The sequence below is a fragment of the Oryx dammah genome, unplaced genomic scaffold (assembly GCF_014754425.2).
Source record: "Oryx dammah isolate SB20612 unplaced genomic scaffold, SCBI_Odam_1.1 HiC_scaffold_27, whole genome shotgun sequence".
Taxonomy (NCBI): Eukaryota; Metazoa; Chordata; class Mammalia; order Artiodactyla; family Bovidae; genus Oryx; species Oryx dammah.
Window position 1 is genome coordinate 96942442 of NW_024070211.1, and position 141011 is coordinate 97083452.

A 141011-nucleotide genomic window follows, 5' to 3' on the forward strand; every position below is an offset into this window, starting at 1 on the left:
GTGTTATTCATAATGTCAACCTTAAGAGTGTTTTACAATATTTAAAGAAGTATTTCAATTGACTTGTATCAAATATTAGCTTATCACCTCCCTTAAGAAGCAACTATTTTTCCTCATCTATTCAATAAGAAAATTCAGTCTCAACAGATATTTCATATTCTCTCTGTCAAACTTGTGATAGTAAAACAGCTCTTCTGTTCAATTGTTATTACAGTTATTTCATGTACATGTGATCATAGTCAAAGATGTCTGCTATGCTCTGTCCTTTCTGCAGGAAATACATAAAATAAGTCAACTTTCACATCTTGCTAATGCTGATAATTTAGTCCATTCCTCAGACTCCTAAGCTTCTGTTTAAATTCTGTTTTTCTATTTACATTATTGATTTTTTTCTTTACCACTAATAATTTTTGCTGTTGCTGTTTTATCATATTCAAGAAAATCTTCCTTCTGAACCTCATTAACAGTATTTCCTACAGACCAGCAGCGCTTGGAAATGTAATAAGCTTGAGTAATCTGAAAATAATACTTCTCTGCACTCTTAATTTTTTAATATTTTTTTCTTTCTTTCTTTAAAAAAAATTTTTTGGCCATACCTCGCAGCATGGGGTAGTCCCCAACCAGGAATTGAAACTGTTCCCCCTGCTGTGGAAGAGCAGAGTTTTAAACACTGGACCATCAGGGGATTCCCACTCCTCCCATGTATATATAAACAAACCTTGGGGAAATAGTCTATGACCCTTTCCACTTTCTCAAAAAAGACATGCTTTCATCTAGAGAAAAACCAAGCTTGGAACAGTTGGCTGCCTACTGAACACTTCCATATGGAAGCCTGTGATTCCCAAATTTTCTGACTAGTAATGTATGTTGGCATCTGTTTATTGCATCTGGAGGCTGCTGGTATTATACAAATTATATATGTATATTCATTTTCCTAAATAGTGTTTCCTTCCTTCACCATAACTTTAGGTCAAAACTCTTTCTGTTTATTATTTCCAAAATATGCCCTCCTTCTACAATTCTACCACCCTTCCCTGAATTATTCGAATAAACCAATTGTTAAAAGAGACCCCAACAGGATTTCTACACCAAGAGTGCTTCTATGAAGTTTTAGAAGCCCTTGGACCAGAGTTTTCTGAAATACAAACAAAATCAGAAGGAGAAGCCCACTACTATTATCATTTAATGGAACTGCTTATCGCCACCACTCTTTAGTTCCACAGAGAGCAGATGCACGTGTCTCTTTGAAGAGTAAGCAGTGAGTTCATAGGCAGTCCATTATGTCCTCACAGTGGTTTCTCTTTTCCCAATTAAACTCTGATTGATATAATGACATAATTTAATAAAAAGTGAGATTAAGAACCTAGGCTATCTGACCATGAGCCCCGTGCTCTTTCTACAAAGAAATAAATGGCACACTTATGACGGTAAGGAAATTTTCACCATCTTGGATATATATATATTACCCATGGCTAACTAAAGTTTCACTTAGTACTAAGGGGCAGCTTAGATGTCATTCTAGTTCAGTGTCTCATTGTACAGATGAGAAAACAGGTCCAGAATTACTGAGACTCACCAGAATCACCCAGAGAGAATGTGCCATTGCTATAACATGGATACAAACCTTCTGAGCTACATACAGAAATTATTTTACTTGATTAACACATTAACTTTCACATTACTACAGAGAAAGAAAGAATCTGGGGGCTGGATACAAGAGAGGAATAGGTTTGGGTCTTGCTAAGAAAGGGAGGACAAATCCTGAAGACGCTGCCCTTTTTGAAGGAAATTAAGAGTAGAAGGAGGTGTTAAGATTAACGCTGTCCTTTGAAATTGTGCCAGCATAATTCACACACACATCAGTTATTTATCAAAGCCAAGTCTGTTTGTGGGAATAAAATTATGGGCCTAACATGGCTTCCTTCTTTAGGATTGAGGAAACAAGTCTGTTTTGAATAGTAAAAGGAACTGTGAGGAATAAAATAGTGGAGATGCTGATTTCCCTTCTGTGCCTGAGTAGGACATTGATCATCTGCATCCACTGTCTGGCAGGTGAAGAGCTGGTGGGTGACTTGCTCGTGTAAATTCTCCAGAGCACTGCCATTCAGGGTGGGAACTACAGATTCCCAAAGGAGAAGAAAAGATAAACTCAGAGTAATTTCAATACGCATAAGTTCCTAACAGAGAATTTTCTGTGGACTAATTATTAATATTATCAGGAGAGGCACTGAGAAGGTAAAATGGAATCTAAAATTCCCAAATGGAGTTATTTTAAAAGCAAATGTGCTCGCTCTTTTCTTCACACTGGCTCCTTTCTCTTCACTAGCTTGCCCCTTTTTGGGTCACTGCATATCACAGCTGAAAGAGGCATCTGGGGCCTTCTCTAGGGCAGCCTCAGACATCTGGGTGGGGAGACAGAGGAGTTGCTGCCATTTCTGCATGGAGAGAAGAGTCACCAAAACAGAGAAATTGCAAGTATGGTTTTAAGCCTTGTCTTATTTTCGGGTGTTTCTTTAATTCTTCTTTCAATTTATTCCACAGAAAAAAATTTAAAAGACGAAAAAACTTGAAAAAGTTTTGCAAATATCAGCCAAGAACACTTAAAGATTGAGCTCTCAAAATACCTTATTGTAAACAAATGTTCATCTCAGTAGGCAAGAGCTGAATGTCTGATTTAGAGTTTATCCTGAGACAGTCAAAAGAGTCGGAAAAAACCTTAAATTCAATGTGATTGCACCCTAAAAAGTGGGAAAGGGCAATTTTTTTAGCCACGACATTTAGCTTGCAAGATCTTAGTTCCCTGACCGAGGATTGAACCTTGGGCCCTCGGCCGTGAAAGCAAGAATTCCTAACCACTGGATTGCCAGGGTATTCCCAGGAGAGGGGAATGGAGAGGAGGAATGAGGAGTCATGATGCATGGCTAAGAAGGCCGAGGTCAACATTTGCTTCAACAAGCTTGATGAGAAAGCTCAAGAAACAGCTTGAATTGAACTTAATCAAAACTAGCTAATAAAGTAGAATACTAATGTGATATTTGATAGAAGGCTGAAATAATTCTAGAATAGAAGAACAGAGAGCGAATAATATAAGAGTCTGATAATTTCATTGAAAAATTAAAGACAAACATAAACATTTTGCTAGACTTAGAAAACTAAATATAATCATATGTCAATAAAAGTCATAAACTGAACTAACAATCTTAACAAAAGAGAATAAAAAAGAGAAAACATTGAACTCTTTCTTGAGGTCAAATATATCCCTTCCTTTAATATTTGTGATAACTTTATAAGACAAATATTATTATTTTTACTTTTTAGATTAGGAGGCCATGATTCTAGAAGATTCATAATGTGCTTGAGGTCACACAGATATTTTTCTTTCTGCAACTATTGGTAGGTATTTTACAAAAAAGGATTTCATGGTAAATAATTTTTGAAAAATAGCTTATCATATTGCTCTCTCTAAACTCTGAGAGTTTGTGCAGAGATAAACGTTTTCAGCCTCCCTTTAACCCCAAATTTCTCAAACTTATAACATGATGGGAAATGTGTGTGTGCTTGGGTGTGTGCATGTTTGTGTGTTCTTGCTACATTTGTGAGCACACGAATGTTCTATGGGAAGCATTTTGGAAAAGTTATCAAAAGCTATAATGGAGCTAAGCCAATAAAATGGAATTTAATAGAGGGCAATTTAAATCTGGCATTGGATAGTCTCAGAATCTCCATGCTGCTGCTGCTAAGTTGCTTCAGTCGACTCTGTGCGACCCCATAGATGGCAGCCCACCAGGCTCCCCTATCCCTGGGATTCTCCAGGCAAGAACACTGGAGTGGGTTGCCATTGCCTTCTCCAATGCATGAAAGTGAAAAGTGAAAGTGAAGTTGCTTAGTCGTGTCCGACTCTTAGCGACCCTATGGACTGCAGCCCACCAGGCTCCTCTGTCCATGGGATTTTCCAGGCAAGAGTATTGGAGTGGGGTGCCACTGCCTTCTCCACAGAATATCCATAGCTCTATTTAAAGAAGAAATTGAATATTTTTAAAGTCTGATTATGCAGGAACAAAATTCAGGGCAACAATGTCATTTAAAATGCTCAGGAGCCGGGCTATCATGAGTCAAAAGATTATAACAAAGCTGAAAGTCAATGAAATCTCAGGCTATATTAATAAGAGTATAATGTCAATATCAAGTGAGACATGTCTGACCCTGGATAAAACCATGAAATAGAATGTTTACAAATTAAAGAAGAATCAGACATTGACAGTGTCTAAAGTTCTGGGAACAATGTCACATGGCATTGCTAGGGACTCTGAGAATATTTTAAAGGATATTTAGTTAAAGGCTGGGGGCTGCTGAGGGAAGGTAGTTATCTTTCATAGTTAAAAGATTGTCATAAGGATAACGGTGTAGATTTAGTCGGTGTTTTTCTAGAGTGATGAAGAAGGACTAACAAACTATAGTGACAAGGGATTAAGGTTATTATTATACATGATAAAATGATTCACTAAGATATCTGAGAAAAATATGGGTTGATGAATGATTAGACTTCTTATATAGTGTCTTAGAAGTTACCAAAGACTAGACGCATTTTCCAGTTACTTCATTTAATAGAGGTTCACTCTGGAAATTCATTAATGAAAAAGGAAGTCTCCAGTTATCAAAGTATGTTCCCAGACAAGAATACTGGAATGGGTTATCATTTCCTACTCCAGGGGATCTTCCTGACGTAGGAGTCGAACACACATCTCTTGCAGTAGCAGGCAGATTCTTTACCACTGATCCACTAGGGAAATCCCAGAAATCCCATAGCTGTGTTTAAAGAAGAAATAGAACGTTATATACTGATGTCCAGACTTCAAACATCTTTAGCTATCAAAGAACTGTTCTGTTGTCCCAACACAGCAATTCCAGTGATTGGTTTTGCTTTTGACTGGGCTTCTCCTCTTTGCTTCTCCAACGACTTTGATCTGCCCCACAGTTAAGTTCCTTCCAATTATCAAAGTACATTCTTTCAAGCAACTGTAGAGTACTTGTTTGGTGCTTAGAAGAAAATTGGGCATTTGAATTTTAGGCACTTTTCTAGATTACAAACTCACCACTAGCCAGTTGTTCAGCCTTGATTTTCACCATTCCCTGCTCCATACATTTCCCATTTGATTGCCCTTCACAACTCATATGTATACAACAACTAATTCTATATTTCTCATTAGTTTTTGCAAATCACATTGATTTACTACTCAGATAATAAATCCTAGGGGAAACATCCAAGAGATTGAGCCTCTACAATGTACCAGGTTCCCAAGCCTAAGGATACCACAGTCAATAAGACAGATGAGGATCCTGTTTTCACAATTCTAATTTAGGAAGGCAGACACTGAACAATGAAGTAAATGAATAGATAATTCCAAAGATAAGTGTTATAAAGAAAAGAAGCTGGGTAACAGAATAAGGAAAAATGACAGAGATCGGGACACAGAAGAGCTTATTTCTACTCTCACAGCAGACTGTGAGAAGTGAAGAACTGAGTGATGAGACGCCTCCCACTTGAACACTGGGAGGAAAAATGGTTAAAGTAGAAGAAACCATGATGGTAAGCATGACAAGTTTAGGGAAGAGAGGCCACTATGGCAAAAGCACAAAAATCAGAATGTGGTTGAAGATGTGGTCAGTGTGGTGAACAAGAGCCAGATTCTGCAGGGATGTGGAAATCTTGAGAATGAGTTTATATTTAACCGAAGGGGCTTCCTTGGTAGTTCAGATGGTAAAAGCATCTGCCTACATTGCGGGAGACCCAGGTTCAATCCCTGGGTCGGGAAGATCCCCTGGAGAAAGAAATGGCAACCCACTCTAGTACTCTTGCCCAGAAAATCACATGGACTGAGGAGCCTGGTAGGCTACAGTCCATGGGGTCGCAAAGAGTCAGACATGACTGAGCAACTTCACTTCACTTCACTTCAATGGGAACAAGCAACTGGAGAGTTTCTAGCAATGGACCAGGAGGATCTAATTTACATTGTTAAGAGCTTACTCTGGTTATTTAGCACATAGGACTGGAAGTAGGGAAGTTATTTAGTCTTTTGAAACATTCAGTAATACAGACAAAACATAGCGGATGGCTTGGACTATCATTGAAAGTGGGTTCAGAGGAGAAATGGTGGCTGTAAGAGGTGGTCAGATTCAGGATATATTTTGGAAGTAAAGTCAATGGGTTTTTTGATTGATGTGATGTGTGAAATCAAAATGAGGAGTTGAGGCAACAATTTTTGTACTTTATTCTTCAGCCTATTTCATACCAGTCTCTGCACTGCATGGTAGGAGTTCAAAATTGATAACAAAAATAAAGTATCTAAGTAAGAGAAGGTTTGAAAATGAGGAAGGGTCTACTTGATATTAGAGAATTATAGAAGAATGCATTGTGAGACCGGTATAGAAATAAAAGTAAAAGCTGTCTCTAATTCTGTGATCACTGTAGAAAGACCAAGGCTTCTGCATTTGTGGGATTTTCCATGTCTTTCCTCTATTTATTCTACCTCAGTTTCTATATTTTAAACAGGACAATACATTTTTCACAATGTTTCATTAAGTGCTACTGACATTATATAATTTTGATAAAATTTGGTCAGCATAGATATGGACAAAGAAAAGGTAAAACAAAATGAAAATAAAAAAATATGTAAAGGCAAAGGGGATGAAAGAAATAGAGGGGGAAAGCCTGAAACATGCCTGGAAAATACAAAGCAAATGCATTTCTAATCATCAGCTCTTGTGTACTTTTGAACCGAGGAAGTTTTGAGCTGAGTGAGCTAAAAAGGTGGCCAAGACTGATAACATGTCTTTGTTAATAGAAAAATTTTAAATGAATCAACTTGAGGGAGGCAAATTTAGAAGTCCTCTAATGAGCTTCTCAGCAAAAAAAAAAAAAAAAAATCAGAACCTTACATTTGGCTCATAAGTTAGTTTTCTTATTGAAAGAAGAGTCTAGTGAAACAAATTTTACAAAATGCTGAAAGAAATCGTCTACAGAGAGTTGAGACTCCAAACCACTGCACTTCAGGCTTTTCTATTTTTTTTTTCCCCATCCTCTTTGTTGGTTAATCTAGAAACTATGCAGCAGGCTTCTAGGCAATACAAAGGTCTGAACGCTTTGTGATAGACATTTGCAAAAAATCACATTATGTCTGTCAAATCTCATATTTGTGGAGGTGAACAGTAAAAACCAGGAGAATGAGTCTGCAATCTGTATCTGTTCTACAAGGATAATGCCCAGAACCCTTTGTGCTAGAGGAAGAATAGCAGGATCTCAGGCCATGTCCTTGAAGTATTAGTACAAATATGATTGCACAAGACTTCCCATGGAAGATCTGCTTAGACCTTGGTATTTTGGTAAACCAAGTTTCGCAGCTTTATAAATGCTGCAGGGAAATTTTAGTAAGAATCTCATGAATGTAGATGGATTGTAGAAAACATTACAAAGCTTTACTTCTTTAAGTCTCAAGGCAATTGTAAGCATCTGATTTTACCACCTCATTAATCTGGGTAACAGTCAGCTCCTTTTAACCATGGATAAAGAGTAAGAGAAATTTAAAGTTTCAAAGCTCTAAACTCTTCTAACCCAGTTTTTCAAACAGTTACAGAAAATATTTTGTCAACATAAGTAAATAAAATAAAGTGGTACTTGAGTTAAAAATGGAATATTTATATAGAACTTTTCATAGTGAAATGGCCAAGGTAAATGGGATAGTGGGGTCAGTTGGAGATATACACATTATTTTTATATAAAATATAATAAAAGTAGTGACATTAAAATAGAGAACAACTTCTCCTTTTTATTGGTCATCGGCAAATACCAGTGTGCCCCTCTGGAAAAAAATATTTTCCATCAATGGGGGAAAAATAACTAGTATATCTGGATGGTTAAAGTAACCCTGGGGAAAAAAATGTCAAAATCTAAAGCTTAATTCACATGTTTAAGCTGCTTTAAATATCTTGGGGCTTCCCAGGTGATGCTAGTGGTAAATAACCTCTCTACAAATGCAGGAGACATAAGGGACGTGGGCTCGATCCCTGGGAAGATCTCCTGGAGGAGGAAATGGCAACCCACTCCAGTATTCTTGCCTGGAGATCCACATGGACAGAGGAGCCTGGCAGGCTACAGTCCATAGGGTTGCAAAGCGTCAGACACGACTGAAGTGACTTAGCACACTCGCACAAGCTACTTTATTGGGAAGCATGCCCTACTGCAAAAAGAACACAGAGTATATAGTAAGAAAGACATGTTTGCCTCCATATTCCATCACTAACCAGCCAGGGCATCTCAGGCCAGTTGCTTTACTTTTCTGAGCCCCAATGTCCTTAACTGTAAAATTAAGACTCAGAAATTAACCTCATTGAAGTTGCTCAAAATGTAAATGAGATATCACCTTGAAAGCATTTGACTCATGATATGTAATGCTTCGGGGCTTCCCTGGTGGCTCAGGTGGTAAAAAACCTGCCTGCAATGCAGTAGACCTGGGTTTGATCCCTGGGTTGGGAGGATCTCCTGGAGAAGGGAATGGCTACTGGCTACTCCAGTATTCTTGCCTGGAGAATCCCCTGGACAGAGGAGCCCCTGGACAGAGGAGCCTGGTGGGCTACTCTGTAGCCCATGGGGTCGCAAAAAATTGGACACAACTGAGCAACTAATACACACACACACACACACATGATACCTAGGATACCTTCACATTTAATTCTTTACATCATCACTTAATAGTTGGCAAAACTATATCAATTTGTACATACAGGAGAATAGCACCTATTCGAGAAATAAGAAAATTAAATGAGTCCTATAATTTTATTTTCCCTTAAAGTACTGAATGCTACTCTGTAATTATACTGAGGCACTTTATTATTAGCAATGAGTTGTGTGTGCTCAGTCCTTAGCTATGAATTAGCCATCTCTTTACACAAATACACATCTTTTTAGCTTAGAAGCTCAGGACAAAGGATAGTGAGAAACTTGCCTTTTTTTATAGACTTAGGGATAAATGGAATAGTGAAAGTAAAAGGCTACAAAAATAGATGATTTCTTGTCTCAAAGACATTTTAAAAGAGAATATCTAAAGAAGAGCACAAAGTGTGGGCTTATTTAAGGTGAATATATTTGGAAAGTAATGGTCTAAGTTATAAATACTCAAGTAGGGTTATTTATAAATAAAGAGAAGTTCTAGAATCAATAAAGAATTTTCCAACTTTCACACTTTTAAAAGAGTTGGGGAGATAAAAGCCAAAGTGTGGCAGTTTTTAAACATAATTAACATTTAGTGACTCTTCCTTATAGACCAGGCACTAAACTGAGAGCTTACATTAACAATCTCATTTCATCACCCAGTAGCTTTGTGATCTGTGTAATAAATTTTGACCTCAATTTTAAGCATAAAGAATAGGCCAAGATCATACAATTATGAGACACAAACATTAGCATCTGATTCCAAAGTCCAAGCATTCAACCCTTTCACTATGCTCTTTAACAACACCAGTAGATCTCATGAGCTTCTGCTCAAACATTTCAACTTACCGATAAAAGCCTCCTGATGTTTAACCATAACTTACAGGGTCAAAGTCTTCAAAACGAGCAGCATAATATTGGACACAGTCTGACAATTTGTGTTCATTGTCTTCAAGAGCCTGTGAAAGTCTCCAGATTGAGCTTATGTTTTTTTTCAAGTGAATTCATTTTTTAAAATTCCATTTTCTTTTCCTCTTGCAAGTATCAGTAAGTGTGAATTTCAGTAAACTCTGATTTATTAGATTGATTTGCAGGAATCCCCTCTTCTTATGTAATCTCTTGCTTTTGGTGAAGATATAAATTATTTCTTTTTATATGTAGCATTTATTGAGTGTAAGTATGTATCAGGCACAGTGCTAAGCTCTATGCATAAGTTACTCAATTCGATTCTCACCAACCTCTATATGTTGCTATTATCTCTGTGTTATGTCTGAAGAAACTGAGACTCAGAAAAGGTAAGTGTCTTGTCCAACATTATTAAGCTTTCAGAAAGAGATAGGGTTTGATTCCAGAGCTATGGGACTACAAGTTCAAACTTTTAGTCATTATAAAGTTGGGTTAATGTCACTCTTCATTAGCTGAGTGTACCCTGGGTAAGACAGAAAACCTTAATGACCCACAATCTCCTCATATGAAAAATGGAAATGATGATATATTGGGTTGGCCAAAAAGTTTGCTCAGGCTTTCTATAATATCTTATGAAAAACCCAAATGAACTTTTTGACCAACCTAATAAATAGCTCTTAGATTATGACAAGTAAATATGAGATAATGTATGTGTGATAGCTTAAAGAGTACTAGAACATATGTAGTAAGTATTAAATAAATACAAACTAAAATTTTAATTTTACCCAGCAGTGTTTTTTAATAGAAATGATAAGTACTATACAAATATGTTTGGGTGTATCTCAGATTTTATGAACACCAAGTTTCAATAATGGCAGGACAGAGAAGCTTCCTGGAAAGACTTCTATCTAATTATCTACTGTTAAAATGCTACTGTTGGTGTTGGTTAATCTTGCTTGGACTTGTCTTTTGGCTCAAACCTCACTCTCCCTGTGAGCTACTGTCCAAGTCCTAAGGAGAAGTGAGGCTATAAGTAAAAGGTCCCACAGTATTTTTGTGACCCAAAATATCTGTAAGACCCTGATGGGAAAAAAATGGAAATGCAAGGTGTCACTCTCTATAATCAAAGTAACATGGAGGAAAGACAGTCCCCTAAAAATGTTTTTCTGGGAAGAAGTTCATAGTGTTTAAACCCTTCCTCTTTCTTTGTTGTTTGGGCTTGCCTCCTTAGATGGCGTCTCATATCAAACCACAGCAAAGGACCATCCTGCAGGCTTACACTGAAAAAGAAGCAGGCCTTGAATTTAACCCCATCTTTCTAAAATCATTTGGTTTGGAATTTCAGGAAAATATGTCAAAGTTACATTTATTCTTTAGTTTTCCTTGAAATCTACCAAAAGTGCCCAAAAAATTTTAATGGGGAGGAACATTACACTCACAAGTTCAGAAAAGAGCTAGTAAACAAACACTTTAAAAAAAAAAATCAAGGGGAACAATCACACAAAATCTACTGAGTTCGGTTCAGTAAAATGTAGCCAAAAATGAGGGAGGAAGATATAAACTTAAGCATCTTGAAGTAAGCCAACGGATCACTCAAAGACTCTTCCAATGGCATTTTATATAACATAAGGAGGATTAAGGGCATGGCTTCTGAAGAAGACTCATGGTACAGTCCTAAGAAAGTCAAAGCCAACACCATACAAATAGAACAGGAGAAACTGCCACCAAGGCTGGGATATCTGACCTCTAACTACCATCTGGAGGTAACATGAGGAAGAGGATAAAAGAGGAACAAAAACCAGATTTGCAGTTAAGGATGAATGCAACTGAGCAGAAATAAATCTGGAATGATCACTTTCAAGACCATGGTAAGCCAATATGCTCCACTGAAACCCAATATGGTCTCTGCCTAGTTCACCTGCTCACTTTGAAAGGAAACATGCTATCAGGTCAGAAAACTATGTTGAATTGCTGAGGACTTGTGAGGCATCATTCTTGATCTGAAGCTGTCCATGACTCCAGCTCAGACCTGGGGTGCATGGTCCACACTACTCTAAGGCACAGGTGAACATTAACTTCCTCATGCAGGAAGAGGAATAAGAAATGTAAGATTGCAACATGAACCTCAACCAAAATCCACGATTAAAAAAAAAATGAATAAAAAGATAAGAACAGCAAAAAATCTAAGAGTACCCTATGAAATGGAAAAAACTTAAGCTCTTATAAAATTAAAAGGATTATGAACTCTGAAAAGGGATTCAGTGAAGAGCTACAGTGATCAAGAACACACCAAAGAAATACATCACCCTGGTTAAGAGTAACCAGAAACAATAGATTGTGTCATCAAAATCTTCAGTTGAAACTATTAGGTACAGAATAAAAAATAGCTATGTACTATATATTTTTAAAAATAAAAATATTGCTTTTTTCAAATGAGCAAGAGTGATGATGAGAATTTTAAAAAGAACCAAGTAGAACATTTAGAGAACATAACCAATGAAATTAAACATTCAGTGGATGGATTAAATAGGAGTTTAGATCCAGATGAAAGAATAATCTGAAGAAATTATCCAGAATTAGTTAACTGTGAAAAAATCAAGATGGAAACATAGTGAAACTAGGAAATGGAAAATGCAAAATAGAGGTAAAAACACAGAAGCATAGAATGGCATTATCTAACACACATCTAATTAAATATGCAGAAGGAGAAAAATAAAATGGAGGTAAGGTGATATTTAAGAGATATAGCTGAAAATTTTCCAGAACTGATAAAAAATAAGAAGTCCTAGATATAGAAAGCAAAATATATACCAGTCAAGATAAATAAAAGAAATCAACACCTAGACATATAGCAGTAAAAAGGGTAGATGATAATAGACAAGAAGAAGATACTAAAATTATTCACTTAGAAAAAAAAACTAGAAAGGAAAATAAACTGATAGATTTTTGAATGGCAAAAACTTAATAAGGCCATGAAATAAAATCTTCAATGTGTTGAGAGAATATGCTACATGCCTAAAATTATGAATCTATAAAAAATCTTTATTTTGAAAAATGTGAAATGAAGATTGCTTTTATATTAAAAAAAAGAGGATTCACCACTAGATTTTTACTAAAAGATCTTTTTCTGGATCAATATTTGGAAAACAGAAAATGATCTCAGGACTGCCTGAGATTCAAGAAATAGTAAAACTTAATCAAGATAACAGTAATAAAAATTGTCTTTACAAAATAAGAGTTATTATATTTAATTTGTATAATTAGAATTGAAATACTGGAAAATAATAGAATGCAAGTCAAGAGGAGGATGATCAGAGTTAATGGATAATATTTTGTATAATATTCTTTCTTTCATCAAAAGAGGAGGTTAACTGTTTTTATAAACTTCAGACTTTGCTAGGTTATTAAGTGCACAAGGTACAAGTTTAACGGTGCCCATTAAAAGATTTAAAATAGAAGGTATAATCTTAAATTCAACCCAATAGATGGAAAAGCAAAAACAAAATCCATTCACGTAAAAAAGGAGCATTTTCAGAAGCATAGAAAAAACAAATCAATAGCTCCAGCACCATATAAAATACTAAGACAAAAAATTCACTTATCAAAATAAATAAAATGAAACTAAATATTACAGCAAAAAAGTAGACTTTTTAGGGATAAGCTTCTTTTAAAATTGAGCTATATTCTGTTTATAAGAGACATCTAAAAGTTAAAGATCCAAAAACATTTAAAGCATGGAAAATGATACACCAGGCAAATAACAAAAATCCTGAAGTTCCTATATTAATATCAGAAATATGGACTTTAATACAAAAATTACTCTGGGGACAAAGACATCTCTACAAAGTGATGAATGTTGCCAGTCATCAGAAAGATGTATTAATTCTAAACTTTTATACATCTAATAAGATAACTTCAGAATACATAAAGCAAAGTGGAAGATTTTCAAATATATGTCTCATTGACCAAGCACAGAAAGGTGAACTATATATAATTTTGTAGCCAGAAATTAGAGAATATACATCTGCTCCAGTACATGAGGAACAAGAAAATCTTGATCTGTAACAAGATAAAAAAAAATCTCAGTTAATATTAAACAAAATACATGATGCAAATCATTTTATTTGCAGTGTAGTTAATTAAGAAATGGGCTTTGCTTCTGGCTCAGCTGGTAAAGAATCTGCTTGCAATGTGGGAGACCTGAGTTTGATCCCTGGGTTGGGAAGATCCCTTGGAGAATGGTAAGACTACCCACTCCATTATTCTGGCCTGGAGATTTCCATGGCCTGTATAGTCCATGGGGTCACAAAGAGCTCGACACAACTGAGCGACTTTCACTTTAATTAAGAAATAAATAACAAAAAGTTAAATAAGGCATCCTATACATTTGGAGATATAAAACACAATTCTATAATTATAAAATAAGTAATAATGCAAAGTTAAAATATTTAGTACTAAACAATAAAAAATACAAAGATCAAATATGGGACAAAACCTATGGGATGCATCCAAACTAATCATTAGAAAGAAATCTATGATCTTAAATTATTACTTTAGAAAATACAAATCCATTGTAAGAAATTAGAAACATAACAGTAGGCTACGTTTGAAGAAAGTAGTAGGAAGAAGAAAATTTTAGAAGAGCTAAAATTAATGTGCTGTATGCTCAGTCATGTCACCTCTTTGCAGCCCCAGCCTCCATTGCTGATGGAATTTTCCAGGCAAGAATACTGGAGTGGGTTGCTGTTTTCTACTCCAGGGAATCTTCCCAACCCAGGGATCAAACCTGAATCTCCTGCATTGGCAGATGGATTCTTTATCACCAGCATCACCTGGTAAGCCCCCAAATCAATCAAACAAAAATACAATAAATTCAACAAAGATAAAAGTTTATTCTTAAAGACTAATAAAATAGACAAGCTCCTACCAAGATGGAAGGAGGAAAATGAAAAGAGACAAAGAAACAATATGAAGATTTTTTTTTAAAGGTAATATAACCAATAAAAAAGGTGGGCTTCCCAGGTGGCGCCAGTGGTAAAGAATCTGCCTGCCAATGCAGGAGAAATAAGCGATCTGGGTTCAATCCCTGGACCAGGAAGATTCCCTGGAGAAGGGCATGGCAACCCACTCTAGTATTCTTGCCTGGAGAATCCCATCAACAGAAGAGCCTGGCAGGCTACAGTCCATGGCGTCACAAAGGGTCAAATGACTGAAGTGACTTAGCACACACATATGCACAACCAAAAAGGTAGAAAGAAAATAAAATGATCCTGTGAAAAATATCGTGTTAAAGAATTTGAAAAGTGATACAAAATGAAGGGTTTTAGAAATAAATTATTTAAAAGTTCTCAAGAAGAAACAATTATTGAAAATCCTAAAAATAGTAGAGAAAAATCAAAACGAAATTTTAAAGATTTTCTGCAAAGCAAATAGTAGATGTAGGTGATTTTAAAGTTGAGTTCTACCAATCCTTTGAACACCAGACTATGCCAGACTTTCAGAAACTCTCCGGGAGAACAGAAAAAGACAGACATTGCTCAGTTCTTGCTAACTCTAGAATTACCTTGATAGTCCACAGGGCCACAGTGAGGAAAATGATTCAGTACAGAGGCAGTACTAGAAAGTTTTGTATATGCTTAAACCTCAAATATTCATTGGATCATAGACAAAGCATATCAACAGCCTCAGATATGCAGATGACACCACTCTAAAGGCAGAAAGTGAAGAAGAACTAAATAGCCTCTTGATGAGATTGAAGAGGCAGAGTGAAAAAGCTGGCTTAAAATTCAACATTCTCAAAACTAAAATCATGGCATCTGGTCCCATCATTTCATGGCAAATAAAAGGGGAAAAAGTGGAAGCAGTGACAGATTTTCTTTCCTGGGCTCCAAAAATCAGTGTGGAAGATGACTACAGCCATAAAATTAAAAGATGTTTGCTCCTTGAAAGGAAAGCTATGACAAACCTAGACAGTGTATTAAAAAGCAAAGACATAACATTGTCAACAAAGATCCCTATAGTCAAAGCTATGGCTTTTCCAGTAGTCATGTAGGGATGTGACAATGTGTGTGGGCATTCCCTCAGTTGTGTCCAACTTTTTGTGGCCCCATGGACTCTAGCCCACCAGGCTCCTCTATCCATAGAATTTTCCAGGTAAGAATACTGGAGTGGTTTGCCATTTCCTACTCCAAAGCATCTCCCTGACCCAGGAATTGAACCCGTATCTCTTTGCACTTCCTGTGATGGCAGGCAGATTTGTTACCACTGTGCTACTTGGGAAGATGCTACTGATGTTGACAGTTGGAACATAAAGAGCACCATAGAACTGATGCTTTCAAATTGTGGTGCTGGAGAAGACTCTTGAGAGTCCCTTAAAAAGCAAGGAAATCAAACCAGTCAATTCTCAAGGAAATCAATCCTGAATATTCATTGGAAGCACTTATGCTGAAGGTGGAGCTCCAGTACTTTGTCCACCTGATGTGAAGAGCCAGCTCATCGGAAAAGACCCTGATGCTGGGTAAGACTGAAGGCAAAAGAAGGGGGCGGCAGAAAATAAAATGGTTAGATAGCATCACCAACTCAATGGACGTGAATTTGAGCAAACTCTGGGAGATAGTGAAGGACAGGGGAGACTGGCATGCAACATCCTACAGTCCATGGGATTGCAAAGAGTCAGGACACCACTCAGGGACTGAACAATATAAGCAAACTTCAAATAGTATAAGGAGGATGGGGTGGGAGTGGGCTGATTGGATATCTGTAACCAACACACACATGAAAGAAGAAAATCAAGAAACCATTAGCTTAAGAAAGGGATTCATTAAAATAGCTAAAATGCTAATGAGAAGGAAAAATTTTTTTTAACTTAATAAAAAATTTCAAGGTGAAATAAATTTTAAAAAGCTTAGATATTAAAAACGATTTTAAATTTTACAAAAATAAGTAGACTGATGAAATTTAAAACATCAAGTTATTGAGTATCATATATGGTATAACTCATTTATATAAATATATTAAATGTTTTTGGTTTGGGGATATTAAAAACTACTATATATATACACACACACACACACACACACACACACATATATATATTTTTTAAGCCACAATTTAATATATCAATGCCCAGACAAAGGCCTGTAAGAAAGCTCACTAAAGTGTTGACAAAAACTCCTCTGAGCAAGTGAGTAGGAGTTAACTGTGAATATTTTTAATATGATTTAATAAAAATACAAAATTTTTTCTCATGGCCAGGCAACTATGCTCATGAACACTCTCATTTTGTTGCAGGAGGCGGGGCCCCCTTCCAGGGCCTGAAACTGGGCTCTTGTCTAACACTCAGAAATGAATCATCCGAGGAGACACATGTGTTGACAAAGCCAGAGATTTTACTGGGAAGGGCTGCCTGGGCAGAGAGCAATAGAATAGGGTAAGGGAACCCAGGAGAACTGCTTGGCCACATGGCTTGCAGTCTCAGGTTTTATGGTGATAGGATTAGTTTCCAGGTTGTCTTCAGCCAGTCATTCTTTTGTGTGTGTGTGTGTGTGTGTGTGTGTGTGTGTGTGTGTGTGTGTGTGTGTGTGTGTGTGTGTGTGTGTGTGTGTGTGTGTGTGTGTGTGTGTGTGTGTGTGTGTGTGTGTGTGTGTGTCTTTCTTTCTTTATTTATTTATTTATTTTTAATTTTTACTTTACAATTCTGTATTGGTTTTGGCATAGATTGACATGAATCCACCACAGGTGTACATGCATTCCCAAACATGGACCCCCCTCCCACCCCCCTCCCCACATTCCAAGCATCTTTTCTGACCATAATGCACTAAGATTAGATCTCAATTACAGGAGGAAACCTATTAAAAATTCCAACATATGGAGGCTGAACAACACGCTTCTGAATAACCAACAAATCACAGAAGAAATCAAAAAAGAAATCAAAATATGCATAGAAACTAATGAAAATGAAAATTCAGCCAGTCATTCTAACTCAGAGTCCTTCCTGGTGGTTCACACCTTGTTCAGCCAAGATGGATGCCAGTGAGAAGGATTCTGGGAGGTGGTTGGACACGTGGTGTCATATTTTGACCTTTCCTGAACTCTCCCGGGTGGTGGTGGCTTATTAGTTCTATATTGCACCTTTTCAGCTGTTTTATCTCCTGTCGTAAAACAGCTCATGCAAATAGTTACTTTGGTGCCTGGCCAGGGTGGGCGGTTTCAATCAGTATGCTTCCCCTAACAATTTGAGGAATGTCAATAATCCATGCTTGATTCTTGTTAAGCATGTTCCATGTTCTGGCACCTTACAAAGGGATTCTGCTCTTGTAAACTTGACATTTTCAAATTCTTTTTTGTCTCCAAAATAAGCCCAGTGGGCACACATATTTCTATTGCCTTTCTAAAATGATTGTCATCACTTCTCGGCCTTTTGGCTAAGATAAAGTATAGTATCTGTTGTTATCAGTTTAAAATGACTGCCAAGTTTTTAATCTGTTCCATGGCTAGTGATACATACACAATATTTTGTTGTTGTTGTTTGTTTTTAAGGCAAAAACATCAATAAATATCTTTTGGACCACTTTGAATGTGAAATTCTTCCCCTTAAAACAGCGACAATCAAAAACTTCCAATTGCACAGAAGTAAAGCATGTGGATTTATATACAATCTCAAATTATAAAATCAACATACATACTGCAAACATGAACATGCATTAAATCCAAAGATTTTGCTAAAAGCAGTGAATATCAACTCAGTATTGGCCTGGCAATATACCACTTCTAAACTCAGTGTATCTTTTTCCCCGGGTTTGTCAACTCTGACGACAGAGAAAGGGAAGAAATTCATTATTACTGTCCTGACAATTCTGTGACAGATTTTAGTCTCTTGGGTATTTAAATACAATCGTTCAACAGATTTGAGCACCCATTAGAGGTCCAGATAAAGCTGACAGCCAACATCGTTTGATCTTAAATAAAAGGAGTGAGAGGAGTTTGGGGGTATAAGAAACCAAACCAGTCTAGATACTTTCCATGTGTATATACAATGGTTGGTACAGTGGAAAACAGAAATGAATACATAAATAAATCTGCCTTCAAATAATAAGGCATGAGATAAAAATACAAGTCACTATTCAGTATAACAAAGAAGAGAATCAGTACTATTAATATCAGGAAAGAGAAGCAAAAAGACCAAAGATAGGTAAAGGATAGAGAGTTCATATCAAGAAGAAAATTCAAATGGAAAATTGTGGGTGTGGTATGGGTGTGCATGCACATGTATATTTGCACACATGTAGAGTGATGAGTGTGACATTTGAGCCAATTTATAAATAATGAATTTCAGAAAATCAGACATGAAGAGGCAGACCTATAGGCTGAGGTGAAGGTGAAGGTGAAGTCGCTCAGTCTTGTCCGACTCTTTGCGACCCCATGGACTGTAACCTACTAGGCTTCTCCATCCGTGGGATTCTCCAGGCAAGAATACTGGAGTGGATTGCCATTTCCTTCTCCAGGGGATCTTCCCAACCCAGGGATCGAACCCAGGTCTCCCGCATTGGAGGCAGACGCTTTAACCTCTGAGCCACCAGGGAGTAAATAAGACAATAATGTCAAGGAAATTTGGGTGAAGGGAGGTTCAATTCAGTTCAGTTCAGTCACTCAGTTATGTCCGACTCTTTGGGACCACATGGACTGCAGCACATCAGCCTTCCCTGTCCATCACCATCTCCTGGAGCTTGCTCAGACTCATGTCCATCGAGTCAGTGATGCCTCCAACCTTCTCATCCTCTGTCATCCCGTTCCCCTCCTGCCTTCAATCTTTCCCAGCATTCTGGTCTTTTCCAATGAGTTAGTACTTTGCATCAGGTTGCCAAAGTATTTGAGCTTCAGCTTCAGCATCGGTCCTTCCGATGAATACTCAGGACTATTTTCCTTCAGAATGGACTGGTTGGATCTCCTTGCAGTCCAAGGGACTCTCAAGAGTCTTCTCTAACACCACAGTTCAAAAGCATCAATTCTTTGGCACTCAGCTTCCTTTATGGTCCAGCTCTCACATCCATACATGACTACTGAAAAAACCATAGCTTAGACTAGAAGGACCTTTGTCAGCAAAGTAATGTCTCTCCTTTTTAATATGCTGTGTAGCTTGGTCATAGTTTTTCTTCCCAGCAGCAAGCATCTTTTAATTTCATAACTACAGTCACAATCTGCAGTGATCTTGGAGCTCAAGAAAATAAATTCTGTCACTGTTTCCATTGTGTCCCTATCTGTTTGCCATGAAGTGATGGGACCAGATGCCACAATTTTTGTTTTTTGAATGTTGAGTTTTAAACCAGCTTTTTAACTCTCATTTCAGAGGGAGGGAGGGAGGTTGCAGACTACCAAATACAATCTGACGTACTTTTGACATGTAGTTGATCAATCTAAAAAGTCTATTAAAGCAGATAATCATGAAATGACATACATTTGTTTTAACCTAAAGTATACATGTACAAGGGCTTCCCAGAATGCACTAGTGGTAAAGAACCCATCTGCCAATGCAGAAGAAACAAGATATCCAGTTTCAATCCCAAGGTATAAAAGATCTCCTGGAGAAAGGAATGGCTACCCACTAGTATTTTTGCCTGGAGAATCCCATGGACAGAGGAACCGGGTGGGTTACAGCCCCTAGGGTAACAAAGAGTCAAACATGACTGAAGTGACTTTGCATGCATGCATACAGGTATAGATTCACGCATCGCCATTTTGACCTAAGGCCATGTACTCTTCTTTCAGTATAGACCCACTAACTGGCACTCCAACGTTATCCCTCTTGTAAAAGCATTATCCAGAATACTCAGTCTTGGCTTCTTTAAAATGAAAAGAAAATTAGAAGACACTTCTGAAGAAATCTAATGGCAGAATTTTGGATTTTTGCTATTTTTTTCTAACGTTTTATATGGTCCAGCCAATTTTCAACAACAGCTTTAAAATTACAAGCCCAGCTGAGAATAGAAACAAAGAAACCTTGAATGGCATATTCCCACTAGCAGGAGCAGAGGTGCGTGAGCATACCAAAGGTGGATGAAGGTAGGAACGGAGAGCTTGAGTCACTCTGGTGGGGCAGTTAAGCAGATGTCTGTTGAGAAAGTCACTAAGGCAGAGACACAGGCAGAGAAGCAGGGAAAATAAGGCTGGACAAGAAAATTGTGACCACATTGAGAAGAACATTTAGAATTCTGCTAAGGGTTTATGACTGGTTTGACCAAGAACAGAATGTTTTACTGGAAAATGACTTGCAGTTCACTTCAACCTTTGGAAGATAGATCTAACAACTTTGTAAGGTGAGTGGAATAGGCAGAGACTTGAGTTAGAGCATGGATTGTGCAGGGAGTTTTGTCAGTAATCTAGGCTGAGGCCAGAAGTTGCAAACTGCTTTTCATCAGGCTGCAAACAGCTGGCAAATATATTCTGGTTAGTTTGCAATGTGTCTTCTAAAATTTTAAATTTAATTTTGAACATTTAGAAACCAGGAGATCATGTAGAAAGAAAGAAAGAGAGGAAGGGAAGAAGGAAGGAAGAAAAGAAAGAAAGAGGGAAGGAGGGAGGGAAGTCTGAAAAACAATTCAGCAGGGCTGAGCAGCAGCTGGCTTCCTGGCCATGATCTCCTGGGTCTCACCTACCTTTCCCTGCTGTCCTGACACTGAGAGAGAGTGTCTCTTCAAAATGATTTGTGATCCAGCCCATATCACTCATTTATATATTCTCCCTAATCTCTGTAATCATAGAAAATCACTGTTCATTCAGTATAACTGAAATACAGGATATGTAGGATAAACAGGGAAAGATAGGGTCAGACAGTTAGATTAAAAGCAAGAAATTATGTCTGGGAAAACTGCTGAGGTACACATCAGTGGTATGTGAAATTACAACAGAAGATGAGAACCCCAAGGAAAGAATATAGAGAGTAGAGAACCTAAGGAATATCTCACTTAGGTGGCTGAAAGAGAAATCAGAAAAGGAATAGTCAAGAAGGCAGTAATGTTTCATAAAGGAAAGAGTCTGACTGCAGGTATCAAATGTTACAAAGTGGTTGAGGAAGATAAAGTTTAATTGAAAGAACCATAGCCTTGTTCTTTAGAAGGTTGTCAATGACACTTCTCTAAGATTAGCTGTTAACAGAAGGGAAAAGATACAGCAACAGATGCAAGAAGAAATCAGTCAAGAGAAGATGTATATATACAGATGTATACATATGTATGTATGTATATATACATATATACACACAGATATATACATGTACTGTATATATACACATATATTTAAGGGAAATATGTTATGACAAATTTCTCTAAGTTTGGAAGTGGAGACAGCAAGTAATCTTGGAATATGATTTTGTTAATAAGGGAAGAATCACTAGCTTGGCTCTTTAATGAACTAGTTGTAACACAAGTCACAACTTACCCTACCACGTGTCAAAAAACAGGAACTTTCATCAGCAAACAACGAGCATCTTTGGTATGTGAAGTTGGATATCATTGGAGGAGAATCAAGAAGTCAGAAAAGAAACACTTGTTCCCTCTCTGTAGACTCTAAAGCCAGCTCTTTAAGACCTTTCATGAATTGAAATTGTCCTTAATGAAGTCCACTAACAGGAAAAGATCACAAAGAGATTTCACCACAGGGAAAGGAGCAGTCTCAGATGGTGGGTTTTGCTTAATACCAGAACCTTGCTGGGTATGCAGAGAGGGGTTGCTCCAGTGTGCAAAATTAGACCACAGCTCCTTCCAATTCAGCCATCCAAGAAAGGTGTCTTGAAGACAAAAGATGGAGTACATATAAATTATATTTTTAATTAAAAACGTGTATATCTAGTTTAAAAACAGACACAATTTATGAATGAAAATTAAGAGAGCTGAAATCTTGGAAACTCACATTCTTTTGGCTGCATTTACTACCTAGACTGGCCTCTTTCCAAAAAATACCAAGATCCTGAAGTCTCAGGACAAGGGATGATGTCAGTGCCTTGAACTCTACAGGGCAGGATTTCAGTAATGATGTTTTGTGACCATAGCAAAAGCAACAGTAACAGAACCTGGGCCCGCTAGTGGCATTTCAAATTCTCCACTTCTTTTTTCAGGAAGTTTGGAAGCACTATCAAGTAAGAAAGATCCCATTATTCTCAGGGAATTTAGAAATGAAGGTGAAACAGGACCCATGAATCAAAGTCTCCTCCTTCAAAGCTGAGCATATTGTGGATTCATAAAATTAAATATTGAAGAGATATGATTTTATTTAATTTCATGCTGGAAAAGCAGGTCTAACTGGTCAAAACCAGAATAAGAAAAAATTTTTAAAAATACAAACATGTACAGGCCTGACGGAAGACATCACTGGTTAAGTTAAAAGACAGGAAAGATGGGAAAAACATGGTTTTGCTTCTGTCAGTACCTTATCTCTGAACCAGGGGCAAAGTGAAAGAGAGACAGAAGTTGTTGGAAGAAGGGAATTAAAGAAACTCCTTTCAGGTGACTTCCACTGCAGTGAATTAGGGGTTAGGGTTACACACCAAAAACGAGGAGAAATAGAGGCTGGAAAGTGTACAGATTTCACTCAGCCATGATGGGAAATCAATCAGGAAATTCATAGGAGAAACTCAGCTTTTTTCTAAAGATATTTTTAATAATCTTTGTATTTCTTTTTTTTTTTTTTTTTTTTGTATTTCTCGTAATTTTTAGTATACTTCTCTTCTTATAACTCAAAATCCAACCTTTTTTACACATCCCGAGCTGGTAAACAAATAGCAAGTTTCTAGAACAGTATTTCTTGACTATCTGTCTGAGAATCTCTTGGGGAGCTTGTTTAAAAGGAAGATTCCTGCACCTGCCTAGACCTATCTGACAGATTACTTAGGATCTGGTGCCTGGGAATCTGCATCCTAACAAGTTTCTCAGCTGATTCTTGCGCAGCAAGCCAGCACTGGTCTGATGATGCTGTTTCAGAACCACTATCTTAGCTCATGTCTAGTCCAGCAAGTCCTATGCATGACTATTCACCCACATCCTGTTTTTAATCAGTGGCTATGTCTACAGTTTTAAAACTAAAATAAAAGTGTCACACGTTGTGGTGAGGAAATGGCAACTGTGCCTTCAAGTGCAGCTAGCTAGGATCAGACTCAAGCCCAAGCTCATCTTCTATGATTTTGTTATTTTTTATTTAAAAAAAAAATAGTTTAAAATCCACTTATTTACGGATGGTCAAGAATGGTAGGGTTGCCATATTGAAGCATAGTTATAATAGTAACCTGCATTGTTTAGTCAATTAGATTTGAAGATGTGTCAACCTAGTTACTTAATTCTGGGCATTTGGGGACAAGCGAATTACAGAATTTTACTCTCCAAACAGTGCAAAAACTATTCCTCTGCTCATTTCCTCTCTAGTTTAACTGGTTCATTGGTACTTAGAGATTCAAGTAGGAAACAAGTGTGGCAAAAATGGAAGACACTTTGTGTTGGCCATTGAGAAGGAAGGTGGGTACCATTCCACCTTCTCTGCTCTTCAGTCTGAGCACAGACACTTTAATCAGTAATGAATTTCTGATCTGGGCAGAATGCTCTCATGTCAACATCACCAAACTGACACTGTTGTGAAAAGGAAAGCTCACTTCAAATTCAAGTGATTTGCTTACATGAAAAACTTTGTAGTTTCCTTTCTCGTATGTCTGACTTTCATGCACACTAAATAGCTTCAGTTATGTCCAACTTTTTGCAACCCTATGGACTGTAGCCCTCCAGGGTCCTCTGTCCATGGAATTCTCCAGGCAAGGATAGTAGAGTAGGTTGCTATGCCCTCCTCCAGGGGAATCTTCCTGACACAGGGATCAAATCCACATCTCCCATATCTCCTGGGTTGGCAGGCGGGTTCTTTACCACTACTGCCACCTGGGAAATCCATCTGACTTAACATCATAAAAGTGAAGCTCTTTGTTGTCCTCTTCTGAAGGATTTGTGAAAAATAATAATCATATTTCTAACTCCAGTCTGAGTTTTGTAGCCCTAGTATAAGTTCTTAAAGTACATTACATATCTTTCAGTTCAGGTCAGTCGCTCAGTCATGTCCGACTCTGCAACCCCATGAATCGCAGCACGCCAGGCCTCCTTGTCCATCACCAACTCCTGGAGTTCACTCAGACTCACACGCATTGAGTCAGTGATGCCATCCAACCATCTCATCCTCTGTCATCCCTTTCTCCTCTTGCCCCCAATCCCTCCCAGCATCAGAGTCTTTTCCAATGAGTCAACTCTTCACATGAGGTGGCCAAAGTACTGGAGTTTCAGCTTTAGCATCATTCTCTCCAAAGAAATCCCAGGGCTGATCTCCTTCAGAATGGACTGGTTGGATCTCCTTGCAGTCCAAGGGACTCTCAAGAGTCTTCTCCAACACCACAGTTCAAAAGCATCAATTCTTCAGCACTCAGCCTTCTTCACAGTCCAACTCTCACATCCATACATGACCACAGGAAAAACCATAGCCTTGACTAGAAGGACCTTAGTCAGCAAAGTAATGTCTCTGCTTTTGAATATGCTATCTAGGTTGGTCATAACTTTTCTTCCAAGGAGTAAGCGTCTTTTAGCTTCATGGCTGCAGTCACCATCTGCAGTGATTTTGGAGCCCCAAAAGATAAAGTCTGCCACTGTTTCCCCATCTATTTCCCATGAAGTGATGGGACTGGATGCCATGATCTTCGTTTTCTGAATGTTGAGCTTTAAGCCAACTTTTTCACTCTCCACTTTCACTGTCATCAAGAGGCTTTATCTTTACCTTAGAATTTATCATGAGGAATTCCCTGGTGGTCCACTGGCTGGAATTCCACACTTTCACTGCAGGGGGCTTCACGCTTCTCTGGTTGGAGAACAAAGATCCCGCGTGCCGCATGGTGTGGTAAAAAAAAAATATATATATATATATATATATATAATTCTAGGATATAAATATGTGTCTTCTAACAGAACTCTACCCAAAGTCTCGTCTCTTTAATAAATATTTTCTTAGTCTAGTATCTACAGATATATAAGAAAAAAGGAAAAGCGCACATGCCATCCTTGTAAGTTAAGTTGTGCACCTAGGAAAGGCTAGTGGAAAAATCTCACAAAAGATATCAGAAAGTGGCATTCTTTACCATCAGAATTTGCAGGTAGGTCTCCTTCCTGTTACAGATGGAGAAATTTGATTGTGTCAGCATTATTATTGTTTCTTGTGATTTGTCTTTTTTCTTTGGTGCTTTTTAAATTTTTTCTCATTGGCTTAAGTGTTCCATGGTTCTACTCTAATGTGTGAGAGTGGGTTTATTTTTATTTACTCCCCTCAAGTTCTTGGGTGTTTACCAATTCTGCTATATTCTCAGTCAGATCTTCAAATATTGCCCCCTTCTCATTTTCTCTATTTCATCTTTCCAAATATCCATGAGATGTATATTGGACTTTTTCATTCTCTTTGGCTTGGCTTTAACCTGTCTTTGATACTTTCAGTCTCTTTATTTCTCTATATATATTAATGCAATTTCCTCCATCATTCACTTCATAAATTCTCTCTGTTTCTATGTGTGATATGCTGTTCCATCCATGGTGAAGATTTAATTTCAGTGGCAATATTTTTAGAAATGAAATGTGCTTATATTTATTTATATCTTCCCAATCAATGTTGTTATTTTATTCCAAAATGATTTTTATTCTTTTTATTCTCTTTAATCAATTTCAAAATCCTTATATTTAATAAACTTTATTTTTAGAACAATTTTATATCTACAGAAGAATTGTGAAGATTGTATACAGAGTTCCTCTATACCTTGCACCCAGTTTCCCCTCTTACTGACATTGTACATTAGTATGGTACATTCCTTATATTTAATAAACCAATATTAATATATTATTATATTAACTACATAAATGGATTTAATGGACATTAATGTCCATACTTTATTCAGAATTTCTTTTACCTAATGGCCTTTTCTGTTCCAGGATGCTATTTGGATATCACATTATATTTATTCATCATATCTACATACATAGGCTTCTCTTGGCTATGACAGTTTCTCAGACTCTACTTGTGTTGATAACCTTAACAGTTTTGAGAAGTACCAGTTGGCATTTTGTAGAATGTCTTTTAACTATGATTTTTTTTAATGTTTTTCTTGTTACTAGACTCAGGGTAAAGATTTAGGGGAGGAATAACACAGAGATGAAGTGTGATGTGCACTGTGTCATATCAAGGACACATATTATCAAAATGTCCTGTCATTACTGATGCTGATCTTGAGCACCTGAAATACTGTTTGTCGAGTATCTCTGTGTAGAATCACTTTTTTTCCTCCCCTTTCTACATTCTACTCTTTGGAAGAAAGTCACCATACTTAAGAAATAAGACTTCTGCTCCACTTCCTTGAAAGTAGAGTCATTAATTACATGGGAATCCTTTCACACAGACTTGTCTCTTTATGCCATTTGTTATTTATGTAGTCATCTATTTATATCAGCATGGATGGACTCATGCAAGGATATTTATTTTGTTTTGGGCTACAATCTACTATTCTTTTATTTTGTTGCTCAAAGTGTTCCATATTTGGCCACTGGAAGCTTATTCAGTTGGTTTCTGTGTCTCCGATATATTCCCATCACTGTGAGGTTTTATTCTTGTCCTTTAATATTTCCTTATTTTCTAGCACTATAAAACACTTGAGGATCTTTTTGTACATTTCTTGCACCAATCCTAGAATCAGTTATTTTTCCAGGGAATGCTGTTTTCTTTTATTGGGGGATAGTATTAGAAACCAAGATCTTAGGTGTGCTCATTGCTACCAGGATATCTTTGTTTCTGGGCCCTCTCAGCTGACAGAGCAAGTTACTATATGTGTGTATATTAACCCATGTATATAACATATCTATAAGTATTTCTCTGTATAATCATCTTTATCTATATTGATATTATAGTAGGTAAATTCTGATGTCTCCAACTCTCGTTACCTTCTCCATATGAATCATTCTAGGCTCTTCTGTTGCTTATCTGTAAATTTTCACTCTAACAGTGAAAAGCCTGGTTCCCATAATCAGCCATTTATTTATTAATAGTTTAATCACAATATACATGTATACCAGTGTCAGAATGTTTAACTATATCACTCCCATGGGAAACAACTGTTTCAGTTAGAGTATAATGTTTATGTGTCATTTTTTTCTTGCCTTTAATATTATAGACTTAAGTCATTTCCAAAGTTACTTAGGTCAGCTTCTTTTTCTTCCACTTTCTTAAGTTGTTTCCTACATTATTAATACAGTTAGATTGACTTGTCACATTCTGTATTCAATTCTGGGATCCCCCAACTTCTAAGTGGGTTCTAATAATTTGCATAGATTGAGTCATTCTTTGTGCTGAAAATTCTATGGTTATTGACAAATGCATAGTGTCATATATTCATAATTATAATGTCATACAGAGTTGTTTGCTGTTCTTAGTCTGCTCAGCTCCCACAACAAAATTCCACAGACTGGGTAGCATATGCAACAGAAATTTTTCTCTTTGTTCTGGATGCTGGTTCCAGATCTAGTCCAAGATCAATTTTGGGAGGGTTCAGTTTTTGGTTAGAGCTCTTTTCTTGGCTTGCAAGTGGCTTGGTCATCAGACAGCTTGCCTACCCCACGGCTCTGCTAGGCAATCAGCCTCTAGAACTATGAGAAAAAAAATAGATATCTGGGAAATAATAGATAAAAAATAGATATCTGTTGTTTCACCACCTAGTCTGTGGTATTTTATTTTGATAGCCCAGGTAGACTAAGAGAATGCTATAAAACTCACGAGTGCTCCATCTATTCAACCTTCTCCACATACCCAAACACCCCATACCACCCCCCCAAACCCCTGCAAACCACTGATATTTTCACAATCACTACAGTATTGTCTCTTCCAGAATGTCATATAAGTGGAACTATACAGTATTTAACCCTTTCAGACTAGCTTCTTTCACTAATCAACATGTATTTAAGGTTCATCAAGACTTTTCCTGGCTTGATAGCTCATTTTTACAATAGTTGAATAATATTCCACTGTTTGTTTATCCATTAACCTATTAAAGGACATTTCAGATCATTCCAATTTTTTTCTATGATTGAGAATAAAACTGCCACAAATATTTGTTTTTGTTTTTGTGAGGACATAAGTTTTCCAGTCAATCAGGTAAACATAAGCATGAAAAAAGTGAAAGTGTTAGTAGCTCAGTCGTGTCCAACTGTTTATAACTTCATGGACTGAAGCCTGCCAGGCTTCTTTACCAGGCAAGAAAACAGGTGCGGGTTCCCTTCTCCAGGGGATCTTCCTGACCCCAGGGATTGAACCTGGGTCTGCCGCTCTGCAGGCAGATTCTTACTGTCTGAGTACCCTAGAAGCCCCAAATATAGGCATACTTAGGAGATGCTGCAGGTTCAGTTCCAGACTCTGAAATAAAGTAAATGTGTGCATGCTAAGTCACTTCAGTCGTGTCCAACTCTTTGCAGCCCTATAGACTGCAGCCTGCCAGGCTTCTGCATCCTAGGGATTCTCCGGGCAAGAATACTGGAGTGGGTAGCCACTTCCTTCTCCAGGGGATCTTCCCGACCCAGGGATTGAACCTGCGACTCTTATGTCTCCTGCATTGGTAGGCGTGTTCTTTACCACTAGCACCATTTGGGAAGCCCTAATAAAGTAAACAGCACAATAAATAGAGTTACATGAATTTTTGGTTTCCCAGTCCATATAAAAGTTATATTTAAACTATATGCTGTCTATTAATTGTGCAATATCATTATTTAAAAGAGTGGCCAATGGCACTTCCCTGGTGGTGGGGAGAAGAATATGCTTGCCGATGCAGGGGACACAGGCTTGATTCCCTGGTCAGAGAAGATTTTACATGCAGCAGAACTGAGTCCACATGCTGTAATCTCTGAAGCCCACACACTTAGAGCCCATGCTCTACAATAAGAGAAGTCACCATCAGGAGAAGCCCATGCACTGGAATGAAGGCTCGCCCCAGATCACCTCAACTAGAGAAAGCCCGCATGCAGTAGCAAAGGCCCAGTGCAACCAAAAATAAACAAATAAGCTAATTAGTGGAAAAAAAAAAGGATTAAAAATACCCACCAATGTATATACCTTAATTTAAAAATACTTTATTGCTAAAAAATGCTAACCATCATCTGTACCTTCAGTGTGTTGTAATGCTTTTGTAGGTGGAGTGTCTTGCCTTGATGTTGATGGCTGCTGACTGATCACGGTGGGGATTGTCGAAAGTTAGGATAGCTGTGGAATTTTTAAAAACAAGTCAAAAATAAAGTTTACCACATTGATTGGCTCTTCCTTTTTGGAGTGATTTCTCTATAACATGCAATGTTATCTGATAGCATTCTACCGATAGTAGAACTTCTTCCAAAATTGGAATCAGTCCTTTCAAACCCTACTGCTGCTTTATCAAATAAGTTTATGTAATATTCTAAATTCTTTGTGGTCATTTCAACAATCTTCACAGCATCATGACCAAGAGTAGATTCCACCTCAATAAATCATTTTCTTTGCTCATCTCTAAAAAGTAACTTCTCGTTAACTAAAATTTTATCATGAGATTGCAGCATTACAGACACATCTTCAGGCTCCATTTCTACTTCAGATTTTCTTGCTATTTCCACCAAATCTACAGCTATCTCCTCTACTGAAGTTTTGAACCCCTCAAAATCACCTAAAGGGGTGGAATTACCTTCTTCCAAACTCTTGCTAATGTTCATATTTTGGCCTCTTCCCATGTATCACAGTTGTTCTTAATGGCATTTAGAACGGCAAATGTTTTCCTGAAGTTTCGTTGCCCAGGTCCATTAGAAGAATCACTATCTATGGCAGCTACAACCTTACAAAATGTATTTCTTAAGTAATAAGACTTAGAATTCAAAATTATTCCTTGATCCATGAGCTGCACAATGAAGGTTGTGTTAGCAGGCATGAAAACAGCATGAAATCTCATTGGATATCTCCAACAGAGCTCTTGGGTTATCACACACATTGTCAGTGAGCAGTAATGTTCTGAAAGAAAGCTTTTTTTTTTTTTCTGAACAGTAGGTCTTAACAGTGAGTTTAAAATAGTTAGTAAACCATGTTGTAAGCAGATGTTCTGTCATGTAAGCTCTGTATTTTTCCATTGATAGAGCACAAGCAAAGTAGTTTAACATACTTCTGAAGGGCTCTAGGATTTTCAGAATGGTTTCAACTTAAAGTCAGTTGCTGCATGAGCCTCTAACAAGAGAGTCAGTCTGTCATTTGAAGCTTTGAAGCCAGGCATTGACTTCTCCTCTCTAGCTATGAAAATCCTGGATGGAATCTTCTTCCAATAAAGCTGATCATCTATATGGAATATCTATTGGTTAGTGTTATCACCTTCATTAATGATCTTAGCTAGATCTGAATAACTTGCTGCAGCTTCTGCATCAGTATTGCTTCTTCACCTTGCACTTTGATGTTACAGAGATGGCTTCTTTCCTAAAACTTCAGAAACCAACTTCTACTACCTTCAAACATTTCTTCTGCAGCTTCCTCACATCTCTTGGCCTTCATAGAATTAATGAATGCTCTGGATTAGGCTTTTGCTTAATGAAATATTGTGGCTAGTTTGAGCTTCTATCCAGACCACTCAAACTTTTCCCATATCATCAATAACACTGTCTCACTCTCTTATTCATGTGTTCATTCTAGTAGCACCTTTAATTTTCTTCAGTATTTTTTTTCCTTTGCTTTCACAACTTGAGTAACTATTCAGGAAAAGGTCCTAACTTTTGACCTATCTCAGCTTTCAGCATGGCTTCCTCACTAAGCTCTATCATTTCTAGCTTTTGATTTAAAGGAGAAGGTGTGTGACTCTTCCTTTCATTTGAACACTTAGAAGCCCATTGTGGAGTTATTCTCTGGCCTAATTTCAATATTGTGTATCTCAGAGAATAGGGAGGCCTGAGGCAATGGGGAGAGATGGGGAAACGGTTGGTGGAACAGTCAGAATACGCCTAACATTTATCAATTAAGTTTGTCATCTTATATGAACACAGTTTGTGGCAGCTCAAAACAACTACAGTAATAACAGCAAAGATCACTGATCACAGATCATCATAACAAATATAAAATATAATAGTATTGAAAAAAATTTAAATATTGCAAGAATTCACAAAATGTGACACCGAGACATGAAGTGAGCAAATGCAGTTTGCTGATAGACTTGCTTAATGTGGGGTTGCCTTCAATTTTTTTAAAGACCTTCAATTTGTAAAAAAATATATATATATATATCGGTGAAGTGTAACAAAATATAGTGCAATTAAGCAAGGTATGTCTGTACCTAAAACTGCAAATGCTAGATAATGGTAAAATTATGTTTAGCTTTGTAAAAATACCGCCAAACTGTCTTCCAAAGCACTATACTAGTTTGCATTCCCATCAGCAATGAAGAAAGATTCCTGTTAGTATGCATCCTTGCCAGCAATTTATATTGTCATTTATCTGGATTTTAGTCATCCTAACATCCGTGGAGTAGTATCTTGTTACTACTTGGGATTTAATTTGTAAATTAAATTTACTTTGTAAATCCCAAGTGACAAATGATATTGAGCTCTTTTAATGCACTTATTTGCCACCTACATACCATCTTTGGAGATGTGCTTGCTCACATCTTTTGAGCATGCTTTAATTGGGTTGTTTGCATTCTTATTTTTGAATTTTAAAAGTTCTTTTTATATTTTGGATGCAAGTTCTTTTTCAAATATGTGTTTTGCAAATATTTTCTCCCAGTGTAAGATTTTTCTTTTGATTCTTTTAACAGTATCTTTCCTAAAGTGGAAGTATTTAATTTTAATAAAATCCAATATATCTGTTTTTGCTTTTACAAATCACCTTTTTGGTGTATGTAAAAAGTTATCATCAAACCCAAGGTTACCTAGATGTTCTCCTATGTCATCATCCAGAAATGTTATACTTTTATGTTCTGCATCTAGGTCTATGATTCATTTAAGTTAATTTCATGAAATGTGTAAAGTCTTGCATATGGATGTCCAATTGTTCAAGAACCATTTTTAAAAATACTGTCCTTTCTCCATGAAACTACATTTACTTCTTTGTCAAAGATCAGTGACTATATTTGTGCAGGTCTATATCTGGGTACTTTAATCTGTTTCATTGATCTACAAGTCTATTCCTTTGCCAAAACCAGGTTGTCTCAATCATTATAGATTTATAGGGCATCTAGACATTGTGTATTGTGATTCCTCTAATTTTCATCTTCTCTTCCTCCTCCTTCTTATACTTCTTTTTGGTGTTACCTTAGCTAGTCTATCTTTTGCTTTTTCATAGAAATTTTAGAATCTGTTTCTCAATGATTAAAAATAGCTTGCAGGAATGTTGATTGGGATGTCAGTGAATCTATAGTTGAGTTAGGAAGAACTAATATCAACACTATTGAGTCTTTCAACCCACGAACACAGAATATCTATTTAGATTTTCTTGGATTTATTTCATCAGCATTGAGATATAAATAGATCTGTATAGATCTGTATATATTTTGTCAAGTTCATACCGAAGTGATTTATTTTTTGGTACTATTGTGAACAGTATTGATGGTTGAGTTTAAAATCTTAGTTGTCCATTTCTTGTATACAGGAAACCAGTTACCATATTTTTGTATAGTCATTTGTGTCCTATAATCTTGCTATACTCACTTATTAGTTTCAGAATGTTTGTTGTTGATTTGGGGGGATTTTTCACATTGACAATCATATTATCTGAAAACAAAGGAAATTTCACATCTTCTTTCCCAATTTGTATCTTTTATTTCCTTTCCTTGTCTTAGTGAACTAATTAGGATTTTCAGTATAGTGATAGATAAAAGTGGTGAGGGGATATTCTTTGTTTGTACCTCATCTTAGGGAGAAAGCATCCACTTTCTCATGTCATAATATTAGCTAGCTGTAGGGTTTTTATAGATGTTCTTTATCAAGTTGTGGGGCTTATCCTCTATTCCTAAGATATACATGCTTTCTATTCTTCAAACTGTCTTATTTTCCCAAGTTCTAATAAATGTGTTGTTTGCAAGATCACCTGACAATTTGCTCATAGTTAATCATATCATTTTGAGTTTTATAGTTTTGATTATGAAAATTTTGTTTTTCTGTGGAATTCCTTTCATCTGCTCACAAAGATGCACCCACATAGACTTGATAAAGTCCAGCATATCAATCAGTGAATTCACTTAAATACATTCAGATTCCCTGAGCAGAATTTAGAAGCAAGTAACTGGTTCACTCTTTAAGATTCTTTTAAAATCTTCTGTCATTTCATGCAGCTGGGGGACAAAGCTGGGACGTCTGTAACAGAGCTGGATATAGTTTCCTCCTCAGCTTTTTGGCTGATTATACAATCTTGGCCAATTTCTTTAATTTAAAAAATCATTAATCTTAACATTTCTCTATGTAAAAATTAAAAATGGTGATATTCACACTTTCTTTTTGCTCAGAGAAGTTTAGAGAAGACTCAGTGTCTTAAATTATCAATTTGTGAACTCCTTGAATAGTGCTGTGAATAGCTTCTAAGGTAGCTCCCAATCCCCTCCTCCTGATGTTCATGCCTTTGTGTAAGCCCAGCTTTGTGAGTGTGGGTGGGTCCTGTGACTTGTAGCTAACCAATAGATGGCACAATTGATAGGATATTGCTCTTGTGATTATGTTCTGTTCTATGGCAAAGGTACTGGGATGTCAGTCTGGTTACATTTGCATTATCTCACTTCCCTCCTGGCTCAGATGGTAAAGAATTTGCCTGCAATGTGGGAGACTCAGGTTCAATCCCTGAGTTGGGGAAAATCTTCTGGAGAAGAGAATGGCTACCCCCTCCAGTATCTTACCTGGAGAATTTGATGGACAGAAGAGCCTAGCAGGCTACAGTCCATGGGGTCACAAAGAGTTGGACATGATTGAGCAACTAATGCTTGTAGTATCTCTTTCTCTCTCTTGTTGGGTTTTGATAAGCAAGTTGCCATGAAACCTATGGCTATAAGGAATGCTTCTGACAACAACCCTGAGGAACTGTGATAGGAAATCCTTACCCAGTCAAGCCTGTAGATAAGAACTCAGTCCTGGGTGACATCATGATTGCTGCTCTGTGAAACTCTGAGGATGTTACAAAGAGTGTGGGGTCTGGATGACCACAGTTCAAAAGCCAATAAACAGGCCAGTTTGATGGAAAGGAAAGCTTGCTTTATTTCATATTTCAGCAACTAGGGGGATGGTGGGCAGACATCTGTCCAAAAGCTGTACCCCCTGACAACTGGCAGACCCCCCCACACACACACACACAACCAGAGGGGCAAGAGTTTTTAGAGACAGAAATGAGGTTACATAGAGAACAGCACAGTCATCTTTGACAGTCATCTTCAAACTGGTCATCAGTGGGCTAATCAATGTCAACTTGGTTGTTTTAGGTACAGTTAATTTTTCAGTTTCAGGGTCTGTTTCTTCCCATTTCTTTGAGGCAAATTCTTGGAATTGTGGCAGCTTATGTCATCAGTATAGTCTGGTCATCATGTAGTTAATTTTTTCACCTGGTGTTTTAGTATCTATAAGACAGCTCCTGGGATATGGTTCAGAATATTATCTATAATCCTTGAGAAGGAAATAAAGGTCCTTAACTATGTGTAATGACTACATTATTATTATTTGCTCTCCTTTGACTGTTTTCCTTTGTTTCTACATTTTCATTTCTTTGATTAAACTTATTCTTTGACTGAAGTTTTCCACAGGCAAAAGCAGGCAGAGGATGTTGCGGGGTTGGAGGTCAAGGACCACAGGGTCCTGCTTCGTTTCAAGGATACCAAGCTAAACATTGCCCATACTCTTGACCCACAAATCTTTGAGATAATAAATATGTTTTAAACCTCTATGTTTGCAGCAATTTGTCAAACAACAGAAAACTAATACAAGTGCAAAGCCTCAATTAAATAGGTAATATATTTTAAGAAGCTCAAAGAGGTAGGTGTTATTAAAGGTTTTTCAAATTCCATTTCATTTAAAGTAAGTAAAGACAGAGAGAGACAGCAGAAAGTTCTGTCATTGAAAAGTAGGATTCTTTATTTCAGAAAGGTGTCAAAATTTTATTTCATTGCTCATAGTTATGTAAGGAATTGGATATAAAGCACCAATAATTTTGTGATCCAAAGTATAATATAGTTGTTATGTGTTATTTACTATGCTTAGACTGTATACATCCACAAATATTTATACTTTATGATTAGTATACACAAGCTGTTTCCAAGTTTGATCTTCAGTTCAGACTAGGATTTTAAATATTGTTTATATCATGCATTAAGATGGAAGAGCATTAAAAAGTAGAAATGATAAATAAAAGTCATTTCAAAAAATATAGTTCCAACCTGTGTGACATGGTGGTGTTCCTATAGTCACATGACAAGAGTGATTCCTAATAGGTCTGATTCAAATTTGACTTATCAATCAAAGCCATATTAGAAAAATGCATTTTCATAACAAATTTTCAATTAACAAATTCACCAATATTACATATTTGACAACTTTAGGGTTAAGAAAAAATTCTTCACTTTTCTATTCCCAGTAAATTATATCCAAGTAAGTCACTGTGGTCATTGCGCACCAGAAAATTCGAGAAATGACATCTTCTAAAGCCTCACTGAGGTCAGATTCAGGTTGAAAAACTATGCTATGAGAAATTTACCCACATTTCCACTCAACATCAGGTTTCTTACAACTTGTGAACACACAAAATATGAGATGCCCTTCCTTCCTGTACTTTGGTTAAAAAATGCTTAACTTTTTTTTCCAGAACATATCTGACTCGACTCTCACGCTTCTTATCGCAGGCGACAGTGCAACGTGCCGGGCTTCTTCCCTCTACCATTTTGGGCTGATGCTTACTGTAAGATGGTATCATACTATATTTAATACTTAAAACCACAGAGAAGCAAATGACATGCTGTCTGCTCTTCCAGATGAACTGTGGTAGTTCTTAAAACATTGTTCACATAGAATACTTTAAAATCATCTTTCCTAAAATAAATGTAGTATTTTTGCCCCTGGACTTGGCGAAAGAGGACAAACAGAAAATACTACATTCATGTAAGCAGATCTTTAACATGACAATTCTCGTCTGTGGTGAGAAATAAGCAATATCTGTCAAATCACAATTGATTTGCAGACCCTGTTGAAAATAAATGTATTGCTAACCATGTAGTTATTATAAGTTATGTGCTTATATCTGAAAACTTGCTTGTAGACCTGAGATGAGTCACCTTATATATGTTTGCCTTCCTATTTACCAAAGAGGGTTTTTTCTCCTATTTATAATATCCTTATTCATGCAATATCTACAATTGTACATTTTAAATATTGAGGTTGGGGCAAATGGTAATCCTGTGGTGGTAACTACACAGAACCAGCAAAGAGGTGAACAACATCTGGAGAGACTAAGCAGGTAAGCTAGAGCTGGGAAAAACTGGCTTCCAAGATTAGCCCTCCCAGTGACCATGGGGGCTTCTCTGAATACCTGCTTCCTTATCTATATGCCTAATGTCTCTCTACAGGTTTATTTCTGGAATCACATGGACAACATCTTTCACCTATTATGCATTCGGTAAATGACAGACAAGATTGCCATTGTTCCTGTGAAAGCTCTACTCTTCACATGAATGATTCTTATGCAGAGCCCACTGGATACTCCTGAATTCAAAGAATTAATAGAAAGTATGTCCCATTAGAAATATTTTCCTATTTTATTTTATCATTTATGTCTTACCCTACAAGCTTCCTTGCCCTCATCTCTTTTTCTCTCAAAATGAGTCACTCTTTACTCAGTTTATTAAAGTGTATCAGTTGCACTCAAAGTCATCTATCTCTCACACATACACACACACACATGCACACACAGCAATCACAATCGGTAGGGTCTGTATATTGCATTGTCCAGAATATCTACCCTAGAATATAGGTAATGAGCAGCTGTATCACCAGAACAGAGAAACCATGAACTTTAACGGCTATTGAATAAAAATGTGATTGAAAGGTGAGGATTAAAGTGATACCAACATAACTAATAGACAAGAGAGTGCTGCGGCAAGAACTACTAAGAATATAAAGTGAGGAGCAATGTGGAAAAAAAAATTCCACAGGACGAAAATCTTTTTCCTAACTCTAACTTTTCAAATTTTAGATATTTGTTCAAAAAACATCACAGAGCTGTAGGATCTTGAGAGTTCCAGACTTGTCATCAATGTTTAGGAAGAGCAAAAGTTGAATCAGGTAAGAAAGACATCCTCATCCATTTTGTTTAGGCCACCAATATAAAAGACCTTATTATAGTCTTCTTTAGTACCCATCTTAGAAAACATCTTTCAATGGATTTTATAAACCTTAAATCCTCCTATTAAATCTACTTCCTGCTTTATTATCACTGTGGATATAGAAAAGGGCTGATGATCATCTTCGCTTCTAATCTTTCATAAATTTGAACAGAAACATTCAAAATTGCCTATTAATAAGCCTCCCCATAGTCTACTGAGCTTAAGCAAATATAAGTTTTGTAACCTACCAATTAATCTACAGAAGGTATTCCAAATAATTACATTCTGTCACATTCTTATTTACACTTGATTCTAAAAAGTTCTCAACTTTTCACATGACTAATCTAGAAAATAAATATTACCCTTGCCTTCATAGGCAGCATTAAAATGAGCAGGCACTTGAGTTAATTTGTTATATTTTTGTAATTTATTGTTATTTAATTTTCCTACTGCCTGCTTAGAACTTGAATGGTTCTTGTTAAAAAACAATTGCAGAAGCATACACAGTAGTAGGAAAGCTTAAATAAAGTCCACTACTGCCATGAAATGAGATGTCAGTTTTGCAATCCATCTGCACTTTCCCACTTAAATTGGGTGGAGTTGATCTAAAGGAATCTGAAGATATTTACAAAATAAGCTAACATGAAAGGGCAGGACAACCCACTAAAAGCGACTCTCTTCCTCTTCCACAGCGTGGTGAAGGCCTGGGATGAATTTCAACAGCTGTTTCCGGACACTTCCCCTTCTGCTTTTCCTGGGCAGGGTCCCATACATGCCTGAGAAGTTACCTTCGCACAAAGGAGACATGGACCCACTGCTGGCAGAACTAACGCTCCGATTCCTCCTCGAAGACCTCTTCAGAAAATCATCTCCTTCCCTGGGGACAAAGCACTCATCATCTGTGCTTGTCTGGCGGCTGAAGGCTTCCCGACTGGAGTCTTCAGACACACAGGTCTGGTACCCATCCTCACTGTCTATCGTCATGGAGCTCAGCCAGCTCTTACAACTGCTTGCACTGGATAATCGATTCCGGTCCGGGAGGGCGGGGCCAGGCAGGGGTCCAGGCAATGTGAATTCATCTATGTCCATATTTTCCAAACTTGGGCAGTTAGTTGCATCACCTGGAATATAGAAAAGAAAGCCTCCTGTGAAACAGATCTAAGCATCACTTCTTACAAGTAAATACATCAAAATTTCTCTTTGAAAGGCACAAGAAAGAGTACGGGTGAATAATTCTTTTCACCAAGCTTGCACAAATAAGTGACTGTCTATGAGGTCATTTGATAAGCTTAAGAGTATGATTTTTCAAGCTATTTGTCCATAGACTGTGTATGCTCAGTTACTGGGTTGTGTTTGACTCTTTGTGACCCTGTGACTGTAGGCTGCCAGGCTCTTCTGTCCATGGAGTTTTCCAGGCAAGAATACTAGACTGGGTTGCCATTTTCTACTGCAGGAATCTTCCTGGGACCAAACCTCCATCTCTTGCGTTTCCTGCCTTGGTAAGCGGATTCTTTAGCACTGTGCCATCTGGGAAACCCTTGTTCATGGATTAGTTTCATGTAAAGGATTCCATGGTCACAAAAATGGTCTAGATTAAATAAACTGAAACAAAATTCTTCACATTAGAACAGTTCAACTCCTCTAACAGTATTCCAGTGCAACTTTTGAATTTCCAAAAGAATCATTTCTTACATTGAAGTGACCCTGCCACTTTTTATTAAAATCATCATAGAAATGGGTTCCAAAGAATATACTTGGAGAAATGCCCTCTTATGGATTTTCTCTATTTTAGTTCCTCTGGTTTTAGTTACTGTATTTTTAAATAACTGTAAAATTATTATAACATCACTTGAAGTGTATGGAAAGCACAGTTATAAAACCTGCACCTTATGGACTGATTATTAGAGAATTAAAAGATGTTTAGAACAGAAAGGATATCTTAGAGCCTCGATATTCCCAGTTTATTCTTAGAATACTTTAATACTTAAATTCTTTGAAATGGTAGTGTACCAGAAAACATCCCTGTCCTAAAATAAATAATCATTTGAAAAAATTGAATGTTATCTGCTTGGCTGAATTTCTTCATCAACCTTTAATAACCTACATCTGGGCTCTCCAAAGTCAAATTTTAATCTCACACCAACAGCCTGTTCATATCCCACTTGCTTCTGTACCATCTGAGTTGTTTGGTATGCTGCTAAAAGAAAGGAGATTATTTGTAATACTAGCCAAAAAAAAAAATCATTTGAAGGTGACTTTGCTTCAGGAAAAGTAATAGGACATTACACACTCAGAAATGTGTTTTTTAAACCTCATGCTGATTGTCTCTACTGCTGCTCTCCTTTGCCCTTGGTTGACAATATTAAAAGAGACTGTTTGTTTATTTTTCCATTTGATCTGCAAAGTTGAGTAGGGCCAGCCCTGTAGTGACCGGTTATAATGTGTTCTTTTTTGTTAACAAAACCTATTTTATTTCATCTGGCAACAAGTTGATGAATGTCTTCTGATTGGAGAGCATTTGGCTTGTAGAATCTCATGCCTTCTAGGTCTATAAAAAGTAAACTAAAGAACTCTTTTCTCTCTCAAAAAATATAGACAATGAGGAGCCAATCTCCTTGAACCTGAACAAAGGACCTTGTCTATACAAGGCCATGCCCACAGAACCACAGAACTGCCTACACTTATCAGATCAAACCCCATCTCCCCTTTAGGATGCTCCCCTGCAAGTCTGCAGACCCTGAAGTTTACAGAAATCCAGGAAGTAGCCATATATTTGTGCCTCTGCTGCTGCTGCTGCTGCTAAGTCACTTCAGTCATGTCCAATTCTGTGCGACCCCATAGACAGCAGCCCACCAGGCTCCCCCGTCCCTGGGATTCTCCAGGCAAGAACACTGGAGTGGGTTGCCATTTCCTTCTCCAATACATGAAAGTGAAAAGTGAAAGTAGGTCACTCAGTCGTGTCCGACTCTTTTCGACCCCATGGACTGCAGCCTGCCAGGCTCCTCTGTCGATGGGATTTTCCAGGCAAGAGTACTGGAGTGGGGTGACACTGCCTTCTCTGAGTTGTTAGCAAATTTTAGATCCCTCAGAAACACACTGTTATACATTTTTAGGAAAATTACTTTGTAAACACAAATAGAGAAGTAACATATATGTTTCATTTTCTGAAAAGAAAGAACTTGAACACAAACTTCTGTCATAAATTAGTGCCAAATTAAGAATTAAATGTATATTTTTTCTATAAACAGATGATCACTTAACAAACAGATAGTGTACGGTTATAAACAGGGACTTTAGGTCAGTCTTATCTAACAAGTATATAAGCTATATTTCACACCCACATAGCTAGTGGTTTCAGTGCGTTATTTGTACACATAAGTTCATTCTTCAGGTTATACCAGTCACACAGCAAGTGCCAAGTCAACAAATGTTAAATTCAACCCTTCTTCTCAGAATGCATACAATGGCAAGAAGCATGTATTTACTGTTTTAAAGATCCTTCACATTTCCTGGGTTTGAGAGCCATGAAGGAGAATACCTCTGCATTATTGTAACTTACACAATTTGAACAAATAATACAAGCTCCACCCAAGAAGCATACTACCATTCCAGTTTCAAGAGTTTCTCAGAACTACGCAGCCCCTGAGCCATAGGCATTCTCAGGAATTTAAGTCATCTGCCAAAGTAATAAGGAAATGAGGCAGTCATTCATATTGCTCTTCTGAAATCCCCAGGTGCTTCTTGTGAGCGTGTGCATGCAGGCATGTGTGTCCATGTTTCCATGTGTGTGTGTTATGTGTATGGAAGAGGGGACGTCATGTGACTTACCCCTCCTCCAAATACACTGGTCACTCCAAAAGCCAAGCCAAAAGAATACAGACTATTTTTGACCCATGCTAGACAATTTTTTCCTTGTAATGATGACAATCTTAAAACAATTTAGGTACAGAAGTACTGAGAGAATGAAATATAAGTGTGGTTTCTGAACCGGAAATCACATTTACCATGAAGCAGGCGCTGTTCCTGTAACTGCAGAGATCTGAACTCCACCCATTTCTTCTTCAAGGTTTGCTGAGAAAGAAGAAAAGAAGTGCTAATTATTAGGAAACCCCAGAGAAGACAGCAATGTACTTTCAGCTGTTCAGATTTGTCAATTCATTTTTTTTTTCATTTCTTTCTAGTGCTAACAATCCCTCTCATTCATTTGAAAGATTTTTGTGTGTGTGTGTAATAGGGGAATATTGGGAACACCCATTTCTCAAGAAATAGTCTAGTAGCATCAACAAACTGAAACAATGACATTGTTTCAATAGAGACGACAGATAATAGAAACAATGACATTTATGTTTTTTTTTATTTTAAATTTTTGGAAAAGCAGATTGCTTGGGTTTGTGTCCATTTACCAGCTGATTCAGCAAGACTTTAAACTCTAGGCTTCTCTCATCTATAACATGAGGACAACAGAACCTAAACCCTTGGATTTTCACGAGGATTATAAGCATTAATAGATGAAAATGGGTGGAACAGTGGATACAGCTTAGTAAATGTTCCAAAAATGCCATGATCATTTTGAATGGACACAGAAGATGTGGTACATATATACAATGAAATGTTACTCAGCTATGAAAAAGAATGAAATAATGCCATTTGCAGCAACATGGATGGGCCTAGAGATTTTCACACTAAGCAAAAAGCAAGTCAGAAAGAGAAAGACAAATACTATATGATATCACTTATATGTGGAACCTAAAAAAAAAATGATAGCAATAAGCTTATTTGAACAGCCTTATGACCCAGAAATCCCACTGCTGGGCATACACACCGAGGAAACCAGAATAGAAAGAGACACATGTACCCCAATATTCATCACAGCACTGTTTATAATAGCCAGGACATGGAAACAACCTAGATGTCCATCAGCAGATGAATGGATAAGAAAGCTGTGGTACATATACACAATGGAGTATTACTCAGCCATTAAAAAGAATACATTTGAATCAGTTCTGATGAGATGGATGAAACTCGAGCCGATTATACAGAGTGAAGTAAGCCAGAAAGAAAAACACCAATACAGTATACTAACACATATATATGAAATTTAGAAAGATGGTAATGATGACCCTGTATGCGAGAAAGCAAAAGAGACACAGATGTGTAGAGTGGACTTTTGGACTCTGTGGAAGAGGGAGAGGGTGGGATGATTTGGGAGAATGGCATTGAAACATGTATACTATCATGTAAGAAACGAATCGCCAGTCTATGTTCAATGCAGGATACAGGATGCTTGGGGCTGGTGCACAGGGATGATCCATAGAGATTACATGGGGTGGGAGGTGGGAGGGGGGTTCATGTACATGAGTTTGGGAACTCATGTACACCCGTGGCGGATTCATGTCAATGTATGGCAACACCAATACAGTATTGTAAAGTAAAATAAAGTAAAAATTAAAATTAAAAAGAAAAACAGAAACAGATTCACAGACATAGAAAACAAACATGCTTATTAAAGGGGAAATGGGTCAGGAGAGGGATAAATTAGGAGTATAGGATTAAGACATACACACCATTATACATAAACTAGATGAACAACAAGAATTTATCATACACCACAGAGAACTACATTCAGTATCTTATAGTAACATGTAATAGAAATCTGAAAAAAACATATATGTATAACTGGATCACTTTGCTGTACATCCGAAACTAACACAATATTGTAAATCAACTGTATTTCGATTAAAAAAAAATACCACCATCATTCTATAAGCCTGGGTGACTAACACTATATTTTCTGCTGGATATCTATTTATTTTCTATACACAAAAAGGGAAGCTGACCAGCTCTAAAAGATATCCTTGGAGGGCTAAACTTAGAACATTTCTTAACAGTTCTTGACCTCTTAACTGCTTCCTTCCTTGGCTGCCCCGTGCATGAGAACAGTGGCCCAGGGAGGGATGAAGTGGCTGTTGTAATGGTCCCGACTGCACGAGGCCTGGCCTAGCCCACAGCCAGGCTGTGGATGGAATCGAAAGTCAACAAAGCAGAAGGCATCTGACAAGGCAAAAAGGCTCCTTCTCTCCTCTCTCTGCATTTTACTCCACCCCTTCCTGTGCCACTTCAGGTCCCCACAGCAAGCCCCCAGATTTAGGTCCCCCACCACTCAGATTTGCCTGTGGACATTTATCAGGAAGGAAAGGCAGCCTAGTCAGAAACAAGTGGTCCTTTGTACAAATCAGTCTGGAAGGGGTAGACGAAGGCTAAAATGGGAGAGGGGGTAAAGTACATCTGGAAGAGGAAAACTAAAGGAAAATAAAATATTACAAGGATGTCATTAAATGTTTAAGGGGGACTCTGGCTGTTCAGGGAATGAACAATCCCTGGGCAGGACTTTCTCAGCCTTGATAACAGTAACATATAATGGCACTCCTTATGCCTGTCAATAAAATATGTAATCAATAAGTCAAAGACATAAAATACCTCGCTCAGTTAATTCCTTGTTCTTTCTATGCTATAATATAGTCTACCTGGCTCTAAGACTGCTGGGCTACCTGAATAACAGCTCTTATAAACCTGAGGTCACGTGAAGATCAGAGTCAGGAAACCAGGAAGTACAGAACCAGCAGGGATCTGGCATATACACAGCCTTTTTTTCTTTCTTAAAGAGGTTTATCTCTTACAAGAGAATAGAGTCCAACTGGGGAGCATAAGGATAGACCAATACTCAAAACTAATTATAAGTAGAAGAGGAAGTTGTATTTCTGTACTTACTACCTATAAATACAAAGTCAGGGCTTGCCAAATAGTTTCTGTGAAAATAAAGGTTTTTAAGTATCAAATCTGTTGATTTGTCCCAGTCATCTCAGTATGTCGTCACTTAAACCAAGAAAATACCAGTGTAAAGAGCAACTGTGTCAAAGTGACTAAGAGCTTTTAGTCTGAAATGAAGCTTCCCTATTTTCCTCAAAGTCTGTTTCGGTCTATTATTAACATCACAGTGGTGTATTTGGACATATCGAACCTCTCATTATTAGAAGAAAATTGAAGCATGGGTGAGATCTAACCTTACTAGGCCACATCAGCTCAGCTCACTGTGCCTAGGTCAGTGCCTATCATACTGAAGCTGCTCCTTAAATGTTGGCTAAATGAGTAAAATGAAAGCGTGGCTTGCTGAAACAACACTCAGCTGTCACAGGCTGGATATTTTGTTGAATATGTCCCCAATGATTTCATTCTCCATGAGACTTTAGATAAATCTTTCCATGGCACTTTACTACTTATATGCCACCTGGGCGTCCCTGGTGGCTCAGACAGAAAACAATCTGCCTGCAATGCAATGTAGGAGACCCTGGGTCTGAACCCTGGGTTGGGAAGATCCCCTGGAGAATGGAATGGCTACCCACTCCAGTATTCTTGCCTGGAGAATTCCATGGCCAGAGGAGCCTGATGGGCTACGGTCTGTGGGGTCACAAAGGGTAAGACATGACTGAGCAACTAACACTTACTACTTTTATCGTGCTTTCATAGATAACTGTCCTAAAAGTTCCAAATTAAAAAATAAAGGTTCAGTGCAGCAAAATGTTTCCCAAGGGCTACAAACTCAGTAAATATCAGAGAATAGCTCCCTCAGTTAGCCCACTAGATGTGCTGCTTTCATGTCAAACATTTGAATCATAGGTCCCAAGAAAGGGAATCCCTGAAAATTTAGCTCAAAAGGGACCATTGTTTCTGAAGAAGAGGTCGTGGCCACACAAGGAAACTTCGTGAGACACGATGCCACTAACGTAGCAGGGTGCACAAACTAAATGTCACTGTGTGAAGGGGAAGCCATCCTGACTGGTTAATAGGTCAGACCCAGACATTTCTAGGCCAGTGATGAGCTGGAAATCTCACAATTACAAGATTAGAAAGGCAATAGAAATGAAAGATGATGAACAGAAATGAACCCAAAGTTCTACTAGACCTGGAGAAAAAGAAAGAAGTCAGGAGAAAATTAGACCCTATGTGAGGCAGAGACAAAGACAGGTTTCCTGCTTGAGAGAAGAACCTTGGTAAAGCTCTACCACCATGAAAAGGAGGCTGAACAAAGCTGCTAAGGGTGACTATAGCTAATGGAAAACATGTACTCACAGGGGCAGGAGCACATGAGCGCAGCCTCACGACCCAAGCTCCATACTGGACCCCAGGGAAGGCATCCAAGCTGCCAGACCTGGCTCTGTACTGGAAGTCTTGAGTTGCAGAGCAGAGGCCACTGCCCAACTCATACTGAGTGGCACAGAGAGACCAAGGGAAGCAGGCAATCCACACTCCAGAACTCCACAGAAGTTTAATGATAAGAAAGACAACAAAACTGATAATCAGTCCATGACTTCTCTCCAAACAAAAAATAGAAAAGTGTTCAAAAACTTTAAAATAAAGAGTATTTGTAATCCTCTGAGAGAGAAATGTGATGTTTCTAGGAAAAAGAAATTTGAAACAAAGGAAGGAAAGAAAAGATAGGCATGAAAAGGAATTATTTGAAAATAAAAAATTAATTTTTAAAACTCAATAGAAAGAACACATTCTATACAGAACACAGACAACATTACTGAAGATATTATGCAGTTATTAAAAAATAATGTAACAATGAAAAGAACTGAAAAAAGAATGCAGATGTGGTAGATACATACACATATATATGTATAAGTGAATCACTTTGCTGTACACCTGAAACTAACATAACTGCAAATCAATTATACTTCAATTAAAAAATTAAACAAAAACATAATGTGATACAAAATCTGAAAGAGTGGTTAAGAAGCATGGAAGGTAAATCAAAAGATTCTGAAATGTGCCTAGCAGGAGTTTCAGAAGATTAACCAGGGAATGATGAGGAAGGTATATTCACAGAGGTCAAGCTGATAATTACCCCAAATCGAAGAGTCACAAAAACTGAGGACACTGCAAGTTCCCAGCAAGAAAAATTTAGAAATGAATCCAAGCCTAATGAGACTGTGGTGAAACTGTAGATCAGGAAAGACAAAAGAACTCCTTAAAAGCAACCAGGAAAAAGATGAATAATTGACCAAAATTGAAATACTGGGTTTTGAAAAGATCCCCAAATAGGAAATCCTCTAGAGAGAATTACAAAGGGAAAAAAAGACATAAAAAGTAGTACAAATGAAAATGGGGACATAAGCACAGCTTGTTATAAAAGAAAAAGATGAAAATAGAATGTTTATTATCAACTTCATGCAATAAATTTGAAAACTTCAAAACTTTACTAGCAAAAACATCATTCAATAAAGCTGGCTCAAGCAAACAAACAAAAGCAGAAAACGAGCAGTCTTATAAAGGAACCAAAACCGAGTTTAGAAGTATTCACATCAAAAAGAACCCCAAGGCCAGGGGATTCAGATAGTGTTACAAGAATTCTACCAGAGGACAAAAAGGGGAAGAGATTCCTCAGCTCGTGCTAAGAGCCTAGTAAATTCGATACCGAAACTAAAAAAGAAGATAAAAAAAAGATAGTCTGAGAGAAGAAAATTACAGACCATTCTACCTGTAAAATGAAGTTATGCTCAACAATTCTAAAGAAAATGTCAGCAGGCCAAATCTACAAGTATATAAAAAATATAATTTATGACCACAATTTACATAATTATGTTATACTTATTATAATTATGTAAATTATGGATATATTATAGAAATGCAAGGGTGTTTTTACATTAGAAAATCTTTAAATGTTATTCACCAAACTGATAGATTTTTAAAAATAAATAAGAAGACCATCTCAACACTTACAGAAAAAAAATATATATCTGATACAAGATAATACACAAGCACTGTAAAAAAGACTAGCAAACTTGGTATAGAAGGGAGCCTTCTTAACATGAAAAGTATATCCCTAGAGATAAGAAAGAGTCAAAAGAACTCCCTTTATGGTCAAGAGCAAAGCAAGGATGCTTACTAGTTTAGTTTCTATTCATCATTGTATTACAGACCTTACCCAATATAGCAAAATAAGAGCTGAATATCATTCCTAATAGTTAGTATCTTCATGAGAAACTCAAAATAATCTATAGATAATTAGAAATTATATAGTCTGGCAAAGTGTTTGAGTATAATAACAGCGTAGAAAAATTTATTTCACACATCTATGCATAAACCTCAAAACAATATTTTTAATAAAGTAATTATATAAGAAGAAAAATCATTTTACAAAAGAACAAATCTAATAAAAATGCATAAGATCTATCTGCATAAAAATATAGGACCTTATTGAAATACAAAAAAAATAATTAAAAATTATCTAGTGAGATAGTCTGTCAGTAAGAAAGCTCAATAGCATACGGATATCAGGTTTCCTCAAATTGATCTATATAAAACCATGATACCTATCAAAACTCCAAAATTAGTTATAGAATTTGACAATCTGATTCTAAAATGTGCAAAGACAATTAAAGAGCCAAGAATAACCTAAAAATCTTGCCCAATCAGACATCAATATTTATGACAAAGGTAGAATAGCTGAGTCTGAGAGAAATAAATTAATCAATGAATCAGAATTAGAAGCCTATAAAATCCATTCATATATGGAACTAGTGTAAAAACAGAAGTTTCATTTCAGGTCCACTGGGGAAAATGAAAGACTATATAAAGTAAATGGTACTGGGAGAACTGAGTTTCCAAAGAGAAAAAATAAAATAAAATTGGAATCTTATCTTATACTACATAAAAAATTAATTCTAAGTGAATTAAAGACTTCAATATTAAAAAAAAACACTTTAAATTTTTAGAAGAAAATATGGAAAATGCAAATTACCTACAAAAGATAAACAATTAGGAGATCCCTCACAAACAAAATATCAAAGAACAATACAATCAAAGTACTAAGGAGACAAAACATCAGCTTAGAATAATCCAGTTACCTATAAAACTCTTTCAATAGCAGCAGTGAAATAAATATTTTTCAATAAAGACCCACCCACCCTCACTGAAAGAAACACTATGGCAAGAAGGAAAGTGAACCCAAAAGTAAAGAACAGAATATAAGAAATGGGCAAGCCCATCAGTTCACAGGTTGGTATACTCGCTCATTACCAGCAGTTAGGAATAAAAACCTGTCTTTTTTATTTTGAAAATTGATAGAATTTTCTAAAGTAAGCAATAATAAGGAAGATGGAGTCTTAAATGGACGTTTAAAGATGTTAAGATTCCTGATGTTCTGGGAGAGGATGGAGGTGTTGAAAATTTTCTAGGTTAGAAAAACAATCAAGTATGTATATTAAAACTTTAAGAGAAAATGTTCAAAGCACAGAAAATGCTTATAAACATACAAATATGTGTCGTGCAGAGAGTTCTTTATTCCATGAAACATAAACCTACTTTTCACTAATGTTTTAAATAACATTACTAGCTTATACTCCACATTTCTTTCCCTTTTTTCTTACAAAAGGCTGAAACAGCCAGTTTCATTTTTTCAAACAAGATTTTCACTAAGACTTTCTACTGCAGAAACAAATTAGCTTTTGACAGTTTTAAAAAACCTAAAGATAATATGATGAGCTATTTACTCCTTACAAAACTTCAATGATAAAATGTTAGAGACTCTTCTTTTAATTTGAAAACTAACACTCACTATTTGCAATATCCTGAAGGTCCTAACCAATATTATAAGAGAAGAAAAAAATAAACTAGTTGACTAGTTGGGAGTAAAGGGGCGAACTTTTATTATGTGCAGATACTATGTTTATATAAAAATATCCAAGGGAATCTGCAAACATACAGCCAGAATAAAGGGAGTTCAGCAAGACTCTTGGATTTAAAACTTTATATAAATATCAATAGCAATAAGCAGTTAAAAAATTAAAAGACCACATTAATTACAGCAAGGAAAATTTAGAAATAATTATATTTATTAATTAAAACCACAATTTAAATTGATTTATTATATGGGAATAAATCTATCAGTGCATATGTAATAAACATATAATATGTGATATATAATCAGTGTAAATATAAAATGGATGAAGAAAATACAGAATGTTTTTGAAGTACATAAAAGACTTGAATGGAAAGACACAGACCCTGTGTTTGATGTAAGGAAAGCAAAAATCATAAAAATGTTCATTGATCTCATTTATTCTATAAAGACAATTCAATTCTTATCATAATCTAACAGAGGATATTTTTTTTCAAAGAATTTTATAGATTGATTCAACAGATCAGAGGGATAAGCAAAATGATAAGAATATAAAACTAATGTTAACAAAGAAGAAAACAGGGCTTGTTGATAAATTAGATGTGGGAGAAGGGAGGAATACAAGATAATACAGAAATATGGTAACTCTACCCTCTTGGACTCAATAATTAAGATGCATATGAGTGAGGTCCTAGATTTCATGGCCTGCCAGAATTTCCTCACGCTAGGAAACTGAGATTTTTAAGACCCTCAAAGGGCCCAGAGAATATTCACTGAACATCCTGCATTGTGCAGTATCTCCTGAAAACTTCAATTTCTTCTCCAGAGTTGACAGTGTATTTGCCAACAAAAGTAGATTCAAGGATATCCACAGGAGTAGAGGAACTTGATCTTTGTAGAAAGAAAGAGGCAAAATAGAAGGAAACAGAAAACGAAAATCCCAGGCCTTCCTACACATACATACAGCACTCGGGAAAACGACAGCTCCTCCATCTTTGTTTTTTCCCAAACAGAATGTAAATCAAGAGATCACAGGTGCATTAATGAAAACTTCTTCAGGCGATGTGCTTTCCTGTTGCCTTTCTGAGCCCCATAGACACACAGGAGGAGGAAGGAAGGAAGTGATTTGCCCTGGTTTGTAGAATTTAATATTCCTGCAAAGGTAATTGTATAGCTCTTGATAATTCAGCAGCTTAGACTCATCACGACATTTCATCTTCAAGGGCTATCTCAATTCTTCAAATAGGTGTTTATTCTTCCACTCACACATTCAAGGATGAAAAATTTGCCCCACTGTGTTAAATTAAATTACCTTTAAAACTTGCAGCTTTGCCTCAAGCTCTGTTCTTTTGAGAATCATTGTTCCATTAAGAGTCTCTATCCTGTTTTAAGAAAAAATGGAGGGGGGTGGGAAATAACATGAGTGATTCTCTCAAACAAGCACCATCCCTTACAGAGTACTACACTTTGAGCACAGACTATCCTCAAAAAGCAACATAAATGTCACCATTCTCATGGCACTTCAAGTATCTGGACCTAAGCCGAACCTTCTGACAACATTCAAAGAAAGAATATGGAAAACACACACACACACACACCTTTTGAGAGGGTGACTAGAAGAAAAGGCTCTGTTTTATTTGTAAACTGTAGCTCATTTTATAAAAGCCACTCTAGGGCAATGATGATTGTTCTCTACTAGAACGTATTGTGTGGTCTGGCTGAACCACCTCTTTCATTTGGTAAATATTCATGGGGCACCTACTATGAGCCAGACTCTAGACATCATGCTAAGCGTGAGGAATACAGCAATTGAAAACCCACACTAGGGACTTTCAAACAATAAAATCAAAAAACTACTTCTTGAAATGGGAAAATCTCTTCTTCCTTAAGATTCTAGAAAATTTTACCTCTGTAAATTGCCCGAAATTTAGAATTAGAACAAATAGGATCAAAACTACTGAGATATTAGCTTTCAAATGACTCATCTCAACACTTTTAAGTGTACAAACTTTAATCCTAAAATTATCAATTTAATGGTGTTCTTTCTCCCTATACCAAATGCCTTTCTAAAAATAAAGAGACTTGTTCTATCCTGAGTGATTTATTTGTTTTGTGGGCTCAAGTTAGAAGCCTTTATTTTGACTACAAAACCATCATTCTGAATAAGATAAAAATGACGTATGAATTACAAAACTAAGCATCTTTTTAAGTATTGGTTCAAAGTCATTCTGATAAATAAGCTGTAACTCTATAAAGATGCAAGAAATTTGTCACACCCCGGTAAAATAATAATATTAAATGCAGTCTATTGGGTATATTGCTGTTTCCAATAGCATTATACCCAAGACAATGAGATGATAGCAAGCCAACACACCAGTTTTCTCATTACAGGCTCTTGACTCTAGATGTTAAGGAGGATCCATGTGAATCTGTTTGGTACCTTACTGTTGATCTGAGCTACCCAAGCAACAGATATCTGTGGGCAGAACTGTAGGCATAGATTGGCCGCTGTCTTCAGTATTTGTACAAACTGTCTCTCATTTCCCTGCCCTCTGGATTTCCACCTGTCTCCACCCACTACTCTTTAATTATACACCTGCGGTCTGCCCACTTCACCCATCTGGAATACAGGTTTCTGATTCTAACCACCAGCACGTTCCCCTGAACATGTTCCTACCTCATGGATTGAAATTTCCCTGGAGCTAGAGTGGTCCCCATCCTTTATCCTGAACTCATAGCAACCATAGAGTTCGACACGGTCCTCTTCCACCATCAGCCGTCTTTCAAAATTACTCTCACAAAACCTCTCCCAACCCCCAAAAAAAACATCCTTTGAAGTTTTAGACTAGAATCACAGAAGAGTGTCCAGGGAATTTTTTATTGGCAGCTTGCAAGGAGCAGCTGTGGGAGAGCTGGAGAAAGGATCCTGGCATCCAGAGCAGATGGTCAGATCCCAGTTCAGGCACTTACTAAGTGGCTGGTTTTAACTAAACTTCATTTCAGCCTGAGTCACTTCACTTATAAATAGGAATAAAATCAACTTCACAAGATGACTGTAAAGAATAAATGAGATAAACAGAATAAATTCTAAACTATTACACCTGACTGGTAAGACCCATGCTCTGCTTCCTGGAGAACACTCTGTCTTCATTTCTTACTCTACTCTTCTTAATTCACCAGCCACCAATTAATTAGACTGGCTATCTCTCCATCCCTTGAACATGCCAAGCCTACTTTGATAACTCAAACCTCTCTTTTACCTGAAATGTTCTCACCAGGAGTTCATCTAACCATCCCTTCTCATTATTTCACTCTCAGCTCAAAATTCACCTTCTCAGAAAGGACCACTTTTAACACTTAAGCTGAAAATGCAGCCCTCTCACTCAGTATTTTATCCCATCCCTTTTTCTACTTTCTCCATAATAGTTATCATAATTTAAATATCAAAATTACTTATTTTTGTAGGCTTTTCTTACCTATCTCTTTCCATAATTAATAAAGCAATAGAAGAGTCTTTGTCTCCCCGAGCCTATCACAGAGCTGGAAATATAGTATTTGCTCAATAAATATTATTTTAATGAATGGGTGAATTCCATCTTTGTCTTATTAGGTTCTAAGGGTGGTTGAATCTCTACTGGGGAAACAAACATCTCATTAGTAAATTGGGAATAACAGCAGGTGTCAGTGTATATGTTGCAGGGCAGGAGGGCTGAGCAGACTCTTCTTTCAGACAGAACACTAGGAGAGAAAAACAACTGGCTGGTGGTATAAGAAGAAAAAGCTCAGCCCTTCTGAACTTCCATTTGCTCTAACCACAGGATTATGTCAACCACAGAAACTGGATTCATTCCTCTCTGTCTAAAGAGAGTGTGGGCCAGTTTAACTGAATTTGAATCAAAAATAAAATTTTAAAAATGCTATCCTTCCCACTCAGACATTGGGCTACTGATGCCCTCTGACTTCAGATGTTGACAACATGTTCAAGTTTGAGGAAACCTTGAGAAACAAAAGGAACTGATAGAATCGTCTGTACCCAATCCCCAAGCTATGGTGCGCTGCCTCCCTTTTGATCCTGAACAAAAAACCTATTCATTCACTCAACAGGCATTATGAGAGACCGTAACAATTTTTTAAGCCCCACGGGAAGCAACCAGATAGTTACATTAACAGGTTTCCTGACGATCTGATCAGGTCAACAACTTGTTTGTGGGTAAAGCCTTCTGTGCTCACACCATTGATTTTTGCAAGGACATCACCTGGGAGATGCCAAGAAAAACGAGTGTTAAAATGGTTGGTTAAATCATCTCTCCTGACCCACAAATGAAACAAAACACACAAGCCCCAAACCTTGGCAACATAAAGGAGCTGAGGAAATTCAAAGCAACAATCACATCCTGACCTTCACCATCAAAAAAATATTTTTTTTTGCTATTTAAATAATTCCAAACATAATCATAGTTCTGACTTACCAGCTTGCAGGCCAGCACAGTGTGCTGGGCTGTCCTCCTGGATTTTGCAGATCAGGGTGCACATATCTGTGGAGAAGGTGTTCTGGTTTGGGAGCCTGTAAGTCTGTAAGATGAGAAAGATACATAATTACTACTAAAAAACTCAAAATCTATTTGTCAAAAAAATTGAGCAGTATCAATTACCTTACATAACATGATACATAAGTACAAAGAACAATCTGGGAAGCTTTTCTGAGTATAAACTGAATATAAGGACCAATCTGACACTTCTCCCACACATTCTGTAGCTGACTCCATTCATAAAAAAAAAAAAAAACACATCTGGGGCTTCCCCTGTGGCTCAGTGATAAAGAACCTGCCTGCCAGTGCAGGAGACACAAGTTGGATCCCTGGCCCAGTATTATTCCGCATGCCAGGGGCCAACTAAGCCCATGTGCCTCACCTACTGAGCCTGTGTTCTAGAGCCTGCAAGTCGCCGCTACTGAAGCCGACATGCTCTAGAGCCTGTGCTTTGTAAAAAGAGAAGCCACTGCAATGAGAAGCCCGCTCCCTGCGACTAGAGAGGAGTCCCCACTCACTACAACTAGAGAAAAGCAACACAGCAGCAAAGAGCCAGCACAGCCAAAAATCAATAAATAAATGTTAAAAGAAAACACATCTGGCTTAAGAAAGGAAGCAGTGTAAGACTGGCTTAAGATTTAAGACATTCATGCCTAAGAGACCACCTGATGCTACTGGGTATTTAACAAGAAAAATTCAGTTTCTCTTTCCCCAGTAGGATAAAATAACAGTAGCCAAGAGCAGAGAGAAAAATCTCTATGTGGTTCTCCCAAGCTAAAGTACTCATTACAGGAGCATATGAAACATTACACATCCAGCAAGGGAGATATGCCAACAATAATTATTTTAAATCAGAGTTCTGCAAATAATGACAATCTGCCCTTCATTAATTCAAAAGTTTTATAATTGACTCAATTATCTTCATTCCTGAATGCTCGTTGGTACACCTGCCCTGAATACTCACCAATTCATTAGCCACTCGACTAAAAGAGAAAAAGTTATGCTTCATCTCTTGCCCCAATTTGGCAAAAGCAACTTGGTTTTGTTTTTCCTTTCAATTTGTACCAAGAACACAGCACCAGTGTTTGATGAATAGAGTAGCCCAGTGATCTATATTCTTCTTTTTCACATATTTAAGCTATGAGGTCTAGTTCCATTTAGAATCAAAATTAGCATTCTGAGTTGAGTAAGTCTTCCTAATATCTGTTTCCTAAAATTAAACCACATCCCAGTACTGCTTCCTTGTGGAAAAACTAATGTCCGATGTCCATCCCTTTATATTTTAGACATACAGTTTCCAGAACCAGCAGAACCACAAGTCAATCAATGCAATGAACTTCTAGGAACTTGACTTTGTTAACCTTGAAGGGATTTCTATTTACTCTAAAAGGCATTTAGAGTCCCCCTATCTTAAAGGCAGATGAGACTTTTAGAGATCATGTAATCTACTTTCAAGACCCTGATGCTAGGAAAGATTGAAGGCAGGAGAAGAAGGGGACAACAGAGGATGAGATGGTTGGATGGTGTCATTGACTCGATGGACATGAGTTTGAGCAAGCTCCAGGAGTTGGTGATGGACAGGGAAGCCTGGCATGCTGCAGTCTATGGAGTCACAAAGAGTCGGACATGACTAGCCAACTGAACTGAACTGAACTGAATTTACTTTCCATCAATATCAGAGATTCCTTTAACAGATTTTTTTTGCCAGGGAATCTTCTTGCCATCGCCCAGGCCCTTCCAGAAATGAAGCATGGTCTGGTTCATGCAACACATAGACCAAAGCTATAAGAGACCTTCCTTTGGGAAACCACTGTTATAATGATTCTCATTAGCAGTGAGAATTTACACTCCATGTCCAGGAAGCAAAGTAAGTACAGTGAAGGGGAAACATTAATTGATGTAGTACGCACATGCGTATGTTTGCCACAGGTGTAAAATTTGTGGTTCGAGATAGGCAGAGGTCCCAGAGCTTTGGAAAGAACTAATCAGTTGGACATTTTTCTTTTGCTCAGTCATTTCCTAGAGACACAAAAGTACACTGCTTTCTCATGCCCAATAGCCTTCATTCTAACATTTGTCATTTGCCTGCCTTCTACTGGAATCAGGCACATTATTTAGTACTTCACATAAGTTATCTCATTTAAAATGTTTAAGAACCTACTAAGTAGCACTGAAAGAACACAAATTCAGTTGTAAATAAATCTAAGTTCTGTGTTCTGGTCTTGCAACATTACTATCCATATCAGCAAAACACTAACATCCATGGAAACCAGCGGAGGTGAACTTGTTCTCTCCCAGCATGCCCTGTGCCCCACTGACCAGGATCCAAATACGTGTTAATGAATGGAGGCACAATAAGGGTATATGAGATTCTACTTGACATTTAAAATGTTCTCAGGGCATGCCCCCTATTTGACAGTCACTATAAACCTTGTGAGTACTAGGTAATAGGTAATGCATAGAGCTAGTAATGGAAAGCATACACCCACAGGGAATTTGCAGAAGAATGGACCCTTGCATCACTAAAATAACATGCTACAGTCCAGAGGTGAAGCCATCATTCATGTGAATCCACAAAGGTTCAGGCCACTATAACCTGCTGTCTACTAATGACAGTTTTGATTCTTGCTCCATGTAGTGTTTATGGTATGAAGAAGAAATGTGGGAGAAGCAGTGATACGTCTATAGAAAGATGAGAAGAGATTCTCCTTGGTCACGTTAAGTAAGGATAAATGAGTAATCTTTGCTCCTGTTTTCAGTAGCAATCACTGCACATCCTTGGACATAATTCTCATTTGAAAAGAAGTGGTCACAAAAAGCACAGTGTCTCTACAATACAGAATAGGGAGTGTTTCATGTGAATGAAGAATAAGAGAGAGTACTATGCTTCTAAAGCCCAATGAAAGAATTAGAGATTTCACCAAATTCAAAAGTAGAATTCAGAAAGGAGAAGGTCTCTTCTTTTCTCTGAGAGCCTTCTCCCTGCGCATTGCAGCTAAAGTTCCATTTTGTTTATTCTTAAAACGCATCTTACAGAGCAGCATCCTGTTCCTATTCTTAAAACACACTGAGTTTCCAATTGTTGTGGTGATAATTAGTCACCAAAGTTTTCTGAAGCCAGCACCAAAGTTAAGACAAAAACTGATGTTTGGTATGAGGATACGATTATGCAGAATGCTTCTAAAAGAAATGCAAAAGTGTACTGGAAAAAGAACACAGTAATACTTAAACTACTTCTGTTGCACTTAATTAGACATGCCTTTGTTTGACCTAATGCATCATATTTACAAATATAGCCATGAAAAAGCAGACAGCAAGTAAGAAATTAAATTCTTAGGCTAGTAAATAGAAATCCATAAAGACTTAAAATTTCCTACAGCATGAGGCAATACATGCATAGAGACAAATATTCTTAAGCATTTTCAAATAATAGTTATAAAATGTTACCACTAAGGAAAAGAGTACAAACTTCTCATAAAGTCCAATATGAAAATTTTAGTATTTTCAAATATAATAGTAACTATAAATGAATAGATGCAGTCCATATACACAAACATATTTCTGTCAAGTATCTCTGAATACTGAAGTGTAGGCAAAATCTGATGCACAGTATAAGAAATTATTGTGCAAAACCCATCACTAATGCAAATATATAAGATTCACTTATAAAGCATACGTCATTCTCTTATTTATGAGCTGACTGATAGCAAGAATTTCTGATCAGTCTCAGACCAACAAGAAGAATAAAGCAAAGAGAAACAAGAAGTTGAGTAAATCTCAGGGTGATTACTTTATCTGCTTGAATGTTTTCTTTCCTTGATGGTACCCAACAAACTGAAAAACTACCAAAAACAGCCACACATAGAAAACAAGTCACAGCCTCTCTCAATCCCTAAGCCCGACTTCATTCTTTCTTTGTAAATATCATGACATCGCCAGTGCCAGTTTCTTAATTAAAAGTCTGGAAAATTTGAAAACTGCCCACCTGAATTTCAAATCCAAATGTTCCATTATCTTGTTTTTCCACAGTAACAAGCTTTCTGTAAAAAAAAAAAAAAAAAAAAAAAAACAAACTAGGAATGAAGATCAAAGTGTCACATGTGGCACATATCTATCATTAAAAATAACTGCCAATAAAAAATAGTTGATGTTTGTATAAATTGTAGTATGTATGACTGTGTGTGTGTGTGTGTGTGTGTGTGTGTGTGTGTGTATGTGTGTGTGTGTATGAGATATCAACAGCCTGGAAAGCTGTGTTCCTAAACATCTTGGTGAGACACCAAAAAATAAATGGAATTCTTTACCTTTGAGACCAAGAAAAGTCACCTACAGAACTTGATCTTGTCAGAGCAAGCTGAAAAATAAAAGTACACAGTTACTGAAAGATCCTTAAGACACAACTGTAAAATGTTCTAAATCACAAAGGACTCTTCTTTGGCCCCACTCCTGGGAAATTGTTACCGAAAGGCAGTAATTTCCATTCTCCAGTGATAGCAAAGGAGAGCTGGGAAAGGAACCATTCAGGTATTCCATTTGAAAGATTAAAATAGGCTTCGATAATAACACCCTATGGCAAAAGAGTTAATGTAATGTGGCAAAATTCCGAAGCTTCCAAAAAGAACTTCATATCTAATCTGTATCTAAAATAGCCTCTGAAAGTTTAACCACAGCAGTTTATAATCACACTGAAATCCAAAATAAAAATAACACCCATAGAATGACATATAAAACAAAATAGTTGATAGTTTGGGGAGATGCTGATGGAATGACTGTTTATTGTAATAGTTCAATATGTTACTGTTTTTAGAAGGATAAAATCATCTAATATCTAGAAGCATAATTTGGATAAAACGAGGGACTCAAAACCTCAATTATTTTTATGATTTATTTTTGTAATCATTTTAAAAGAGTACAGTAAGATTTCTATCCAAGAAAGGAAAGGAACTTCAGAATGGTATAAATGTTGTAAATGGCATAAACTTTTGCTTCCCTGGTAGCTCAGACAGTAAAGAATCTGCCTGCAATGTGGGAGACCTGCATTTGATCCCTGGGTCGGGAGGATCCCCTGGAGATGAGAATGGCTACCCACTCTGGTATTCTTGCCTGGAGAATCCCATGGACAGACGAGCCTGGCAGGCTATAGTCCATGGGGTCGCAAAGAGTCAGACAGGACTGAGCAACTAACACTTTCACTTTACTCCTCTGCATCTTTTGGGAAGAGATCATTTAAAGATAAGCTTCCAGGATACAGTCTATCATCATAAATAAAGGAAAAGTTGCTGAAAGGTGTCATTTTTTTTAAAGTAATTATAGTGAGTTTTGTGTGTATTGTGTTGGTTCTTTGCTTAGGCATTAACAAATGTAAATCAGCTCTTTCTCAAATGTTGGTTCAGGGTTCCAAAACAGAAGTTCATGCTACTGGTTAGTCAAAGGTGTTTATTTAAGTGGCAACCTATTATGCTTCTTATATATCAGTGACTATAGAAAATATCAGGAGATAATGCAGGTGTCCAAACAAATAAAAGTAAAATAGAAGCTAACAGCCAAAAGGAGAAAAGTATGCAAAGAAATTAATGCACCAATGAAATCTTCATTAAGGCATATGTTAGAGAAGCTACATCACTGTAAGGAAACTGAATTATCAAGTACAAAATGCCAGCATTCTCACAAATTTTCTTGAATGGTTCCGTGTTCAGAATTTGGCCACTGGTCAGTATTGTTAACCCAGTGAAAAAACTGACATCTTCCTACAATAATAATAAATTTATTATACTTTCCTCTTTTATTAGTTCTGAACTGCAAATCATTTATATCATCTTGAAGATTACAACAAGAGAAGGCTCAGAACCGAAAAAAAAAAAAAAAGTTTCTCTATATTTGCTTAAAAAAAAAAAAAACCCTAATGGTGGGAAAGATTGAAGGCAAAAGGAAAAGAGGGCAGCAGAGGATGATACGGTTAGGTAGCAACACTGACTTGATGGACATGAATTGGAGCAAACTCCAGGAGACCATGAAGGACAGGAAGCCTGGCATGCTTCATCCATGGAGTCACAAAGAATCAGACACGACATCGAGTGAACAACAATCTATTTTTAATTTATAAGAACTAACTGTGGAAGGCCTATTAGAGTTTGTATGGTTTGTTTCAGCCTGATTTTGTCCTGATAGGTACCATTAACAAGGGTGGGGACCATTCAGCTATGCAGTGGGCTGCCTGCTTGTGGAAAAGAGCATAAACTTGATATGCCCAAGCATTCTCAACCTCTCAGCTATACTATACTCATATTTTCTTAATTTATTTTCATTACCTCTGTTTGCTTGGCTTTTATCCTTATTTCAGATGTAAAGTACTTAGGTAGGCCATATCATGCTATCTATAAATCATAACTAGTGTTTATATTTAAAAATATTATTCTTGCTATCAATACTCATCAGATTATGCATATATTTATAGATATGGAAACATATATGTATACTTATATGGAGGGCAGATGGGATTAAATACCTCACTTCTGTTCATAATTACTTGTAGCCTTTGGGCCTCTTAGGGGATGTATTCATTTTATTTCTACCCCAACACCTAGCACAGGGTTTGGAATAGAATGGAACCGTATAAACAGAAAAACAGAAGTAAACCACTAGATAACAATACAATCAAGTAAATGGTAGTGGGAGATGAAAAGTTTTATAAAAGAGTCTTCAACTCTGTCCATTAAATTAAATATTCATAGGAAAAGCTCAAGGGTAGAGTTTTAAAAATATAAAATAAAATTTTAAATGGAAGAAAACAAACAAGGATTAAAAAAAAAAAAAACCTGAATTCTAAAACAGCAAGAACCATAGCAAAAGAACTAATAGAAAACAAAGTCAGTCAAACTCTAGCTAATTGACCTGATTAAAATGGAAATATCTGCCTAGAGTAATATGAGATGCAGAGCAGATACTCAGCTCTTGGGGACTGACTTGGGTCATCAGTGAAACAAAGAAAAAAAATCAGACTAAATCAAATTATGAATTAGTTTCCACTCTGGATCAGCAATGAGCCTGTCATAGGCACCTAACATTAAATACACAACTGCTAAATGAATGAATAGTTCATTTTCATTCATTTAGCAGGAATTAATGAATTCTTAAACTTTTGAGACTTTTTCCTCATCCATTTTAAATACACCTTTGCTAAGCAAATAATCATAGCATTGATGAGAATCTCAAGATTTCATCTCATCCTCCATTAACCTGTCTTCTAAATCAAAAAAATCATTCTAGATAGATTCAAATACAAAATTAAGTCCACAAGACAAATCCAAGACCTCTGTAGAAAAGGAAATTTCCCCACCTCTCTTGGGCTAACCTTTCTACTCTAGCTAATTAGATTAAAATGGAAATTTCTACCTAGCACAGCATGAGATGAAGAGCAGAGACTCAGTTCTTGTGGACTGACTCGGGTTCAGTGAGAAAAAAAAAATCAGACTAAATCTAATTATAAATTAGTTTCCACTCTGGATCAGCAATGAGCCTGTCATAGGCACCTAACATTCAAAATAAAAAAAAATTTTAAATAAATGAGGCACCATCAAATTCTCTGACACATGCCACATCCAGACACAGTACCTACTTGTTTTTGATCTGAACTCTCAGACTCAGGCAATGTGGAATGTTCTTAGGGTTCAACCAAAGGAATGTTCTTAGGAATGTTCAACCAAACTATCTGTCTAAGTGAAAAGAAGTATGTCTGAAGTCTTATCAAATATTTTTACACTTTAGAACAAGTTTTGTCTGCAGCCCTCTCCCTGGAGTGAGCAGCCTTCTTCTAGAATCTGACCAGTGGAGTCTCTGCTCCCTAGACTGCCCTCCCAACCCGAGTCTTTTCTCGGGGCTGGAGGGATGACACCAAAACTCCTGAATGAGGAACTGGTATGCAACAAACAGCATATGCTGGCAACAGCTGTCTTTTATTACACATTATCTAATATGAGGAATCTAGGTTTAGCAATTTGGCAGGGCTGCAAACTACACATTCAATTATGTCTCCTGAGAAGACAAAGCTCCTTAACCCCTTGCTAGCTTCTGATCCCTGGGTTGGGAAGATCCTCTGGAAAAGGGAATGGCTACCCACTCCAGTATTCTTGCCTGGAGAATTTCATGGACAGAGGAGCCTGATAGACTACAGTCCACGGGGTCACAAAGAGTCGGACATGACTAAGCAACTAACGCTTTCACTTTTTTTCAGCTTCTAATATAAAGATGCCTGGGGTTTGGGCTGAGGATCCCAACTCTTGTGTTTTTAGTCAGGTGATTTAAAAGCTTACCAAAAAATGTAACCTAATTTTTGCTGCTATGAGATGATTCACAATGTCCCTCTTTAGTGGGAAACAAAGACCAAATATTTCAACTGTCGGTTTGCAAAAAATAGGAATAATCTGTAGCAGAGCCAGATAGTCAGCCCTGCAGAGGAGCTTGTAGTTTCACACTGTAGCCACTTCTGCTGCTAAGGAACAGTCTGCTACTTCCTCTCCCCACTGTGTACCCATTTCCTGAAAGTGTCATGAGTGGGGGAAGGGGCAGATACCTATTCACAGATGAGATATTTTTGTTATTTGTTTCAAAAGTCCACAAATTGTGTGTTCTGCTCCCTTTCCAGTACTCTACCTCATTCTCCCAATTCTTCCATGAATACAGGTTTTTCCCCTTTTTGAGTCAGGAGGCTTAGAATAACATGGCTCTGCAGAAATATTTTAAGATTAACAAAATAATGGAGCTGAACTCAATTTCTTAACTATAAGTGCTCTTGAGGAATGTAAATACTGTACAACATTGCAGCTTCTCAAGAAAATCTTATTGTGGGCTCATGAATCTCTTTCAAGAAAAATTTTTGGATATATTCTCTAAGAGCACCACAATATGGATTAGAGAATACTTATCAAATTCTTTTGTAATGAAGGTAACAGTTTTCTACTAAAAGTATTCATTAAATGGTCAGAATATCTTGTTGTCATCAAAAACACTTAGGAATTTTGGTGACAGATGAGTGTGTGGCCAGAAATAAAATAAAAGCTCCTGAAGGGCAGAACCCAACTCAGAAATACATACTAAGTCAGCACAATATTCTATATCTGACTTATAACTGAAATCACCCTTCCAGAAGTTGTCTATTTAGTAATAATTTGATAACCAAAGAAAACCAAACAAAGAGAAACAGTTTGTGGTCCCACGAATGCATATTCAGTCTTCCCCTCTGTCAGTTTTTCACTATAGCATTCAGTGAAAACTACTTTCCAAGGGTGACCTACTGCCCTTGGGAAAATGGGTGTAAGGCCCATGGCTACTCTTTTAGTTTCACAACATTCATCAAGATAACCTTACTTCATACCATCTCCTTCCTACAGCATTTTCCACTGCAGGGATTTTTTTTCCTAAAACTGTGTTCAAAAGTAGGAGACCTCACTGGGTGTATGTCACCTCCTACAAATACAGGTATCGAGATAACATAAACACAGAGAAATCTATTTTTAAATAATGTTGAGTGCAAACACCGCAGATTCTGGAGATTAATCTGAAACTACGGGCTAACCAGATACAGCTTGGCAGAAACCAAAGCCAGCAATAACAAGAAGTATGAATTGTTGACATCAGCACTGAAAGGGTTGAAAATAACAGTGGGCAGAAAACACCTGCTTGTGGGTTTGCTTCACAGGGATTTCTTTGCCTGCAATTCAGTCAGTGCCAAATGAATAGTTATTCTCTAAAGACCAGTTAAAGGAAATGAATATCATTTGGAAAATTCTAAACGGTTGGAATAAACTTGCATCAAGTCTCATTGATGATAATTGTACAGAATCAAATATATCATATACAAATGTTTTGTTTTGCTTTTTATTTTCTTTAAGTAAATTTCACAACAGTCACAAAAAGCTGTCTAAATAGGAGGAGTCTCACCATGGGAAAGAATATGAGGAAAGGGAGAAGAAAGGACCTGCAAAAGATGTGAACATATAAGTAAAATAATTGGTGAGGAAGTGTGTGTGTATGTGTACATAGATAAACAGATTACACACACACACAAACACACACACACACAGACCTGTATCTCATATACCTAAATCATTCTCATTTTCTCCCATAGCCTCCCTGATTGCTTCTTTTTAGTTCATGCTTTCTTCACTCAGGCTTAAAATCAGATGTGGTCCCTCTTCTTCACTGCTTTTCACAGCCAAGTCTTTGTGTCTCTTCTCAATTCCTTCAGTTCCTCTTTCTCCAACTACTGCAAAAATTGCTCCCTCACCACTAGGCTCTACCCATTTACCAGCAAGCAACTTTCCAGAGTAAGGTTCCTGAAACCTTGTATTCCGTCATGATCAGTTCCCTGTGTGCTGGTCAGATTACTGCTTCCTCGGGGGAAGTGTCCAAGTCTTATGAAAAGCAGCCCAGCTCTGAGGTCTCCTGTCCTCTCCCACACAGACGCTCATTGGGTCCACCTAACACAGTAATGTACTGTTACTTAAACTTCCCTAAGGGCCCCAAGATCTGTACCTCAGCATTTGAATTATTCCTTTGCTCTGGAATACCCTTTAATATCCAGTATATCTATCCTAGAAGGTTGTATTCAAAGACATGTACTTAGGTTAGAGCATGTATGTTACTTTATATTGTATAACACCTACTTGTTCTGTCTACTCAATCGTAAACCCTGTAAGGCCAGGAAATTTTCCTTCTCATCTTTATACACTCTACACTGCTATATACCTGAAAAGTGAATAAAGGTTTGGTACTTCCCACAGGGGCTTTATTTTCAGACAGTAACTCGATAGGAATGTTTTTTATTAAACTTAATGTCATAAAGGCACTTTGGAATTGAAAAAGATCAATCATCCAAACCAGAACAAATTATTCCCTTATCTCTCTTGAAAAATACCAAAGAATCAGCTATGTGCATCACTGAAAAAAGATCATGACTCTTCCACTATGCTATAACTCTGTAATCTTGAAATTAGAAGGCTTAAGAAGAACATACAATGTGCATGCAAGATTTAAGGGCAAAACTTCATGCTTTAAAACAATTCTAAATATTTTTTGTATTCAGATGTGTATGTGGAGCATTATAGCAAGCTAGCTAACCAAAATCTAAAGAGATATTTTGGTTTAATTCTTTTTTACAAGTTGGAAATTGAAAAAAACTAGCAATAAATCCAGTTGGACATGGATTTTCCCAAATGAGTTTTCCTCTCTAGGGAAATACTTTGCAATCACAATTAAAATAATAACATAATTACTGAGTTATTTGGCACATACTACTTGTCAGTCATTCTGTTAAACACTGTGCTTTTCTTCACTTACACTGCAGAAGAGCCCTGCAGGATGGTTCTATTACTATCTTCATTTCAGAAAAAAAGCAAACTGAATCTTAGAGAAGAAAATGACTTACTCAAGATTCCACAGCTACTAAGTGGCAGATCTTGCACTCATTTATCCAATAAAAGTCTTAATTCCCAATAGTGTGAGGTACATGCCAGTGCCCAGAACTAAAGATAATTTTGTCAAGAAAACTTGCACTAAAAAATAATGTATTTTCCCTGGATTATGAATTGGCATGACTATTCGAGACTGGGAGAGAGGCTGGGAGGGAAGGACTCAATAGGAGACATACAGGAAAAAAGAACAATAATTTTCAAACTGATTGTGTCTATAATACACACCATCTTCAAGTTGATATGCTTAATGATTTTTAATTCATCAGAATACCTCTTGTAGTGAGAAAATAATCTTCTTTCAAGTTTTGCCTTACAAATGTTTCCTTATGGTCTTAAATCTTAAGACTTAATGACTAGAGTCTGAGTTCTCTGGGCCCCTTGCCTCTCTCTTCACCCATACTCTGAGCCACTAATTTCAAAGGATCTGAAATAACATTTTTAACATGCAGTCAAACAAACATATCACTCTTCTCTCAAGAGAACAAGAGCACTGTAAAAGGTAAAAAATAGCACTCATACCTGCTTTCTTCCCCGAGGCAAAGTAGCCACAGTATCTGCCAGCATTTGAAGCCTTCTCTTATCATCATCCATGGTAAAACTGCCTGTGAGTGTGGAGTAAGAGCTATGCCCTGGACCAGCACAGTACTCCATGAAATTGCCATTGCTGCTCTGTTTCCTGAGCTTTTGTAAAGACATTGTGAGTAAAGATTACTCCAGCTAGCACATGGTTGAGTGGCCTTGCAGGGTGGGGGAAGCAAAAAGTATAACCCTCTGACAAGCAATCAAATGTAGCAAAGCAGAAAGAGCCCATGTGACTTCTGTGGTTTGAGGTACTTGTTACACAAACACTATCTTGTAGTTCACTCCCATTTCTCAGTACTTTTTTCTTTAAGCCCCTGAGAGAAGGCTAGTTTTTAGCATTAAAATATTTTTTTTTTCTCTTCAAACAGCCAGAACTCTTTCATGTTCTATGGCAAGTTGTGTTCAAAACACCATCTACCTGTTTTAGTAAAAGAAAAAAAGTTCCCCAAATTCTGCCATTAGTTTGACATCCACTGTCCTACTTAATATGGTCCAGTGTAGCGTAAAGGTCAGGATGTGTGGATATTGATTCCTCATGAGTATAAGCAAGACCTACAGGGTCCGGTCATAATGTCTTCTCATGAAGTCCTTGTAATGTACTTTCGCCAAAGTACATCTTAGCTCATTGATGTTCATGAAAAAAAACTTATATCTGCCACTTGGGCTGTGACCATTCAGCATTCCTCTGGTTGAACTTCCACTAGTTCATCCTCACTAAAATTATCCATTATGTCTACAAAGAGCAACGGGAGGGGAAGCACATTTAGAGCACAAAGTTGGCCATGTCTTAGACTAGACTTAGTTACAACATCATCAAGTGGTCCAAGGGAGGAATGGAGAGGGCATAAAAGTAATAGGCAAAACAATCAGGCACAAGAACATTTCCAGCTGGTCCCTGCCAGTGCATATGCACCAAGGGCAACAACATGAATTACTCACTTTCACTGATGCTTTTATTGGTGGAAGTTGGAGAAATGCAGTTTTAAGGAAATTAGTTTCAGAGGAGGAGCAGGAGACATAAATAGAAGAAAGATTCAAAATAAAATCAAAACGAGAAGTTTGGTATAGTATAAAAAGAGAATTGTCATTTTCAAAATCATTGGGAAGTTCAATAGTAGAATATTAAAGAGTCAAAAGTCTATAAAATGGAAGTCACAGCAAATTCAGCTCAAGCAAAATCTGCCGAATGTAAATCGTAAAATCTTCAGAGTTAATGGTGCTTAAGAGATGGCGTCACCTCAGAAATTTTTAAAATGCTATCACAGCATGACTCATGATGATTGGAACTAGATAATGACATGAACAAACTGATGTCTCCAAAGACCTGAATGAATGAATGAAAGTCATTCAGTTGTGTCCAACTCTTTGCTTCCCCATGGACTGTAGCCCGCCAGGCTCTTCTGTCCCTGGAGATTTTCCAGGTCAGAATACTCGAGTGGGTAGCCCTTTCCTTCTCCAAGGGATCTTCATAATCCAGGAATCGAACTCAAGTCTCCCACACTGCAGGCAATTCTTCACCGTCTGAGCCACCAAGGAAGCCCTATAAAGATCTAAATCAGGGATGACAAACACATATGCCTTCAAGGTTCAGTTGGATAAAATAATATAAATGTGTAATACAAAAGGGGGTGGTAGAGACTTTGGCAACTAATGAATATGGTCAATTAAAAAGACATTTATGGGGTGTGTGTGTGTGAGAGAGAGAGAGAGAGATGAGAGAGAGATTGAGTTTTAAAGTATCTCCAGGTTACTATAAGGTACATGAAGTAAATTAACACTATTACTTGAGGACAGCAGTCCACCCGTCTTCTGGGAATTTTATAAAATTAGGTAAATATTTTAATATTTCAAGATACCAAATATAAATGACATGTTTGTCTAAGGACTCTAAGCCAACCAACAATCAGGTTTTACTGACAGATATTAAAATTGTATCAATTAAGTGTGTGATACTAATCTTAAGCTAATATAGAAATCTATTGAAAGAATAGATTCTAGAAAAACATATTAAATCAGAAATTGGAAAATAAAATTTTTACTAGATTTATGAAATGTGTTTAACTAGTAGAATATTTTAGATCATGAGATCCATGGCTGTAAAATCAGAGTCAAGGGCAAATTTGACATTCAGCCAGTACATAGCAGTCTGGTCACCCTTGTTAATTACATGTTTATGACTTTGTCTATTTTGATCAAAATAGATCAGTTCCCTGTTCTGATTATCAGGACATGTATCACACTAATTAGTAAATATTTTAATAACTTCGTTGTTCAGTCTCTCAGCTGTGTCAAATCCTTGTGACCCCATGGACTGCTACATGTCAGGCTTCCCTCTCCTTCACAATCTCCCTGAGTTTGCTCAAACTCATGTCTACTGAGTCGATGATGCCATCCAACCATCTCATCTTCAGTTGCCCCCTTCTGCTCCAGCCCTCAGTCTTTCCCAGTATCAGAGTCTCTTCCAATGAGTGAAAGTGAAAGTGAAGTCGCTCAGTCGTGTCTGACTCTTTGAGACCCGTGGACTGTAGCCCACCAAGCTCCTCCGTCCATGGGGTTCTCCAGGCATGAATACTGGAGTGGGTTGCCATTTCCTTCTCCAGGGGATCTTCCTGACCCAGGGATCGAACCCAGGTCTCCCACATTGCAGGCAGATGCTTTAACCTCTGCACCACCAGGGAAGCCCTGGTGAGTAGGCTCTTCATATCAGATGGCCAAAGTATGGGAGTTTCAGCTTCAGCATCAACCCTTCCAGTGAATATCAGGATTGATTTCCTTTAAGATTGACTGGTTTGATCTCCTTGCTGTCCAAGGGACTCTCAAGAGTCTTCTCCAGCACCACAGTTAGAAATTTTTTATTTTAATAACTACCCTGATCAAAAGTATCCTTTATGATAAATGTGGGGAAAAACTAATGTTTCCCTACAAATGTGATTTCAACCTTCAAATCTTGATTTACAAAGATTTTCTACTATTTACTTCATTTTCTATAAAATTGCCACTAACATAATTATAATACCCTGAAACCATCTTCCCCTTCATCATCACCTTTATTTCATAATAAAATGAAACCAGATCAAGTTATCTACCTACTCAGAAAAATTCAGGAGTACCTCATTGTCTACAAAACAAATTAAAGAATTCCAAGTTCTTATCTAACTTCATCTCTGAAATGTCATATCATTTTTTTAAGATATATCAGTAGTTTATGGATGGGAGGTCTTACACCTCTGAAGCAAGGCCCTGGAGTAACGCTGTGTGCTGCCAACAGAGAGCAAGACATGGTGACTGCTTTCATTCTCATATCAATTTTTTCAGATCATTCTTTTAAGATTTAATATTTTACAGTCAGATTATAAAGCTAATTGTACACAAGTCTGTTTCTACACTAATTTCCTCTAACCACCCCATGTTCTATATCCAACATTCTCACATCACTTTTTTCAGATCATTCTTTTAAGACTTAATATTTTACAGTTGGATTATAAAGTTAATTTAACTTATATGCAGAGTACATCATGAGAAATGCTGGGCTGGAGGAAGCACAAGCTGGAATCAAGATTGCCAGGAGAAATATCAATAACCTCAGATATGCAGGTGACACCACCCTTATGGCAGAAAATGAAGAAGAACTAAAGAGCTTCTTGATGAAAGTGAAAGAGAAGAGTGAAAAAGTTGGCTTAAAGTTCAACATTCAGAAAACGAAGATCGTGGTATCTGGTCCCATCACTTCATGGGAAATAGATGGGGAAACAGTGGAAACAGTGGCAGACTTTATTTTGGGGGGGGGTTCCAAAATCACTGCAGATGGTGATTGCAGCCATGAAATTAAAAGACACTTACTCCTTGGAAGGAAAGTTATGACCAACCTAGACAGCATATTCAAAAGCAGAGACATTACTTTGCCAACAAAGGTCCATCTAGTCAAGGCTATGGTTTTTCCAGTGGTCATGTATGGGTATGAGAGTTGGACTGTGAAGAAAGCTGAGCATCGCAGAATTGACGCTTTTGAACTGTGGTGTTGGAGAAGACTCTTGAGAGTCTCTTGGACTTCAAGGAGATCCAACCAGTCCATCCTAAAGGAGATCAGACCTGGGTGTTCATTGGAAAGATTGATGCTGAAACTGAAACCCCAATATTTTGGCCACCTGATGTGAAAAGCTGACTCATTTGAAAAGACCCTGATGCTGGGAAAGATTGAGGGCAGGAGGAGAAGGGGACGACAGAGGATGAGACGGCTGGATGGCATCACCGACTCAATGGACATGGGTTTGGGTGAACTCCGGGAATTGGTGATGGACAGGGAGGCCTGGCATGCTGTGGTTCATGGGGTCACAAAGAGTCAGACATGACTGAGAGACTGAACTGAACTGAACTGAACTGATAAACCTAATTGTACACAAGTCTGTTTCTACACTGTCTAATTTCCTCTAACCACCTCATGTTCTATATGAACACCTATATCTAGGTGTTCAGAAAATGTTTGTTAATAGAAATAAAAGGGTAGAGGAGAAGATATTTAACAAAATTAATTCAACAACATTGTTCTGAATCATCAAAGAAGAAAAACCAAACTGGCAGAAAAATTTTGTGCTATTAACCCATATTCCAAAGTTCTATAATTTTTTATAAACAGTTATCTGAAAGATGTGGACTGAATTTTTTACAGTATTCAAACTAGTCAAAAAATCTTGAGATGAGATCCAGTTTATTTTACCAGTGCTATACTAAATTTTCAAGATAAATACAAATCTTATATGAATTGTCCAAGAGCATAAAACAAGATGCATTCTCTAAAGCTAATTAATCTGATCCTGCCTGAGAATCCTATGGACAGAGGAGACTGGCCAGCTTTAGTTCATAGGATCACAAAGAGTCAGACATGACTGAAGAGACTTAGCATGTATACACAAACTATATATAGAAGGCATAAAAGACGGAAGGAAGGAAAGAAAGGAGAGAGAAAATTAAGCTAATCTCACATTAATTCTGATACAAATGTCCTAATAAAAATATCAATTTGAGCCAAATACCGTATTAAAAATAATACTTCTCAACACAGTAGGATGTGTCCCAGGAATACAAAGATACTTCAACATTAGGATATAAAATATTAACATAAATCACTAAATCTCTGGATGAAAGAAAAAATTCAGTGCAATAGACACCAAGACTGGTATGATTTCTTTGCTTTGAAAAATCCTAAGTAAGTTAGGAATAGAAGGAAAATTTTCTTAACATAATGAAAAGTATCTGTCAGGAACACCCACCAAAGTGTTGAAAATGTGTTTCTAATACAGTGAGAAGGAAAGAAGAGATGACAATAACCCTCACCAATGATCACTGCTGTACTTTATATCACAAATAGGAGGTACAGAATTTGTAAAGAAAGAAATTAAACCATAAGATTTGTTTGTGACATGGCTGCATAACTAGAATATCCAAGACAATCCACTGAAGAACAGACTTAGTAAGATAATTTTCCTAAATGTAAGATTCAAAGGGTATATAAAGAGAAATAAATTTCTCATAGAGCAGCAGGGGATGATATGAACTTGTAATAACAGAGGAAAGAAGCACTAACAAAATAGCCAAAATTTCATAAAATAGGAATGAACTTAGCAAGCATTTTTAATATTTTATGAAGAACATTATCATGTCCAGAGTAAGGGAAAAAAATACCATGTTCCCATATGAGAAAGTCCTTCTTGTAAAGATGCCTATTATTTTCAAATTTTCTAAAACATTCAATGTACTGAATTCAAAATCTACATAGGTTTTGTTTGCTTGCTAGTTTATAAAATTTGACACATATTCTTACACCATCTGAAAGAGAAAGTGCACAAAACTAAGAATTTGAAAATAATGGAGGGGATAGAGGTAAGGTGAACACTGAGAAAATTACCCTACTTGGGTAACAGTTCAGTTCAGTTCAGTCACACAGTCGTGTCCGACTCTTTGCAACTCCATGAATCGCAGCACACCAGGCCTCCCTGTCCATCACCAACTCCCGGAGTTCACTCAAACTCATGTCCATCGAGTCAGTGATGCCATCCAGCCATCTCATCCTCTGTCATCCCCTTTTCCTCCTGCCCCCGATTCCTCCCAGCATCAGAGTCTTTTCCAATGAGTCAACTCTTCGCATGAGGTGGCCAAAGTATTGGAGTTTCAGCTTTAGTATCATTCCTTCCAATGAACACCCAGGACTGATCTTTAGAATGGACTAGTTGGATCTCCTTGAAGTCCAAGGGACTCTCAAGAGTCTTCTCCAACACCACAGTTCAAAAGCATCAATTCTTCGGCACTCAGCTTTTTTCACAGTCCAACTCTCACATCCATACATGACCACTGGAAAAACCATAGCCTTGACTAGATGGACCTTTGTTGGCAAAGTAATGTCTAGCTTTTTAATATACTGTCTAGGTTGGTCATAACTTTCCTTCCAAGGAGTAAGCGTCTTTTAATTTCATGGCTGCAATCACCATCTGCAGTGATTTTGGAGCCCAGAAAAATAAAAGTCTGACACTGTTTCCATTGTTTCCCCTTCTATTTCCCATGAAGTGATGGGACCAGATGCCATGATCTTCGTTTTCTGAATGTTGAGCTTTAAGCCAGCTTTTTCACTTTCCTCTTTCACTTTCATCAAGAGGCTTTTTAGTTCCTCTTCACTTTCTGCCATAAGAGTGGTGTCATCTGCATATCTGAGGTTACTGATATTTCGGGTGTAGAAAACGTTAAAAGAGTTAGGATTGTGTGGTCAAATAGGATAGGTAAATGAAAAGAATACTGAAAAATCAAATATTGTCAATGAATAGAAAATCCCAAAACATATCCATGAATATTCATATCATTATTTTATCATTATATTTTATTATATAATATTTTATATACTTTATTATATATTTTATTATACCATTAACTTATTTGAATTCATTAGGAAAAGAATAGCCCTTCCAATAAATGGGATTGGTACCTGTATGGAAACAATTAATTTATAGTCTTTTATTAAGTTATAAAAATAATTCCAGATGACTTAAGGAGCTAAATGTAAAAATAATTTCTTTGATGTAGATATTTTTTAAAGTCTTTATTGAATTTGTTACAATATTGCTTCTGCTTTATGTTTTTGGCCATGAGGCATGTGGGATCTTACCTCCTCGATCAGGGATTGACTCCACATCCTCTGCATTGGAAGGCTAACTCTTAACCACTGGACAGCCAAGACAGTCTCTAAAAATAACTTTAAATATTCAAAGTAATAGCAGAAAAATATAGAGTATTTCAGTAAGAGTAGATTAGAAAGTTCAGAGAGCATTAGTAACATAAATGTTAAAAATTTCTGTTCAGTGGAAGCTATAATATACATAGGCTAAAGCTAAATGACAACAAGAAATTATTTATGATACATAATTGGTTAAAGGCCATAATACAAAAGGAATATTTAAATTATTCTTTGAGGAAAAGTATTTTTAAATGAATAAAGACTCTGAAGAGATAACTTACAGAGAAAGCTCAAATCATCAATATACTAATTAAAGGATGTTCAAACATACAAGTAATCAGGAAAGGAAAACTTAAAACAACAGTCAGATACTAACTGTTGCCCACCAAAAAAATGAACAAAAAATCAAAACTGGGGGTATCCAGTACTGGTGAAGTTACAAGGTAATGGGCTCTTAGAACTTTGTAGGAATATAAATCAATAAAATTTTAGTAGTGGAGTAATTTGACAGTGGGTTTCACAAATGACACTAGTGCCAAAGAGCCTGCCTGCCAAGGCAGGAGACCAGGTTCAAGCCCTGAGTTGGGAAGATCCCATGGAGGAGGGCATGGCAACCCTCTCCAGTAATCTTGCCTGGATAATCCCATGGACAGAGGAGCCTGGAGGCCTTCAGTCCACAGGGTCTCAAAGAGTCAAATACGACTGAAGCACGCCAGCACACAATTCAACAGCATTGTGTTGACTTAGCACACAGGCACACAATTCAACTGCAGGCACACAATTCAACAGTATCAAAATTTTTAAATGCGTTCCAATAATTCTACTTTTAAGAATTTATTCTACAAAAGTACTCTTATATGTGCAGAAAACAAGTATGTTTCTTATGACATTGTTTGTAATTGTGAAAAGTTGATGTTTTAAATGAGTATCAGTTGAGAAATAGCTAATAACTTGTGATAATTTAATTCAGTGGACTACTCGGCACTCATTGAAAAGTATAGACAATTATGTGCAAAAACATTTTTAAGACAAATAAAGTAGGGGAAAAGGAGAACAATGGGCACAATAGGATCCCATTTATTCTTTTTTCTTGAAGAAAGATCACGTATCTATATGTACTCAGTCACTCAGTCATGTCCAACTTTTTGCTACCCCACGGACTATCCTGTCAGGCTCCTCTGTCCATGGGATCCTCCTTGCAAGAATACTGAAGTAGGTGCCATTTCCTCCTCCAGGGGATCTTTCCAACCCAGGGATCTCACCCTCATCTCCTGTGTCTCCTGCATTGCAGGCAGATTCTTTTAACACTGAGCCACATACAGTGACATGTATAAACATAAAAATGGTTACATAATATGGATGGTCCCCCACTTAAGATTGTCTGACTTAGAATTTTTCAACTTTACATTGATGTGAAAGTGGGATTCAAAAGAAACCAAGACTCTTGAGAGCCCTTTGGACTGCAAGGAGATCCAATCAGTCAATCCTAAAGGCAATCAGTCCTGAATATTCATTGGAAGGACTGATACTGAAGCTGAAACCCCAACACTTTGGTCATCTGATTTGGTGAAGAATGTGAAGAACTGACTCATTTGAAAAGACCCTGATGCTGGGAAAGATTGAAGGTGAGCAGAGAAGGGGATGACAGAGGATAAGATGGTTGGATGGCATCACTAACTCAATGGACATGAGTTTGAGTAATCTCTGGGAGTTGGTGATGGACAGGGAGGCCTGACGTGCTGCAGTCCATGGGGTCACAAATAGTCAGACACAACTGAGCAACTGAACTGACTGATACTTTGAATTATGAAATTTGATTTTCAGGCTAGCGACATAGGAAATAATACTTGTGATGCTGGGCAAGGCAACAACCCATGGCTCCCAGTCAGCCATGTCATCATGAGGATAAACAATCAATACATCTTCAACCATTCTATTTCTCACTTTCAGTATAGTAGTCAACAGATTACATGAAATATTCAACATAACATAGACTTTATGGTAAATGATTTTGCCCAACTATAGGTGAGTAAATTTTTCTGAGAACATTTAAATGTAGCTGGGCTCAGCTATGTCGTTTGGTAGGTTAGATGTATCAAATGTATTTCAACTAACAATATTTTCAGTTTGCAGTAGGTCTATCAGGACATAACCTCATTGCATGGTGAGGAAGATATGCAGATACTAATCTGTTAACAGTGGTTACCTCTGGAGGAGTTGAGGGAAGAGTGAAAGTGAAAGTGTTAGCAGCTCAGTCATACCTAACTCTTAGCAAGCCCGTGCACTGTAGGACTCCTCTGTCCATGGAAGAATACTCCAGGCAAGAATACTGGAGTGAGTTGCTATTCCCTTCTCCAGGGGATCTTCCTGACCCAGAGATCTTTCCCAGGTCTCCTGCATTTCAGGCAGATTCTTTAACATATGAGTCACCAGAGAAGAATATGGAAGGTTATGAAGGAAGGCTTTTAATTTTTATTCTATATATGATGTGCACCTTTTCAAAAAACAAGTATGCATTCTTATTTTAGTTGGTCAACTTTTAAAATACTAATAACTCACAGAGAATTTTTAAAAACCAATCACATATTGATGATAGTGATATCATGATTTTCTAGCTCCTCATATTGTTTATGCTAGTGATGAGAATTATTGTTCTATTAACTGAAGGTTTGGTATTTGGTTATAGGCTAAGATTTTATTTTGCTTAATGGGATTTTAAGGTAATTCTTTCATATCTCTTAATCACTTTCTTCCAACCAAGTAAAATTCCTCCTCAAAAAGGACTGATAAAATTTTCATAAAATAGAATCATAAAGGAAAGTAATGCCATCATGGGCCACTACTTTTTATGCAAGCAAAGAGCATTGGTTTGTCCACAAGCCACAGTTCTCAAGTTGACAGTTACCAACTGCCTAATTCAGTTCTCATTAGTCATTTAGTATCTCCACCTCCCACACTACATGCACACAGTTCCATTTCAAAATCCAAATCTTTTATCAAAATTCAAGGTAAACAAGTGACGATGTTCCTTCCTCTTCCCTTAACTAACGCCATGTGTCACCCTTCGGGTTCAAGTTTTACTTAACTTGCTCAAGAGGTGTGGACAGAGTCACCTCACAGAACCAGGAAGGGCTTCAGGGCTTAAGAAAGTAACTTCTTAGAAGCAATAAACCTGTCTGAGACTGGAATTTTGCGTAATACTTGGAACAATAAAATACTTCCTAGAGATGCAGATAATTTCCCCCTGGCTTTTAAGTAAAGTCCAAAAGCTTTAGCCCGCCCTTTGAGGTTGTGTGTGTCCCAGCAGATCCTGTGATGTCATAGCAGGCCGCATCTTGGTCACACTGGCCTGCCTTCTAAGCCCCTGACAGGCGCAGCTTCTCTTCAGGACTTTCACACTCACACTTCCTTTTCCCCACCAGCCTTCATTTGCCTTGTTTCCTCTCTCTCTCCATTTGTATATATGTATACATCACACCTTCAAATCTCAGCTCAGATACCATCTACTAGAGAAGCCCTAAACATCCCCGCTGCATGGAGCAAGGTGTTCAACAGGCCACGTCCAAATGGAATGGCTCCAAAAAGAGCTACCACTTTGGAGTCTCTAAGCAGACACTCCTACAATCCACTCACTACCCAGAGCTGCCTGGATTGGCCCTGCTACCTGCAGGAGACTCGCCTTTGACAATAGTAAAGAATCAGCAGAGAAGGGCCAGCAGGAAGCAACTTGGGGAAATGCTCCACGCCTTCTCGGTTTTTGTTTTGAGTCTAGGAAGGTAGGTTGGGGGAGGGATGTGTGTGCACCAGAAGGAAGTACAAAAGAGGAATAAGGTGACTTTAGAAGACCAGAATCCTTTATTTTCTATCACTGTCTAATTACAATTTCAAAAAAAGATAGGAAACCTCAATTACTTTGAGATTCAAATATAGTACAGGGAAGAACAGTATGTTAATCATCTGTATGTGTCCATAACCTAGCACAGAAGACATCAGTAAATATTTCTTAACTTTATTTAGCTAAAATAATAAAATCAAACAATTGCAGCACAAAATAGTAAATATGGAAGATAAACCAATAATAATACATCCTTCTTTGGTAAATCCATGTTTATTAGAAGGGAACAAAATTAACTATACATAAAGCTATAAGTCATCAGAAGATATTAGCTTAATTTACAGAATATTAGACTGGAAGGAAACTTAGAGCCATCTCATCTAACTCCCTTAATTTTCAGATTAAAAAATATAAGGCCTAGAAAATTTAGGTTTTGCCAGGGTCAGAGTAATTTAATGGCAGAACAATTACTAAATCACTAGATCTCCTTCAACTCAATTCTACAAATATTTACCGAGAATATAGTCATGGTAACAGCTAGGCAATGGGCTAAAGAGTTTAGTCTCATAAAACAACGAGAATAGTAATATGGTTCTCATTCTTTTCCAGGTGAAGATTCTGAGGCTAACACACTTGCCTAATATTACACAGCTAATACCTAGCAAAGCCAGGATTAGAATGCACAACATCCATTTCCAATGACAGGGTTCAGTTCAGTTCAGTTCATTCGCTCAGTCGTGTCCGACTCTCTGCGACCCCATGAATCGCAGCACGCCAGGCCTCCCTGTCCATCACCAGCTCCCGGAGTTCACTCTGACAGGGTTACCACTGTGCAATACTATCTTCCCAAATTATGCTAGCATTGTCTGGATATGAATATGAACGAGGTACGGCCCTTACCCTCATGGAGTTCACATCTGGTAGAAAAGACTGAGAAAAAATAATGTCTCATTGTGAAGCAATTAAAATAGTGGTTCTAACAGTTATTATGAATTTACCAAAGAAGATCAAAACAGTATTTCCTCTGCTATGGTTCAACTCATAGCTTTAAGAAGTTTACAGTCTGTATCTGTATATCATTAACCATAATGAAAGGAAAAGTACCAATTATTGGTTACTACCTTATGAGTTAAACTATATCTCTCCAAAAGATATGTTGAAATCCTCTAACTCTCGGTATCTGTATGACTCATTTTAGAAATAGGGTCTTTGCAGTTAAGATGAGGTCTTAGGGTATCCCTAATCAAACATGGTGCTTCCCAAGTGGCTCAGTGGTAAAGAATCCCCCTATCAAAAAGCAGGAGACAAAGGGTCGATCTCTAGGTCAGGAAGATCTCCTGGAGTAGGAAATGGCAACCCACTCTTGTATTCTTGCCTGGGAAATCCCATGGACAGAGGAGCCTGATGGGCTACAGTCCATGGGATCGCAAAAGAGTCAGACAGGACTTAGGGACTAAACAAAAATTCAGTATGACTGGCATAAGTCCTTATAAGAAGAGGAAAATGCCATGTTTGAAACAGACTCTCAGGAAGAACACAACGTGATAACAAAGGCAGAGTTTGGATTGTAAGCTTTGCCATTGTAAAGCAAGCAACAGCTGGATCAACAGCCTGCATCAGAAACTGTGAAGAAGCAAGGAAGGACTCTGCCCAGTGTCCTAGATGGCGCCTGGCCCTATGACAGCTTTTGTGGCCTCTGCAACTGTGAGGGAAAAATTCTGTTGTTTGAAGGCACTAAATTTGTGATAATTCGTCATGGCAACTAGGAAACTCATACATTCTTCTCCCTTACATTTAGAGATATTATGACAATATTAAAAGCACAATGTACTGTCAATCTCAAGAACAGGTGATTGCTCAGCACCTCATTGGCCAGGATATTAACTCAAAACACAGTGGACAGTCTTTGAAATAACAAGTGTTGAAATTTAATATTCAAATATATGATAAAGAATTGTGCTGAATCTGGAAATAGAGACACTTCAGCCGAGCACTGTGAGCACTCTATTTCACTAATAAGCTGCAGGTGGGGAGGAGGAAATTAGAAAGGTTGTGAGATGAATGATTTAATGTTAAGATAGTTGGACAGCTGACCCAGTTCCCAAAAGAGAAGTCTGGGGAAATTGCCATGAAGTCTGGACAGTTTCAAGAGGGAGCACCGAGGACGGCTCCCTCCTCACCAATGGAAAAGAAGTTACTGCCTCTTGAACAAGCACCTGACCAGCGTGACCCTGCTGCTGTCAGAAACTAGTCTGTTCTCTCTTACTGGGCACAGATACTATTTTCTATTCAGGAGAACTGATTTCTGGTGTTGAGAAAACCCATCAGTTACTGTATGCAGACCCATTTACACCTTTGAATGTAATGAGGGCATTGTTGATGTAAAACCAGTGAAAGGAAAAAAAGGCTTGAGAAAAAGGCAGTAGCAATGATTTAAGCTCCAGAAGATCTTGTTTCCTTCTGTAGTTCTACCATCTGTCAGCCCTGGGGCTTGTTTAGGCGAAGTTAGTGCCAGTGAGGGGTACATTTTCCCATATACTCAATGCAGGGAGACATGCCACATTGATCTAAGAATTAAAATAAATGACATAGGAAAAGAAAAAGGTTTTTTGATAATGTAAAGTCCTATAAAAATGTAAAGGTTTTAAAAGTTCCCTAGAGGCTGCTAGAATTTGGCACACAGCCTACACTCCTCTGATGCCATATTTCTAAATATCATTAATAGGGCCTCCCTGGTGTTCCAATGGTTAAGAATCTGCCTTGCAATGCAGATTGCAAGGGGACACTGGTTCAATCAATCCTGGTCCAAGAAGAGCCCACATGATAAGGGACAACGAAGCTGTGTACCACAGCTACTGAGCCTGCACTCCAAGGCCTTGAGCCAAAACTACTCAGCCTCTGCGTCACAACCACTGAAACCCAGGTACCCTAGAGCTGTGCTCTGCCACAAGGGAAGCCACCACAACGAGAAGCCTGCACACCATGACTAGAGGAGCACCTGCTTGCCACAGCTAGAGAAAGCCTGCTCACAGCAGCAAAGACCTAGCAGAGCCAAATGAATAAATAAATAAAATGAAGACCGCTACACACATTGATTCTATTACACACACACCAAAAGGCAGGTGGCCAAGTGTTCCAAATGCAGAGACTGCCTTCACATCAGCCACAGGGTCAACGTCAGACTCCATCACATAATTTGTAGAACCTTCCCAAACCTGAGTCCAGCATTCTCTCACTACTGTATGTTTGTGTGACACGACTTCTGAAAGGAATAATGCCAACTGGTTCAGCTTGAGCTCTTAGGTCCCTGGGTAAATTAACTGACCTGGGCTCACTGTCCTCAGCTTTAAAATGGGATCAATCATTCTACATATCACCCAGTAAAACATAATAGGACCCAGTATATAGTGTTTGCTCAATAAACGTTTCTTGTTATTATTATTTGTAGTTTGCCCTGCAACTATCTGGGACTGTTGTGTTCCCTGAATATGCGTGGGTTTTTCGAACTTCATCTGGTCCACAATGTATAGTTCAGTTGGATTTACTTGTGATTGTATGGTGGTGGTTTAGTTGCTAACTCATGTCCGACTCTCTTGCAGCCCCATGGACTATTTCTGCCAGGTTCCTCTGTCCATGGGATTTCCTAGGCAAGAATACTGGAGTGGGCTGCCAGTTCCTTATCCGGGGATCTTCCGGACCCAGGGATTGAACCCATATCTCCTGCATCACAGGCAGATTCTTTACCACTGAGCCTCCAGGCAAGCCCACATTTACCTACTTCACCTCTATCTGTGGAAATCCTACCCATTCTCCCTGACCCAACTTAAATGCTACCTCCTTCGTGAAACCTTGCCTGGTATCCCCAAGCGGATATGAGTGTCCCCTCCCCAGAGCACTTGAAGCATGTCTGAAGGATCTCTCCATGATAAATCATACTTTGTTCCATGAAAATTCTGTGCACCTGCCTTTCTTTTGTAATAACTTGTAAGCTCACCTCCCCCAGTCCTACCCCAAGAGAGTTTCTTTCTCGTTCATCTTTGTATCCCTCCAGCCGTTAAGAGTGACTTTCTTATAAGAGCTGTGTGGTACACATTTGATGGATGCATCCATAATCTCCCCAAAGCTCTGGCAGCTGATTTATTCTTCCAATGATTCTTTCCTTTGGGCAATGTAGGAGTTTGATGAATAATATTTACTGTGTGCTTAATACTTAAATGTAATTTATGTTTACTGGGTGTTTGGCTTAATAACAATGAGTGTGAAATAATTTGATAGTTTGAAAGGAAAATCTAATACAGTAATAATATATATTTTATACTTTATTTCTATGATGATAAAGTGCCATCAATTGCAATATTCACCATCGATTTACCAACTTCTTTTCAAGGAAAACTTCCACATTTAATGTACCCAGAGATGGTAAGAAGCATCCTAATTTCAGAAATGTAAAATGTGAAGAAGTTGTGCATCAGAAATGAATAAGTACAGTTGGGGCTCTTTTCTCCCAACATAGACCCCCCCCCTTGCGGCCTCCACCATACCCCAGGATGTATACACGTTAAACTAGATTCACCCAGCCAGTCCTGTAGGGCAGAATGCAGCCTCGCTTCTCATTCGTCTCAGGTTTCTTTTCTTCTATTTGCTTGGACCTCACATTTTGTGACTTCTGCCTCTAAAATGTCTAACATCTGTCTTCCCCCTTCCATGACCACCTGCTTTTTCCAAGCTCAGGTCCTGGATTCAGTCCTTAACACAAGAGAGCAGGCAAAAGGTCTCCCAGTATAGACTCTCCCAAACCTAACTGTCTAATCATGTCCTACCCCATGCCTACTGAATTAGGTTTAGATTTCTTAGCCTTTTATTAAGTTACCCATAATCTAATACTTAGCTAATTTTCCAGTATTAATTTTTAATCTAAATAAATTGGTTTAGAGACTTCCCTGGTGGTCCAGTAGTTAAGACTCTGCACTTTCACTGAAAGGGGCATGGTCTTGATCTTTGGTTGAGTAACTAAAATCCCCCATGACATATGGTGCAGCCATAAATAAAGAACTTGTTTTAGAGGTTCCAAGATACAATAGCCTTCTTCCCGAGTACATACCTATCATCGTTATACCTCTGCATCTTTTAAAAAATATTCCCTCTTCCTAAAATTCCCTTCCACTCATTTGAAATTCCCTCCTACTCCAGTACTCTTGCCTGGAAAATCCCATGGACAGAGGAGCCTGGTGGGCTGCAGTCCATGGGGTCGGGAAGAGTCAGACACGACTGAGTGACTTCACTTTCACTTTTCACTTTCATGCATTGGAGAAGGAAATGGCAACCCACTCCAGTGTTCTTGCCTGGAGAATCCCAGGGACGGGGGAGCCTGGTGGGCTCCCATCCATTGGGTCACACAGAGTCGGACACGACTGAAGCGACTTAGCAGCAGCAGCAGCAGCTACTATTAAGAGCTGAGCTTAAAAGCCACCTCCGCTGTGAAGCATACCCTGATGACAGCAGCCAGAATGTTTCAATACCACTCCTGAACGTCTATAAAATTTACTATCTGCCCCATTCACACAGCACTTGGTACATCATCATATAATATAGCTATTTATTTATATAGCTATTCTCGTACTAGCGTAGGAAACCCAACTTATATTAATATTTATTTGCAACCCTCATAGGCTTCAGCATCTTGGTTTAGTAAAAGTTGGATGAACATATATTAAATAAATAAGTTTTTGGAACAGATAATTTAGGTGATTGGATGTCACAAGGAGGTGTCTGAGATGCCATGGAGAGAGTCAGACCAAGTAAAAATTACTGAAATTGAGAATTTTATTTCAAGCTATATCAGACAGTCATTCAGTGCGACATTCAGAAGCATGGCAGAGGAACACTGGGGAAATTAAGAATGCACTAGAAGATGAAATAGCCATTGTCCCTAACCGATTTGTTTTTCTTAGACCAAACAGAATATGTGCAAAGTAGAAATTATAAAATGATACATATTCTCAGAGTCAAGGAGGGGGAAAACCAGGGTATAGGTAATCTACAAAATACCAGTATTTTGCATTAGTAGCAGTGTTCTTGCCGGGAAAATCCCAGGGATGGGGGAGCCTGGTAGGCTGCCGTCTATGGGGTCACACAGAGTCGGACACGACTGAAGCGACTTAGCAGCAGCAGTGTCAAGAAATAGTATCGTCACCATTTTACAAGCAAGAGAGAAGCAAGGAAAAATAATGCCATTTTACAAGAAGAGAAAAGGAAGCACTTTATGTCTTTCTTGCTAGTGGTACAACTTCAGCGGATCAGCTCTGAAACACAGAGAATTTCAGCAACACCCTTCTGCTTAAGACTGGTGAAGAATAAAAATGAAGTCTGTATAAGAGATTCATCTGGAGAGAGACAGTAATTACCGGCCAGGACTGATTAAAATTCTCACCAGGGCCTCAGAGAAGCACACTGAACATGGCTGAGTAACGGAAGGAAAGCATAACAACTGCTTCTCAGAGCACGTGTGGAGGGAGGAACAAAGACAGGGAAATATAACCCTGGCTTCCAGCCATGAGCTAAAAATCTGAATGGAGGAAAAGGCAGATTGTGTCGACCTGTCACTCCTATCCGTGATATGATATTCAGCTCTACCACTGGGAAGGAGATTATTAATAGTCCAGGTCTTTTACACACCGCTGCATTTCCTCTTCCTAAATAATAGCTACCAGAAAGGCCAAGTGTGTGTCACATATTTTGTCTCACTCACTCATCTGCAAAAATTCTGTATTTATTACACACCAATACAGAATCAAATAGGGAATGTTTCTTTCCCTCTTGACTCCAGAAAACAGACCCAAGATTTCACTCCCAGAACCAAGGGTTGCAAGGTCTGTTTTTCGCCAGGCTTCTGACTCCCCTCTTTCCCTGGCTTTGAAAGCCAGTTTACTAACTGGCTTTTTAAGCAGATTTTTCAAAATTGATGTTTTTGAAATATTCTTTCTAAACTGGAAGGATAGGAACTTCCCTGGCAGTCCAGTGGTTAAGATGCAGGGAGCACTGATTCAATCCTTGGTCAGGGAATTAAGATCCCACATGCCACACAGGCATGTCCAAAATGAGTAAAATAAAGAGATTCTATCTTAAAAAATAAAGAATAAATAAAATGCAGGGATAAAATGAGCAATGGTGTTCACTACAATTAACTGACTTGTTTTCCAACTACTTCTAACTGATGACTTTATTTTTTCAAAGGGTAATAATTCCCCTAAATAGTAAACAGCTCGTAAGAGCATACCATTGTCAATTTCTCCCTCTTCATGGGATCCCTTGCTTGCTGTTTGCTATCCTTTTCTTAATGGTTTGACTTTTGAAACACGGCTCTCTTTTAAGCAACTGGAAAACTAAAACCCCCTAAATTGGTGAACTCTTCAGGAAAAACAGTATGGGGGATGGGGTAGGGGGATGAAGGAACACACTAGGAAGTAAAATAGCCTTCATCATTTTCAAGGGAACCACCTTCCTTAGGGTAACTTCCCTTTTCCTTCACTTTTGGAATTTGATTTCCTCAGAGGCAGGAATCATGTCAGGGAAACGTTGGACTGCATGGGACTTTAAAAATTGGCTAGTCCTTGCTCAATAAACCTTGAAGCCCTTTTGCCATTCTCCTAGGGAATAGTAGTTAATTATTTTCTCAATTTCTTGGGCTTGTGAAAGTTTTAGGTACAGAGAAAAATGCAATTCTGTTATTTTGCTTTTAAGTACTGAAAGTTTGTTAGTTTTATAATATTTAGTTTTGTGGTTGTCTTTCTTTTTATTTCCTTTTTTTAACCTTTTTTTTTTTTTTGCAACATGGTTTGCAAAGAAACACACAAAATTGGCATGCAAATCAGGTTTGAAAAAAAGTAGGGCAGGCTGGGTAAAACCAATGGACTTCACAGAAGAAATTGTACTTGGCATTAATTTTATTTATATTCTTTTTTTATTATTTTTTTACAGCTGGTATTTGAACACTGCTAAGAATAAGCAGGACAATGGGCTTTGTAGAGGGAAGGAAGGAAGATAAGCATTGAACCCAAATGTTCACATCATAGACTAAATAAAATTTCTCCCAATTTTTTAATGTTTCAGCATTAGCTTTAAGAATGTTGTATTTTTTTTTCTTCCATGGTTAACTCCATACACTCTGCATGTTTCTTCTCAGTCCATATTTCAGATGAGAAGCCATTATAAATTCTGAGCTGTGGAGACCTTAAAAATCAACCAATGCCCTCAGTATCTAATGAAGACAATTTGATACAAAGAGGTAAAGCAACTTGTCTGGAGACTTGGGTCATTGGGAGTAGCTGTAGAAAAAGGCAAAAGACTTCTAGTTCCCAGAGCCGTACTCTTCCTGCCAAAGTGAAAGTTGCTCAGTTGTATCCAACTCTTTGCGAACCCATGGACTATACAGTCCATGGAATTCTCCAGGCCAGAATACTGGAGTGGGTAGCCTTTCCCTTCTCCAAGGGATCTTCCCAACCCAGGGATCATACCCATGTCTCCTGCATTGAGGGTGGATTCTTTACCAGCTGAGCTACAAGGGGAGCCCAAGGATACTGGAGTGAGTAGTTTATCCCTTCTCCAGCAGATCTTCCCAACCCAGGAATTGAACCAGGGTCTTCTGCATTGCAGGTGGATTCTTTACCAACTGAGTTATCCAGGAAGCCCAAATCGCCCTACATTTTCCTGGAGGATCATCATTAGAACCCATTTTGCTGATTCCTCACCTTCATAAATCTAACCATTTAAATGTTCAATCATTTTTACAATCTTTCAACTAATCTGTAAAATTTCAACATGCAGTTAAGTAACAATAAACTTTCAATAAAATGTAAAATAATCAGGTCCTTTTTTCATATTGGTATCAAACGTTCCAGCTCTGTAACTTTACTATCTTTCTCTTCCTCCTAATAAAAATAATTCTTTGCTTCTATTTTCTGACTTTAGACCAAATTCTCATACATATTTCTGGTTTTGCTTTTTGTTCTACTCCTTTTCATGTGCTACAGATCAGATTGCTAAGATTTCTGAAGCCTGACACAAGAATCGTTCAGTACTCAATCCTGCTGCCTACTTCCTGTCATCCGTCCATCAATTCAAAAATGAATATGTAGGAATGCATTTCACAGTCTTGGCAGGACAAAGTTTTTAAAGACTCTGACTGATTTACAACATTATACCAAATTGCTAGAAATATACTTTGACAAAAAATAACCGTCAATACTAAAACATAATTATAAGACAGCAAAAACAAAAAAACACCTGGAAAAAGTCCGAGATAAATCAACTCTAAATGAAACTGCTTTTCTTTTTACTTGTTATTTTAAATTAAGTAAATCTAAGATTTTTTTGCCCTTGATTATTTGAGGTATAAAGGAAAAGAAATCAAATATAGATACAGTCACAATAACTGGAATTTCATTAGAAAATAACAGTAATATATTAAAGCAAAAAAATCCACTTTACTAAAATATGCACATTGAATTAGTATAATCTTTTTATATTGGAAAGGAAAAATATCATGGAGTAAGGAATCTCACGCTCTAGTAAATATTCTCTCTGCTGAGCCTTTACCATCTCAGGTAGAAAGCTAGGGAAATGAAAAAGTTAATTTAAGACACACATAATAAAGTTTTTAAAAACACACATGGATATGGACACTTTTTGTTCAATATCAGTCTATATAAAAATAGGAATTTGGGGTAATCATTGTAAAATATCCTAAGTGTGCCACCTAGAAAAAGTGTGTGTGTTTTCCTCTGGAAGAATAAAACAGAAAGAAAGAAGTAGAAAGAAGGGCATGGGGGAAAGAGGAGGAAAATAAGGGGATAAAAGGAGAAGAAAAAGGAAAATCAGCAGGGGGAGGAGAAAGTTGTGGACTTTTCCTGAGTTATGGTGAAGACTCAGCAGGAGAAAGATGGTCCTATTTAATTCTTAAGCTTTCTCCTCTTTAACTTCATAATTCATGTCTTTCTGTCCAACTCTCCCTTCATATTACCTTTCTATCCACACTGAACTTCATCTAGAATCTCAAAATCAAATAGTATGATCAGAATATAAAACATCCTTGAAATAATCCCTCTCCTGTGCTTCATTTTACAGACAAAGAAACTTACAAACACGGCCTTTAGTTTGCCCAAGAACACATAGAAAATTGTTTTAAAAAAGTTAGAAGACACTGATATATTTTAAATGGATGACCAACAAGGACCTGCTGTATAGCACAGGGAACTCTACTCAGTGTTATGTGGCAGCCTGAGTGGGAAGGGAGTTCGGGGGAGAATGGATATGTGTGTATGTATAGCCAAGTCCCTTTACTGTCCACCTGAAACCATCACAACATTATAAATTGGCTATACTCCAATACAAAATATAAAGTTTAAAGAAAAAAATTAGAAATAAATTTATTCCAAACAAAATTACTCTGGGAGGGAGGTGGTCGGATGGCCCTTTATATTAGCTTATCAAAAATCTGTAACTGAATATTTAGGAAACATATATTGTTTGTGTTCAATCCCATGTATATGAAGACACTTAAGTTGGAGGACTAAGAATAACTTTTTATTAAAAGCTTTCACAGGAGTATATCTTCTTGGTTTTTGAGGATCTTAATAAGAAGAGTTTGAGTTGAACTAGTTGGTAAAAAGCAGACTTCCTTAACTGAATTTATTTCACATAGAAGAAACTTAAATATGGAAAATATTAATAACTTTAGAGGAAAGAAAGCCCCAATTTTAGCATTTAATAGGTGTGGATATATGGGAGATGATTCAGAGAAGTAAACAGGAAGAAACTAAAACTCTAATGATAGGGTTTGGATAAAGCATAAATGACTTGATATCAGTCTTTTGATTATCTACAAGAGGACATGACTGACATCCTCAGATGTCCAAATAAGAACAATCTGGTTATTCCTCTTCAGATGATTACTTGAGGTGGTACTTTCCAGAAAGGAAGACCTTCAACATTAGCATGTACTGTCAAGGGGATTTGTGAAGTGTCTTTTCTGAAGTTCTACAAAGGCAAGACATCTGGGGAAGAGGGTTGGATGAAACCCAGTGACTGAGTATGTGGGATTTCCCTGGTTAGTATTCGGTGCTTTCACTGACATGGTCCAGGTTCAGTCACTGATTGGGGAACTAAGATCCTGCATGTCATGGGGCATGATCAAAATAAATAAATGAATAAAATTGAGCATGTAAGAATTGAGTGTTATCAAGTACTTATCTAGCCCTAACAAGTCAAGTGGAAGACTAATAATGTGGAAAAAAGAAAACATATTCTATCCTCAAAAGAAAAAAAAAAAAAAAGGAGGTAAAAAGGAAATTGCCTTAGTCCCTCTCCTAACATTTACAGAACAGAACACCAAGGTGTTTGCATCTACAAAGACTGAAAGATACTATCAAAAATTATCAGTTTGTGGGGTCATAGTTCCTGCCAGAGTAACCTAATTGTCTTTGACTCACTTTTAATCTGAGTGGATGTGGTGAGAATGGCTGATGTGCTTAACAGCATTTAGTGTTGGTGTTAAATATAGAAAATTCACCAAAGATTCTTATCTACCGAGGAATGGAAAACATTGTTACATATGATAAAAGAGTCAGAGAGAAAGAAAGGTGGGAAACATCCCCCTTCCTGCCACACAGTTCATCTATCAACAAAGCTCTGACTGGCCTCAAAGGAAGCTCTGTGCCCAAAAGAAATAGGTGAATGTGTGGTGGGGACTGAAAATCAGATACACTATGAATGAAATTACCTATATATATATATATGTGTGTATTACTTAAAAGTATGATGGAAAAATGACGCACTTCAAAATTGAAAACAGGATAGCTAAATATTCTTAAGAGGTACAAAGAGAACCAATTCTGAACACTGTAACATTTAATATAAGAGAAAAAAAAAAGATTTGAAACAACAAATCACAAGAAAGTTTTCTTTAAAAATAGCAGTTTTCAAACCTTAATTGCAATTTTATGTGACCCTAATGCTCATCCTAGCCTATACATCAGTTAGCTAATGTTAGTATAGTTGAAGATAGAAAGACACATTGGAGGTTCTCTCTTTTAATAAACCTACCACACAAAAGAGCTCACCTCTAAAAGGAAATCAAGAAAATAAAAGCATAAGGCATATACATCAAAATACTTAAAGACATCCCATATCAGCATACGAGTAAACAACCATTGGCAATACTTGGAGTTAGTGTCTACAAGAGTTATCAGAGTTGATAAGGTTTAACACGTAAGAATAATTGCTGTACACCAATTGTTGAAGAAACAGTCTTTGGGCAATTATATCTCTTTGATATCCTTTAATAAGTCACATGAAAAACTTTTGGTTTTCAAAATATCATCATGGTAATTAGACACCAAAACCAATCATACATTGTCACCACTTGCTTTACACTCTTAACATATAGAAAAACTGGAGTTAATGGTCTGAATTAGATACAACTTTACCCAGAGAGAATCGGTGAAAATTCAATTAACAATAATTTTAGCAAAGCTTTACAGCAATGTTGAAGTTATCAAAACCTCATCTCTGTCCTGCATGAGCCTACAGTCTAGTAAAAAATCATCTTACCCATTTCCATAGCATACAAAACAGAAAAAGGTAAAAAGCACTTCAAGAAGACTGAACAGAGAGATTAATTTTTCTTGAGATGGGTAGGAGTTGCCTTTGAAGGAGGAAGAGAAATTTAGAGAATCAGTATAATTCCAGTAGTTAAGAGGTGGTGGCCAGGAAAGAACCAACATTTCTCATGTGAATGAGCTATTCCATGTGAAGGAGAATCATTAAGGAAAACACAGAGAGAGAACTGATCAGAGACTGGTGAGGAGACTGGTGTTCCAGGATAGTAAAAAGGGAATATAAAAAAATGCTTAGCAAGGGGTAATTACCATGCATCTTATTAGGGCTGGAAGTCTACTATGCCAAATAATTTGAACTTGATTCAGCAAAGGGGAATGACTTTTTTTTTTTTTTTTTTGGCTGTGCCATATGGCTTACAGGACCTTAGTTCCCCAACCAGGGACCGAATCCAGGGCCACAACAAAGTACTGAGTCCTAACCACTGGACCTCCAGAGAAATCCCCAGGGAATCATTCCTTTTTTGAGGCGAGGTATAAGTTAACTAAACAGGAATTTTAGGAAAATGACTTGGAATTAGATTAGGAATTGAAGGGAGAAAGCTTAAAACCAGTTCAGTTAATGTCATAATCTTATAAACAGGCGATAAAGGCTTGAACTAGATGAGTATCAGTGGAGGAAAAGGAGAAAAAATAGAAGCCAGAAGCACTGGAGAGAAATAAGTAATCGGACTTTGTGCCTCCTGCATAAAGGAGCAATGGATGAGGGAGATGATAACTGAATTACTGTGAGGAATAGGAAGGATGATGGACAGTGATAGCAAGGCAGTTACTCCACTGTTTGACCCTAATTTCATTGACACCACTCCAGTCAAGATCCAACAGTTCAGTTCAGTCGCTCAGTTGTGTCCAAATCTTTACAATCCCATGAACGGCAGCACACCAGGCTTGCCTGTCTGTCCATCACCATCCCCAGACCTTGCTCATACTCATGTCCATCAAGTCGGTAATGCCACTCAGCCATCTCATCCTCTGTCATTCCCTTTTCCTCCTGCCTTCAATCTTTCCCAGCACCAGGGTTTTTCCAAAGAGCCAGACTATTGGAGTTTCAGCTTTAGCATCTGTCCTTCCAAAGAACACCCAGAGGTGATCTCCTTTAGAATGGACTGGTTGGATCTCCTTGCAGTCCAAGGGACTCTCAAGAGTCTTCCCCCACACCACAGTTCAAAAGCATCAATTCTTCGGTGCTCAGCTTTCTTCACAGTCCAACTCTCATACCCATACATGACCACTGGAAAAACCACAGCCTTGACTAGATGGACCTTAGTCAGTAAAGTAATGTCTCTGCTTTTGAATATGCTATCTAGGTTGGTCAGAACTTTCCCTCCAAAGAGTAAGCGTCTTTTAATTTCATGGCTGGAGTCACCATCTGCAGTGATTTTGGAGCCCCAAAAAATAAAGTCTGACACTGTTTCCACTGTTTCCCCATTTATTTCCCATGAAGTGATGGTACCAGATGCCATGATCTTAGTTTTCTGAATATTGAGCTTTAAGCCAACTTTTTCACTCTCCTCTTTCACTTTCATCAAGAGGCTTTTTAGTTCCTCTTCACTTTCTGCCATAAGGGTGGTGTTATCTGCATATGTGAGGTTATTGATATTTCTCCTGGCAATCTTGATTCCAGCTTGTGCTTCTTCCAGCCCAGAGTTTCTCAGGATGTACTCTGCATATAAGTTAAATAAGCAGGGAGACAATATATAGCCTTGACGTACTCCTTTCCCTATTTGGAACCAGTCTGTTGTTTCATGTCCAGTTCTAACTGTTGCTTCCTGACCTGCATACAGGTTTCTCAAGAGGCAGGTCAGGTGGTCTGGTATTCCCATCTCTTTCAGAATTTTCCACAGTTTCTTGTGATCCACACAGTCAAAGGCTTTGGCATAGACAATAAAGCAGAAATAGATGTTTTTATGGAACTCTCTTGCTTTTTCAATGATCCAGCAGATGTTGGCAATTTGATCTCTGGTTCCTCTACCTTTTTGAAAACCAGCTTGAACATCTGGAAGTTCACAGTTCACATATTGCTGAAGCCTGGCTTGGAGAATTTTGAGCATTACTTTACTAGCATGTGAGATGAGGGCAATTGTGCAGTAGTTTGAGTATTCTTTGGGATTGCCTTTCTTTGGGATTGGAATGAAAACTGACCTTTTCCAGTCCTGTGGCCACTGCTGACTTTTCCAAATTTGCTGGCATATTGCGTACGGCACTTTCACAGGATCATCTTTCAGGATTTGAAATAGCTCAACTGGAATTCCATCACCTCCACTAGCTTTGTTCATAGTGATACTTTCTAAGGCCCACTTGACTTCATATTCCAGGATGTCTGGCTCTAGGTGAGTGATCACACCATCGTGATTATCTTGGTCATGAAGATATTTTTTGTACAGTTCTTCTGTGTATTCTTGCCACCTCTTCTTAATATCTTCTACTTCTGCTAGGTCCATAACATTTCTGTCCTTTATTGTACCCATCTTTGCATGAAATGTTCCCTTGGTATCTCTAGTCTTTACATTCTGTTGTTTTCCTCTATTTCTTTGCACTGATCACTAAGGAAGGCTTTTCATCAAAGGGGACTGGAATGCAAAAGTAAGAAGTCAAGAAACACCTGGATTAACAGGCAAATTTGGCCTTGGAATATGGAATGAAGCAGGGCAAAGACTAACAGAGTTTTGCCAAGAGAACACACTGGTCATAGCAAACACTTTCTTCCAACAACACAAGAGAAGACTCTATACATGGACATCACCAGATGGTCAACACCAAAATCAGATTGATTATATTCTTTGCAGCCAAAGATGGAGAAGCTCTATACAGTCAGCAAAAATAAGACCGGGAGCTCTCTGTAGCTCAGACCCGAGCTCCTTATTGCCAAATTCAGACTTAAATTGAAGAAAGCAGGGGAAACTGCTAGACCATTCAGGTATGACCTAAATCAAATCCCTTATGATTATACAGTGGAAGTGAGAAATAGATTTAGGGGACTAGATCTGATAGATAGAGTACCTGATGAACTATGGACTGAGGTTCATGACATTGTACAGGAGACAGGGATCAAGACCTCCCCATGGAAAAGAAATGCAAAAAAGCAAAATGGCTGTCTGGGGAGGACTTACAAACAGCTGTGAAAAGAAGAGAAGCAAAAAGCAAAGGAGAAAAGGAAAGATATAAGCATCTGAATGCAGAGTTCCAAAGAATAGCAAGAAGAGATAAGAAAGCCTTCCTCAGTGATCCCAAAGAAAGGCAATGTCAAAGAATGCTCAAACCACTGCACAATTGCACTCATCTCACATGCTACTAAAATAATGCTCAAAATTCTCCAAGTTAGTCTTCAACAGTATGTGAACTGTGAAATTCCAGATGTTCAAGCTGGATCGAGAGAGGCAGAGGAACCAGCGATCAAACTGCCAACATCCATTGGATCATCAAAAAAGCAAGAGATTTTCAGAAAAATATCTACTTCTGCTTTGTTGACTATGCCAAAGCCTTTGATTGTGTGGTCACAATAATCTGTGGAAAATTCTGAAAGAGATGGGAATACTAGACCACCTGACCTGCCTCTTGAGAAACCTGTATGCAGGTCAGGAAGCAACAGTTAGAACTGGACATGGAACAGACTGGCTCCAAATAGGAAAAGGAGGACGTCAAGGCTGTATATTGTCTCCCTGCTTATTTAACTTATATGCAGAGTACATCATGAGAAATGCTGGGCTGGAAGAAGCACAAGCTGGAATCAAGATTGCCGGAAGAAATATCAGTAACCTCAGGTATGCAGATGACACCACCCTTATGGCAGAAAGTGAAGAAGAACTAAAGAGCTTCTTGATGAAAGTGAAAGAGGAGAATGAAAAAGTTGGCTTAAAGCTCAATATTCAGAAAACTAAGATCATGGCATCTGGTACCATCACTTCATGGCAAATAAATAGGGAAACAGTGGAAACAGTGGCTGACTTTATTTTTCTGGGCTCCAAAATCACTGCAGATGGTGACTCCAGCCATGAAATTAAAAGACACTAGCTCCTTGGAAGAAAATTTATGACCAACCTGGACAGCGTATTAAAAAGCAGAGACATTACTTTGCCAACAAAGATCTGTCTAGTCAAGGCTATGGTTTTTCCAGTAGTCATGTATGGATGTGAGAGTTGGACTATAAAGAAAGTGAAGTCACTCACTCATGTCCAACTCTGCAACCCCGTGGACTGTAGCCTACCACGCTTCTCCATCCATGGGATTTTGCAGGCAAGAGTACTGGCGTGGGTTACCATTTCCTTCTTCAAATAGAAGAAAACTCAGTGCCAAAGAATTGATGCTTTTGAACTGAGGTGTTGGAAAGACTCTTGAGAGTCTCTTGGACTGCTAGGAGATCCAACCAGTCCATCCTAAAAGAAATCAGTCCTGAGTGTTCATTGGAAGGACTGATGCAGAACCTGAAGCTCCAATACTTTGGCCACCTGATGCGAAGAACTGACTAATTGGAAAAGACCCTGATGCTGGTAAAGATTGAAGACAGGAGGAGAAGCGGATGACAGAGGATGAGATGGTTGGATGGCATCACCAACTCAATGGACATGAGTTTGAGTAAACTCCAGGAGTTGGAGATGGACAGGGAGGCCTGGTGTGCTGCAGCCCATGGGGTCACAAAGAGTCAGGCATGAGTGAGCAACTGAACTGAACTGAACTGGGAAATCTAGTTCTCTGTTTATCTGACACTATAGAAACCATTTTCATTGGCAGGTTAAAAAGTATCAAGATACTATAGCTTTCCAAAAACAGTAGTTCTGAAAGTCATACTAAATGTGCACCTTGAATTGGGCTAGATAATTGAATATATGACCATTCCTTTAGACCAGTGTCCAGTAACTTGAGTATCAAAAGGCTGTCATGAGATTCACATTTTACTTGCTTTTTCTTCCTATATCAAGCACCTCCAAATGGTTACCCTGAGGTTATACTCTACTAGTGAATTTTATCAATAGGGAAAGAACGTGGACAGTGACAGGTAGGCAGCTAGAGGTTGGCCTTCAATGATCTATTCAAAAGTAATGGTTTCCAAGTAGTTTGAATATTAAAAATAATAATAAAGCATAAGCCATTACCTTATCTTCCTTGTTAGCACTAAATAAAAAGGAGGATGGAGTCAAACAATACTAAGGATATCCACTTGAGTGGAGAATTCAGTAGGCAACATAACAGAAAGCTTCAACATAACAGGTAGCCAGACGTATTTAGCCAAAGACATTGATTCTGACAGAACTTTTCCAAATACACTTACTTATGAGTACAACAAGCTCTTTTCACATTGTGTCTCTGGGTCTAAGCCCTTTCATCATCACTGAATCTTAACGATTGTTTGCTCTAACTCTATCAAAGTCAAAATGGGAAGAAGAACAGAGCCCTTGAAGCTTGACTGCCCCACTTAAGACCCCTCTGAGGGAAGACCACGATTACGTGCATTGCAATTGGACCTGTTCATGTGGTGGAGGGTCAGAGATTATTCCTCGTAGCCAGATTGGTCTGATTCAGGGTTATCAGTTCAACTGACATCAAGAGAGAACAAATACGTCAATTTCCTGTGAGCAGAGGAGTTGAGAGCGGACTGAGGAAACCAAGTGTGAGACAGCAGTACAGAGAAGAAGACAGAAAAACAAAAAAGACAAAATAAGACATATCAGAAATGGGTTCTGAAACAAACTCTGTGAAAAAGACCTTCCATCCTGTTCATGTTCGTTTTGCACAGCTTACTTTGCTTGGCTTGGCCAAGAGATATGTTCTTCAAAAGCCAGGCCTCAGCTGCAGTTACAGACTAGTCTCAATACCAGAAGCCCAACATAGATTCTGTCAGTGCTCTGATTGGCAGCTATAATAATCATCCCCCCAAATGTAAGAGCAAAGAAGACACATTTGGCCCTCATCTTTCCTGATCAGAGTTTCACCTTCATACTAATTTAACCACTGCCAAATAAGCAAAACTTTTGAGCAATTCAGGTGAGCAGGGCTTTACATGCTGACTGTGCTTCCTAGAGGATGCAAGGTTTCAGTGCACCTGCTTACAAGAAACTCAGCCTAGCACTGGCTCTGTTTCCCCTTCACAATCACAATGGCGCTTCTCAGAAGCCTCCTGGACAAAGAAGACAGCTCAAAGGCATCCGCTAGTTACCCCCAAGGGAATCATTTCATAAACACCTTTTCTAGGAACCCCTAGCAATTGTGCCTGGAGATTTTACACTCTGGATGCTACCTTTGAGATAACTAGAGCATCTTCACAAGCATGAACCACTACCTCCCCTCCTTTGTTGGCCCAGAGCAGTGTAAAGAGCTGCCTCCTCCCAACCTGGGTTCACAATTCAATTTTCTGGACAGTAACTGAGCACCTACTATATACAATTATAGGAAATAAAGTTCTGGACAATAGAGGGATGTGTCTACAGTAAAAAGATACTTGTGACAGTTGAATTTTCCAAAGGTGGCCTCAACCATATAGCCTATCCCATGCAATCTACTTGCAATGTGATTATTGAGAGGCAGGATTTGCATTCTGTTTTTTTAATTGAGGTATCTTGACTGAGCATGCACACACACACACAAATGGTTGCTTTCAATGTTGTGTTAGTTTTTGCTGTACAACAAAGTGAACTAGATACATGTTTACATATATCCCATCCTCCTTGGTGCTCCCTTCCCCCATCCCACCAATCTAGATCACCACAAAGCAGTGAACTGAGCTCCCTGAGCTATACAGCAGGTTCCCATCAGCTATCTGTTTTACACTCAGCGGTGCACAAACATTAGTCCCAGTCTCCCAACCCATCGCACCCCTTCCCCCAGGTCCTGGATCCACATGTCCATTCTCTCCATCTGCATCTGTATTCCTGCCCTGAAAATTGATGCATCTGCACCATTTTTCTAAATTCCACATGTATGTGTTAATATACAATATCTGTTTTTCTCTTTTTGACTTCACTCTGTATGACAGACTTAAGTCCATCCATATCTCTACAAAGGAACCAATATCATTCCTTTTTATGGCTGAGTAATAAATGCCCAAAGACATATGAATGCCTTAAGAAGACATGGTACATATATACAATGGAATACTACTCAAGATATACGTTTTTCCCCCCTGAGTCTGGGTAAGTCTATTGCTACTGCAGAACTGATGTTATGTGACCCAAGAGCAAGTTGTAAAAGAAGATACAGCTTCTGCATGGTCCTCTCAGTAGGCTTAAAACCCAGCCACCACAATCTGAGGAAGCCAAGTGGCTACAGGGAATAGTATGTACAGGAGACCCAGCCACCATCTCATCCAAAGTCCCATAGAGAGCCAGTGCCAAACATGGCACCTGTGAACAATTGGAACTCCAGGTAATTCTAGTCCCCAGGCTCTGAGCCACCCCAGCTGATCTTACAGCAAAGATGAGATCTTCCCACTGAGCTCTGCCTAAAAGGAAGCTCTATGAGCAAAATAAATGTCCTGATTTAAGCCACTAAATCTTGGGATTATTTGTTACTTAACAGTAGATAACCAGGATAGCGCATACCGCATAATCTCAGAGACCTTATACTCAACTCAGGGAAATGAACACACTCACTAAGCAGTGGCCACCCTGCTGCTAGGGTCTCTGTTCAGCCTCACAGCAGGTGGTGTGCTCAGTCTCTCAGGCATGTCTCACTCTTTGTGACCCCATGGACTGTAGCCTGCCAGGCTCCTCTGTCCATGGGATTCTCCAGGCAAGCATACTGGTGCAGGCTGCCATATCCTCCTCCAGGGATCTTCCCGACCCAGGGAGTGAACCTCCATCACCTGTGTCTCCTGCACTGCAGGTGGATTCTTTACCTGCTGAGCCAGTGGGGAAGCATGTCCACAAATACCTATAAGACATCCATTTATGACATAAGTATCTTAAGAGATCCATAAACTAAAAGGAATATTCATACATGTGTGTATATCCTGATTTAGACAATTCTGAAATACATTAAAAAATTAATATTAGTTACCACTGTAAAGTACTGCTTAGGGGTAAGGAATGGAAGTCTTTGTGTTTGCCCACCTCTTTGTGTGTTTTAGTCCTTACATTATACATGCAGTTACTTCTGTAGCTTCAAAAATAGTTTAATTCCTAAAATACAAACAAAATAAAGTGGGAAAGAGCTAAACAAGTGATGCTGAGTACCCCCTGAGAACTGTACTACGGACCCCATGAGGACAGGTTCCAACCAAGCAGCTGGGAATCACTGAATTTTCTCTCTGTGTGTGCCTCAGTTTTGACATATATACAAATAGAGTAGCAACCTCATACAGTATTTGCGAGAATTGAAGTGCTGTAGAAGTTCCTGACACAATACCAAGCAATCAATAAACATAATAAAAATATCTATACAGAAGCTCTACACAATCAGCAAAAGCAAGACTGGGAGCTGACTGTGGCGCAGATCATAAACTCCTTATTGTCAAATTCAGACTTAAATGAAGAAAGCAGGGAAAATCACTAGACCATTCAGGTAGGACCTAAAACAAATCCCTTATGATTATCCAGTGGAAGTGACAAATAGATTCAAGGGACTAGATCTGATAGACAGAGTGCCTAAAGAACTATGGACAGAGGTTTGTAACACTGTATAGGAGGTGGTGATCAAAATCATCCCCAAGAAGAAAAAATGCAAAAAGAGGCAAAATGGTTGTATGAGGAGACCTTACAAATAGCTGAGAAAATAAGAGAAGCTAAAAGCTGGACATGGAACAACAGACTGGTTCCAAATAGGAAAAGGAGGACGTCAAAGCTGTATATTGTCACCCTGCTTATTTAACTTATATGCAGAGTACATCATGAGAAATGCTGGGTTGGAGGAAGCACAAGCTGGAATCAAGATTGCCGGGAGAAATATCAATAACCTCACATATGCAGATGGCACCACCCTTATGGCAGAAAGTGAAGAGGAACTAAAAAGCCTCCTGATGAAAGTGAAAGAGCAGAGTGAAAAAGTTGGCTTAAAGCTCAACATTCAGAAAACGAAGATCATGGCATCTGGGCCCATCACTTCATGGGAAATAGATGGGGAAACAGTGGAAACAGTGTCAGACCTTGTTTTGAGGGGCTCCAAAATCACTGCAGATGGTGATTGCAGCCATGAAATTAAAAGACACTTACTCCTTGGAGGGAAAGTTATGACCAACCTAGATAACATATTGAAAAGCAGAGACATTACTTTGCCAACAAAGGTCCGTCTACTCAAGTCTATGGTTTTTCCAATGGTCATGTATGGATGTGAGAGTTGGACTGTGAAGAAAGCTGAGCACTGAAGAACTGATGCCTTTGAACTGTGGTGCTGGAGATGACTCCTAAGAGTCCCTTGGACTGCAAGGAGATCCAACCAGTCCATTCTAAAGGACATCACTCCTGGGTGTTCTTTGGAAGGACAGATGCTAAAGCTGAAACTCCAGTACTTTGGCCACCTCATGGGAAGAGTTGACTCATTGGAAAAGACTCTGATGCTGTGAGGGATTGGGGGCAGGAGAAGAAGGGGACGACAGAGGATGAGATGGCTGGATGGCATCACCAACTCGATGGATGTGAGTTTGAGTGAACTCCGGGAGATGGTGATGGACAGGGAGGCCTGGCGTGCTGCAAATCATGGGGTCGCAAAGAGTTGGACACGACTGAGCGACTGAACTGAACTGACTGAAAAGCAAAAGAGAATAGGAAAGATATACCCATTTGAACACAGAGTTTCAAAGAATAGGAAGGAGAGATAAGTAAGCCTTCCTAAGTGATCAATACAAAGAAGTAGAAGAAAACAAAAGAATGGGAAAATCTAGAGATCTCTTCAAGAAAATTAGAGATACCAAGGGAACATTTCATGCAAAGATGGGTACAATAAGGACAGAAATGGTATGGACCTAATGGAAGATATTAAAAAGAGCTGGCAAGAATACCCAGAACTATACAAAAAATCTTAATGACCCAGATAACCACGATGATGTCATCATTCACCTAGAGCCAGACATCCTGGACCGCAAAGTCAAGTGGGCATTAGGAAAGCATGTCTATAAACAAAGCTAGTGGAGGTGATAGAATTTCAGTTGAGTCATTTCAAATCCTAAAAGATGATGCTGTGAAAGTGCTGCACTCAATATGCCAGAAAATTTGGAAATCTCAGCAGTGGCCACAGGTCTGGAAAAGGTCAGTTTTCATTCCAATCCCAAAGAAAGGCAATACCAAATGATGTTCAAACTACCGCACAATTGCATTCATCTCACATGCTAGTAATGCTCAAAATTCTCCAAGTCAGGCTTCAACAATACGTGAACCAAGAACTTCCAGATATTCAAGCTGGATTTAGCACAGGCACAGGAACCAGAGATCGAATTGCCAACATCTGTTGGATCATTGAAAATCAAGAGTTCCAGAAAAACATCTACTTCTGCTTCACTGACTACACTAAAGCCTTTGACTGTGTGGCTCACAACAAAAAGTGGAAAATTCTTCAAAAGATGGGAATACCAGACCACCTGACCTGCCTCTTGAGAAACCTGTATGCAGGTCAGGAAGCAACAGTTAGAACCGGACAGGGAACAGTGGAATTGTCCCAAGTTGTGAAAGGAGTACGTCAAGGCTGTATATTGTCACCCTGCTTAATTAATTTAAATGTAGAGTACATCATGCGAAAAGCCAGGCTGGCTGAAGCACAAGCTGGAATCAAGATTGCCAGGAGAAACATCAATAACCTCAGATACACAGATGACACCACCCTTATGGCAGAAAGCAAAGAGGAACTAAAGAGTCTCTTGGTGAAAGTGAAAGAGGAGAGTAAAAAAGGTGGCTTAAAACTCAATATTCAAAAAACGAAGATCATGGTATCTGGTCCCATCACTTCATGGCAAAAAAATGGGGAAACAATGGAAACAGTGAGAGACTTTATTTTCTTGGGCTCCAAAATCACTGCAGATGGTGACTGCAGCCCGAAACTAAAAGACACTTTCTCCTTGAAAGAAAAGTTATGAAAAATGTAGAAAGTGTATTAAAAAGTAGAAACATTACTTTACTGACAAAGGTCTATATAGTCAAAGCTATGGTTTTTCCAGTAGTCATGTATGGATGTGAGAGTTGGACTATAAAGAAAGCTGAGCCCCGAAGAACTGATGTTTTTGAACTGTGGTATTGGAAAAGACTCTTGAGAGTCTCTCGGACTGCAAGGAGTTCAAACCTGTCAGTCCTAAAGGAAATCAGTCCTGAATATTTACTGGAAGGACAGATGCAGAAGCTGAAACTCCCATACTTTGGCCACCTGGTGTGAAGAACTGACTCATTAGAAAAGACTGGGAAAGATCGAAGGCTGGAGGAGAAGGGGACGACAGAGGATGAGACAGTTGTATGGCATCACCGACTCAATAGACATGAGTCTGAGCAATCTCTGGGGTTTGGTGAAGGACAGGTAAGCCTGAAGTGCTGCAGTCCATGGGGTCTCAAAGAGTCGAACATGACTGAGCGATTGAACTGAACCGAAGATATTCTCAAATATTAACACTTATATATGGAATCTAGAAAAATAGTACTGATGAACCTATTTGCAGGGAAGGAATGGATTCACAGACATAGAGAATGGACTTATGAATATAGCAGGGAAGGAGATGGTAGAACGAATTGAGAAAGTAGCATTGACACATATGCACTATGCATGTTTAAAATAGATAGCTAGTGGGAAGCTTCTAGATAACCTAGGGCCTTTTGTGATGACCTGGAATAATGAAATGGGAGGAGGAAGGAAGACTCAAGAAGGAGAGGATATATATATAGTTATGACTGATTCACATTTCTGTACATCAAAAACCAACACAACATTGGAAAGCAATTATCTTCCAATTGAAAAATAAAACAAATATCTAAGCTATCCTGAGTGGCTGAGAACTGGCACAGCATGTAGACACAGAATCAGACAGGTGCTTTAGGAGGAAAGACAAGCTCTTTCCTCCTTAAAGGATATAAAGGAACCAGCATTTTTAGGTGTAATTGCAAGATAGAATATATGATGGCTTTGATAACAATTTGAGAACTTCTGCAAATGCCACATTGACTTACATTTTCCAAAATGTTAAAAGACCACTAAATTAAAATTTTTCCACCCACTTCCCCATTCTGCTTCCCCTTCAGAGTTTTCACTGGGGATGATGAGTTGTCTGCATGTTACAGATGACTACCGGCCGTAGGAGATCAAGATTAGGTGGTTTATGATAATTTTGCATCTAACGTTTAGCTTCTCCTTGTGTTTGGATCTCCTAGTATTATCTCAGCTATGTCAAAGCAACACCAATCCTTCCATTTGTTCTCATAAATAATTTTCCCATTCAAATTATATAGGATGGAGTAGGTCACCCAAAAGATGGAGTGTTGTAAGTTTTCTTCTTCTTCCCCAATACATACCATTTCTAAAAAGTTTATGAAAATATAACCTAGCTCTGAAGGGCTGGAGTTATCTAAAGGAAATGGAGAAGATGAAGTTGTCCATGAGATTACATGGTGTGAGAGCACAACCATAGTATTTCATAATTGATAATGAGTTGTCTAAAGTTTTGTAGATTTCAGGGTAATGGCATCATCACTCTGCTTGCTAAGTCAAATGAGTAATAAGCAGTTCCTCTCTGACTCAAGAACCTCTATTTCTTCCTGTTTGGTTTAACTTACTCAAGTACCTTAGAAACAGATAAAATATTATTTCAGCTCCTTAAAGATGCCTGGACTTAATTTTTTTTTATGAACTAGGTGTTTCACCTCTTGCAAATTTCTGGCATTTCAGGAAAATTTTTTATCTCCATTTTTGTTTCTTTAACTTAGAGATGATTCTAACTTCTCAATTATAAGAAAATTCTCTATACTCACAATGAATTATACCAAAAAAAGAAGAGTAAAAACTTTCCAAAGAAAAGAGAAATGATGCTGAAGGTTGTCAAGAGCCAACTGATTGCATTTTAATAAAATTTAGCCACTTTAAATCCCTTTTAGTATTAACAGGGATGAGATCAAATAAGCCAAGAGATTGACTAAAAATTTGGCTGATTCCACCACTGTTCAGTGAATAAGCACAAATGTATGTATGTGAATTGTAATGAACATGGAGAATAGGCCAGACAAACTGCATATTCCAAAACTCTTGTTGATACATTGGGTGGAATGGAATATGGGTATGAAGTATCCCTAATAGCTCTGTGTGAAGTTTTTTTAAAGGAAAAAATGTACATACAAAGATTGTGACAACATTTACCTGGGACTTCTGGAAGTTGGTCCTAGCAACCAGCAAAAAAAAAAAAAAAAAAAAAATTGTATAAAGGATTTATGTGATACAACTGTTAGCCCTTTTCCAGGCCATTTTCCCCTCCATTTCATGTCTCTGCCTATGGCAATATTCTGAAAAAGTGGAAAGTCATGTTAAAATAACAATGGGCATTGATTCCTTTCTAAGTGTTCTTCTATCACAAGCCTTTAGCACTCGTGTTGCTTCAGTAGGAAGGCTACTCATTATAAGACAAACAAGGTTTGAGAATCTAATGTATAACATGATATGATAGTTGATAACACTGTATTGTAAATTGAAATTTGTACAAATATAGAATTTAAATGTTCTCACCAAAAAAAAAGGTAAGCTTGTGATATGATGGATAGGTTAACTAACTCAATGTGGGTGATCCTTTCATGATGTATACATACATTAAATCATCATACTGTACACTTTAAATATCTTACAGTTTTGTCAATTACACCTCAGCAAAGCTGGAGGTTAAAAAAACAAAAAAAGAAGTCTATTGAGGTAGACAGTACTTCCAAACCAGAAATAGAGCCCCACTAACCCATGACCTACAGCTAAATACACCTTCTATTCTTAGCCTTCCAGGTTGTACCTCTTACTCCATCACTAGAAGTGCCTCTTCAATGATCTGATTAGAATCAATTTGACACCTGCTCTAACTTCATCCCTTCAAAATAAGGTATTTCTATACTTTTTAAAAATACATCCAAAGCTAAAGGATCTACATGCTCATAAGCCCCTTATCTAGAACAGAGAGTAAAAATTTAAATTTGTTTTTGTATTCTCCCTTATTTTATGTATTCTTACACTAAGTAAAAAATATTCTTATAAATAATGATTTTACTGAAAAAGTTTTTATAGCATGCCAAGGCATCAATATTTTTTCACATTACATAACAAGTGCTGATATAAATAGTTTTAATCTGATAATCCAAGCACCTGTTGTCTTCTTGTCCCCACGTGGAGTGGTTTCAACTGAAATACTTCAGATCATTTTTTATGACCAAGAATTAATAGGGCCAAGCCCATAACAACCAACACTAAGCAGATAGTATGAACAAAAACAAAAAACAAAACAGAAAGTTGGTGCCTAAGGATGGAGTATTCAGGCCTCCCCACTGATTGCTGACTCTGAGTCTGACAGTGTTTCTCCATCACTGGGGCCCACCTGCCCTCAAGAAGACCCTTTGTCTGTCTCGTATTTTGCACTGCATGTTTATGTCCACCACCACCCCTCCCCCACCAAATTCATGGGCTTCCTAGGTGGTGGTAGCGGTAAAGAACTTGCCTGCCAATGCAGGTTCGACTGCTGCGTCAGGAGGATCTCCTAAAGGAAGGCATGGCAACCAACTCCAGTATTCTTTCCTGGGGAATCTCATGGACAGAGGAGCCTGGTGGGCTGCAGTCCAGGGTCGCAAAAAGTCAGACACAGCTGAGGCAACTTAGCAAACACATGCATGCCCTGAATTCACATATTGAAACCCTAATGCCCACTGTGATGGTATTTGGAGAGGAGGCCTTCAGAAGGTAATCAGGTCTTAGGAGTGGAGCTCTAATGACAGGATTAGTGCCCTTATAAGAAAAAGAAAAGAGAGCTTGCCTCTCTCTGTGCTCTCTCCACCACATGAGGACACAACAAAAAGGAAGCTGACTCCTGGCAGAATCTGACCATGCTAGCCCTGTGATCTTAGACTTCCCAGACTCCAGAAGTGTGAAGAATAAAGATTTGTTGTTTAAATCATCCAGTCAATGGTGTTTTTATAGCAGCCTGAGATTAACACACATTGAAACCTGTGATAAACATACAGTCCACGAAGTCTACCAGCTATTTGGTCGTGTTGCTGCCAGAGTGACCCATAGCAGGAAGCACTGCTAGGATGCACAGGCTTTCGGGATCAACTAAATTGTGAATGGAGTACCATTTACTGTTAAATATCGTATATTATTTTAACGTTGTTCCATAAGCTGAGGATAACATTCAGTAAACCAAAGCTTCTTAAAGTCTCTGAACCTCAGTAACCTCAGCTGCAAAATGAAGATAATATATTTGTTTTTGCAGGGTTGTACTGAGAGATGAAAAAATGCCTAGGGCAGGGCTTGGAATATAGTAACTCAAAATTTAAAATGGCTTAATACTATGGAGAACAATATTGAGATTCTTTAAAATCAAAAAACAAAAAACCAAAACAGAGCTACCATTTGATCCAGCAATCTACCTACTGGGCATATTCAGGAGAAGGTAGTAATTCAAAAATATATATACACTTCAATGCTCATTGCAGCACTATTTATAACAGGTAAGACATGGAAGCAACATAAATGTCCATCAACAGAGAAATGGATAAAGATGTGGTATATATAACACAATAGAATATTACTCGCCATAAAAAAGAATGAAATAATGCCACTTGGGCAACATGAACCTAGAGATTATCATACTAAGTGAAGTCAGTCACACAGAGAAAGACAAGTGTCATATAACACCACTCATAAGTGGAATCTAAAATAATGAAACAGGTTTTTAGTTTACAAAATAGAAGCAGACTCACAGGCAGAGGACATAGGCTTGTGGTCGCCAAAGGGGAAAGGTGAAGAAAGGGATGAATTGGGAGGTTGGGATTGGCATATGCACACTACTATATGTAAACATGAAATTAAAAGACGCTCACTCCTTGGAAGGAAAGTTATGACCAACCTAGATAGCATATTGAAAAGCAAAGACATTACTTTGCCAACAAAGGTCCATCTAGTCAAGGCTATGGTTTTTCCTGTGGTCATGTATGGATGTGAGAGTTGGACTGTGAAGAAGGCTGAGCACCAAAGAATTGATGCTTTTGAACTGTGGTGTTGGAGAAGACTCTTGAGAGTCCCTTGGACTGCAAGGAGATCCAACCAGTCCATTCCGAAGGAGATCAGCCCTGGGATTTCTTTGGAAGGAATGATGCTAAAGCTGAAACTCCAGTACTTTGGCTGTCTCATGTGAAGAGTTGACTCATTGGAAAAGACTCTGATGCTGGGAGGGATTGGGGGCAGGAGGAGAAGGGGACAACAGAGGATGAGATGGCTGGATGGCATCACCGACTCAATAGACGTGCGTCTGAGTGAACTCCGGGAGATGGTGATGGACAGGGAGGCCTGGCGTGCTGCGATTCATGGGGTTGCAAAGAGTCAGACACGACTGAGCGACTGAACTGAACTGAACTGAACTGAACCGAACTGAACTGAATATGTAAACAGATGATCAACAAAGACCTATTGGATAGCACAGGGAACTCTACTCAATAATGTGTAATAACATATAATGGGAAAAGAATCTGAAGATTAGATACATGAGTAGGTATAACTAAATCACTTTACTGTACAGATAAAACTAACACAATATTGTGAATCAATTATACTCCAATATAAAATGAAAATTGCAAAAAGTCTTAGTAGTAGTGGTAAGAGGAGAAGGAAAAGTGGTAATAGTAGAAATGGTCATAGTAGTTGTTGCAACAGTCATAAGGTAGTCGTAGTCATAAAGTAGTAGTAATAACATTAGTAAAGACACTGGAATACTACTGAAAGAATGATGAGAAGGGAGAAATTAAGACCAAGGACATTGTAGGCTAAGCATGTTCAAGAGCCATCATGCCAGGGATAAGAAATTTGAGTCAGTGGAGTCTGCTTCTAAGCAGAACAAGGAAGACTTTACAGAAAGCATCCTGGGAAAATGACTGCATCACTTCAACTTCGGCTACATAGATCTTCTCTAACCAGGCTATGCACAAGAAGGGTCCATTCTAGGAGGTCACTGATGAGATTTGAACAAACATCCAGGCAAGTTGGATCTGCAGTCAGACACCAGAAGAACCCTTCAGTCCAGAAAGGCACATTCAGGATTTCTGTTCACAATATCACTGCTTGTGTAATTTCTTTGTGACATGTATTAAGTAGTACTGAGAAAGCACCCCAGAGTTTTAACAAACCATAGCACCACGAAAAACAAACGACGATTTCCACTTTCCTGTCTCTTGTCAGAGTCTGGCCAGGCTTGGCTTGGAGGACTGACTACTCTGTCATTCTGGTGCTTCTGGAGTCCCGGGGTGTGCTTGTATCACACGCTTCACACACGTGTGTCTCCCATGAGGAGGGACTGGGAAGCATCAGACCCACACAGCCTCGCTCCTTCAGGTTTTAGCTTGCTCCTCCAGGACACTTGCCGCGATCACCCTCTCCAGGGACCCATCTGAGTATCTGTCTTCTGCACTGTGTTCTGCCGCAGTACGTGGGATTTTTCTTAACACTACATCCTGTAACCAGCTCTCTCTTTTCTATAATTTCTGAAAGATTAAAGCTCTCTCGAGGCAAGGTCACTTTCCTTTTCTTCACTTGTATCTCTGTCACACAGCTAAGTGCCTGGCAATGGTTGGTGCTCTCTGTTTGCTAAAAGAATGATTAACTGTGACGCAACGGTGGAAGGAATTACAACAGAGATTAAGAGCAACAAGAATTCCAAGAAGGAACAGAGGGAGTTAGGTGACCTGGAGTAGAACTGCAGGCTGATACAGCTGCATACTTCTAAAGAAACTTGGACTCCAGATGCATTTGAGCCTACCTGTAGACGTTCCAAGTTAAAATTTACAATTCTGGTTGTGACTTTTATATTTACAAAGCAGCAGCCAAAATCAGGAGCTGTCCTACCAGTAAGTACGTACCCACTGAAAGGTGGACTGGCTCAAGTGATGAAATGTTCCTGGAGATAGGCACAACACCACTTGCATTTAAAAAATTGGCATTTGGGGTACAGTATTTGGTGACAGGCAAAACTGCCTTCAGAGAGAAAGAGGAGATGGGAAATGAAAGAAAGTGAGTGCTGAGGAGTATGAATTCACAGGCATCGCCTTGGCTCAGCAGAGCAAAGCATCAAAACAACGCATATGCTACAATGACTAATGCCAAGGGACTCAGTGACATCACTCTTCGGAGATTCAACAACCAGAATGTCACATCCTGGGCTGATGGAGAACCCTGTGGAATCTTACTGAGTCTGAGGATAAGGAAAATGCTCCTCTCTACATAATAGAGTTCAGTGATGACTCAATGGAAAAATACAGCTTTAAGTACACTTTATTCAAGATCTTCAGACATGAATAATTATGTTCATAGTTTAACTAAAAACCACTGATATCTTCTGAAAAGGAATTAAGAAAAATAGCATTCTTTTCTGTCATGCCTACCTAAGTGGTCACTCACTGTTGGGATATGGGATTAGGTGGTGGTGGACAGGCTAGTGCAAGGGAAGACAGGAATGAGACCCCCAGAATAATCTGAGACAGAAGCTGAACCTATAGACTTGAGTGTGTGGATCAGGGCTCCAGTATGCTGAGAGCAAGTACATAAGGGCCTGTCTCTGGAAGGGTTTGATTATAGCTAAGAGGGCCAGTTGAGAACTGAAAATTCAGGGAAATAAATTCTACTGGCCATGGAACCGAGCCTACAGCCAGGAGATTAGCACATCCAACTTCAGGGGAGAAAAGCGTTTGAAGGAAATAGGCCTTCATATACCTCTAAGACAGACAAGGCCAATTGAAGTGAAGGTAGGAAAAACTGGAAACTTCTGTGTTTTTAAACTATAGAGAAGTTAAAGCAACAGTTAATAGACAAATTATGTCTACATTTACTGCTCCTTCCTAAACTCTCAAAATTTATAATATAGCAACAAATTGGAAAGCATGTTCATGGACTTAAACAAAATATAGAGAAAATGCTAGAGACCGAATTCCAACATTTATTTCTTTGAAAACACCTTAACTAGACATTTTAAAGGTAACTGAAAATGTATGTGGCATCTGTAAAAACATGAGTTTGGGCAGAAAACTGGCTTGTTTTAGGAAAACACTTTCATCAACATATCCCAAGGGATAGGTTGGCTTCCCAATGGCTGAGTGAGAAGCCCAGGTCAGTCCTTGCAGTTGCTCTATCAATTCCAATGCTCTGAAAGTGTTAGCCAAAAGCACTAATTGTTCCAGTGTCTTTATTTGCTCTACACTCCATTCCAGCCCTGCCACAGTCTCAGATTTGAGATCTCATTTATGTGCCTTTCATCATTTTCAACGATCTACCGTTTTTCTTTGACTCTGTATTGCACCCTGTATTTCTTTCTTTTTTCTTATTTAAAATAATTTTCCCATTATTATGTCTGTTTTAGGCAGTCTGTAAAATATAAAAATCCATTCCACCACCAATCATCACTGTGAACATTTGTCATGACTTTTCTAGTCCTTTTTATTGTTATTAATTTTAACTAAACAGTTATGCATAATTATATATATATATCCACTTTTATTACACTTAGAGCACTATCTAATAACTTTTCTTTCCTCACTAATAATTACTCACAACACAATCTTAATTTGGTGTGATGGTTCATCCAATAGCTATACCACTGCTGCTGCTGCTAAGTCATTTCAGTTGTGTCTGACTCTATGTGACCCCTCAGATGGCAGCCCACCAGGCTCCTCCGTCCCTGGGATTTTCCAGGCAAGAATACTGGAGTGGGTTGCCATTTCCTTCTCCAGCTATACTACAGTTTCCACTTATTACTAATTAATTCACTTTTATTAAACATTATTTCTAATAATTCACTAGGAGAAATAATGATTGCTATAAAATGTGAACATAAATCTTTGTCCACACAGTCATTTTTGTAGAAGAAAATCTTTATATGAGAAAATATTGGTTTGAAAAGTATGGCTGGTTTTAAGGCTCTTGATGGTGGTGGTTTAGTCGCTAAGTCGTGTCCGACTCTTGTGACCCCATGGACTGTAGCCCACCAGGTTCCTCTGTCCATGGGATTCTCCAGGCAAGAGTACTGGAATACATTGCCATTTCCTTCTCCAGGGGATCTTCCTGACCCAGGAATTGAACCCAGGTCTCCGGCATTGCAGGAAGATTCTTTGCTAACTGAGCTATGAGGGAAGCCCAGGCTCTTGATGGATATTGCTAAATTAATGGCAGAAAACTTGCACATTAAATCATTCATCCCTCCTGCAGAATTCCTGACAAACTTGATTATTATCAGTTAAAAATCTTTGCTAAAAGGTGCTCTGTAAAAACTGCTACCAAATTTTTGTTTTAATTTGAATTTTTGAAAATTTGTCCTTTTAATACAAGAGAAGGTTAGGATTTTTCATATTTTATTAATCATTCTGTTTCCTCTTTTGTGATTTGCTTATAGATATGTATGAAAAATCACAATTTCCGTAATGTGTTAATAGCTGTTTGTCTTTTCATTTGGCTTATAACATACAGAAAATTCTTTTAATTTTTTATTCAGCAATCATTTCCTCTGTCATTTCCTTAATTGCTTTTAAGTTTAGAAAATATTTTTCCATCTAATGATCAGTTAAATATTCAAATATATTCCTTCCAAATTATTTTGGCTTAACTATTTACACTTAGATTTTTAATCTATTTGGAATAAAATGGTTATTTTTATGGGTATTCACTAAACTGAATTTTTTAATCTAAATACTCTATTTCCCCAAAATAGCATTTTAAATTACCCATCCCCTGTGTCACTGATTTATGGTACTTAATTTATCCTATTAAGCTTTTCTGTTATTCTATCCTATTTATTTTTATTAAATTAATAGCTCTGATCTTTAGCTAGTACTGGTTCTTGTTCTCAGATTTCAACTCTATCCCTTAGTAGTTATCTAGCAGTAGACTAGTTATGGCCTCTATGACTCAGTTTCCTTACCTGTAAAATAGGCATATCAGTATTACTCCCATCATGACACTGTCATGAAGAGAACATTGATTAATAAAATAAAGAACTTAGAACAATGTTTGGCACATAGAAAGCATTGCAGAGTATTGTCTATTACTGTTGTCATTCTGTGTTAGCAAGGCAAATCTTTTTTGCAACCCTGATCTTTCAAAATTTTCATACCTCCTTTATCGGTTTTTTAAAAATAACCTTTATTTTCAAATGAAAATAGATTTCTTTTAATTTTCTGATAATAAAAAAATGTATGTCCATTATAAGAACATTTTTCAGAAAATGTATAAATATAATTTTAAATCACTTAACGTCCACCACCCAAAATACATGTTCTTAATACTTAGCTAGGAATCTTTCAAATATTGACTCTTTATTAGTTGGGTACAACCTCTTATTTTGATAGAAGGTTGTTTGAGAGACCAAGGCACATGAAGAATGGGTGTCTACAGCTAAATGTGAAAGAGTAACATAATAAGCAAATGCAAGCTTTGCCCAAGGGGCTACATTTCTCAGAACCATCCTACACTGAATTTACCAGCTTCAATTTTATCTTTCTCTGCTTCTTTTAACCTGGTTTAAAGACCAACAAAAATTGTGAACACAAAAGAATGTTCTAGGAAAACAGATCCCAGCTTTGGGGAGTGCTTGGTTTTTCAGGTAATAATGAGTCACAGTGGACTTACATCACTTAGAACAGTAACCGTAGTGCAGAGTTTTCTGTGGCCTTGAGCTGACTGTACTATCAAAGAGAAGGCTTCCAGGAAGAGGTGTCTCTACTTAACCACCTGTGCTGCTGCCTAGTCATCTCAGGATCAGTATCAGCGATTATAAAACACAGAAGATGCAGAAGACAGTGCAACTATCCTTTGGTAGACATTCACTGTCAAAGGGGAGTCATAAAACACCATTCAGTCCCATACAAAAGTGGAAAATCTGTTATCTATTTAGAAACCAGATTTCTCTATTTTGACTGTTTATAATAACATAATAACATTTCAGTATAAATTGACTCTAAGTAGACTACTTTTAGAGTAGTTTTAGGATCTCAGCAAAATGGAACAGAAAGTACAGAGTTCGCATATGCCCTTGTCCTCATACACACACAGCCACCCCCACCATCAACATTCCACTCCAGGGGATTCATTGCCACTAATGTATTATTATCACCCAGAGTCCAGAGTTCATATTAGGGCTCACTTTGTGTGTGTACATTCTGTGGGTTTGGGTAAGTACCTAATGACATGTATCCACTGTGATAGTATCATACAGACAAATCTCACTGCTCTAAAACCCTTTGTTCTCCACTGGCTCATCTCTCTGTATCCCCACTCCCTAGCAATCAGTGGTCTCTTCACTGTCTCCAAGTTTTGCCTTTTCCTGGATATCATATAGCTGAAATCTGGAATCAAACATTTTGTACCCTTTTCAGGTAGCCTTCTTTCACTTAGTACTATATATTTAAGATTCTTCCATGTTCTTTCATGGCTTGATAGCTAGCTCATTTTTTAGTACTGAATAATATTCCATGGTCTGGGCATACACAGTTTATTTGCTTACTAAAGAACATTTTGGTTGCTTTCTAGTTTGAGCAGTTATGAATAAAACTGCTTAAACATTCAGGTGCAGGTAATAATGTGGATGTAATTTTTCAGCTCATTTGGGTAAATACTGAGGATTGCAGTTGCTTGATTCTATGGTAAGTATATGTTCAGTTTTATAAGAAACTATCAAACTGTCTTCCAGAGTGACTGGAAGACACTAATTTCTAATTCCCACTAGCAATTAATAAGAGTTTCTGCTGCTCCCCATCTTGACTAGCGTTTAATGTTGTCAGTGTTTTATATTTTCACCATTCAAATAGATGTGTACTGGTATCTTACTGCCATTTCAGTTTGCAATTCTGTAATGAGATGATGCTGGGCATCTTTATAAATGCTTATCTGCTATCTGTATATCTTCTTTGAAGAAGTGTCCATTTTGGATCTTCTATAATTTATTAATCAGCTTGGTTTTTTTATCATTGAGTATCAAGTTTTTTTGTATATTTTGGATAGCTGTCTTTTATGAGATATGTCTTTTATAAGTATCTTCTCCCAATATGTCTGGTCATTTCATTTTCTTGACAATATCTTTCACAGGTAAGTTATATGATTTATATCAATTAATTTTTGCCCCCCAAGAATACACAATGTAACAGGCTATGGAGGGCAAGTTTTCCTCCTACCCCAGAAGTGACCTGTAGAGTCCCAATAGTGAGATAAAGAAGATGGATAACTAACAACTGAAGCCACCATCTCCTCCAAGGCTCACTAAAGTGAAAGTGAAAGTCGCTTAGTCATGTCCAACTCTTTCTGACCCCATGGACTGTCCATGGAATTCTCCAGGCTAGAATACTGGAGTGGGCAGCCTGTCCCTTCTCCAGGGGATCTTCTCAACCCAGGGGTCAAACCCAGGTCCCCCACATTGCAGGTGGTTTCTTTACCAGCTGAGCCACCAGGGAAGCCCAAGAATACTGGAGTGGGGAGCCTATCCCTTCTCCAGCGGACCTTCCCATCCCAGGAATCACACTGGTGTCTCCTGCACTAAGGCACAGGTGAACACTCCGACGCTCTCCACTGTCATTCATACTGCGCCCTCTCCTTCCCGGGCTGAGTCTAAAAGGAAGACTGAAATGGAAAAGAGAAACAAAATCGTCAAAGCTGTGAGGCAGCCTTGGTAAGAGTGGGAAGGGAGTGATGTTTGAAGTTTCTCATCTACACCTCTCGCCACTGAACAAGTGTAGCAGCTGCCAAGAGAACCATTCTTAAAACCAGAGAGGAGTGCCTACCGTAAGGGAATGCTGCCATTTCATTTCTAGATTTGACATCTGTAATAGGTGGTGGCCTTGCTAACCCACCCCGCCCCCGCCCCGTACCTATTTGAACAGAAGGAAAAATCGAGATGTAGAGAAGAGAGAAGGCACAGTCCCGGAGCATGTGTCCATGCGCCAAGTGAACTCAGGGGAAGTAGCCAGGTTTGTGCTCTCTTACCATGTTCCATGCGTGAGGGCTGGCTGCTGAAGGAGCAGACCTCAGCAGCAGGAGGCTGAGTGGCTCGCAGGCCTTCCTGTGGCAGGATTTCCTGTATCACTGACTGTCCACTGAAAACCCTCCTATGGATGCCTACCATCCAGAGAGCTGGCCAGTGCACATTAACCAGGAAAAGAGCCAAAAACTTACACAGAACTATTAAACGTGAAAGACTTGTCATCCTTTCTTCTTCCTCCCTGCCCCAAATATCATGAAACTGTAGCCTAGAAATGGGAGAGGGTATGGTATCCCAGAGACATAACACAGCCCTGTCCTTCTGATCTCTAAACCTTACTTCTGTCCTGTGATATTGGAGGGCAACATTTTCAATTGGATGAGATTGAGTTTTTACAGCACAGAATCGGTTCTGTTTTTGTTTTACGGAAAAAGAAAACTGACCAAGCCATCATGGTATCTGCTCAAAGAAAAGGGAGATTTGACAAAGCTTAAGTAATTAGAGAAGGAAAAACCTGTTACTTTCATGCAAATGCCCTAGGCCAGTTCAGACTTCTCAGTAAACTCATTACTCAAAGTAAACAAAATAATATAATATTACCATTAAGAACAGAAGTGCTCCATTAAAATGATCATAAGTGGAAAGTGAACGAATAGGACACTAATATACTTTGCATTATATTTATGAATAAAAATTAGGAAACAAATTAAAGAGAAACTATACAGAATTATTATGAATGCAGTTGTACAGCAGATGTAAGGTATATTAAAGGAGTAGAAGGGCTTCCCAGGTGGTGCTAGTGGTAAAGAACCTGCCTGCCAATGCAGAAGGTTTAAGAGATTCGGGTTCAATCCCTAGGCTGGGAAGATCCCCTGGAGAAAGGCAAAGCAATCCACTTCAGTATTCTTGCCTGGAGAATCCCATGGACAGAGGAGCCTGGTGGGCTACAGTCCATAAGATCGTTAAAGAGTCGGACACAGCTGAAGGGACTTGGCATAATGGCACAAAAGGAGTAGAAACATGGGTTTTGGAATTAGGAAGACCTAGGTTCAAATTCCGACTGTGCCGTTTGCTGTCTCTGTGACCTCTCATAATCCTCCTGGGAAATGGTCACAAGGTTCACCTCGTTAACCTTACCAAGGTTAGTATAAGGATGAAAGATGAAATGTGATGACTGGACTGGGTAGCCTTTCCCTTCTCCAGGGGATCTTCCTAACCCAGGGATGAGGTCCAGGTCTCTCACATTGCAGGTGGATTCTTTACCAGCTAAGCCACAAGGGTGGCCCATAATACCTGTCAGCTGATAGGTATTCAAAAAATTAATGGCTTCTGTTATCACTGTTTCCTTCACTATTTATCATGACTGTCAATTTCACAGTTGTTTATCCAGAGAACTAACAACATTAGTTAAAAACATAATTAAGTTGAAATTTGAATTTGTGTGGAGAAAACACTAAAAATTTCATGCTGCTGCTGCTGCTGCTAAGTCGCCTCGGTCGTGTCCGACTCTGTGCTACCCCAATAGACGGCAGCCCACCAGGCTCCTCTGTCCCTGGGATTCTCCAGACAAGAATACTGGAGTGGGTTGCCATTTCCTTCTCCAATGCATGCATGCATGCATGCTAAGTCGCTGCAGTCGTGTCCAACTCTGCACAACCCTATGGACAGCAGCCCACCAGGCTCCTCCATCCACAGGGTTCACTAGGCAATAATACTGGAGTGGGTTGCCAAAAAATTTCATAGTTCAGGGTAAACAAAATTCCTGAAAATAGCTCTCATCTGGCGACAACTTAGGTACTATAGTTAGGGACTACTTTCCAGATAAGAGAAATATAAAATGAAATGTTTAAAGTGTTGGGATTTGGCCCACCACCTATGCCTTATCATCATGTACCAGGCCTAGAAGGACATTTAGGGAGGAGAAAGTGAAAGTGAAGTCGCTCCACCGTGTCTGACTCTTTGCGACTTCATGGACTGTAGCCTACCAGGCTCCTCAGTCCATGGAATTTTCCAGGCAAGAATACTGAAGTGGGTTGCCATTTCTTTCTCCAGGGGATCTCTCCAACCCAGGGATCGAACCCAGGTCTCCCACATTGAGGGCAGACGCTTTACTGTCTGAGCCACCAGGGAAGTTTAGAGAGGAGAGTAAGGCCCAAAGAAGCTAAATGACTTGCCTGCAGATACTTTGAGTCTACCTAACCCTTTCCTGTTCATATCCCTCATTTATTAACTTGTTTGCTGGTTCAGCCATACCTTACATTCAAGTGCTGATAAATGTCATTTTTGTCTTTTAATAAAGGCACCTAACTGGGACTTCCCTGGTGGTCCAGTGGCTGAGAGTCCATGCTCCTAATTCAGGGGGCTGGGGTTCGATCCCCGGTCAGGGAACTGGATCCCACATACTGCAACTAAGAGTTCTCATACCGCATCTAAGACCTGGTATAGCCAAATAAATTTTTTTTTTTTTTTAAAAAGGCACCTAACTAAGGAATCAGTCCCATTTCCTCTTCTCTTCAAGTGTCATCTTGGGAGAGAAACTGGCAGCAGCCATCTGCAAGCCAGCCAGCCAGTTCAGTACAACCTGACATCACAATGAATTACCAGAAAACGATTTCATTTAATGACAGTCTATTTGATTTGTGGTTCCTGTTTCCTTCCTCCCATTGACAGTTTCTCTCTTCATTCACTATTCCTTTGATGTAGGGTGGGTGGCAACAAAGAACAAATCACTGAATTTGATACATTTCACTTTGTTCCCTTTTAGACGTTTTTATAATGATTTTCCCAAGGAAAATCCTTTCAACTATTGATTTAAATACTATTTGGGGATCAATTATAATTCCAATTAACTGTGCCATCTGTGTTGTTCATTACTATTCTCGGGAAACATTCACAATGGTGAGAAATTATGTCTCCCAAGCTCGTGTTTATTCATCTTCTGGTTTAGGATCTATCTTCAGACACTGCCCCTGGACCCCCAGGATCCAGGAACTAGCCTCCTGATTGATCCTGCCTTGTATCTGCTGCAAACTATTTTCCTGGCTCCAGAGGAATTATCATTGACATTGCTTTCTCTCCTCACCACAAGAGGAAATGTTTACTAATTGCTTTATTATATGCCAGTCACTCTGCTAGGCACTTTGTATTGTTTCTTTAAATCCATGAGGTAGACAACAAGGTTGTCTCTTTCAAAAGAGAAGAATATGAATTTCAGAAAGAAAAACACTTTGTGAAAAAGCCACAAGGGTATTTGAACCCAGGTCTGGGCGCCACAGGCACGGCTTCTTCATCCACGCTGCTCAGTCCCTCTCAGCACCAGGTGGCTGGTGGCTTCTGAACCAACAGTCCTCTGATGAGATCAACAAGCTAGAGAAACTCTATACATTCTTTCTCGAGAGTGATGTCCTCCAACACCTACCTCTTTTACAAAGTAAAGATTCCCAGGGATACATATTCCCAACCCCAACTGCTGACTTCCTGAATCCGAATCACTAGAAGTAACAAGGCTAATCACTAGAAGTTCCAGAACTAGTCCTAGAACACTTTTCATCCCAAAAGTCAGATCCACTGCTCTTTCTTCTTTGACACCAAAACTGTCCTTTAATAAAGTTTTCTTGGAGACAATGTCCTGACCCCTGGTGGTTGAACCAAAAGTGTGATCGCCTTGATGAGCATTTGAGGGAACTCTATGATCTGCTCAGAGCTCACCTTCTGGCTGCAACTTTTTGAGAAAGTTCCAGCTGCCTCTGCCTGAGCTCTGATTACTTTATTCAGACCTGTCTCACAGAAAGTACATAAAGCACCTAGTTTGGTGATCTTTTTTTGTAGCAGCTACTGAAAGAAACATCTTTTTTGATCAGTAAGTTTTTTTGATTGTCTATTCTTTGCAGATTGTACAGAGCTAAGAACAGAGTCTCTGTCCTCAGAAAGGCTAATGTGGATATAGATAAGAAAATAACAAGTCTTCTCTACCTTTTTTCTTACACACACACACGGTAAATTTCCATTAGCTGCCTTATCCTGTCTTCATCATTAGAATATCATATTTGAACTCTAGTGCTCAGTCCATTTAAATTTGGCTTCTCACCAATTTCCTCTTTCCTTTTCTCTTAACAAGAAGCTTCAACTTTCTAAATCAGCCTATTTTATTGGTATTTTTCCTTTCTTGCAGTAACATCACACTCCTGTTTTTACTGGGCCTTTCTAACTATTGCTCAAAATTGTCTGGATGTCACAAATTCAACATTTGCCTGAAAGAAGACATCCCTGTGATCAAATCTACTGACCATATGCTATCAGAGAAAGTAGAAGAGATGTAGTAACAAGAATATCAACCAAAAAGAGACCTAGTAAACAAGTAGAAGCTGAAAGAACCAAGCAGCTCATTAAACACTTTCAATAAAGAATTCCCAACAATAATTCTGTCCATATTTTATTTATCTTATTATAAAACATTTCATTAGAATTTGTTCATTTCCTCCCCTCCCCCACATCAAAGACAAGAACATAAGAATCAAGCACAGATTTCAAAGTTGAACTTACCATAGAAGTTTAGCTGGTAAATCTCAGCCAGAGATCCCTCCTTGTTGCCACACCAGAGCTGTAAGGTATAATCTGGTGTGCTCCAAATGAATTTACAGCTCCCTGAAATGCAGTAAGACACTGACATTCCGAAAAGGAAATTCAATCTCACCCTAATTCATGCTGCCCTTCTCCTTCTTCCTGAAGGGGGCTCCCATCTATTTATTTAGGGACATGAGCAAACTGTTTAGTATAAAATACCTCACAAAAAGAAACAACAAAAATTCAGTAATGCCTATTGATCCTTGCACCCTGTACCAATGGAAAATCAAGGTTCTTCATTCTATACTGAATTAAGTGGAGAAAAAAGACCATTTCTTATCTGAAGTCACTCCCATCTAAATGTTTCACATGTGGATTTTATGGGGACACTAAGTTTTCAGAGTTTCAAATGCTACTTACTATAAACTAACTTCAAATTTTATTCCCCTTGCTTTTTTTTCAGATTAATGAATTCAGTTTAATTGGAAGGAACTTCCATAATTTGTTCTAAACAAAATTTAAGACCTTTGGTTTACTTCATGCTGTTCAACTAAAGTCAGACTTACCTGAGTTTTCCCTTTAAAGCAAAGCAGACACCATTCATGTGGTCTGTCCTTTCAACAGAAAACCATGTTAGTTTTTTATCCACATAATATTCATTCAGTCCCTAGAAACAATTTCTAGAGAGAGCAAATTTGCCACACATACAGCAAGTAGCATATAAATATGCATCATGAAAAATTTTCCACACACAGAGAAAACATCATGATTTGGTTTGGAAAACAAGTCATTTTATAAGTTGTGGAAAATAGGATCTGTTCCTGTCTTTAAGGCAAGATCTGCCACTGATAGACATTTTAGTTATTCTGTGCCTGTAACCAGCTTTCCCTGAATTACCTTGAGATATTCATGGTGTGTGATCAATTGCAAGCTCATATATTGTAACCTCAAAAAGAAAAAAAACTCTTTTTCTTGAATTTGTTCATAAAGGACAGCTATTCTTAATAGAAAACAGTTTTGTTTCCCAAATCACATTTGAACTGTTTAATTATTGAGTTTCTAAATATCAAGACAATTTTTATAGCAATAAACCCCTTGGAAAACATTGCAGCCTATGATTATCTATTGTGAGATAGAATCTCTCTTTTTCATCATCAAATATTTAAAAAATTTGTAGGGAAAGTAATCATAAAAGTTGAAATTTCTACCCATGTAAAAGAAACACATCTTGTCTTATTGAGTTCCTTCTTATAAAACTACAGTATTTTCTACCAGTTACTATCAAGGTTTTGTATTGGGTGTCTAAAATCATACACACTCTAGAAACCAGCTGCTTCGGCACGTGCTTCCAATTGCCTCTATGACACCCTCTATCTCCCTTCAGGATCTAAATTGATGTATCCTCACAGATCAACCTGCCTGTCCCAATAGTTTCTTGCATGGCTGACAAAGAATCTGCATCCTTCTATACACCAGCTGCTCTAAGTGTTATTAGGATCAACCCAAATTCCATTTTACCAGAGTCTCTTGCAAAGTCTTAAATCTTTCTGGCATCTGCTCTGCTCCTACCTGTGCTGCAGGGCTGGAAGTGGCAGGAAAAAGGCAGTGGGGGCAGTGTGGCTGCCTTCTGGGAGATCCTGGCCCGGCACAGAGCTGGAGGAAGGCAAAGCCGAAGGAAGAAGAGGAGGAGGAATTTGTGTGCCACTGCAAATGTGAAAGGGTGCCAAAAAAAACACCATTCTTTTTCCCAAGAAGTTCAAAGAGCTTTGCAAACATTAACTCAGGAGCCCAAGTAGTCATGCGGAAATTATTAATCTATTATGCCCTTAAAGTAATCACTGCAAGCAAAGTCATGAGGAAAGTGAGTCTATTCATTGTTTCACTAGACCTCAGATATTTATTGAGTACCTACTATGTGTGAGGCACTGAAGGTACAGAAACAAGCAAGACGGCCAAGATCTGTGCCCCACCAGGCTCTTATGCTAGTCCCCGGCCTTTGTTTGCCCAGTCAGGGTACAAAGCACCTGACTACACTTCTTATTACACTTATTTACACTTCATTTTTGCCCAAATTGTTTAATGGGATGTGCTCCATCCTTCAGAATGCCTATAATGTGCTAAGTGCTGAGGAAACACACAAAAGATTACCTGTAAATCTCATTACGATGATCAGAGTTGGAGAGTATCAATTCAAAGTGCTTTATTTTAAGAAGCCATAAACAAAGCTTTATTGTGAGTAGTCCTGTCTCTTGCAATGTTTATGGAATTACTATAGGCAGACAAAAAGAGTTAAGATCAGTAATATTATTCCAAGCAGTTTATATAAGCAATTTGACTTTAAAAAATGATTAATCAGATGAGCAAGCATATGTGGTGAATTGGAGAGGCTTTATCCATGGGTCTTTTTCTGACCTCTTTTTTGTTTTATGTGACAGAACAGCAGGTCAGGTATAGAAAGTGACTTATGCCATATCTAAGTATTTCTTCTTAGACAGCAGACTAGATATTTTAAGTTATATGGTTATCTATGACTAACTGGACCAAAGAGGCTGTTTTTTAAAAATGTGTGACTTTCTGATGAATCAAAAGGGATTTAAGCTGTTGTGTTTTTAAAATGCAAGATAACAATTCTAGTCTGTTCTGGAAGTCTCTAACCCAGTTTGGATGGAACTTAGAGACCTTTGCAGTCCTTATTCAGCAACTTACACATATGTTGAAAGTCAGAGGGAATTATAACACCACTTAAAACTCAACTTCTGTCCCTCATAAACACTTCTGATAAACAGAATACAACAGAGGATGGACTTCCCTGGTGGTTCAATAGCTAAGACTCTGCAGTGCCAGTACAGGGGGCCCGGGTTCAATCTCTGGTTGGGGAACTAGATCCCGTGGGCCACAAGTAAGAGTTTACTTGCTGCAACTGAGTCCACAAGCCACAGCTAACACTCAGCGCAGCCAAACAGATAAATAAATATTTTAAAAAAGAATGTAGCAGAGAAATAATATTGATCTGTTACCAAGTGTATTATTTAATACACACATCCCATGAAATTCAAACTCCTTATCTTATTAACTAAGTAGCCCCTACACTGGGCCCCAAACTACCAGTCCAGCCCCAGGTTAATCTCGCTATTATTCTCACTGCAGCATAGACTTCATAATTTTCACTATATCATACTTAATCACTGCCTTGAAGACTCCTCCCCACTCCCTCCAATACACGCATAATGAACTCTGCCCACCTGGAAAATTGTTCATTTTTTAAGATCAGATACTTCTAGTTACTTCTTCCCCAATTTTCACTCCATTAGCTTGTTATGTATCTATTTATATAAGTATGTAACTAAAGCTTGCAAACTTCCTATAGAGAGAGTCCTTTGTATGTTCAATAACTAGTACTACAACTTTGTTGAAGCTGAATTTCCTACAAAACATCAATATAACACTTCCTGAACTGGCAAGGTGATGAATTAAACATGGGTTTACTCTGCAGGTGAAAGCACAAATGGGATGTCTAAAAACCTTTTTTATGCAGAGTTGCTAATAAAGAGATTAATATAAGTTAAATAAATTATTATGTTAAAAAATATACTATTTTTATTAAAAAGCTACTACAATAATATCAACATCATTGCCATTCAGCTTTTTACCCTTTAAATGAGAGGCTATATTCTATTCCAATTATAATAATTACACTGAAGAGAAAATGGTATGCTTATGGAATTGCTGCAAAGGACGAGAAAGCTAACCACTGAAGCAGTGACAATACTAGCTGAAGCTATTTATTTCTGGTTTCAAATGAAACTGGAGAAGAGAAGCGAGGGATAGGAAGGGCCCAGAAAAAAAGAGGAAAAAAGAAAAGGGAGGATATATTGCTGTCAAAAATTATCCTTCAGATTCACTCTTGCCATTTTTCTCTTTGTGAAAGTGAGAAAAATAGATGTTCTTATAGGTTGTACAGAAAGAACATATTGACAGTCAGTTGAAGATAAATACTGCTTAGGAAACAAGCTGATTTGTTTCTAGGGGTTCTTATAAAAATTATTTACAGGATATCCTTTCTTTCCATTCTCTAGTTTTGCACAAATAAATTTCAGGAATTCAATAACTGAACAATGTTGATTTGTACATTAGTGTGAACTCTTGTATGGTCTGTCTTATGTAAAGTTAGTTGATAAAGCAGCGACAGGTTTGAGAGGATTGATTCTAATTTTGAAATAAGTTCTACTTTGGATAAAACGTTATTAAACAGCATTGCAGACTGCAGAGAAATCATTCATAAAAGGAAGAGTCAACCAAGGAAGCAAGCTAACTGCTATCCTATTTTAAGAAATTGCCACAGCCATCCAAGCTTCAGCAACCACCACCCTGCTCAGTCAACAGCCATCATCCTCAAGGCAAGACCCTCCACCAGCCTTGCTGAAGGCTGAGACATGGTTAGCAATTTTTTAGCATAATTTATAATTTAAGTATATACATTGTTTTTTTAAGACATAATGCTATTGCACATTTAATAGACTACTGTATAGTGTAAACATAATTTTTACATGCACTGGAAAACCAAAAAGTTTATGTGACTCAGTTTATTGTGATACTTGCATTACTGCAGTGATTTGTATCTGAACCTGCAATATCACTGAGGTCAGCCTCCTCCACATCACTTTGTGTGTGTGTGTGTATTTTGTGTGTGCATATTCTGGTGTGAATCTGTGAATAGCATATATATTTAAGATGTCACACTTTCAGTGGACACAGTGAAGTGCTTTCTCATTCCTTGTTAGTTCATCTGATACTCACAGCAACATTTTTAGGTGCATATGTACCTTACAGATGAAGAGACTTCATCTCAGATAGATTGAGTAACTTGCAGAATTTATACTTAAACCCAGGTAGTCTGACAGTACTCCCAAGGTTCCTCCATCATAAACCATGTGAATACTTCAAAAATTATTAGAGATGCAGCTTTGATTCTTTACATTTCTTTAAAAATGCTAATATTGTACTCCTGTTTACTGAGCAAGAAGTATGCCTATGCTACATAAAGGTTTTTTTTTCCCTGATGATTGGAAGTCTTCTAAGAAGCCACATGTCATTCAGGGGATGCATTCCTTGATTAATTAGTCCTCATCAACACGCAAGCAAATATTTATTTTCAGATAAAACCCCGAACTCTCAACCTTCATTAATTCTTTAACAGGCAATGCAAATTCGTTTTTCCTGCCAAATCCAGCAGAGGGCAGGATGCTCCCACCAACAGTCAGCTAGCTGGTGCCACCAGCCAAACCAGGGTAACTACTTGGTAGAGAGTGTTGTGATGTTAGAGCAATCCTCATTTTCTCACCTGAATCTGAGAACGGGTGTGGGCTTGAGCTGAGAATAGTGGCTGTGGTACATGGTCTGAGAAATGTCAGAAAAAGTATTACTTTGAAGTTTGCCCACATTTTGTTTGGAATTTGATCTTTGAGATAACTGGAAACCAGCCAATTCCAATTATCTTCCTGAAATATCTTGCTAAAGTAGGCTACATGAGAGAATTAATTTAAAATGTGGCATGATAATTTTTGATTCTGGTGTTAGGCTGTCTGAGGTCACAGGTGGGCCATTATACTCACACGCCGTCTCAGGTCGCCATCTCAGCCCATCCTGCACGTACCGCCTCTCTCTGTTCTTCAGAACTTCTCATGGCTTCCCACTGCTTGCCCTCTTCTGCTTGTCTTCACTGCACAGTCCCCAATGATAAGGGCTAATGACCTCCTGCTCACTAATTCAAATCCTCTCTTTCTCCAGGCCCAACTCAGGGGCCCACTACTTCTAGGAAGTTTCTGGAGATCCCAGCCCCAGGGATCATGATTGAGAAACTTTCATCAAGCAAACTACTAGGTGAGGGCTTTGTACCAGGCCTTGGGTCATAAAAAGTATTGCCCATTCCCCTAACCCAGGTCTTAGCACAGACAATGCAAAATGAAAGGAAGCAAGGATAAACACCACAGTTCCCAGGAGAGACAAACCAGGGCTTCTGAAGGTGGTAGAAAAATTGTAACAATCTGCAAGTGTTTCCAAACTACGGACTAGAAGTTTATCATTGGCATCATTTATATCTCCCTTTTTTGCTCTCCCTCTCTCTCTTCCTGTATGTATTATATACATAATAATTTATAGGCAATTATTATAAATAAATATATTTATGCTTTTGTGTGTGTTAGTCACTCAGTGATGTCCGACTCTTTGTGGCCACATGGACTGTAACCCTCCAGGCTCTTTCATTCATGGGATTTTCCAGGCAAGAATACTGGAGTGGATTGCCATTTCCTTCTCCAGGAGATCTTCCCAACCCAGGGATCAAACCTGGGTCTCCCACATTGCAGGCAGACTCTTTACCATCTGAGCCACCAGGGAAGCTAATGTTATGTTTTAAGGTGATAAAACTAGTAGTGAAATTGATACCTGTAATTCTAATACATAAGGTTCCCTCTAGTTCCCTCTAGCAAAGGTTCCCTTTGCTCATTTGTAACTCCTTTTTGTGACAGTGATAATTCAGCTCTCATTCTACAAAATTTATTTACTTATTTACTCAATTTCAGAATATACACAGTTTCAGAATTACTAATATACATAACCTCTGTGAAAAACAAATTTACTAAAATGAATGCAGTGTTTATGTGCAGCTCTTTTGTCTTTGGGCTTCCTTGATGGCTCAGTGGTAACGAATCCTCCTGCCAACACAGCAGATGCAGGTTTGATCCCTGGGTCAGGAAGATCCCCTGGAGAAGGATATGGCAATCCACTCCAGTATTCGTGCCTGGAGAATTCCATGGATAGAGGAGTCTGACCAGCTACAGTCCATGGGGTCGCAAAGAGTCAGACATGATTGAGCAACTGAGCACTCACAGGTGCTCGTCTTTGACCTTGTAGAATATATTCAAATCACTGTAATATTACTTAAGTTTATTATTTTTTATCCCATTTGTTATGGTTGTGGTATTCATTCCTAGTACACTTATTGAAAGTGAAAGTTGCTTAGTCATGACTAACTCTTTGCAACCCCATGGACTATGCAGTCCATGGAATTCTCCAGGCAGAATACTGGGGCGGGTAGCCTTTCCCTTCTCCAGGGGATCTTCCCAACCCAGGGATTGAACTCAGGTCTCTCACATTGTAGGCGGATTCTTTACCAGCTTATTAGTAATCTTTTATATTGTTTGGATTCCCACACGTCTTGGTTAGTACTCACATTTTTCATATGTCAACCACTACTTGGTCCTCAAAGTCAGAACAATACAAGATGTGTTTACAGAAGTGTCCCATTCATCCCTTCTACCCATTCCCAACATCTCTACAGATAAACTAAGGTTTTAATTTTAATAACATTAAGGTTTTAATTTATTCTTGCCATATTCCTTTTTGCCCAAATGAACAGATATGTGTTTAATTTCTTCTATCTACTTCATTTTTACTTGAAGGGTACCACACTCTACATATATTTTGACACTTTGCTTTTTTATATGAAAGCATATTCTGGATATCACTATATGTTGGTTCAAAATGGCCTTCCTCATTCCTTTTTATAGCTGCATAATACTCTCTATAGAGAGGATGTATCATAGTTTGTTCAACAGCTCTCCCACAAGTGAGCATTTAGGTGGTTTTCCAAATTTTGCATTTACAAACAATGTTCGAATGAATAATATTGTGCATTGTGTTACTAGAGAGAGTTCTTCAAAATAACTGCCTTGAAATAGGATTGAGTCAAAAAGTAAATGCATATGTGCCTTTGTTAAATATTGCTAAATTTTCTTGGAAAGCTTTTAATATCTGTTAATGCCCAAGCTCTAGTCCCAGAGGTTCTTGTTTAATTGACTGAAGAATATAGCCAAGCATTATATTAGTATCATGTTTTTATACTTTCCATCACTTGAGAGGTATAATTTGCCCATAAACCCATATAATCTAAGTGTACAATTAAATAATCTTTAAAATAAATGTGTAGATTTGTTCAAATATCACCACGATTGGTATCTTTTCAAAGCTTCCTAATCATTCTAATGACAGTGAAGAGTTTAAGGCCCACTACTGTTGGTGCCTTTTGCTACCACATGGTGTCGCTATTAAAGGCCCATCTGCTACTTGGAGGCAGAAGGCTTTTCCTGCACTGCAGCGCCCCTGCTGGTTTAGATTCAGTGGAACCTGTTTCACGGGGAACAAACTACCCCGCAAAATCAGTTCTCATTCTTCAGAGTGAAATCAAAATCCCTAAGCTACAAAGGCTGCATTTGAAGGAGCTTCCAGCAAAAGTTACACCCCTGTCCAAATCAGTTCTCCACTAAACTAGTGTGCTAAAACCTTGTCATTAAGCCAGACTTCATTTGTGACTTCTTTAAGGATAATCTCTTTTACATGTCATTTGGTTCCATCTCAGCAACAATCTGAGGATAACCCTAAGAAAGGAAAACCCAACATGAATTTTAAGTATCTCCAATGTGAGATACTCGTTTGAATGTCTCCCTGAAAAACCACTCATACTTTTCCTTATAGAAAGGGTGTAACTAGGTCAGACTCAGTCTGGGAGATGTTGAAAGCATTTCCTTAGTAGGAAATATTTGAACAAAGCTTTAACTGAAGACTACTAATTAACCTAGTGAAACAGGTAGATAAAGAGGACACATCTCAGCCAAAGCAAGAGACATGTATATGCAAAGAGCTTGCAGGAGGATAGAAAAGTAAGGCTAGTGTGACTGGTGCAAAGAGAGATGATGGACTATGCTGCTAGATAAGAGTCTATAGAAGCTGAAGGATTTTGCTCTAATCTTAAAAGCAGTGAAGTCCCACTGAAAAAAATTTAAGTCCTGTATTAGGGAAAGATAGGGGGATTGCATGACTTGACAACATTTACTAAGAAAAGTTCATGACTGCAGCAAAGAAAACAGACTGGCAAAAGTAGCTAGTGGAAACCCAATTAGAAAACTAATGCTTTGAAACAGGGAGAAATGATTTTAAAAAAAATCCAGTGGGTGACTGAAGTGGTGCTAATATTGAGAAATGCAGTAGACTGACAGGACTTAATGGCTGGCTGACTCTGGAGGCCGGGGGAAAGTTATCAAGGATGACTCAAGCTAACATACTATACCACCCACTTCCCCTCCTCATTGCAGTCATCTTCAGCCCTCTTCATCATTCATTTTAAACTTTTAGCTCATAACTCTCTGTTGCTTTCTCCAAGTGACAATTCTTGATTATTGTTGCTTGGAGAAAGTGACAATAACCTTGAATTGTGATAATTCTTGATTATTTCAATATATCTGCAGGAAATCCTTCCATTATCCTGGTTGCTTTAGTTCTTTGATTTCCTCTCCTTCAATCATTTTGTATTCTCTGTCACCTTAGTAACAGATTCCCATGGACACATACCTGACCTTTCACTCTTGTTAACTGAAATCCCTCCATAGTCTCATTTGCAAAAACCCCTCCTAGCCCTGCAATAACTTTTTGACTCTACTTGGCCCTGTATCCACTAATTCTTCCACAACTGCACTGTCCATCATCCCATCGTATGCTTACTTTCATTACTAAACAACTTAAATTCCAGAATTATCCCAATCACCCTCTTTCATATACCTTCAACTCACTTAGATACCTTGCAATCTGTAGACACTCATGGCCAACACACCATTATGATCATTAAGCGATATCCTTTGAGGTTGTGTAAAAATAAGGCGTATGCCCGATGTCTTATGTTTTCCCCTTAAGATCTAATCTCTTTCCTCTTCCTTCCCACTCGATGCCCTGAGAAGCTGATCTGTAAGTATTACTTCTATAGTGTTCTCATGCCCTCTGCTTTCAAATGTGCAAACAGTGGAAAGACCTAGCAGGATATAGAAAGGGTAGAGGATAATAGAGTTTCGGTTATTTATTCTATTGGTTTTGTCCCTGCAAGTTCACCCAAGGCTGTCCATATCCCTAAATAAAGTCAGTTCACTGGCCCATTGTAGGGGACTCATTTTCCTTCTGGAGTTTGGAAATCTCTGCTTTCACCCAGGCCTTCCATCTAGAGATGATAGTAGCTCTATTGCTAGTAGACCTGGATTCCTGCACATACCTATAGTTCGACTGCACTCCACTCACAACTTTTGTTTTATATTTATTATCAAAGTATAAGCGACCCAGTGTAATGCACACGAGCCACTCTCCTTTGACAAATGTGTACACCTAAAAATCCCACATTTGAATTAAAATATAGAAAATTTCCATCACATCTGAACATTTTCTCATGACCCTTTCCTGTCAGTAAAACACTATTTTGCCACAGCAAGCGCTATTCTGATTTCTGGTCACCATAAATTATATTTATCTTTAAACTTTAAACTTTACTTTAAACTTTCATAAATTAAATTATGTAGTTTTTATTCTTCTATGTCTTGCTTTTTGCTATCAACATTATGTCTATGAGATTCATAATATAGTTGTATCTGTGGTATATAATGTTTTCCCAGTGTATGGATATACTATATACATTAAAGTGGTGTCTAGTTATTGTTTTTTATACATAAAGATATTATGAGTATTCTTCTAGAGTCTTTTTGTGGGCATATGTTTTCATTTTTCTTAGATAATTAAAGAGGAGTGGAAATGCTACGTCATAAGGGAAATCCGTGTTTACTTTTGTAAGAAATCTCTAGTTTTTCAAAGTGATTGAATGATTTTGTATTCCATAAGTAAGGCATGATGGCTCCAGTCGCTCCATGTTTTCACAATGTTTGGGGTTTTCTTTATAATTTGAGGCATTTTACTGAATGCGTGGTAGTATCTCATTGTGGCTTTAACTTACATTTCTAATACTGAGCACCTGCTCATGTGCTTTTTGATCATTTGTCAGCCTTCTTTTGGGAGGTGTCCCAGTCTTTGGCCCAGTGGGTAATTGAGCATTTATCTTTTTATGAGGAAATTATACATAGTTCTTTTTATATTCTCAATGTAAGGCTTTTTCATATACATATATTTAACGGTATTTTCTTTCATTTAGTGCCTTGCTTAATCCACATTTTCTGTAGATAAGACACTATTAGATCGATGTTAATTTCCTGTTTCAATCGTTATATTACTGTGGTTATCTAAGAGAATGTCCTTGTTTTAGAAGATACACACTGAAGAAGGCAGAAGTTAAGAAGCATCATGTCTGATATAGGTAGTGATCTCTCTTTCTGTCTTTCTCTAATATATTAGAGAGAGATAAAATGCTATAGCAAATATGATAAAATGTTAATATGGAGAATCTGAGTGAAGAGTAATAAAGAAGTCTTTACACTAGCAACTTTTCTGAATGTCTCAAATTATTTCAACATAAAATTTTAAAATATAATTTATGATATGAAAGAAATCATAACAAGAAAGTCTTTTAGTGAGAAGGAAGGTGTTAGAGACTGAATGTTTGGCTGTGCCACGCAGCTTACAGGATCTTAGTTCCCCGACCAGGGATCAAACCTGGGCCATGGCAGTAAAAGCACAGGTCCTAAATACTGGACCACCAAGGAATTCCTGGACTGAATCTTCTTATGTCCCCAGATTCATATGTTGGAGCCTTTATTCCAATGTGATATATTAGGAGGTGGGGCCTTTGGAAAGTAATTAGGTCTAAACAAGATCATGATAGTGGCACCCCAGTGATAGGATTAGTGCCATTTTAAGAAGTGAAAGGGAAGCCAGAGTTCCCTTCTCTGCTATGTGAGGATACAATGAGAGGTCAGCCATCTACAAACCAGGAAGAGGGATCTCATCAGGCACTAAATCTGCCAGCACCTTCATATTAGACTCTCCAGCATCCAAAACTGTGAAAAATACTTATTTGTTTTTTAAGCTATTCACCCCCTGGTATTTTGTTATAGGAGCCTAAACTAAGATGGAAAGATTCCTCAGACTTATATACTAGTGGGATGACAAGTCAGATGAGGATGGAAGTATGTTGAAAATGTTATGTAGAAGCTAAATTGTAGAAAATTTAAATGCCACACTAAAGATAATTGATTATATAATTAACAATAGAGCAACAATTATTAACAATAACATTATAATACATTAATAGTTATTAACAATATGTTAGTAGTTATTGACTATTGGGACAATATGTGTGATGTACTATTTTAGGAAAATTAATATGGCAAAGGCATTCTTGGGGAGACAAGAGACTAGTTGGAGGAACCAATTAATAGATAATTGCAATAACCCAGCAAAAGAAGGTTTGAACTTGGGTGGTAATGAGAATAAAAAGGAAAGAATAGATATGAAAAGCATTATGATGCAGTTCCTCTGGATGGGTCTTGGAAATCCATAACCTTTCAAAAGCTCCTCAGGAAATTCCCATACACAGCCAGCCTTTGAGACTAGAAGAGGTCACAGTACCATATAGTGACATAAATGAAGCAAGACCACTGGACAGAGGAATTTGTGATCAAAGAGAAAAAGACTAATGCTAAAGAAAGTGAGAGTTACCATAATAAAATTGTGAGTTTAATTATCATCAGACAGAGCACTTGAACAAAATGAAAACTCAAAGTAGCAAATCCGAAAGGAATGTAACAAAATGGAAGACTTTATATTGACTAGAAATGAAGCCAGAAATTTAGATGAAGGCTGATCAGTACTGTTAGGACAACATTTTTTATACCTTTATTAAATTATAATGAATTTTAAGTTTTATTTTATGTATTTGGGGAGTATGAATTAATAAAAATACGTATGATACAATACAAGCTATATCTACTCTTATTCCTTTTCTTCATCTCCTTCATTGGCCTGAGCTGTAAAAAAGTCTCTCTTGCATATTTCCTAAAGAATGAACCAAATGCCTATTCCTAAAACCTTCTAGTTATACACTTAATTCTCTGTAATTCCTACCTCATGAGCCTCCACAGGACAGCACAGCACAGAATAGTTAGTGCTTTATGCTCAGTGTCAAACAAAATGGAGTGAAGTCACCCTTCCAGTCATAAGAACAACAAAAAAATCCCTTTCTCCCGCCTCCCCAATAGGATTCAAATAATTGAATATTTGAATATTTTGTAAGAAAACAAAGTTTGGCTGATCCAGACAGTAAAGACAAGCAAACAGTAAAATAAGTGAGAGCGACATCATGCACTTCAAGGTGGTCAATAAATGGAATCTTCCTCCCCCAACCAACTCCACCCACTACGAGAGGAGAGTGAGAGGTAGAAGAGAAACAGCTGTCATTTTAAAATAAAGTTCATTTGTGTTCTTGCTGGCAACCTCAGTTCTCTCCTCAGGCAACAAATTCATTTCTATTGGACCTTGTTGGGATACAGAGTGTTTTACCAAAGGAGTGCAGAGAGATTATAAAGTAACATTCAGGAGTATTTTCTGCTTATTGTGGGAGGAAGAGTGAGTAGGCAAAGACCTCTGGGAACAATCTTATCTCCCCCACTAATTCTACCAATTAGAGATTCATAGTAGTTAATGAGCTGTTCTTTTAAAGTGCAAAGGTCTTATATGGTTAAGTCTCACTTGCACCTGAATGTCAGCAAACAAATATTCTATTTTAGCTAAAATTCAAGGCAGAAAAACTTGTGGTAGGGGAAGGAGACATGAAACTTTCTGAGGATTAGAGGTAGCGGCAGATTTCTGATAGCTAGAGACTCAAAGGGAAATGAGTATCTGAAACTAAGGGAAGAAATGGCAAGATCTCTAAAGTGAAAGAGGCAATGGGGAAGTTCAGTGTTGACATTTCGATCAAAGGTCAAAAAGCAATGGAGATGTGCCTCTGATCATCCAGCAGGACTTTCTGATGACTACAGTAATATAGACTGATAATAATAGTTTCTCTGATTTTTATACAAAAAAATTATAATTCTTAACAACAATTTTATGACAGGTATTATATCATCATTTCCTGATTGAGGAAACCTGCACACAGACATTATATAGCGTGCTCAAGTTTTACACTAAAACTCATTAATGTAAGGACATTTTTATTTTTTTACTACAAAATGTACCTTGCCTTCAGGGAAGGCCTCTGTATTTGGCAGAGTATAAATTTCATCTTCCTTCTGCTGGCCTCAATCTTCTCAGTCTAGAGCTTAGTGAACTTGTCTAGTTCAACTCAATGTCTATCTGGTCAATCTATGCCCTTTTAAAGAAGGGTGTCAAAGAGTGGAAAGAATTCAAACTGTGGATTAACTCTGGGACTGCATCTCAGCTCTGCCATTTATGTGCTACATGCTGTCAGCATAGTTCTTTGTCTGTAAAATCGATGATCATTGCTCTTCGAGTATTCTTGGTGGTTGAGTTATCTGCTGCTGCATAACAAACCACATCACAATTTATTGGCTTAAAAAATGGATATTTATTGGGGCTTCCTATGTGGCTCAGTGGTAAAGAATCTGCCTGAAATGCAGAATATGAGGGTTCAATCCCTAGGTCAAGAAGATTGCCTGGAGGAAATGACAACCCACTCTAGTATTCTTGCCTGGAAAATCCCATGGACAGAGGAACCTGGCAGACTACAGTCCATGGGGTTGCAAAGAGTCAGAATTGACTGAGCACACACATTGTGCTAATAATTCTGCGATCTGATCAAAGTCTGGAAGGAACAGGTCATATCTGCTCTACTTAGTATCAGCAGGGGCAACTTGAAGCCTAGGGCAAACATCATGTAAAGCAGGGATCTCCAACCTTCAGGATCTAATGATGATCTGAGTTGGAGCATAATAGTAGAAAATAAAGTGCAAAATAAATGTAATGTGTTGAATTACATTAACAATTCAACTGAATAACAAAACTTTCCTTCCCAGTCCGTATAAAGACTGTCTTCGATGAAACTAGTTCCTAGTGCCAAAATGGTTGGGGACTGCTGATGTCAATCAGAACATCTACATCAAACAGAACATCTCCCTGTAGCTTGGGCTTCCTTGAAGAATGGGGTTCCAGAATTACACAATCCAAGAGAAAGAGCTGTTAGGTGGAAGTTCTATTTCTTTTTATGTTCTAACCTCAGAAGCCACATAACACCACTTTTTATAGCATGCTATTCTTTGAGGTAGCCACTAAGGTTTGACAGGTTTTAGGGAATGGGACGTATATTCCATTAATGGGGGGAGTGACAATGTTCTGGAAGATCACTGGGAACCAAAAGTAGTGCAGAGGCTGCTCTTGGAAACTAAAATCTGCCAGGATTAACTTTCGGTCATACCAATTCATTTCTCTTCCACAAGCAGAGTGAACTCACTCTTCCCCAAGACCTCTCTTCCAAGCTCATCAGGCTTAGACTTGAGGTTTGGGATCTTGTCATCTAAATCCGATGAAGTTCTTTGGGTATAATTCCTTGGGTAAGCACCTCGAGTACTGTTTCTCTTGATCTGCAGATCTGTGAACTGTAGAAATGATTCATCTATTCCACATACACCTGAGATACAATAATGTATTAGATGGAAGAAAACCATTAAATGTATTCATATTCAAAAAGATAAAACACAGCAGTCCCTGGTTCATAACAGTTCTTAAATACAGCCAGATACATGTTATTACCAGTTCCCTGATTAGTGCTCAGTTCTACTACCAGAAATTCTCCATGAGTCTTTGCTTTTTGGGCTCTTTCCAACCACGAACATGTCTTTTCTATTCCATAAAATGTAAGTTTAGTGGGTTTTTAATCTGCTTTCTGTCCACAGATTCTGAGGGGTCCAAAGTGCAAAAGGGTTAGTCGCTCAGTCATGTCCAACTCTTTGCAACCCCATGGGCTCTAGCCCTCTAGGATTCTCTGCCCATGGGGTTTTCCAGGCAAGAATATTGGAGTGAGTATCCATTCCCTTCTCCAGGGGATCTTCCTGACCCAGGGATGGAACATGAATCTCCCACATTGCAGGCATATTCTTTATCATTTTAATATATCTTTCAAAGTTATACTATCTCTATCTTTTTCAGTAGAAGGAGATAAAATTCCTTTAAACACTTTGTGGGTTTCTTATGAATCAATTTACAATTCACCCCATTAGACAATAGAAATATGTCCAGATCTCACTGAGATAAACTTTTTCTGACTTGAGGCCTCCTTAAGGCCATTTCCTTTAAGATTCTTAGAAAGCTTATTATTTTTATAGAATGAATCTGTGAGGCACCTAGCGAGATCCCTAGAGGGCCTTCATCTGTTTGAAATGGTCTATAAGGTACTATCTAAAAACTTCATGAGGCTTTAACAAAAGATTTTATATTTAGACCACATTTTCCTGACAGCCCCCTGGATTTGATCTCTGCTCAGAAGCCACATCTTAATTTAGAATCATTTGCCATCTGGAGAGGCTGGGAATGAGAAACAGTTTTCTTTTCCAACCCAGCAAGTCCTAGAGACTTTATATATAACAGTTCTTTCTTTAGCTCATCTTTCTTCCTTGCATTTTACTACAGGAAGCTAAAAGCAGACAAGAGGCAAATCACATTCAACCCTCTTTCAGCAATTCTTCTTAGCTAGAAAATAGGTATATTTCTTATTTTCCACCTTATTACAGGAGACATTGTTGCTAAACTTTCTTTTACTATGGAACAAGAGTACCTTTTCCTCCAGCTTCCAACATTTTCCTCTTTCCTTTAAATTCTCACCAAAAGTCTTTTTAAGGTCCATAAACTTTCTCATTTCCTCTACCCCTTTCAGCTCTAACACTGTCCTAAAGATGCTTCCCATTTCTGCCTCCTTCCAAATCCTAGAGCTACTTCCATATATATTTGGTTTAGTTTTGGCTGAACGTTGCTTCCTGAAACCAAAATGTATTCCAGCTGTTTACTCCTGCCTATAAAACCACCCTAAAACTCAATGACCTAAAAGAAGGACATTTATTTTGCTCAGAAATCTGCAATTAGAGAAAAACTCTGTTCAACTCAGCGTTAGCAGGGGCAGCTTAAATGCAGATGACTGAATTCATATTTTGTCTCTGCTCCATGATGTTTGGGATACCAGCAGGGGACTGGACCTGAAGACTTGTTAACTCAAGATTGATATTGGCTGCTGGCTGAAATCTTTTGGGATTGTTGGACAAAACAACTACACATAATCTTTCCATGTGTCCTGAGCTTCCCTACAACATGGTGGTGGATTGCAAGAGTTAACATTTTGAGAGAAATAGTGAGCCAAGAGAAGTTGCATTACCTTCTGTGATTTACCATTAGAAGTCATGGATGTCACCTGTGCTGCTTTCTTTTCATTGAAACAGTCACACAGGCCCTCCAAGTTCAAGTAGAAGCAAAGTGGTTTCCCCAGAAAGGACAGTGGCAAAGTTCTGGAACAGTATGTGAAACCAAAATATATTATTGTCATTTTTGGAAAACATGCTCTGCCTCAAAAGGGAAAAATGAAATAATTTACATTTTAAAACATATGTCAGTTCACTGTCTCAAGTAAAACAAGTTTCTCTTCTATCTTCACCCAAAATAAAACCAAAATAACATGGGGTATATTCATGGTCTTTAAAGACACCTCGGATTGAAGGTACAATCTTATGAGTATATATATGTGTATAGTTTTTATGTGGGAAGAACACATCACATTGTTAAAATATCATTGACCAGAATCTATTGACTAAGAACTGTTGCTACGATCTATATCATAGAGTGGGCTTCCCTGGTAGCTTAGATGGTAAAGAATCTGCCTGCAGTGCAGGAGAGCTGGATTCGACCCCTGGGTTGGAAAGATTCCCCTGGAGAAGGGAATGGCAACCCACTCAAGTATTCTTGGGAGAATTCCATGGGCAGAGGAGCCTGGTGGGCTATAGTGCTTGGGGTTGCAAAGAGTCGGACATGGCTGAGAGTGACTAACCACCACATATTATAGAGTACAATGTTTTAAACCTGTATTTCCTATTCCAGTAATAAGACCTATTTCCAGTAGCGCAGAAAGTCAGTTTTACAGATGTTTCCTTCAGAAAAATTAACAGAAGGAAAAAGGAGCATCATTATAAAAAGTTATATTTCCTATCATTTTTATAATCTAATTGATATGTATTAGACAGTCTTAAGCAAACACATATTGTCTCTTTGCTCTATTCTGCCCTTAAATAAACTCCCTCAACTGAAAGCAGAATCAATTTGCAGTAATTCAGCATTCCTGTTTCTTTAGAGTGGGCATCAAAAGGGGTACATTATGATAGTACTGAAAGCCATTGGGGACTGTGTCAACCTGCCCCTAGAGTTGTTCTCGAACTTCAGTAACAAGCTCTAGTTTCATAAATCTAGCCTCAAAAGATGTTAAGTTAGATTCCTGTGGGTCGCGACTCAAAAGTGACCAAGCCATGTGAAGAAGTAATAAAGCAAAATTCTTTCCCCTTCTAAACCAATCCTCACCACTATAAATCCCATTATCTACTGCTTCTTGAGTTATTAGAGTGGAAAATGGAAGAACACACATAATCAGAAAGGAAAAGAAGAAAAAGTGGTAGTAAGAATGAGGAATGTAAGTATTCTATTAGGAGGCGTGTCAGGCACTTGCCACTCTAATCTCCAGTCCAGACAAGAAAAACTTGTTATCATCAGCAATTAGAACTGTCAAAAGTATATATTATTACTTATATTCATTTAGAATATTAATCAATGGTTTTGTTGCTAGTATTCTATAAAAATTGCAAATTGACAGGGATCTAAAACTAAAGATCCAACTAATATAATCATGCTGGAAAATATTATTTTCAAGCTACTTCTACACTGACATTGAACACTGCAGAGACAATTTTTAAAACGCTTACAAGTAGTCTGTACCTCAGAAGTTAATATTCACCACCTCCCACCATCTGTCTATACTTACTCCTCAATATGAACAATGATTGTGATCTTTCTCTCTCTCATTGCCTGTTCCTACCCCCTTTAATGAGTTGGACCTGCCCAAAATTTTGTTGCAGTTACTCTGCTTGATTCAGTCTCAAAAGACCTAGTCCATTGAATAGATGAGCTTATTGATAAATAATTAGGAAAATACATATAATACAGTAAAAACTTAAAAGTAAAAATAGATACTTCTGCTTTCATCCATGACAGACTATCTGGTGCAGTAATTGGTTCTCTGCCATCTAACAACATGAATGATTCTCAAATATATTATGCTAAGCAAATGAAGTCAAATACAAAAAAAGAGGACATTTTAACATTTGAGTCTTTAGTAACTGTAGCAGATACACCAGGAAGCAACTAAAAATTAGGACTGCATCTTAGAAGAGAAGTTTAAGCATGTAGGTTTGTTAAAGACAAAAGAGCAGATGAGATCACGAAAAGAGAATTTTTAGGTTGCAAAGAGCCAAAGCCAGGATATTAGCATTTAAGGAATACACAGGGAAAGGAAACTATGTGAAGAACACTGAGTAAGAGAAAGAGGTAGGAAAAGAAGAACCAGGAGACAGAGTTATTTCAGAAAATAAGGATAAATAATTCTGGGAGAGGACATTCTGTTTCAAAGACCCGGGAAGGACTAAGAAAGAGAAGGGTGACGTGTTTTTTGCAGTAGGCTATAGACGGTCATTCCTGAGCGTAGAGAAGGTAATTTTAGAGGAGTGATGAGAACAGAAGGTCTATTACAGTGGATTGAGGAGTGGATGAGAGGGGGAAATGGAGACAGAGACTATACCCCACTTCTATAAAAGTTTGTTTCAGAAAGTAAAGAAGAAAAAAAGAAATAGCCAAGTGTATGTATCTCTATGAATATTTCTATGAATGTAATCTTCCTACCTGATTGTAAATTGAGGCTATTTAACAAGTACTTTTCTGCAAATGGATGCTCAGTAAGAAGTTCAGGATATCACCCATGTATATCTGACAAAGGAAAACGGACTTAGAGAAAAGCACATCTTATGAACTATACTTCACATATAGAAAATCACATTTTATGAACCAGAGTTCACATATTTTATAAAAGCAAAGATCCAGATTGTGGTATAGAATTGAAATGAAAGTCTTGTTTTTGTTCTGTGCAGAAAACTAGGCTGTACTTCCTCGTTCTGGTTCACTTGTATCTCAGGCGACTGTGTCACCTTGTATTTCTCCTTTTGAAAATAAAAGGCAAACTCAGCAGTTCTTCTTTCCTAAACTGCTTCAGTAACCAGCCGTTGCCACATTAAAAGCTTTAGCTGGAAGATTATAAAAATAGTCTAATGCTTCCTAGCAGGTAACTACTTGTGAACCAATTCTCCTTTCATGGATGTAGTGGAGTTAAATCAAATGGCCTATGAAAGACAGGCTATGAGAGAGAAGAGAGAGCTGGTAGACATTTAAATGGCAAAAGTGCATTGTGTTTGGAATGTTTTCTGTAAATGTTAAACAGAACCCACATTTAACCACCTGCTTCTTGGAAGGGTTCAAATGAACAATTTCAAGCACAACTGAGTAACATTCAAAAGAAAATCAAGTGTAATTTCCTAAGTTGCTTAAGCAAGGGTTCTTCTATGAAATCACCATTAGTATTTCTAAACTGAATTTGATAATATTTGAAATTTACTACACACAGTTCAGTGGCACCTGGAAACTTCTTCATGCAGAGATAAAATTATAAGAAAGAAATTTTAAAATGATCGTTTCTCTGTATGTGTGTTTTAAAATATCTTGGATCATATTTAAGATAAAACCAAATTATTAAAATGAAATCTTTAATAATTTTTAAATTTTCTCTTTCTTGTGAAAAAAAAAAGTTTTTAAGACATATTAAAAAGTAGGGGGGAAAGTACCATATGAAGACACCTACATGACACCAACCATACAGCTTGTCTTGAAGTTCTTAACCAGTCTGCTGTCTCTAAATTAGAGGGGGAAAGCTAACAGTAGAATTTTCAGGTTTCTTGAATAAATCTCCTTAGATAGCTCTTTTACTACCTTTATTAAATACCAACTTCACATTATCATTGCTGCTTTAAAACCTTCAGTTCATTTCTGTTCAGTTCAGTCTTTCAGTCGTGTCCGACTCTTTATGACCCCATGAATCACAGCACGCCAGGCCTCCCTGTCCATCATCAACTCCCGGAGTTCACTCAAACTCACGTCCATTGAGTCCGTGATGCCATCCAGCCATCTCATCCTCTGTCGTCCCCTTCTCCTCCAGCCCCCAATCCCTCCCAGCATCAGGGTCTTTTCCAATGAGTCAACTCTTCGCATGAGGTGGCCAAAGGATTGGAGTTTCAGCTTTAGCATCAGTCCTTCCATTGAACGCCTAGAACTGATCTCCTTTAGGATGGACTAGTTGGAACTCCTTGCAGTCCAAGGGACTCTCAAGAGTCTTCTCCAACACCACAGTTCAAAAGCATCAACTCTTCAGCTCTCAGCTTTCTTTATAGTCCAACTCTCACATCCATACATGACCACTGCAAAAACCACAGCCTTGACTAGACAGACCTTTGTTGGCAAAATGATATCTCTGCTTTTTAATATGCTGTCTAGGTTGGTCATAACTTTCCTTCCAAGGAGTAAGCGTCTTTTAATTTCATGGCTGCAATCACCATCTGCAGTGATTTTGGAGCCCAAAAATCCCTGACACTGTTTCCACTGTTTCACCATCTATTAAAACCTTCAGCCTCCCTCAAAGACAGAACCAAGTTTAAATGCTATAATCTGAACTCCATCAGACCCTCCATTCTAATTTGCATAGTTATTCACCACCTACCAAGGACTTCTCTGTCAATTGTACAAATCTTTCCTACCCTACAGCACCAATTCATTAATTTTTGTGATGCTTTCAACTTAACTCATACTTCATTTCCATATCTTTGTTATCATTTAATATCTGTACCCATACTCAGCCTTAATAATTTTCTTCCTTATGACATCTCTGTATTACTAATTTTTAAGGTTGGATAGCAATTCATGTGCATGCTTTTTCCTCCTAAATAGATTATCTTCTTAAGCACAGGAGCTTACTGTTTCCTTAGCATCACCTACAGTGAGTGTTATGATACTATGCATTTAACAACAATATTTGACAAAGATTTGTTGACAACTATATGAGAGGAAAATAATTTAACTTATTTTAGAAGTGATTGTAATTACAACTTTGTTAGATATAGTGTTAGCAAAAACTATAGAAAAATGCTTCTCGTCAAATAATTTTAAAGAAACTATTCAAATAAAAGTTTTAACAACGCTCCTTAACTGAATGTACACTCATTTCCTCTAAAAGTCATACGGCATCTCTTTAAAATCTCACTTCTAGAACAACCCATAAAACAGCCTGGATTTAATAATTCTCTGACATTCAGGAATCCATCCTAAAGGGAAAAAAGGTAAGTCTTTTAAGTTCACCCATTAGGTAAATTATTTCATCAGCTTGTTCAACTTTTAAACATATTAGTGTAAAAACAATCAAATGCTGGGGGAAAGAAGTGGGTAGGACAAACTGAGAGAATAGCATTGACACACGAGGTAACTAGGGGAAGCTGCTG

General features: G+C 38.0%; 1 protein-coding gene and 2 pseudogenes across 3 annotated transcripts; 1 reads left to right on the forward strand and 2 right to left on the reverse strand.

Moving 5' to 3' along the window:
- Positions 1-18013: 18013 nt before the first annotated feature.
- LOC120855194 lies at positions 18014-18182 on the forward strand (annotated as a pseudogene).
- An 11606-nt stretch (positions 18183-29788) lies between these two features.
- On the reverse strand, positions 29789-36547 carry LOC120854148 (annotated as a pseudogene).
- On the reverse strand, positions 34854-120288 carry LOC120854818 (cytohesin 1 interacting protein). 3 transcript variants are annotated; one of them, XM_040229119.1, is made up of 10 exons: positions 120184-120288; positions 119181-119228; positions 118594-118695; positions 58499-58548; positions 58180-58234; positions 54135-54237; positions 53828-53921; positions 50978-51047; positions 41990-42056; positions 34854-39106 (listed from the first exon to the last, which is right to left on the reverse strand). In XM_040229119.1, exons 3-10 carry the CDS (start codon positions 118594-118596, stop codon positions 38649-38651), a joined length of 900 nt encoding a protein of 299 aa, XP_040085053.1. In that variant the 5' UTR covers positions 118597-118695; positions 119181-119228; positions 120184-120288; the 3' UTR covers positions 34854-38648. The 3 variants fall into 3 exon arrangements, with proteins under 3 accessions (XP_040085053.1, XP_040085054.1, XP_040085052.1); XM_040229120.1 differs by lacking the exons at positions 119181-119228; positions 120184-120288 and having other exon boundaries at positions 118594-118983; XM_040229118.1 differs by lacking the exons at positions 118594-118695; positions 119181-119228; positions 120184-120288 and adding an exon at positions 66182-66484.
- Between the last annotated feature and the right edge of the window lie 20723 nt (positions 120289-141011).

What these genes read in the sequence shown, in the direction of transcription:
- LOC120854818 (XM_040229118.1), bottom strand. Translation starts at nt 66,358, where the DNA reads ATGTCTTTACAAAAGCTCAGGAAACAGAGCAGCAATGGCAATTTCATG. An exon ending in TCGTCAGGAAACCTGTTAAT is followed by an intron (nt 51,048 to 53,827) that starts GTAACTATCTGG and finishes TTCTTAAAACAG; the next exon opens with GATAGAGACTCTTAATGGAA. An exon ending in GGAACAGCGCCTGCTTCATG is followed by an intron (nt 39,107 to 41,989) that starts GTAAATGTGATT and finishes TCTATATTCCAG; the next exon opens with GTGATGCAACTAACTGCCCA.